Here is a 142,487-nt window from a genome sequence, read left to right as displayed (position 1 = left end):
CAACAAAGTAATCTGCACACTCTTAAATACAAACTCAACACACACGTCAGCTCCTTCCTTCCTCTGACCTGATCAAAACACAAGAAGACAAGAGATTATCCAATTAAATAGACATGGTTAATTAATCATCTAATAAATTATGTGACATAAACCCAGTTAAGGCTGATGTTTTCCAGATAGCTGCTTGGTCGGTTGGATGTAATTGTTTATTGGCGGGACATTCATTGGCAGAAAGCAGGCAGGATAGTGAATTATTTGTAATTATAGGGGGGAAATTACATCTTTGTCAAAATGTAATTAAATGACGTGTGCTTTCAACAGTGCAGGTTTGAGTCTCAATCTCAATGCTTCAGGTCATGTAATGTCACAATGACTGCGGTTTGATTGTAGCTGGTGTGAGCTTAGCAAGGTGGAGTTATTGATGGATAATGTTTGACAATGAAAATGAACTGAGCAGCCGGTGCTGCTGTTCAGTGTCAGTCGCTTATGTTCTGTAAATTTATATCTATTTTCAATTGTCGCCTTTTAATGTAACCTCCGCTTTCCCGATGATTTGCTGCTCTTTTAGCTCAAAATAATAGACTATTATTCAATAGATGGAATATACAATGATTACTTGTGCTTATGCAAATGGGAATAATTTACCTCCATGTTCAGCAGTGGCACAAAGAGCACTCCGCCTCTGTCCTGTATATAATTTATCAGCTCGAGTGTAAATGACCCCATAAAAGGTCCATTATTTGAGGTGAATTACCTTATTAATATGCAAGAAAATTTTAATTTGATATAGCAGTCAGTTTTGTTTATGTACAGAGGACTTATATGCCTTTCTATGCACTGTGGAAAGAGGAACTTTTATTTTGATAAGCTTAATGTCCGTTCTACTGCGCCTGCTACAGGAATCGTTCAGTCAGGCTACAGCGCTCGTAAGAGATGGTCACATAGCGCAATCTAAGCCAGTGTTTTCAGTTTGGACCCGTAATGAGGCACAAACTCTTAGGGTGGTCATAGTTTATGCTATATTCAATGTACTAAGTTGAAGTGAGAAAATAATAACCATAAACTTAACCAGCAGTTGAAGATCATTTCCACAAAATTACGGGGACCAGTACATCGGGTAAATACATTTTTCAAAGTCGTGCATTGAAAACTTAAATACTCATATTTACATGGAGTTTTTTGGCCACATGGGGGCAGCACAAGTCTAACCAGTAAAGTTGCAAGCCATAAAAACAAAAGCTGAAAGATGCTAAAATGCCCCGTATAGCCTAGGGGAACTGCAGAGTGAGATTACCATTCTCTGTTTGTTCATCACTATGAATGACTGCTGTCACAGACGACGTGTACAGATCATTGGATCTAGTCGTTTTTCACAGCAGACATTTTGGTACACTCTGGAACACAGACCTAATTGATTTGCGTAGGGAATAACAGAGCAGCTCTCTGTCAGCAGAGACTCTCACAGCTTGTCCTCATCAATCGGCAAGAGGAAAGACGTGATGACTTTTGCAAGGAGAGCATGGGGGCTGAAGTAAATACTCAGATTTACTGTGGTTGTCATTGTTTATGTTTATATCCAAGGAAAGACCTGTGATTCATATAAAAAGCATGCAGGAAGTTACATAAGTTAGTCAAAGTAGAAGACAGAGTTTATACACTTTAATGCACAATTCATCACCAGGAGGTAACAATTAGATACTGACATTCACATGCTGCCTCTCACACTTTAACACGCTAACACACACTCACTGAAAGACTGTTCACACTGGTGCCTGATGCCAAGGAGCTTGTAGTTTTTGGAGAGACATGAAAGCGGGAGGGAGACAGAGCAGAGATGAGCATATAAAGGGGTTGTGGTGTTTAATGATTCCTATCCTGAATCATAACTCTTGATAAATTCGATTCTTTTACATTCACTGTCTAATGGTGGGTGGAAGAAGAAGGGAGGAACATGTCATGACATTGGAACCACATAAGTATGTGTAAAAGCAAAGATAAAATGTGTGACTTCCTGGTGTTCAGCTCTCTGCACACAGGAAATGATGACTGTGAAAAATGAAACATGAAATATTTTCCAAACATTAGTGTGCTAACACCACCCACACAAATCTAGTGTGACTATTAGAACCTAAGCTGTCACAATAAAATTTGTGTAACTGTGAATGTTTAACCGATGTTTAACAGGCCATATTGTATTTGTCTTTACTCATTGGTTTACTATTGTTGTTTTTTTGCTGGTGACCAAAGCAAATCTACCAGCCACTTGCATATTTAACCAGCATTTAGCTGGTGGCTGTTTTTATGCCCTGGAAAGCTGTCAACAAAAATCTGAGAAGCTGTCTTTGCCCTTTTGCGTGCACTTTCGAGCCAGTATGTAACTTTGTCTCATGTTTTTCCTGTCTGGTCAGAGAGGTGCCGGCTATCCAATATGAGATCATGACCAAAAAATGTAATCTGTGCAACATCTGTCCCTTTTTTTTTGTCAGTTTTGAGGGTGAACATCAATGAATGTCTCAATATTGAACTTCTTACACCTGTATGGTTTCATCCCTTTTGTTTACATTTTGTTAAGTCATACCTCTTTGACTGCTTGCAGTTCCTTTCCTCTCTGCGAAGACGACAATCATCTGGATTATTTATGTACATTGATTGTACAGAGTGGGTACTGTCATGTGAGATGTTGTGAATGCATGTTTTTATTTGGCAGCTGTAACGTGTATTTACAGGTTTTTGAATTTGACAGCAGCTGTTGTTTCCAGTCTCCATAAAGAAAGAAACACAAATGTGAAAGACAAACAAAATAATCATAAAAACTGTGGCAGTAATTAAAACAACTGAGTGACCTGATTAAGATCACAAAACATTTCTTTAATCCGTGTCCTCATTTATCAAAAGACCACAAAGACAAGAAATGTTCAGTGATCACGTGCAATCACGTTGGCCTACTTCAGTTAAACCACAGCCTGTCTCAAAGTAATGTCACAGCCACACAGAAACTGAAACACAACAAGTATAATTAAAGACTCCACAAACTCTATGTGAGAAGAGTTACAAAGCAGGTCGGACAGAATATGTGCTGGATGTTTATTGACACAAGCCATAAAACACATGTCCGTGTTCTCAGTGCATTCAGTTTCATCTACAGTACAAATACAGAGTACAAGACATCCAGGTAGGTAGCATTGTAGTATGACATCATTACATTTCAGTGCTGTCTGTCACACACATACACACCAGCATGCACGTACACACAAGCTTGAACCGACTACAGGTACATGGAAACGCAAGCATGTATGTGGGAACTTGCATATTTTAACATTTCTGCTAGAAATACATACACACAAACAGGAAAAAGCACTGCCACACACCCACACACACACCCACACCCACACACACACACAGAGGCAAGACATAACACAGATACATTACATCCACGAGAAGCAGTAGTTCACTGTCATAAACACATAGACACATTTTTATGCTGAGCACAGACCCAACAACAGAGGCAATAAACTGCAGTTCTCACAACACAATAGCAACATCGCCAGTGCTCTGTCTCACACATACACACATGCACTCTTTCACACACAGACATACACACAACCATGACACTTTCAAACAAAGGCTTGCAGCCCAGACGTATACCTGATACTCACACACATTCTGGCATTCTTTAAAATGATCGATAGTTGAGAACTTGTCACATTTTACACACTTGAGGACCAAATTCTTCCTTTTAACTTTAAACTGTTGTTGCATAACTGAGTTTTTTTTTTTTTTTTTTCTATTTTGAGAGGTTTACGACCAGAGATTCCAAAAATCTGTAGTAGCTTATTTTTCTTGCCAGACACACAGGAAGAGATGCTGTAACGGTTACAACTCCTCGTGGTGTAATTTAACCCAGTGTGAACCGTGTGCAACTTTTACTGGGGTGCAAACATGAAAAGTGGGGAAAGCTGCCTGCTTTTTCCAGGAAACTCATCAGATTTCAACAAGTCAGTCTGATCTGACATGTAATGTAACGATGCTACGCTGGTGGGCAGCAGATAACTTAGACAAACTGTATAGGCGAACTGTTGATGGCCTAATGGAGCAGGACATTTTTAGACTTAGACTTTTATTGGTGGACCTGAAAGCAAACCTGCATTTCCAGTGTTTGCTTAAGTTGGCACTTGAGCTTGTTTGAACAGCATGAGCATAATCAGACTGCAATCATGACGTTTTCCATCTGGCCTCTGAACGGCAATTAAAGTGGACTCACTCCCTCCCATATAATGGTGATTATCTGCAAAGACACACTGAATAAAAGCTAACATTTCAAGATGTTTCCCAGTAAAACGAAGCTGTAAAGTTGATTGATACAAATTAAGGGCGCTCTTCTCATAGTTTCCAAATAACTTTCAGGCAATGTGACAGGTAAAGTTGAGTTCTGTCCCAAAATAACTGATTTATGGCACAAATTGAAGACAAAACATGGTACTTTTTAAAGGTAATTTATGTCAAAAGCCTACAGTTTAAAACTCTTTACTATATAAACAATATTCGTTATTAAATGCTTTTATCTTTAAATGATTTTCCAAAACAAACTGGTGATAATAATTCCAGTGAAACTAAAGTGTTAACGGTACCCTGAGGAGTTTTTATTGTGGATCCTCATCTTATTTGTCTCATCCACACTTACATGGATGCACATACATGAGCATGGGTGATGACACACACATCTCTACTTATGGATTCAGGCTATTCCAGTGAGACTGAAAGTAAACATCACTTTGTTTACAAGAAAGGGCACCTTTTATTTTCAGCTCCAGCATTCATTTCATTTAAAAAAGAGAGACTCACCTCAAGTTTGTCCTTAGAATAATAATAATGTGCACAGACAGGAATCCTGATTAAAATCAATCAGTGTTATTTTGTCATTAAAAGAGGTAGCTTGCTCTTTAAAAAGCACCATATTCTCTACAATTGCGTTCTGTCATTCACTCAGTATTTAATAAACCAGATTATGTGAGAATATTTACTTTACTTAATTATATGAGAAGAAGAAGAAAAAGTTTTCAGGTCTCCTTTTTTCCTTTGTTTTTAAAAATAAAATGTCATTATTATAATATATGCCACATACTCTATGTAAGTATAAATAGAATATTGTCACTATAATCAACATAAACATTCCCTCCTGTTGTATACAAAAAGGGTCTCTCCAGGCTTGTTGCCCTTTGACCTTTCGAGCAGGAATCTGGTGGGAGTGGGACGGGGAAAGGTTAACAAAGCAGAGCAGAGGTTGAGGTCAGGGGTTAAGCTCAGAGGTGATAAGATAATCCTCTCAAGATGATGACCCATAAACGCTCAAGAGAGAAAGTCATACCCCTAATATCTAATAATATGAAGCCTCGTTTACACCTGTATAAACATGTCTCTAAATGAAATCTTAATATGTTTCAGACAATCACCTTGTTTTTAAAATGCATCACTCCTGTAGCAACAGGCCTTAACACTGTTCAACTTTATTTTGATTGTGATCCCAATCGATGTGAATGTGCTTACTTTTTGTAGGCAGTATGTTCTGTGCTATGGACTCCATGCAGGGTTTTCTTTAACCGTGCTCTATACAACTACACGTTAATGCCATGTAATGAAAAAGGTTCATGCCTTTGTGTAACATCTCACTCAGCTCACCATCACCAGGGCCAGTAACAACTGTTTCGAAAGCAGCATTTAAATCAGAGCAGGCATGTACAGCAAGGCCTTGTCATTGGTTACCACTTCCTTCACTGAGAGAGAGCTAATCTCTTTCCTAAAAATGTGATGGATGAATGTCTTTGGTATGTTGCATTCTGTCTTTGCACAGGCTCTTCAACCGTATCATTTTCCAGATCCCATTAGAAATCAAATATAAGCAGCAAATGAGGAGAAATGTTGATAACAATTACACAAATGTAAAGTTATAGTGGTGTCCGTATGCCTTCAACATGCATATGTATGGAAGAGGCGGCCATTAGCTGATAGAACTGATGTGGTTTCAAATTGAAACACACATACAAGTGTAGTGGTCCACAAAACCTCTCTGCTTCATGTGATCCCACTATCCAAAGTGTCCTTTGTCCAATAAATATAAATATCAAATAATAAAATACTGCTACGGTCACCGAGTTTCCACAGTAAGTGAATGCTCGTTGTACTCCGTTGTACACGTTGGGCGTGACAGTTCTAGGTTAGCTGGAGAATTGTCTTTGGCCAGCGATGATTTAAAAATGGAACCCCTGGCGAGCCCCATGGGGGCCCGGCAGACCGAGGCCCAGAAAAAGTGCAGCACGCTGGGGGACAGGATGATGAAGACCCAGGGGTCGATGATGGAGTTCACGGAGATGAAGCGCAGGGCGATCAGGTCCAGGCGGTGAGACTCCGTGTCCCCTATGGAGTTGAGATACACCCGGATCTGAGAGATGGGGAGAGGAAAAAGAGAGATTGCGGGCTGAATTAGCTGCCAGTGCATAATCCCTCTGCTAACACCATCCATGACAGGCACAGGCATCCACCCACATCCTAGCTGACATCCTGGTTTAGCATTAAACCCTTTATAGCAGCAGCAATAAATTGAAACTGGGACTGGTTTGTGGGCGAAGCCATTAATCTGTTGAAATGTCAAGCTAATGCTCATCATGCACGTTTAACTTAAAAGTCACTTGAATGCCAGGGTTGCTGACTAATCTTCTTCTTATATATAATAATATATCTAATCCCATTGTTGAGGCCACGGTAGACATCTCAGAAAGCAGAGATCTTTTCTTTGTGTCTGATCCTGGCAGTTCAGTAAGATATTAATCCACTCAATACAGTAAACCATTCTCAACTCAACTAATCTGTTTTGTTGCACATAACCACAATAATAGTGGGTTGTGGGTTACCTACACTCAGTATTGTCCCTGAACACATCCTGTGTTGACACAGATGGAGGGCTGTAGCTTCTTTTGGCTGCTTACCTGCTGCTTCCACTGCTCAGGCTGTGTAGACATTGTGCCGGACTACTGTACTGTGCTCAATCTGCTAAGCATCAATATGCAAGCATAATCATTGTGAGCATGTTTGCATGCCTGAGGGTCAGGGTTAGCCTGGCTAATTGAAATGTAATGTAACCTTGTAGGACTAAACACTGAAGGTGCACCTGTAGCTTTAGTACTCAACAAGGTCAAAGTTTACATTGGTAGTGCTACATGAAATGTCAGGACATGAGCAAAGTCTGTAGTATTATTCTACAAACGTCATGGCAATCCATCCAATAGCTTTTGAATCCACAGTGTTGGACCAATCAACTGACAATGTCATCTCTAGATCCATGTGGCATTGAGTTACTCAGGAGATGACAGAGTACTGACGACTTAGTTTAGTTTCAAATCAGAATGCTGTTATTTGGAGTGATAAAAGATACACATAAATTGTGTTATTATCATTTCATCACAAAGATTACAATCAATGAACTGAAAGACGGCTGCTATGGCAGCATCTCCAAAGCAGAAAAACTGTTTACAGATGTCACGTGAATGAGTGTGTACTTTGGTTATTAGTCTAACTGTCTTTTGTATGACTTCCGGGGCAACTCAAGCAGCCTATAAATAGATGTGTGTCTTTTTGTTCTCTTTTGTGGCCACGCCGAATTGAGATTTCCCTGTAATTAAGATACACAGGATAATGAAAGAAACTTTTCCATGTATCTTTAAGGTAATGTAACCTCATCAAACTGAGTGAGGGAAAAAATTTCTGATTCAGCGGTTTTATTTCTCAGTAATGTTTGGATTTAGCTACTGTCTCATGTATGTGGCATAACTAACTAAATTACTTAAATGTTTGTCAGAATTTATGTTTTGTAATTTGCAACAACAACTAGCAAAACAGAAAGTACATCTAAGAGTAGCTCTCTGTGTAGTCACTGTGGTTTGGTTTTAGCTCAGTTTGTTGTATATTGTAACCGCTTTCACAGAAATGATGCACTTGCATCACGTATTGTTATTTCATGAAGTAAAACAGGTGTCAAGAAGTCCACTCTGGCCTAACTCAATTTTTATACCAACCAAATATGGTCACTGAAAATCTACATTCCACCTCACTGTGTTACACACACACACACACACACTCAATCCCTGCTGTATTACAAAGTATTTAACCTTTTATAATAGATGCAGCTTTTTTATAAGTACCATTCAGGCCAAGAATGAACAACTGTTTTAACTTATTAGTTCCACATCTATGGTTAAAATATGTCAGTGAAATCAGCTTTTGAAATAAAAGGCTGTAACTCCCTGGGCTGACGGCTACAAGGTTGGGAACCAGCGCATTTATACAATCCATGGAAGCTATGACATGTTCACAGGTTTAGAAACTCCCGCTGCTGGTCTCTCTGGGGGTTGAGAGGAACAATATCCAGTTAAATATAATGGGGAAACTAGTTTACAGCAGGTTGTAAACTATTGACACAGCACTGCTTCGATTAGTCCTTTGTGACTTGATTTTCCAATCTTCATCTTTCCACTTGACCTTTTTCTCTGGCTGTTTTATCTCCATCTCTTTCCTCTCTCTGCCATTATAAAGATTCCTTTTTAAACTGACTCTGGTTTGACTCCCAGAAAAGCACATAAGATGGCAAAGATCGTGCCAACGTTGTAATGACATCCTTATTAGACCAATTGTTCAGTCACACAACCCACTGACTGAATTGTTGCCATGAAGACTAACTGGTTATTTCATTGAGCATCTGCAACAACTACACAGCAGCAAACAGCAGTTAAGAGTCTTGCTTGAGGGCACATCAGCAGCTGTTAGCTTGATGGGTGAGAAAACTCTTAATTACTTCAATAATAGTTTCCAGATTTTCTGAAACACTGCAGGCGAGTGGGTATTATTATATTTAATTCCGAAAAGGTTATTTTGCTTTAGCAACAAAATCAGCATATAGTCAGATGACATAACAACTATTACTTTGAAATGAAAGATGAAAGGCGTGTAGAACGACTCGTTGCCAATCCGACCATCGATTTAAACGAAACCACATGAGCTCATTACTGTGTGCTATTAGTGACATGATTTGCCATGTGTGTGAGACAAAAACTGTGTAGGCGAAGGCTTGTGCATGCGTTTTTTTTTTTGTTTATCTAGGCTCAGTCGTGAAATTCAACTCACGCTGTGAGCTCGTTTTCTTCCTCTCTCCGCACCAAACAGGAAACGCAATAAAAGTGTTAATGCAAAGTGTCTGTGAGGGGTTGATGCTCAGGGAACAATGCGCTGTCGTCTGAGTTAGATTTGTAGGTGCTGGTTTTCTGGCTTTATTTGGTTCTCAACGTAAGAAACTATTCAAAATATCTAATTCCAAAAATGCATATCTAATTGCATACACGCAAGTTGGCGTATGAAGCATTGTGTTAGCAAAAATCAGTGTATTTGGAACAGTCTATATGTCTGCCTCTCCATCACGGTCTCCTTTTTTTCTGTGCCAAAAGGATATTGTCTGGCCTTTTCAATTTTTAATGCAATCACATATAACCGGAGGCACATAACACACACACCCAAATACAAACATCATCAGCACCCAGTTTCATACAAGAAAAATATATGTGTGTGTGTTTGTGTCTGGGTCCCGACGTCAAACTGTGGTATCACATTACTGGCTGCTCAGCCATGAGTGTTTATATATGGCCCTTGATAAATTATGCATTTATAGTGTTGTTTAGCATTTTTTGGCGTAACTTGACCACAAAGCCGATATAGGACACCTTTATAATCGTAATGCAGAGTAATATACTTGCTGCTGGTACGCCTGCCGTGGTTCTAATTCAGCCACGGCAGCAGATTTATGATTTGAGATTCATTGCAGACAGCAGTATGCATAAACAGGCCTCTCATTTCAAGCTATTTTACACGTGAACCTGGTGGAAACGCATGATTAAAAAAAACAAAAAAATTAGGCTACATGTCCTTGTACGTACAAAAGTCAGCATCCTCAGCTGATGAGCCATGAGCAGCATTGTAGAGCTAACTAACCCTAGCATTATTGTACAGGATACTGATACTGAGGACACTGATACAAGTCTATAAAGTTTAGAACGAACCAGTGAGTTTGTCAAAAGTAACGCAATTCCTGCCCCAAAGAGCCCAACAAAACCGACACGCTGACTGTTCCCCTTTAACATTATGCCAGGTGAGCTCGTTCAGCTTATGTTAGAGCAGACACTGTTCAATTCATTATTTGTTTTTTTAAATTTGGAAAGGCAGAAAAAGCCAAGTTTGTACACCAAGTATCTTAAGTACACTGCTGCCTCAAGGAAAACCCTTTTAGCAAACACACAGCAGCATGTCTTTATATCTTTCTCGGCCTAATGATTAATTTCCACAGTTAGTCCAACAAACAATGGAACAATGTCCTTTGTACACCTACTGTATGCCTTCACATGATGTCCAATTGTTGACATTTCAAGTCACTTCAGTTTGCATGGATCATTAAAGAATCATCTGTCCACTGAAGAAACATCCATTTACCAGTTTCTGTGGACATCTAAGTCCATGAAGCAGCAAGTTGTTCTAGGAAATCGCTCATAGATTTGTCCCCACCAACATCTCTTCTATAAAAGTCTTTAAAGACGCCACAGAGGTCCTATATAATACCCTGTTCATTACCTCATTATGGGTAGACCATGAGATAAACACTGAAAATGTAAATTGCTTCCTGTTGTAGATGAGACATTTTTGCCTTCACCTAGATCATAAAGAAAGAAATGGGAACGGAAATTCAACTTATGCGTCAATGTTCTTTCAAAGAGACCAAGCCCGAGCCTCAGCATAATCACTTAGTGTGTGCTTTGAATGAAATATGGTAAAAGGTTTTCTGTGTCTGTCTGCAAGGCACCGGATGGAAATATCTACCAATAGGTTAATGTGGCCATTTTGAGGAAATATGATAAAAGATCTGGAGATGAGAGGAGAGACATGACAGCCACATGTAAGTGATTCACTAGTTTATATGACATAGGACTCCCATTATAAGGGGAATTTATCATCTAATGACTTGTAGTCAAGGGGTAGTCAAGACAACCACCAAATGCTTACATCTATCTGTGTTCAAAGCTTCAATATTAGATCATTTTCCTGATATTACCTAGTGGGGAAAACGCCATTGAAGACACTTTTAGATGTATTCTTGTAAGCTTTGACACCCTATGAGTGGGTGGTTGACTGACATTTGAGGGTTGGTGTTGCTTGGAGACGAGCTGTATGATGGTGTTTTCCCCATCCACACAGTGTTGACTGTCTGTCCCTTTGCACCATTCAGTAATTGGGAGGATCCATCGTGGCCGCATTAGGTTTGCAGGCTAGGCTTACTAGGTTCCCCATGGGAGTAGAAGCTACTGTAGTAAGCCTAGCCATACCATTAGCACTGATTCTTAGTAGACAATATATATATAGTTTGTTAGGCCTTTAATTTAGATTTTTCTGAGACCTGCTGGTAGCACAGAAAAGGAGAGGAGATGTGTCCAATGTGTTTTTCTCTTTCAGTCTCCTCTTCTCTCATGCTGCCTCCTGAGTCATCTATTTTATTCAGCCTCCTGATGGGCAGATAACATTGTCCTTTACCTATCTACGGTAGGCTTAACCTGGTAAACAGTGGACACTTACATTTAAATAGACACAATAATGTGATGTTTTTCAAAACATCACGTTATGGTAGATTCACTGTGCTCATTCTGCCAGTTTACTGTTAACACCCTGTGGATATATAGGGCGTTGTCCACTCATCATTTAAGCACCAGTTCTGTGGCAAATTGTACACATTTGCAATGACAAGAAAGCTCATACAGTGGCTTCTGTCTTCATGTGCTTTGCGTTTGTGATGTTGTGGATGCTTTACATTAAGTACAATGTAGAATATGCCAATCATTGTAGAGAAGATGGCTTTTCAGCTGAGAGGCAGCAGCTCAGAAAGATGGCCCATTACCCCTGTCTGCAATAAAGTGCACAACATCATATGCTGCTGGGAAAGTTATTGATTTCCCATTTCAAATCCAAAGTGACACTTGAAGAACTGAGGTGGTTACAAACATATTGCCCAGGAGTCTGACTCAGACAGCATAATGGCTAATAGTTTGCATGATTAGCTATTTGTGGGTTGAACTTTGGTCCATCCATCGAAACACCGAAACATTGTTACGTTAGCACGGTATAAAAAGCTTGCCGCCACTGTACGCTATTCCAGGCATGTGTTATCACTTCCCAGATATATATATTCCCTGATGTATAATTTGTTCATGTACTGGACACGGTGATTCAGAGGCTGTTCTGCTGTGATGTGATCGATCTGATTAAGATGTTTGGGATAATTAGGTTCATCCCCATATTAGTCATCAATTAGACATAATGTTTTTTGTTGTTGTGACTTAGAGAACACATTTAGAACTACAGACTGATCCACTTGAATTTTCATTATGACTTCCGTCCAAATTATTTCCTGATGAGTAGTAGCCCTCTTATTAAATCCTATTAAATTCTTCAAAGACATGCAAACATTTCACAACAATACAGTTTGCTGTAAGTGAAGTCTGCTGTTTGTATGATGGATTTCCCTTTAAATTTCTGTTACTTTATGGTGTTTTGTGTAACCACTGAATCATTTTCTGGTCTCAAGTTCTCAAATATGAATATTTGTTGCTTGTCTTTGTCAGATATGTTAGGTAATTGAATATTTGGGGGGGTTTAGACTGTTGGTTGGACAAAACAAGTTGTTTGGAGACATCACTTTGGAAGCTGAGATCATACAGGGCATGTTTTATGATCCAGGATTCACTGATTATTGAGACAATGACTTTTTGGACATGCAATTTTAATGTACTTTATACTTTTAGAGTTATAAAAATACAGCTCTAAAACTAAATTAAAATGTGTAGATGTGAATGCATAAAATTTTTAAAAAAGAAGAAAAAATCAGAATATTTATCAGTTTTTCTTTTCTAGTTTCTCTATTGACTTCCACACCAACAAAGGACTGAAAACCCATTAAGAAAAACTAAAATTTTGACAGTAGTAAAAGTTAAAATAATCTAAATATATCCATTTTGAAATAACTTATTAGTATACAAAATATTTAAAAAGTCACAAGATCTGAGTATCACTACACTGACATAATATCTATATTTAAACATTATTATTTAAAATAAGCAGCTGAGTCAGACGTGCTGTTTCCTGTGTATAACTGAAGTCAGAACAGCTCATAGTCTATTGTATTATTTATGAATAGCTGCATGCCCACAAAATGTCACAAATGCAGAGACATAGTTACACAGAAAGATCTATCAGATTGCATAACAAATTGTATTCATTCTATCTGTGCTGTGTGACATTTTGACGTACTACTGTTGTCATATTTGTCTGGCTGGCATTCAGCTCAAAGCCACAAAATTGTTTCATCTCAAGTCTGTGCTCACCTTTCATGAAGCGAAAGGGAAATAACTCCTATCACAATACTTTTGATCTTTTACTGGAAAGAGGAAATGTTCCAGTCAACATTGTTCACGACTTTTCCATTTAAAAAACCCCAAACATGTATATTCTTTATCTTTATCACTTTTTTTATACATTTGTTCTTAATAATAATGCTTAAATCACTCTCCAAGAAGAACCTTTTCGTGGAAGAAAACTGCCCGATCTCAAGATACCTATCTACAAGCACAAACTTCCTGTGCAGCGGTTTAAGATTCCCTTTAAAACTAGATCTTACGTAACTACACTCACCCTATCAGCATGCAAATCAGAGCTACATGTAAATCGATATTGTGATAAAATTGGTTATTTGAAGAATTGTGATTGCTAAGCTAGTCATTCCTCTTGGCTTTAATGGCTGTAATACAGTTTGAATTTAAGCTATTTTGGTGAATTATAGTCGCCAATACAATTACTGACTTATTTTGTGGGTAAACACCTTAGCACCTCGTTGCTCAAAGGCTAGATTCAAGTCTCGATTTGGTTAACAGCTGATACAGAGTCTGAGCAGATCAACATTAACCAATATCTTAATTAAATATGTATCTGACACATTGAAATAAAAGCTGTAGCCACTAAATCTGACACAAGCCACTTGATCCAAATACTGAGGGTCCTGGTACAAAAGTAGTTATTTCATGCTGAAAATGAACAGAGATATGTTGCCAGCTATATATTTGAGGGTGGGGCTTTCAGGGACAACGGCAGATGAAGATATGTGTTGAACCAGTCAAACAACTACTAAGCATCCTTAAACTTAATAATCCACTAAGTCCAGTGTACACTAGTCCTTAGTAGCCCTCCAGGCATGTGGGAGAATCTATGCTGGCCATGAAAGGAAAAACCCTAAACCTAAACACATTTTATATATTACATTCCATTTCTGTCGGATGATCTCCCTAAATCGTTGCCTAAGTTATCTATTGCATTCAGTAAGTCCTTGTAGAGTGAATTCAGTTCAACTGCCTGAAACTGTGCACGTGTTACAGGACAGATAAAGCATGCATGTGTTGTTATCTGCTGTTATCTTACCACCAGTGGCAGTGTGCAGATGATGAAGATAATGGTCATGAAAACCAACAGGATGAGATGCTCCACCTCCTCAGCCATAGACATTGCCTTCCGGTCGCTGCTGGATCTTGTGGTCCCCATCATTGAGCGGCCGTTCCTCCTCCGACGTTGGTACATCTTGAACAGCTGATACACCACAAAACCATTGCACACCACAGTGGACATCACCAGCACGAGCATAACTGTGGCATACAAGTTGGCGTAGGCTTTGTCATCCTTCCCTTGTGGGTTCATGTCAATGAAGCACCATGTGCCGGGGCAGTATTGTACATACGCACCGAATCCGACAAAAGGTAGGAGACAGAATAATATGCATAACACAAACACCAATGGGATTGTGATATAGGCACATTTCTTGGTGACGTACCGGTTGTACAGGTAGGGATACCCAATGGCGAAACATCTCTCTAGTGCCATAGTGAAGAGAAGCGACATGGTGGCCAGGCTAAAGAAGGTCATGGTGCAACCAAAGTATTTACAAACGTTGTCATTGCTAGACGACATCCCCACCAAGGTGTCGTTACGTGAATATGACAGCTGCACCAACGGACTGATGAGGCAGGTGCCTGCCAGGTCTGTGACCACCAGCGATGTGATGAGGATGTGAAATAATGAACGGCACCGCCTGTCCCCTGTCCTCGCATCTCTACAACGCCGGACTTCTAGGATCAGCAGGGCAGCCATGTTGCCAACGACGCCTGCAGCAAACATGATGGCACTGGTCACTGGGCTCGTGTTGGGGCTTATGTGGAGGTCAGTGTGGCACGGATCATCACTCATGGCTGACATCTGGGTTTGATTAGGAAATAGTTCTCTGCTCCCAAAATTTGTGTCAAAAATGTGTCCTTAAAGAGCTGTCTGCAGCCATCCTGGTTAAACAGAGAGGGAGAAAGAATATATTTGAGCAACAACAACTTTACTGTACAGGGTCAAAGTGAAAGCTTACTGATCATGTAATGATCATTTTCAGATATGTCACAGCCCAGTCTGTCAATCAGAAAAACACCAGAAAAAGAGCTCAGTTGCCAAGTACATGCGACTCTAGAACTAAACTTTAGGGATGTCTACATACCACTGCTCTGTTTCAGCATTTTTCAAATTAAACTAAGTGGCCACAACATTTACAGTCATTGGCACGGAGAGCCAGCATCTTTTGGAAGGATGTTTACTGGCATCCCTTTGTGTCAGACTGTTTTGACTGAATGTCAACAATTTTGACTGTACACACCACTTTAACTTAATGTTTGCAAGGCTTTGTCTAACTTTACTGATCCCATACATACACAGAAAATTAAGAAGATCTTCCAGGGCCTGACCTCTGCTCTACTATGAGTTTTGAAGATGTGAAACCCAAACTTGTTCCCCTTCTGTCTCATGCTTTAACCAGTATCAGCTGACACGCTACAGCTTCACAGGCCGGTGTTCCAAGTGTTCACACTGCATGTTCAGTCTAAATTCCCTGTTGGGTATGTGAGCACTCTGTAACTAATTCATGTAACCCTACACATCTGTTCCACGTGTATGACTTGCATGTGTCTGTGTGCGAGTGTGTGTCACTTTCGCTGGGTGTGTAATGGCCAGATAACTGACTCACCTACATGCTCTGTCCAGTGCACGACGTGTCCACTCTGCTGATGTTCACGGCTCCAGATGTCACTGAATCGGTCAACCAAGTCACTAACAAGCGTGGACACGCAGCCGAGCTCTGACAGATGTGTCCAGGTGTTAGGTCCGTGAACGCGTCAGTTGTGATTGGATGAAACTGTAAAATGAGAAAATCAGAGTTATTGATTTGTCGATGTTTGATTTGGAGACGCTTCCTTAAGACAAGTTAGAGAGTACACGAAGACGTGAGTGACGTCTACAGTTAAGTTAAATTAAAGCATGAGTGTGTGCAGCACACACACCGCGCTGAATGAGAGAAACTGACGAAGTGTATTTGGAGTTTGATGCGTAAAACGCGCTGCTGTGTGTGTGTGACATGTGAACCGACTATAGACATTCTTAAAAAACAACTACAAAACAAATACATTCAACATGTTGTCTTCATGAAGTTTGGCTGTAAGCTCCGATTGAGAAAAGAGCGCGACCTAACGCACACATCCGCGTGGACACGCATCCAAACAATGAACTTCTCACCTGTTTTATAAGTTTCCCTTTCGCGCTGCAGTCGTTTATATCCGTGTTTTACAGTCCACACTGAGTGTCGGAGTAGACGAATATATCCCAGATCACCGCGTGTTTCCCTTCAGGAGCACGCTGGTTTAAAGGTGAGGTGTGGACAGGGCGAGGCGCGCGGCGCTGTGATGAGACAGGCATGAATGGACCCGGGGTACAGGGAACGATGCGGTGACGTCACGTGGAGTACACCCACCCACCACCACACGTTTCCATACAGGCTGGAGCCATCTACAAAAGATACTAGAAAATAATAATAATAATAATAATAATAATAATAAAAAAAAATAAATAATAAATAAATAAATACATATATACTTATCTTATATATATTAATCTATATATATATATATAATATATATATCTCTATTATTATCTCTATCTATATACTATATAATATATATATATATATATATATATCTATATATACTATAATATAAGCTTGAGCAGTAGTCAAACACAGGGAAAATTAATTACCATTTTATTATTTAATCAATTTTAATTTCAGTTACACGTTTTAAGCAGTGTTTGCAAAGATCTGTGGCTTGGAAGAGTAAAACTCACTCTAAAACAATTAGCTTTTATTTTAATTTAATTACAGTTTAATCATCGATCATTTAGTTTGTGGAAATAGAAAACAGTCATAAAATCATAAAATATTAGATTTGAAATTATATAAAAGGCCACAAAAGCAGCAAATTATCCCTCTGGAGAACTGGAACAAGGACATTTGTCACATTTGTTCCTCTCATTCTTTCTTCTAATCAAATAATTGACTAATTGTCTCGGCACTAATATAATGTAATTAGTTTACAAAGTAAACCAGATAAACATGACATAATTTGCAGAGATAAAACAGACATTTACATAACTACAAATCCTACGTGTGTGTTTTAGATAATATTTAGATTCCCACCTTGCCTTGAGTAATGCAGCAAACATAAAGTGCTGACTTAGTGAGGCAATTTCCAAAGAAAGAAAACTGCAGTCTTTTTCAGCCCGTGCATTAATATTTCTCTAAACAAACATTAGACGAAAATGTCTCCTGCCCGGTGCATGGCACTGTGCAGACATCCGGGCCTGCAAAAATAACAAGAGAAGAAAAGACTATTATATGTAATGTAGAAACTTCTCTTTCTGATGTTTTGCAAGTATCATGCAACCCTCCCTGTCTGTGTGTGGGTGGATATGTGCTTGAGTTTGCCCTATTTTCAACATTTGAAGTATCCAGTGTGAAAGAGGTCTGTTTGGTTTCCTGTGTCTTTCAGCGTGGAGATTGCATGCTGTTCTCAGGGGTTTCCTCCCATAATCACACTGGATTTAAGGCCCTGATTTCCCATCGGGGTGAATGTTTGTCTTTCTGTGTACGTCATGAACTGGTGACATGTCTCCATATCTTCTGCCCTATCCCCTTTCACTTATGACCCGTACATGGTATAGAATAAATCATCAAATGATGAGAAATTTGAGGAGGATGACATCAACCATAAATGCAAAAAATAGTTTGGTTCCATAATGCATTAAAATGTTAGTCTAATGAGACTTTATCACCCGTTTATTGAACAGAATAAATACCTAACAGGATTGTGTTTGCTGAAAGCCCTGAAATGACACTCTGAGTGCTTTTATTGAGGCCCATTATCGGCTTCTTAATTGTGACATACTGCTGTAATGCCATTGCTGCTTCCTTCCTCACTCTGTCACTCTTCTGGTTCTCCAGAATGACCTCAGCTGATGAAGTGACGCAGTTCTGATGTAGGTAATCTATGTACATATACACAGGAATCCTACATGCACTTCTCCTTCCTGTCTACCGCTTTTTTGTCTTTGTCTTTCTCTCTTTGTTTTTGTAACTCAGCCCTCCATTCATCGCTCTCTCTCTCTCTTTCTCTCTCTGTCTCCTTTTACCCTTGCTCTATTTTTGTTTCCTCACACAGCAGAGGCCTCTTTTACCTTGTCCTCTGCCCTTACTGACATGTACAACACAACATACCTTTCCTTTCATTCCTTTCTTTTTCTTAACTTTCCTTTTCTCTCTATTCTTTACTTTCCTTTATTATAGTTTCCTTTCCTATGTCCTTTCTTTTTGTCATTTTTTTCTATTGTTTCTGTTCTTTCCTCTATTTTCCTTCCAATTTCTTTCCTTCCCTTGTCTCTCCTTTCCTTCCCTTTCCTACCAAAGCCAGACAACCATTGTTTAGAGTAGTAATTGCTCGATTTGTTTTGATTTGACTTTATTTCTTATTATAACACTATTACAATGTATTATATCCATGTGTGATTAAAGAGCTTTATTCATAAATGTTCAACAGAATCAAACAAGCAGTCAATTTATCTAATACAAAGTCTATGAGCTAAAATAGAATATAGTTTGGAACCCTTGAGTCAATATTGATCCAGAAGCGAGCGAGCATCTTAAGTAGTGATCCTCGCTGTCTGTCTGAGCTCTTTATTTAGAAGCAATTCAATTATTGATTCAGGTCTTAATCCATAAATCCCCTGGTCTGCTCTGTTGGTAAATAGCCTTTGTTCAGGGCTTGGCATGAGTTAAAGTGCTGACATGTGCTGCGTGTATTGTTAGTCTCTCTATGCCACACACACACGTAGTGCATTTCTCACATAACTGCTTTATGTCATCAATACATTGGTGTGTGTGCTCCAACCTGCTAATGGGCTTTGTCTGAATCATTGATGAGTTTATTGATTTTTGTCAATATCTGATGTCACCAATAAGGTCGGTCCATCAGCAAACAGCCTGTAATTACACTTGGCAGGACTGAAATCATCAGCAGAGAAGGAGTCGTGATCAAAACAGATGATAAACTTATTAATATGTATTCATATACCAAGGTTTGTTCACAGATCACAACAGTACAGGTGTGAATATGTGATCAGGTTGTATGGAGTTGTTTGGGTATTCTGGCTGAATGTAATACTGATTTTAAACTATTAATACTTATTAATAGTAAACTGCAGACTATTACATATTTATATGTACAAAACATATAAAAATATGTGATATGTAATATGTTTATATGTAAAACACACATTCGAATTTTCCCACGATAAATAAATCCCATGAAATATACTTTGTATATTGTGGTATACATGTGGTTTAGTATCTCAGCCTTGCCTTTGCCTCCACCTATTGGTGTAACTGAGTAAGTACAAGCTTCAACTGCCGTTTAAAATAATTCATTATGTAACACGTAGTGAATAATGAGGCATATTCTGTTACAGTGTGTTGATTCGGAAAAAGTCATTAAAGTCCACTACTGCCTTTTTTCTCATGTGTCACTGTACAAACAACATCAAGCTTGTAATCACTTTTCCACCTTTGCTGAAATTTCTGCACAGTTTTATTATGTCATGGACTTCAATTAAAATGGATTGCATGCACTTTTTAGAAATTAATTCTACACACAATGCATTAGAAATCAAAATACATTACGTGGACTCTTCGCTGTGGCACTGCGATTTTAATTCTGTTTGCTTTAATCATCCTTCAGCGAGCTCAAGAACTTGATTGATGTCCACCTGTGTCAAAGAGGCACACACCTGAACGCCTCCGCAATCAACTTGTGTTGAGGCATTATTGAGTGAAGGCAAAGTGTAAAAAGCGTTTAAAGTGAGAGTCTCCTAGCACTACATCTGGTGAAATCTAGATACCAGTCAAAAGATTGAACCTGAACCACAGTGGGCCTGTGCTATGGCTGTATGGGCTTTTTGCCCTCAGTCTGGTCTTCAGCAAGTGAAACACATGTACAGCTGGCAACATGTGTGTGTTGTATTGGGGATTCTTGTATTTGTGGTGGTCCTAAATAAAGTCCTATGACTTGTACACAGTCATTAAATTTGGATGTAAACACCCTTAAAGTAGACACTGTAACCAGTTACTGTGTCCTTTAAAAATAATAGTAGTGCAACTAACTATTTATTACAGATTAATCTGCTGATTATTTTCTAATTACTTTGTCCTCTCTTTACAGTACTGTGGCTTGTCTGTGCTGGATTTGCCTTCCTGGGACCTCACTTCCCCCCTTGGCAGTCGTTACCTCATTCCAGATGTTTGGATCTGGATCTATCTGTCTTCTCCGTCTTCCTCTGTTTGAATTGTGTGTTTCAGCTTCGCCTCTTGTGTGTTTGTGTCTGTCCTCTTTCTAGGTCTTCGTGGTGCAGAGGAGGTCATGTGGTTCAGGCCTCCCGGATCATATTCTTCATTTATGCTGGAAATTTGTCTACCTATTGTGATCCTAATTTCCATGTGATAGTTTTACTCTTGTTTTTTCTGTACACACAACATATGTATTACATGCCTGTCTGACCTCAAAGCAGGATTCCTCCTCTGCTGCTCTTCCTGAGGTTTTTTTTACCCTATTTTTAGAGATTTTTTTTTTCCTTTATGATAATCGGGGGTGGACAGAGGGTGTCGTATGTTGTACAGACTGGAATGGAAATTTTTACAGTTACAGTTGCGGTTTTGGGGCTGTATGAATAAAACTAAAGTAATTTTTTTGTCTGACCAACAGTTCAAACCTCAAAGATATTTAAGTTACAATAATACAAATCAGCAAATCTTCACATTTAATAAGCTGGGAGCAGAGAATGGTTGTTGATTTTTGCTTAAAAGTGACTGAAATGATTAGAAACAGTCATTTTTTTTTTATTTAACTGACTAATCATTGCTGCTGTAGTTTCAAATCCAATATGCTGGAGTGCACTGGACAGGCCTGCAATGTGCTGTCGCAGACACTGGGTGGCGCACAAGGTTAAGTATTTTGAGGTAGCATCCAGGGCCTTTAATGAGTGAGTCAAATCAAGGAGATTGAAATAAAATGAGTGTTGTAATTTGAATAAATGATGGTTGAAAAAATTAATTAATAGTTAAAAACACATGAAATAAGCGTTTAAAACTAAAAATGCCTTCAGTCTCCTTTAATGTCAACAGTTTACTGCAGATTTGAAGAGATTATAATACAGAATGTATCAAGTGTCTTAAGAAAATATAGAGTCCCTGCTCCTATCTTGATAAAAAATGTCTCTCAGTGAAATCCAAGCGTCTTCCCTCACGTGTGTGTGCGTGCGCGCAAATTACACAATGTCTTTTTCATTGTTGTGAAACAGATAAAGTTACATCCGGATTAAAAACGCTCTATTTGTCTTTTCTCTAATACGAGCCAGATGTTGTACCTCCAGCACCGGCCCGCTGTCACTCAAGCCGCCTCTGGCCAATGAGAGCGGGCCTAAACTCCTCCCTCCCCTCCCTGCGGAGTATCAGAGGCTCGCCGGAGAAGAGGAGAGCTCTCCTTCTTTCTGCTGCTCTCCCCGAGTCCATCCGTACCTCTCTCCCGCTGCTCCCTCTCAGAGTGCAGAGCTGCTCAATCACCGCCCAGCTCTACAATGCAGAGAGGGGAAATGTTGGCTGCGTGTCTGCTCTGCTGGAGCTGCAGCCTGTGTGTGGTTACAGCCATCCGGAGGGCTGATATGTTTCCTTATGGCACTTTGAGTGGAGATTTGATTTTGGCAGAGGGCGACGATGAAACCTCCAGAGTGCTGTCCCTGCCCAAACCCTTATACTTCTACGCTTCCCACTTCACCCAGCTATATGTAAGTACAGCTTCACTCATGCTCATTTGCATGCCTGTTATTGGCCGTGAACGTGTGAAATTATTCTCTTATGTTGACATTTTGCAGGTGATGTTTGCAGCTGTTGCATGAGCTGCACAGCAGAGCGGGGGCTGTGTTTTATGATGTCAAATGGAGCGAGTTATTAACATGTTTGAATGGCAAGACCAAAAATGAAATCTATCATTATAGTATGAAAAGTACTCTTTATGCAGAATGGACCATGCCATTATGTAATTGATTCAGGAACTTTACCCAAGTAATGCATCCATAGTTTTAATCCAGAATATGATTCTGGATCATTCCGCATAATGAGTACTTTTACTTTTAATACTAAAGCATATTTTGATGCTAGTACTTTGGTACTTTTTATTTATCTAAAATGTTCAGTGCAGAACTTTTACTTAGCAGATCATTTCTGCACTGCTAGGTTTGAGTACTTCTGCTACCACTGTATTTAGACCATTATTACTGGTGCATCAGCATTTAGGTAAAACTTAAATAGTATATAAATAGGTATATAATAGTATATAAATATTGTTTGCAAAATGTACTCCAAGTATCAAAAGTAGCTGTCTCTCAGTATTGTACTGAAATATTATTGTTGTTATTATTTTAGAAACTGGTCACATGATTTGTGAAATGTTTATCTGTAAAAAGTAAAAAAAAAAAGAAAAAGAAAAGTATAATGTATGTTGAATACACTTTGACAATCTAAATACTCAACTTAAGTACTTGGTATTTAACTGAAGTAAATGTACTTTTCTCCATGCCACCACTTATTAATTACATTTAAAATGCAGATATAAATATGTATGACACTATGTTATAGACATCATGGACATCATCAGAATGCATTTCTAAAGTAGAGTTAGGGAAAGGCACAGCGATCCGTGAGGGAGCCCCAGAGGTCCTTAAGGAGGTTTCAGTGGTTTATGAGGGGAATCATGGGGTTCATTATGTGGTTTCTAAAGGTCCATGAGGGGTTTCCAGCAGCGTCCAAGTAGGTTCCAGTGCTTTATGAGAGGATACGGGTTCATTAGGAGGTTCCATGGGTTCACAATGGTGTTCCAGATATTTCTCAGAGGATTTCAATGTTTTTATGGTGTTTTTAAAGCTTCAGGGGTCCGAGGTGTTCTGCAGGAACACTACTGTAGCCATCATTAAACTGCTGGTGCCATCAACTGGGCTCACTGTTAAATATTGACTCTTTCTGTCCCCAGGTGGCTACCAATGGTATCATATCAGCCCAGGATCTGCCGATGGAAAAGCAGTATGTTGACGACGGCTTCCCCACAGATTTCCCTGTGGTGGCACCGTTTCTGGCCGACATTGACACCAGCGGAGGACGTGGACAGATTTACTACAGAGTGACCGAAACACCCAGCGTGCTCAACAGAGTGGCCCAGGTCTGTTCATCCACTGAAATAAGACAAATCAGTTATTGTGTGATTGCAGATTGACCACAGACTTTAGAAAACTCTTGACATGACATGTTGAGGCCAATACTTCCTGCATTGTGCTTTACTACAGATCTGGATTTTTCCTTTTTTCAGTTCATCATCCATTAGTTCGGTTCACTCCATTGAACACACCATCTTTCCTTTTGTCTGTACTCCTTCTTTCCCTCCATCATTCATTCATTCATCTGCTCATCCAGGAAGTCCATCGAGGGTTCCCAGATGCAAAATTCACGCCCACATATGCTGTGGTGGCTACATGGGAGCACGTCGCTCCATATGAGGAACAAAGTCGAACCACTGGACCTTCAAACAAGGTAAGATGGATGGAGAGATTGAGGGCACTAGCTCCAGGCCTCCCTGTCTGTGTAATGATTTATAAACGAGTGAGTTCATTGTATCATCATGTAAACAGCCCTCTCTAGTATGTTTTGGTTCTTGTGTGACACAATCGCAAATTCCTGGAAGATGTGCATCTCTTGTAATCAGCCTGGGGTGGGGGGGTCTATTTGTAATTCCCCTTCTACTCCTAATCTGCCTCTTAACCTTTTCAAGGGGTCAGAGGTCATCTTTGAGGGTCATCAAAGTGCCCCCCCCGACCCCCCTCTGACTCGTTATCCCCTCCTCCAATTCACACACAGGTAGACACAAACATGCCTTGACTGTTCACGCTCACATGCTCTGTTGGACATTACTTCCCTCCCTGTTTGTCAGCCAGTTAATAACTCGGTTTCTCCAGCAACCCAGTTTCACCACAGTGATGATTCAAAGTTTCTAAGAAAATACACAAACATGTCGTAACTCATGTTATTATTTTTTGTCTTACTTTGATTTGGGGGATAATCACGCTCTTGAGTTTTGTAACTACAGTTTACAGCATAATTTGAGAGGCGTATCAAGTTTCCATGGAGTCTGTCAGTTAGTTGTGGGCTATAGCTTGAGCCCTGTTTTTTTTATACTTTAGATTTTGGCAAATTGGCACTATTAAAAGTTTGCAGAATTACTGGGTTACTTTGAAAACTACTGAAAACCGAAAAAAGTGACGAATCTCAGTCAAGTTCTGGATTGTCTGGGTGTCTTTTTTATTATTCCTAAGCAGATTTTGCATTTCCTCACAGTGCATGCGTGAGATAATAACATCAACCCGAACTGTAAGTCACATTAAATCTAAAAATATGTGTGTGATGTCAGTGTGTTTAGAGTTGACTGAGTTATGACTCAGAGAAGGAGTGGAAATGTGACGCAAATTGTGGCATTCGGTGGTTCCTAAATTGCCCCAACAAGCTGTGTGTCATGACTGCTTCTGCTGCTCCAGATGCTGGCCTCGGTGCTGAGTGCACCCAGTCATTGGTCCAAATTAAACAACTAACTTCCGCCTGAGTTGTTTTTAGAACATCGGCCTGCACCTGTCCCTTTCACCTCACAACAGTATCTTTGCCTCACATCTCTCCCTCGCCGCCCCTCGTTCAACTCTCCCGCGACCCTCTTTGGAGGCACGCCTCGCACTTTGAAAACCTCTAGAGGAGGCTAACACTTTATTTTACACATCCGTAATTTTCTAGGAATTTCTTAGAAATTGTCCTGGAAAGAGGCATGTCATTTTGGCACTAATTAGAGGGTAAATAGGAATTTTCTGGGAAGAAAAACTCAATTTAAACCCAAGTAAACTGTCCTCTTAGGCTGAGTAGTACTCAGCGGGTAAACTAAAACTCAAATCAGTGGAATGCTCCTTTAGCTGGAAGTGTTCCAGTCAGATATTTTCTCCATTTTGTTTGTAATCAAAACCAAATTTCTGAAAAAACCCTCCGCAGGAAATGACGGTCCTTTAAATTAAAGTGTCACCTAGAGGAGCCCTGGAGGCTTTGTGTAAGTTAATCTCTGGGAAAGACTCCAAGTAAAGCCAGGCCTACTGAACTTATCGATCAAACAAACAGTGCTTTGTTGTTCCTGGTTTGTAGCATGTGGGATGGAGGGATGAAGGGAGTGGCAGACTTAAAGAAAAACCCCAGGAGATCTCTGCGTCTCTCTCGCTCCCTCTCATCTGTTTGTCCTTTTTCTTTCCTCTCATCGTCTGGTTTCTTTTATGCCTTCTTTCTTCCTGATTAATCAAAAGCTAAACTCAAATAGTCCGGTGGGGATATGCAGCATTAAGCTTCGTGCATGTCTTATTTTGATTGCGCTGCTTTGATTGATTGCGTCTTGCCTGAGCTTCAGATATTGGAATTAAGTCTCCAAATCTCTATCCACTGTTGACCAAATGTTAGAGGCTGGTGTCCACTTCTTAAAGTGCAAAACGTTTTTACATGCACTATGAGGGGGTTTGTTGGGTCTGCCTGGCTTGTCAGATTGGAGCAGTTGGAGTCTCTTTAGACTGATCGTATCTTCCTTTGAAGTGATTAGCCAGAGGTGCTGGGTGGGGTGCGTTGGGGGTAGAGTGGTATGTGTGTGTGAACTGATTAACCTGAGGTGTGTGTTTGTCGGGATGTGTATTAGGGGTGTTTTTTGGGGGGGAGGGCGCAGACTGTGTGGTGTTTGGGGGGTCGGATATTGAGATGAGAAGAAAAAACAGGAAAATGAGAGCACAAGAGAGAAAGTTCACATCCCTGAAAAGTGGGGTTGTGTTTGCTGTGAAATTAGTCTTAAAGAGGTTATTATCATAATTAGAAAGTAATTGGCTTCACTTTAAACCTAAAACACACACTCTGTTGTATGTGCCACCATGTAGCCCACTTTACTAATGAGCAGAGCCATTTACAGACAGAACCCGGCCTTCTGTATGTTGATGTTTCAAGAAGCGGCGACCAGGCTTTGCTTTGAGCGGCATGCTGCTAATCCTTCTTTACGCGAGGACACCTGTCATGTCGGCGGATGCTGTTACGCGCTTTATCCTCCACCCCCATGAATGTCACCTTCTTAGCTGCAGAATGCATCACCCATTGAAGTTTAAGACATTTAAGTCTAACACAGGATTAAAGTTTTATTGATTCATGTTCACAAACAGTAGAACGCAGGAGTGGAAAAATTCTTAGACATAAAAGACTCATACACATCGCTAGATCTTGGTGTGGTGTCATCCATGGGTGCACAATATGACTTGAAAGGAAATGGTACGACTCAAGGAAAGCCGTGCAGTATGTGTAATATTGCACAGCTGTCCTGACGTTCCCTTCCTGAGCAACAGCTCAAAGTGGAATGTGATTTTACATTTGCCCACAGTAGGCCTTTTTTTTCCGTCTAGCACTCGCTTCAAAGCTTCGTGTGCAAAAAAGGAAAGTGCTGTAGGTTGAACAGCATTTTGCGTGTGAGGGTCAGATGAGGCTGAATGAATGAATAAATGGACTCCTCTGTTGGATTTGGCCCTCGCCTTTCATTTTGTTCTTTTTTGCCTATCTTCCTCCGGCCTCTCCTCTTCTCTATCTTTCTTCTTTTCCGTAGCACAATAGGAACTATTGTTTCTATTAGTGTTATTTGTTGTTTCTGGGGGGGCCCCTCGCAGTGACGCAGGGGGCATCCCCTCGAAATATGTGCATCCTGGTTCAAAGCAGAACTTCAGCTTTCATAATATGTTATTCAGTTCTTATGCATTGGGACTGAATCTGTCTTACAGTGTCCACTGAGCCTGTCTTCAATAATAATCAGAGCACACATGATGTTAACACAGATTTGAGACTTGGGATCTTGACGGCTTTACTAATTACTAGAAGAGCCGTAGTGCTCTGGTTTGTGTTTGCGGGAAAGACGTTCATGTTCACAAATCTATCAGGATCTAAGAAAAGCAGCTATGGTTTTACCCGCCATGTGTTCTCGAGTTGATCAAAAAGGTTTTGAAAATTCTTGGAAAGCCCTGAAGTTGTACAATTTCCTCGAGCTTTAGAAGACCAGGCAATTCTTTTGTGTACTGCTGAAGTTGTAACAGGAAAGTCACCCAAAAGATTGGAGCTGGGATTTTTAATGACAACAGCGAAATACTGAGTGCACTGTTCCTGGCCGCAAGCCTGGGCTCTGAGTGTGTGTGTGTGGTGTGTGTGCCAGTTCCCACGCTGTAGGCAGTTCCGTTTGTAGCACTCTGGTGAGGCTGGCAACTGGACTGCAGCTGCTCTCTGTCTCCCTGCTCTGCCCGTTTGCAGCTGTGCTGCGGCCGCCGAGCTGAAAAACCGGTAACCAACAAACAAGTGTAGTACATTCATCCCGGCCTCCCTCTGTTTCTGCCTCTCTCTTCCTCGGGATGTTCCAGGCTAACCCAAGTGGGATCCAGCTCTAGATAATTATAATCTGATTCAGAACATTTGTCACAGTGTGTTGAGTCATGCATTTGAAACGCAGACAAGCTGAGAAAACCAGTTAAAGTCTCTTCAGCTTCAGTGATGTAAGGCAGAGTAGACTAAACGATATAAAGACAGAGTAAACCATCCACATAAACAAACAAATCGTAAACAAGCTAAGGTAACGCATGGAGAGACTCAACTGAATGAAACACAAACCTGGTGTGTGTTTGCAGCTGCTGCAGGGTGAGTTCGATGCTCGCTAATTTCACATAATTAAAAAAGTTTGCAGAGACTAGGAAACATGCTCAGAGGCATTAAAGCATATTTATGAAGTATGAAGTGGATTCACACTGTATATATCAAGTGTTTTCACCTTGGCATGCACAATAAAACAGCTTCCATGAGAAGGTGAGGTGAGGGGTATTCAGTTTGTTATGCACTAGATGGCACAAAATCCTACACACTGGACCTTTAAAGTAAGTAAAGTTATTTAATGACTAAGCACAGTTTATTTTTTTTCTAATCATCTGCTGGCTGTAGCTTCATGCTTATCTCACAGATATGAGAGTATCTTCTTATCTAATTCCCTGATTTCTAAAAATGTGTGTTTAATTATCTAAACAAACTTCCTGTATTTTCATTTAAGCCGTGGGGTCTCTGCAGACTTTGAGCCCCCCCCCCCGCTGTGCAGCAGACACATCTAGCAGACTGATGATGTTATCACCTCAAACCTTAAACAGTCCCTCTGACCCCGACAACAAACATTTGCTGCTCCCAGAGACAATTAGCGCTTGTGCGTGTGTCTGGTCAGTGTGAGGAGTGTGAGGACACCCTTTAAAAAAGGTGTGACAAAAGCCTGTAGGGAGGTCGAGGGGTGTGTGTGTGTGTGTGTGTGTGTGTGTGTGGGAGGATTGTCAGAGCACACACTCACATACATACACACTGTCTGAAAGTCTTTGATGTGAGTTGGCTGGATTTTGTTGCTTTCCAGCTGTGAGTCTGTAAAGCACACCAGGACTACTTTACACACACAGACAGACTCAAACACAGCAAAATGACCACACAGACAGAGGAGGGGATGGAGAGGAGCGCACAAATTAAAGGAATGGTTTGACATTTTGGGAAGTTTGCTTATTTTCTTTCTTGCTAAGATTGATTACCGCTGTACTGTCTGTGCGCTAAATCACCGAGAGCCAGCCAGAAGTGATGCAAGTTTGATAGTTTAAGATGAATAATTTATGTTTTATTTTCTTTATAAAAACCCAACTATTACTACACACTATCTGTAGTTTTACTTGAAGTTATCGCTCTGAAATATTGCTCTCGAGATGCTGCTAGGCTTTGTCTACCCAGGTTCCCGTCTTTATGCTGAGTTAACTGGCTGCTTGATTGATCTAACTCTTGTCAGAGCAAGTGCATTCCCAAAATATCAAATTATATATAATATTAATATCATTATTACTATATTGAATGCATATGAAGCTGAAGACTGCGTTTATAGGTTTACAGTTTATCACCAAAGTCAGTAGGATTTATCCTTACTTTAATGCATGGCAATCCATCAAATAGCCATTGAGATATTTCAGTCTGGACCTAGTGTCCGACTGACAACAGCCACAAAAAACATAAAAATACCTTGTGTTATGTGTGTTATGTACGCCATTATATAGATAGGCAACACAAATCAAAGATTTGAATGGAAACGCAAAACTCAAATTTCATATCTGTTTGGATGGAAACGTCTTCTTTTCTGTCTCCACATATTTCCTATGGCCTCTCTCGCAACTCTGAGACCCCTGCCTCCTTTCATCTCTCTGTCTATACCCCTCTCCCTCTACCTTCCTCCTTTTTTTTCTCTCTCCCCTCTCCTCTTCCCCCTCCCAGGAAGATGGGGGATAGGAGAAATACAGATTTAGAGGGGATATGAAGGACAAAGCTCCGGCTTCTCCCGCTCCACCCCTGAAGACAGAAAGAAAGAAAAAAAAGACCCCCTCCTCACTAATTACATCGAGCCTGGAGGCTACAAAGTCCTCCCCGCCCACAAACAACAAGATAGTTTAAAGATGTTGATGTAAACAATTAGGAACACACACATACACTCGCATGAGATTCATATAGGTGGAGGGACATCTGTGCTTGCATGCATGCTCGTATAAGTGTGTACGTGTGTGCGCCTCATGTCTCACATTGTACGATGTCTGGTTTGTCTGGCATGCTGTAACATCATCGTGAAAGATGTCCAGACACACAGGAAGACAGCTGTGGAGATCAACATCTGGGCTGGGGGTTGAGAGACCGAGGTGTGCGTGTGTGTGTGTGTGTGTGTGTGTGTGTACATATTTTTGGTTTATGTGTGTGTGTGTGTGTGTGTGTGTGTGTGTGTGTGTGTGTACAGATAATCTGATTCTGTCCAAAGGAAAACAACATGGGATCACTCACAGTCTTCTCGTCATTCACCAAATCTGTGTTTTTTTAACTGTGGTTTTGGGAAGTGGAGTGGGTTGGACGCCCCCGCGTACATGTAGGATATAAGTTCAAGTCGTCTGGTTAGAAACAAAGTTCCCCGATTCATTAACTCATAGTTACTCAGTCTTTGAATTCATCGTAATTAGTGCAGAACGCAGACATTTAGTCAGTATGTTAATAATTGGTGCAGGAGGAGGAGGAGGAGGAGGGTGCAGGGTGAGAAGTCTGAACCTGAATCCCAGCAGAGCGAGAGATGAGAGAGGAAGAGGAGGAGACAAGGGTGGAGGAGAGGGGAGGTGTGAGGAGAGGTGTGAAGTTTAAATATGAGGAGTGAGTGTTAGAATAATTTGAGGGTGGTTGAGCTGGGCTGACCCTGTTTGCGCAGGAGGTGACCTCATCCCTCTGACACCAGCGGAGCTGAAAATGATCATTAGATGCTGTCTTAATACCGGTAAGCTGCGAAACCTCGAAACAGAAAATAAAAAACAAAGGTTTGACCTGAGAAAATGAAACCCTTTTCTAACTTGAGTCATAAAAAGTCCCCTAGATTTACCGTCATTCTTTCGAGTCAGTTGCTTTAAGGGCAAAAGGTGACATGACCAAGGGAAGGAAAACTTTGATTGAAGTGATAAAACTATTTAAATTTTTATGTGACATGCTCAAAAGCAGAGTAGTACACCAACATAAGCTCTACTGCTCATACCAGACCAAGTAAGGCTGTAGCCGCAGTGTGTGTTTTATTGCTTATGAATCCAACTTTTAATGTATGCCTCACTCAGAAAGATTAAACTAAACTAAGCTATAAAACTAAATGACACGCAATGACCAACTCTCATCTTATTCACCATCATAAAAACATACTAACAATCATATAAATCTAACAGATGATGGAAAATAATATATATATAAAATAGAAATGAGCAGACTTCTATCCCTTCATCCGTTTCTTTCTCCTCTCTCTCTCTCAATTCTTCAGATACAGCCTGTGTTAAACAGCCAAAGACTGCACTTGAACCACGACTGTGAGATGGTACTTCCAGTTTTGTCTAGTTCAGACTGACGTCGTCTCTCTTTTCTCTCTCTCTTTAGGTCAATACGTTCCAGGCAGTGATTGGTTACGATGAGACAGACTCGTACGTTCTCTTCCTCTACCCTGAAGGTGGTCTGAACTTCTTTGGGACACGCCCTAAGGTAAACTGCTTATACAGTATATAAGGCCTTAATTTGCATCTTGATTGGCTTGGATATCTTACTAATTAATTTGAATGTTGTACTTCTTTCTGCTTGCAGGAGTCATATAACGTTGAGATTGAGCTTCCTGCCAGAGTTGGCTTCAGCAGAGGAGAGGTCCCATATCTGATCTTCTCCAGAACCGAGGGGCCTCACTACAGCGTTACCAGCGATGAGCAGAGTGTTAAAAACCTCTACCAGTAAGTAAAAGATCAGAAATGCATTTAATCTGAAGTAGCAGAGTTGGCTAGCTGACAAACTGTCTGGTGTGTTTAATAAGGCCGATAACGATGTAAACCTGTGAGGTCTGACTGGACTGTGAGCTCACACCGACTGGTTTCTCCCTCTCCAGGGTCGGTAACACAGGAATTCCAGGGGTTTGGCTTTTCCACACTGGAAACCGTTACTCTTTCAACAACATTGTTCCTGCATCCATTGGTGGCCTCCTTGCTACTCTACCACCTGGAGCACTCTCTCTGGTAATTCTCTATTTTCTTCTTCTTCATGTTCCGTGACACAGTTTGCAGAAAAACGGACTCCTGCATGTTTTATGCTTCTAGGACACCACCACCCCTGAGTACACTGAGTTTGAGGAATATACAGACAACAGTTTTGACCCCGATAACCAGGAGGAAGAGGATGATTACCCTCTGACAGGCGGAGACCCTGAATTCCAGCCAGCGCCTGCCGGTGGTGACCATTTGGGGACCCCTCCACCAGCAAGTCCCAACGCTCCCTCCTCCCCTTCAGAGGAATCTGGTCCTCAGGTGTCATACGGCAGCAAACATGACGGCCAAATAGCCAGGTTCATTACAGATCCAGTATACAGCCAAGATGTCCCACCAGCAGGACCTAAAGGACAGCAACCAGAGGTAACAATAAAACATCCATACACATTAAAATAATCCACATGTCAGGCAAGAAGTCCTGTATGTTTTCTCTGTAGAACTTTTTAACACACAAACTGCAAACACTGCAAAGCCACAAGACCATATTTTTGTTTCATGTTACAAGAGCTCACGCAGACAGCAGCGCTGTGTTGCAATCTGTTTGAATTCTCCGCTTATTGCAGCGCAAATGAAGAAATAGGAATTCAAACTGGCAGTGCTGTCAGTGCGGAGAGTCTTAGAATAACCGCTTGAAATCGTAGTCACTTTTTTGTAAATTCTGTGGTTGCAATGGAACGCTGTTGTGGAGACGGTATAGCAGTGTCAACAAAACGCTGGCACAGCTGCGATCACAATACCCTACATACTGTATACAACATGTAAAGTATGCGCGGATCATAGCTCTCTGGTTTATAGCATCTGGAGAGAGTTAAAAAATATTGGCTTGGCTCTAAGTCACAACAGGAAAACATATTTAAAGTTAAACATAGCCCATTCCCACTCTATCTGTCCCTGTAGGTTCCTCTGGAGGTGGTGGATATCTACCCCCCTTACAATAATGAACCCAACCTTTCCCCCGGGGGTCACGTTATCAGCGTCGATGAAGGCGATGTCGATGATATCGAAACAGGAGGTAAGAGACAAACCGTGCGTCTAAATGTATAACACATAGTTGTCTTCCTAACTTATGAAAGGACGTTCACTTGGAGAAACACGGTAACATTACCTCGCCCTCTGCTGCAGAGCTGCTCAGCAGCTGGCAGTACAATACTGCCGTTGTGCTGGGCAGCTCCCAGGTGTGTGTGTGTGTGTGTCCAGCACTCCCTCCTCTGCAACTACTCCCACAGACTTTGCCGTAAATAAGAATGTGTTTTCTTAGTCGACTTGCTTCATTATATAAGAGTAAAGTCCCAATATGATGTCTCCATCGCAATAATTCTTGCGTCTATTTACGTCAAATGCTCGATTTCTCTGAAGGAAGTGTGTGTACATATGCAGCTGTGTGGGTGTGTGTGCATTGCCAAAATAACAAATTGTCCAAGTCTGAGAAAAAGCATAATTTTCCATTACACACGCGCCTACATTTCTAATGCCCTCATGGCTTTAATGTTTATGAAACTTAGACAGAACATAAAAAAATTAGTATTCTCTCCACAGAATTGGCACGTGTGTGTTTGTATGTAGAAGCACAGTGATTTGTCTCCTGTGTTTGTGCAGTTTGCTGAGAAAGTACCCTGACATCCTGTGTTCATTTGTGTGTGAGTGTGTGTTTGAGTGTGTGTTGCCCCTGTAGGATGATAGAATGCTGCATTTACTCCCAAATCAGCCATTTAAAAAAGACAAAGAGAGAGAGAGCGGAGCACTCGCTTGTTCCATGTGATGTTTTCAGTCCAGTGAAAGTTTCTGCAGTCAGGACTGGCAGTCCTTGAAGCTTTAGTCATAGCTGATGTGCAGTTTGAGACATTTCTGAATCCCTTTCGAGACTTTGTAGTTCCAATGGTCTGAGAAAGGAGAAATGTTTGTTCCTTTTTGTTTCCTCAGCGGTAGTGAGCGCCACTTTTCATGCTGGTCATCCACTTATTTTAGTTTACTCCAAATAAATCAAGAACAGAGCGCATCACTTTCTGTGCGTCAGAGGGTTTTTTCACAGGAGAGAGTCACCATCCCCAAGTGCTTAGAACAGCACACGTGTAAGTCTACATATACTGTGGATCTGCACTATATGTAGTATAATCTACAGTGTGTGTATGTATACTTTGTCAACTTACTGACTCTTTTTCTTCAGGGTGCAGACGTCTGAAATATGTGTTGAAGCATTTTAAGCTTTTGGATACCTTTGGGAATTCATGTAGCAGTTGTGTGTGTGTGTGTGTGTGTGTGTGTGTGTGTGTGTGTGTGAGAGAGAGAGGATCAGTGGGTGTGGGAGGCAGGACTGCAACAGCTGGTTTCTCTCCAAGTCGTGGCTTGACGTGTGGGTGTGTGTGTGTGTGCATGTGTGTGTGTGTGTGTGTGTGTGTGTGTGTGTACATACATCTCCCCTGGATCTTGTCCACCTTCTTATTCTTCCCGTCAGTGCGTACTTATATGGAAACAACCTTTAATGGTCTCCATTTAAACTCTTATGTTTGTGTGATGTAAATACTGGAAACAAGTGTTCAAACAAAGCCAGCTAACTTCACAGCCACTTACATCTTTTCATTCCTAGTAAAGGTAACAGCCATGAGGAGAATAAACAATAGAGATAAAGGGTAAAGCTAAAACATTGCAAATGACAGTTATGGTCTACGTTACCATTTCCACATTCTTGAATACGAAACATGAGGATATTAATTCTAAATTGTATTTGTAATGGATATTTCTTATTATTTTCTGTCTCTCTCAGTGATTCAGTACACCACGGAGAATAAGGAAACATGTGCCAGGTATGTAAAGACGAGATAGCTTTATATGCACCTGTTGTTGTCCTGTTAGAGTTAGTGTCTGTATAAAAATGTAATGGATGGAGGAAGCAAGACCATCCTAAGTATTGTCAATAATACCCCTCCCCTCTGTTTGTTGAAATAATAGGGCATAGATTAAAAGATTTGTGGCTTTAGAGGGAGCTGTAGAAAATCTGATCGAATGTTTGAAAGCTGAGCTGATCAGACCTCTGTAGCCTGCTCCTCTTCTCTGCCTGAGGCTATAACTACAACTACACCTTTCTTAACTCTTTTTGTCTTTCTAGATTCCAGCAGCAGTGCTCCCAGAACGCAATTTGCTCCGACTACGCCACAGGCTACTGCTGTCACTGCCAGTCTGGCTTCTATGGAAATGGACGTCACTGTCTACCTGAAGGTACTATTCACCCACAGAGATATATTTCTTCTTATTTCTGTTTTTTTAATCTAACAGTGAACATCTGCATTATCTTTTCTTCAAATGTGAAAGAGTGATCCCTGTGCTGCTCTTCCAGGTGCTCCACAGCGTGTCAGTGGAAAGATGAGTGGAACGGTGACGGTGGGTTCGACTCCAGTGGAGCTGAACAACATTGATCTTCATGCCTACGTCGTGGTTGGAGATGGGAGAGCGTACACTGCCATCAGCGAGGTAAGAGTGTGACGGATAAACATTTCAAGATGTTTTTCATATTTTTAAATTGAGTTTATTTTAAGAACGCAATATGAATTCCTTCTTCTCATCCATATTTAATTTTCTGGTTTCTCTGATTTCTCTTTTGTAAACTCTGCACTGATTGGTCAGGTACCTGAGCCAGTGGGCTGGGCTCTGATGCCACTTGCACCAATAGGAGAGCTATTTGGATGGCTGTTTGCTCTGGAGCTGCCCAATAGCCAAGCAGGATTCAAAATCACAGGTAAACTGTGTGTGTTTGTTCAAGTATGTTGCCTGTGTATATATTGACTCTGGAGCACATCTGTACAGAGATGAGGGAACTCCTCTACAGTGTGTGTGTGTGTGTGTGTGTGTGTGTGTGTGTGTGTGTGTGTGTGTGTGTGTGTTTTCAGTCTCCCAGCCAGCTGTATTGTCTCCAGGGATGTGATGTGATATCAGGCTTCCACCTCCCTTCTCTAATAGGAAGCAGCTGTGTGTGTGTGTGTGTGTGTGTGTGTGTTCATGCATGAGTGTTGCGTATAGACGTAACCACAGCAGACATTTCACTTTTTATAATATGCAACTGCTGCATTGTTAGTGTGTCTGCAGTTATCTATATTAAAAATAATCTATAAATAGGAGAATTGATTGACTGATTTTTTTTTTATTTCCAGGGGCTGAGTTCACTCGTCGTGCAGAGGTTATCTTCTATCCCGGCAACCAGCGCCTGTCAATCACCCAGACGGGTCGTGGCCTTGATGACCACAACCACCTCACCGTGGATACCGTAGTCAGCGGGAGCGTGCCTTTCCTGCCCCCTGGAGCTGAAGTCACCATGGATCCCTTCAAGGAGACCTATCAGTACTACCCATCTGGTAACCATAACAACCACAAGATACAACCTGTGTGTAACATCTGATTCCTCCGTTTGCCTAAAAGCCTTCGCCTTCTCTTCCTCCAGTCGCCACCTCCACCTCTGTGAGGGAGTATTCGGTCGTTTCGGCAGAGCGAGGCTCAGAGTCCTTCTCCTTCCAGCTGAAGCAGAACATCACGTACCGTGACTGTCGACACGACAACCGCGCCACCACCCTGGAGACGCTGCAGATCACCATGGAGAGGGTGTTTGTAATGTACGTGAAGGAGGAGCGCATCCTGAGATATGCCATCACCAACAAAATCAGCCCGGTCGGAGGTGAGTCAAGTCAAGAAGAATAAGTCAAGAAGAGTTAAATCTGGGGCAACTGGACTTGGTTGTAGATACGTGAAGATGTTTCACCTAAAAAGTATCTAAGAAGTATCTTAATTGTAAGATTTAGTCCTCTGAAAGGTTGTCTCGGGCTCTCAACCCTCAGGAGAGCACAACTGTTATGAAAGAAAACAGAGTAAAGCATAATTAGTTCCTTAAAAGGCTATTTGGTTCTCTTCCAGTGGTCATTAAAAACATGCATGTATAATACATCAAACAACAGCAATGTGGAGAAAACAGACTAGAACACAGAGGAAAAAGAACGTGGGCTTCAAAGGGGCAATTTGTACCAGATTTCTTAGCTAATTTGCCAAATGCTGTAATACTGGACAAGTGTATTTTTTATATATATATATATATACATATATATAAAATCTGTAACAAATATACAATATAAATAAATATAGGAATATAATTTAAGCTTTATAACAGTGTCATATTAGAAAACTCTTCAGTACAGGCTGCCTGGGGTCAGGGAGGAATAGAGACACGTGGATGACACTGACTGGCTGATGCCTTCAGCAAAAGGCCAACATTGGCCCATCTTATTAAAATTGTGAGTGACTGCCTAAATCCACTCCAGACCATCACTGTCAATTTCTAAGTGGTTAAACACACTGGAGGCGTTGAAAACGTGAGGTTTTCTGTTCCAGAGCCACAACCAGACCACCTCGTAATTGTTGCAGCGTTGCCACAGAAACCTCAGCCAAACCACGGCGCAGAGTTGGACAGGGCTCGGCTTCAGACGCACATGCTGTAAGCCGTGGGCTAATTATCCTGAAACCATAGAAAACAATTTAAAATTGTCTGTATTACCTCTGCTGTTTTGGGGCTTATTGTCTACTAAAGGCCACAGACACACAACACCACTTTAAGGATCATTGTAACCGCGATTTGCGTCACAGCTGACTTTACATATTTGTCTACCTTGGGTTGTTGATGCAGATGATTGGCATTTAAAGACTGAACCTAGAGTGTTGACAATGTCCTGTAGATTGAGTTGGTCAAGCTGACCAAGAGACAGCAGTATTCATTCAAATTCAAGCACAATGGAAAATATATAAATGGAGCGAAACATGTCCAGTTCATTGTTGGGTTTGGTATCTGAGAGTACTTTGTGGTACCAGAACACAAAGCCACAACACTTAACGGCCAGATTGCTTTTTAGTGTACCAAGCCTTATTGAACTTACAGAATCACTTGAAACTGACTATTAACAAATCTTCACAATTTGGCCAATAACGATTTAACCTCTTCCAGTGTAGCCAGAGGATATTCGGCCAAGACGTCCTCTGCTGTCCAATTAGCAACTTTACCCATAAGAATGATGAGAACGACGCATTTCTGCTAATACAACTTTAAAAAAGCCAAAGATGTGTTCCGCCTCTTGTGCTCTCCATGTGGACTGCTGCAAACAAAGCGTGCTCAGAGGTGATTGGTCAAAACTACTGAGACTACAAACAAAAACCAGAACGGCTTGTCAGCAGATTAAACATTCATTCATGCAGATATCTGTTTATAGAGATTAGACAGATGTTGATATAAATTCAGTTATTACATTTCACAGAGCATATCTCGACTTGTGTGTTTAGAGTGTGTGTGTGTGTGTGTGTGTGTGTGTGGCTAAGAGATTGAATGTGTCCTTTCCTATTTATGTTTTCACAAGTGTTAAATCTTTACTACATGTGAATGCAAACCAATATCGCCAAAGGAACAGAGGTTTGTTTTGGACCTCAGTCAATGGGCGGTTGAGTGTAGAAAGAAGCACATAGCTTTCCTTTACATTATGTTTTGTGAGATGCAGAGCACATAGCTTTCCTTTACATTATGTTTTGTGAGATGCAGGCCTTCTCACGCCTCTATGTCTTTATTTTCATCTGGTCGTGCATCATCTGCACTCATCTGCACTCCAGATACCATCAGATAAACAGAAAAGACTACAAATATGGACATGTGTGTAGACATACAGCATGGACATGTTCTTTTTCTGTCAGCACACAGTGGTCAGGCTCTCTTTACCCTCTCTGTGTGATGAAAGCCAGAGAGACAAGAGACCTCAAAAGATGCAGAAGAAGAAGAAGATAGAGAGAGAGAGAGAGAGAGAGAGAGAGAGGGAGAGAGTATTTTTTTCCCCAGGTTTTGAATCCAGACCAAGTTTCTGTCATTTAAACGTCAACACGTTGATTAAAAAGGTTATGATGACACATCTCACACATGCACACGCGCACACACACACACACACATACACACCACACACACACACACACACAGATACACACAGGGCACAGCTGGAAGAGCTTTCGGGGATCAGGGGTTTTGTAAACACGGGTTAAGTGGTGTGTGTGTGTGTGTGTGTGTGTGTGTGTGTATTTTCAAGGGTCTTATACTTTCTGGGAAATAATATCCCAGCCAATGACAGATTTTCTAGCGGGGGGGTTGCCGGGCAGAATAGCTGCCCACTGATGTCATGAGAATCAGAGATCGCAGGAGAACCTAAGATGCTTAACCAAGAGAGAGAGAACAAATCTGATTTGACAGTCTGTTGTAATTCACTCATTTCCACATGGAGATGATGAAAGTTTGATTTGTTTTGTTTCTTGCAACGCAACACAATGCAATCTGACTTCCAGTGCTTCAGTTCAATGCTAGATTTCCTAACATAAGTGGTTTGCAGACATGCAAACGTGCTTATGTTTGTGGGATATTGTCTTTTTCGAAACTTCTAAGAAAGGAGGATGTATTTCAATAATTTGTTCTGTTTTGTCCTCTTGTCAGTCTCTGAAGACAAGTATTCTCCACACGGGTCACAGAGGTCACATTTGCAGAGTTTTCCAAAAGAGAGCAATAATTCTCCTGGCCTGAAGAAGTCTCAAGCCTCCAAGGACTGACTGCTTAGAATTCACAATATTTATAACAAACATCTTCTTCTTGGGAGTGATATAAGTTAGGGTTAGCCGTTTGTATTGCACTAATTTCAGTCATATTTATTGGATTTAAAACAGTCTGCTTCCTGTTTATCTTCTTGAATTCTTCATCCCTCTAGTGTGTCTTGGGATGACTCATTTTCATAAAACACTAAAGTCACATAGATTAAGGATACCTTCCAGTTACATATATAAATAGTACATTTAAAATAAAATTCTCTCTTATTGTTAAAGATTTGCAGACTTTGCATCAAGATGTTTATTATTATAACACATAATGCAGTGTTGTGAACTCCTTTTGTGTAACTCGATGTCTTTGTTTCTCTTGTCATGAATTAATTGGAGGCAGCAGCACATATGTGCTGTATTTGTGGTTAATAGGCTACAGCCATCGAACACTTGTGTGAGCTGTTGTAAAATGTGTTTCCCTCAGCAGTGTGATTGAAGAGAAATAGAGTTAGTGCAGATGTAAATACTACCTACAGGTCAGCCAATACTATGTAATGTTGCATTTCCATACAGATGGAGATGGGTCCTACATTTCCCATAATGCAACTCATTATTACCCTCCCCGCCTGTGAAATGCCTTTTACCGTTTAAACTCCATGCCCTCAATTTATAACAGAGGCTTTCTGTCATGTTAGGCCTGTATGTATACAGTTCGAGGAGTGACCCTTTCAAGTCATGGATCTATTTGTCAAACTGGACTTTGTGGACCGTATTTTATCTACTTGTCACTTGCTGCCCCTTCAGTTTATTTAACATAGTGCTGTTTACGGCCCTGCTGGGACACTGCTTTCATCCCTTTACACACCGCACGCTTAAATTTCAGGTCATTTCAACGTGTCAGTAAAAGTCAGTGATGATAGATAATCCAAGGGTGGTTCATTGGATTTCAAGAGTGGCCCAGGCACCTTGGCCATCTTGATACAGTTATGGCTACGCCCCTGTAAAACCTGTGTGTGTGTGTGTGTGCGTGTGTGTGTGTGTGTGTAGGAGTTTTGTAAAAGGCAACAGGTGGGAAGCTGCAGTCATTGCTTTGATGGTCTCTCTCTCTCTCTCTCTCTCTCTCTCTCTCTCTCTCTCTCTCTCTCTCTCTAATTACCCCCTCAGTCTTCTCTCCCATCCACATGTATCTCGCCCTCTCATCTCCCCTCCTTCCTGGCCACATTCAGGACTTTGAAGAGTCTCTCTCTCTCTCTTTGATAATGAGCCAAATTTGGCCTCTGGCTGTAAGAGATGGAAGCAAGCTGTGCTTAATGTTGTTGCGTGTTTGATTTTGTTTAGGTGTGTGTTGTTGTTTATAGCAGATCATGCCCCTTATTGTAAAGAAAAGGCTCATCCAAAAACACTCAAACATCATTAAAAACAGATATTGTTTTTCTTATTCCTGTGACTAACTGCACATGTGTAGACACTATACTGGACTCCAAACCTCAGACGACTTTGTCCTTAAGTAGAAGTTGAGCTCTTTAAACTTAATAAATGCCATATTTGGAGCAATGTTTAGATAGTGGAACAAAAAAGAAAATCATCCGAGCCCAAGTTATTTTATTTTGACAATGTGACACCAAAGTCACCCATCAAAGTCAAAACCAGTTACGGCAGTTGTAAAGCGTTGCTTAAACCATGAAACCCTAAATCCACAAACAAACTAGAAGAATGCTTCAGGATTATCACATGAAACCAGTACAAATTAACAGCATTTTAGTGGTCCAGTGGATCAAATTCAGAATTTGGGGGCTCCCACCATGCCACCCATCCAGATGTATGCTCTGGAACATTTTGATGTATTTAATTCTGGCATATTTGTTTAAGTCTTTCACATTCTTTTCTAATGATTTCCCATGGCTTTCTTCACTCTGCTGAAGTAAGTCTGAGGGTTGTTGGTTAAATGGTCGTGTGTCTGAGCTGCGGGTTGGTATGAGGAAACCCCAAACACACATCCGCTCACTCATCCCTCTGTCTGTGTGTCTCTCTCATGTATCTGTGTGTCTAACCTTATCCATATGTTGACTATTGAGAACATGAAGGCAGTCACTTCCTAAGAGGAAACCGTCCTATGGGAATTTGTCTGGACTGATTTTTCCATGTGTGTTTGGTTAGGCTGTCCTGTAATCATCGCTCTAATCATCCGACTTTCGCTGGTGAATAATCCAGATCTTAATTCATCTCAATTCAGGATATTTTGGAATGGTGCGGTAGATTTTTCTTGTCATGTTTCCCTCCGAATGCACAGACCACGCTTTAATGTCAGTGTTTTTATCTGATCTCTGTCTATAGTTTCCAGCATTTTTGGTTTGTGACCCCGTACAAACAATCAGTGTCTATCTGGGGCCCATCAAAGATTTCAAAATATGTTGTACAGTAATGATAAGAGCATGGTTACGTTGCAGAACATTTTGTCCTTTACTACCTGCATGAATCATCTCCTGACCGCCCAGGTTTATCTTGTTACTCTTGGAGGCCAGACCTCACTCATTTTTATGATAATACTTTGTTTATGTGATTAAGTCTGTATCTCTCTTCTTCTCTGCAGCTGAGATAACAAGACCGGAGCTGGTCAACCCCTGCTATGCTGGGACCCACGACTGTGACACCACAGCCCAGTGCATCCCACAGGAGGGCCAGGCCTTCCAGTGCCAGTGTGCTACTGGTTACAGAGGGGATGGACGCAACTGTTACGGTATGGGCATGCATGCACACATACGGCGTCCTGTTAAAAAAAAAGTCTGGAAGTACTGTACAGCATCGTGACAGTGTGTATACACTGCAAAGTACTTTATGGCGCTTTGCTTAGTCTAACGGTGTCTCCCCCTCACACACTTACAACCACAAACACATGCAGACAAAGTTAAAGACAGTTCAAGGCAATATGTCTGTGTTTCATCAACATGTGTCCATCCAGTGTAGACGGGTCAAGTACAGGCTGGAAGGAAGGAATCATCTTCCCCTCCTCTCGTCTCTTCTTCCCCTCCTCCTCCTCCTGCACTTCATTCTGTAGTTAACATGGGCTTGCAGAGCTTTAGGCTGGTCCGTGGTCTGTCATTAGCCCAGCAGCAGGTCTTTCTCTCCTGCTGACAGCACTAGGAAAGCCCCAGGCTCAGCCTGAGTTCCCATGAATGGGCCTCAGTGTCTCACTCTGGTCACCTCATGTGTGTGTGTGTGGTTTTGTCCTGTATATTGCACAGTATATTTAGCATGCAGGACCTGAATCCAGGTGTGGGAGTACATGTTACACAGTAACACAAACAAGCAGGCACACAATGTATATATCAAAGCACCAGTAATGACCCTTAATTACAGCTTTCACACTCACATACAAATGCAGCATGCAGCACGTTGTCAGACAGGGGACTCCTGGTTTACAGGCTCACGAGTTCAAATAAAAACCGTCTGACTTTCTCTCCTTTTCTCTAACTGCAGACATAGATGAATGTACCGAGAGCTTGATTTCATGCGGCGCTCATGCTCAGTGTGTGAACCTGCCGGGTAGCCACCGCTGCCAGTGCCAGAGTGGCTATGAGCTTGGCTTTGATGGGCGGACCTGTGTCGGTGAGTGTGTTTTCTGGGTCTCCCAAGTCTATAGACACACTAGAAACTGCATATTATACTTTATTACATTCAGTGTTTTCTTGCTTATGAAGCTGCCAGAGTGGAGTGATTCCTGTTTGATGAAGGAACAACTGTTCAGTACTTCCCAAAGCAGGAACTGACACAATGTGTTTTTGTGTCTGAAGTTTTTTAACACGTTTCATCACCTGTTAATTATTCTCTATAATGAATGGCGAGCCCATTGTAGCGGTGCATGTCTGCGAGCTGAGCTCCATGACACTCCATCATTTAACTGTTAAACTACTTTAACAAGGACATCAGCTAAAGCCACTAAACATAAAGGCTTGACTTTGGAACCACTAAACATGATGCTTTGTGCTGAATCAAGCAGTGTCGGCCTGTCTCCCTGCACGTACTGTAATTATGATGAATGTGATGCTTTTCTTGTGTGGATAAAAGGAAAACCCTCTGTAAACATACTTTATTTTAGCGGAAACCATGTCATTCTCCCGCCTTCATTATGGTCTCCTTTCCAAGTTTTACTCCATGTTCCAAAATGAGCTGAATATTTGGAAGAGAACCACATATTTGTCCAAGCGCAGGCAAAGCATTTCTTCCACAACAGTAACGCACAGCTGCAAAAGCTAGGAAACACACTGAGATGGGAGGATGGGTGACAAATGTGAGAACAAGGGTGGGAATGAGAGGACTAATGTGAGAAGGAGAGAGTGAGATTAGACAGGAGGGGGTGAACGTGAAAGACAAATGGAGGAATGACACAATGTGTGTTTTGCTTTGGAATGTGTGGAGGAGAGACGTCCTGCCGGTGTGTGTGTGTGTGTCCTCCTTTCACCCATCAGTATGAACTTTTAATGACCTTGCATTAAACCTTCCCTACCTCCCTCGACACCCCTTGACAGATAGTATAATACTTACATAAGGGCTTGAAGCTGTCCAAAACCACAAACCAAACACTGATAAGATACCACGAAACTGAATCAGTTACAGTCTGTGGCCAGGCGTAATTTTCTATACCAGTATAAATATGTGGAATGCGATATATATTTATTTACTCAAGTAAAATTTAAGGATGAATTTATACATCTGTGGTTGATTTTTCCTCCCTGCTACTTCTCTTACTTTAGATATAGATGAGTGCAGCTCCTCTCCATGTCACATCAGTGCCAGATGTATCAATGGACTGGGTTCCTTCCAGTGTCAGTGCCAGCCTGGGTTTTATGGTGATGGTTTCTACTGTTCGCAGCAGGGAGGTCAGTAAAAGTGCCACTATAGTCATGCATGACAACTTTGACATATTCTGAGCTCTCCCACGAGTACTGATCAGTTTTCCTATTCAAGGAAATATCAGTGCAAAATCAACCAAATGTGTAAAACTTGTGCAAAACAATAAAATGTATTCTATTTGTCTACAGCCCAGACAGTTCGCCCCAAGAGCCAGTGTGAGCAGCACAGAGACAGTCTGCAGAGCGGAGAAGGTGGTCGACCGAGTGTTGGCGCCTTCATCCCTCAATGCGACTCTGACGGACGGTACCGCACACTGCAGGTAGGCACTGATGGCGGTGCATAGCTGACTGTTCACGTGAATAAAGTGACGTACTTATTTTAATAATTCATTACAGTGTCATGGCTCCACTGGACATTGTTGGTGTGTGGACAGTAGGGGACAGGAGAGAGCAGGAACCAGGACTCCACCTGGTACAGCACCCAGAGACTGTGACAGACCAGGTGAGATGTACAGACGCTGACAAAAACATGCACTGTGTCAGAAAGCATTCAAATGAGATTTCTTGACAGCAACATCTGTCTTGGTTTTTGCAAACAGTCCTTTGATTTTGTTCATTTTTATCTGTCCAGATGAACCAGAGCGTCCTAAAACTCACTGTGAACACCACAGAGACAGTGTACAGACTACCAGTCCAGAGGGATATCCTATAGCTGGAGTGTTTGTACCCCAGTGTGATGATAATGGACAGTACATACCTTTGCAGGTTTGTCACAAATTGTGTGAAAGAATGCTCTAGCACCTCCAACAGTAAGAAGATTGACTTAATTTCATGCTAATGAAATATACTATTGCTTATATTATTTACTGCAGTGTCATGGTTCCACTGGATATTGTTGGTGTGTGCAAAATAACGGACAAGAGATAGCCGGAACAAGAACAGTGCCGGGTGAAACACCCACAAACTGTGACAACCCAGGTGAGGAAAATGAACTCTTCTCTGTCCGTTATGTTTCTAATTTTCAAGCTGAGATAACCCTAATGACATCACTATGACATTACCAGGCTTATTTTCTCAGACTTGACAAAGAAGACATGGAAGAAATTATACAACTGTTTTCTCAGGCTTAGTTGGATTTACCATAACCAGTAAAATGGGCGGAGTGCCCCTTTTTAAAAGCCTTTTAAAAAGCTGATGATATAAAAACAAGGCTACTCCCACTAAGTATAAACTTTCACGCCATAAAGTAACATCAGCTGCTGAAGCATGTACATTTTATACACGTGTCTAAATGTTGATCCGGTGTGTTGTATGCTTATATATGCAGATGACACCATCCTGGTGTGCCTCATCATGGGCATAACATGAGTTAACTTCAAATAGAGCCTTTCTGTTAACCTAGTTCGTCCTCGGAAATTTTTGGAAACTTTCTGAATGCTGATGATTTAAAAACAATTTGTCTGGAAGCTTAATGTTTAACTGAATTCCTTTTTGTCCTTAACAGTAGAACCAGAGCGTCCTAAAACTCACTGTGAGCACCACAGAGACAGTGTACAGACTACCAGTCCAGAGGGATATCCTATTGTCGGAGCTTATGTACCACAGTGTGATGCCAATGGACAGTACAGACCACTACAAGTCAGTACTTGTAATTTGTTTAATCCACAAAACATTTTTTTTTTATATCAGTGATACTCAAACTTAAAATACAATAACTGACTGTTTACTCTGTTATTTTAGTGCCACGGCTCTTCTGGACATTGTTGGTGTGTGGACAGTACAGGACAGGAGAGAGCAGGAACCAGGACTCCACCTGGTACACCAACTGTAGACTGTGACAGACCAGGTGAGACTGCAGCTGGCAGTGTGTGAACGCTGCGTTTAGGTTTAAGGGCTGCTGTTGTGACTGTGTAAGTGAACTCCCAGCTCTAGAATAAGATCATTGTTCAGGCAGAAAACCTAGTATCCCTTCAGGGACCTGCTCACATTAAAGGAATAGTTCAACATTTTTGGGAAAACCGCGCATTTACTTTCTTCATGAGAGTTTGATGAAGACAAAAACAGCACTTTCATGTCTGTTCTTTAAATATAAAGCTAGAGCCAGGAGACGACAGAGCAGAGGACCACAAATAAAACTTTTTTTTAAATATATGTCTGGGTGAAAGTTGATTTGTAGAATTTTGAAATGAGTTTCTACAGGGGTTGAAAAGTTATTTTTGAATGTCTGTAAAAAATACATTATATTCTTTTCTCCTCAGATGAACCAGAGCGTCCTAAAACTCAATGTGAATACCACAGAGACAGCGCACAGGCTACTAGTCCAGAAGGATATCCTATACCTGGAGTATATGTACCCCAATGTGATGCTAATGGACAGTACAGTCCCCTGCAGGTCAGTATCTCATGACTGATATTGTTTTTTTAATTTAATTTAATATAATAATATTTCTGACTGCATAAAATTAATAAAGCATATATTTTACAGTGTCATGGCTCGACCGGACATTGCTGGTGTGTAGACAGTATTGGACAGGAAAGAGAAGGAACCAGGACATCGCCTGGTGCACCGCCAACAGATTGTGACAAACCAGGTGAGAAATAGAAATATACATGAAAAGACAGACCTCTCCCTCTATTCAGCTTCTGACAAGTGCTTAAAGCTGTTTTGTTATCAGCGGTAAAGCAGTGTCAGCAGGTGTATTGTGTCATGGCTCTCCAAGGCTAAACACTGACCTGTGCTGAACCCCCTAATTCCTCGACTCAATGACAAGTCAAACAGACAGCTCGTTTACGTGAGTGTGTGTCTAACCTTGTAAGTGGTGCACTCTCGAGGTCATTGGGTCATAGCCTTGGAATTCCTGGAAAAACAGGTGATATCACTGCAAGGCTGTGTCTGTGGTGGGAAGTTGGAAACAGAGGAAGGGAGGATGAAAGAGTAAGATGAAGGCAAAAAAAAACATGAGAACATGAGGTAAAGAGAAAAATAAAAGAATGAATCTATTATATAAGATATATATGATTTTATTCTTGTATTTACAAACAATACACATGGAAAATAATGTTTTACAGCATAATAAAAGATTAATAACTAGGATGTAATTGTGTGTCTAATGTACCTTTGGGATTATAGGGTTCCTATCTGCTTTTATACATGCCTTAATGTAATATCTATGTAATTATTGTCCATTTTACTCAACCAGATGAACCAGAGCGTCCTAAAACTCACTGTGAGCACCACAGAGACAGTGTACAGACTACCAGTCCAGAGGGATATCCTATAGTTGGAGCATATGTACCCCAGTGTGATGATAACGGACAGTACAGACCACAGCAGGTCAGCATCTGGTGTCAGATAAAGTTTATTTTTGTATTTCATGCAACTTTAAACATCAAGAAACATTATCATGACATCATTTTGATATCAACTGTTCCAGTGCCACGGCTCTTCTGGACACTGTTGGTGTGTGGACAGTACAGGACAGGAGAGAGCAGGAACCAGGACTCCACCTGGTACACCAAGTGTAGACTGTGACAGACCAGGTGAGACTGCAGCTTTATTTAGACAAACATTTCTTAGGCTATGTTTCAGGCCAGAGAGAAGACTGGTCAGTCAAGCAAGCACAAAGACATTGCATCATTGATCTCAGGAAGAAATTTGCACTCTGGATGATTGAGACATTTACTGTTATTTAATCTAAAATCCTCAGATGAACCAGCACGTCCTAAAACTCACTGTGAGCAGCACAGAGACAGTGTACAGACTACCAGTCCAGAGGGATATCCTCTATTAGGAGCCTTTGTACCCCAGTGTGATGATAACGGACAGTACACATCTCAACAGGTAAAACTGATTTCTCTCTGTCAGATGAATCCTTTTTTTACTCTGTCTCTCTTTTTTGTTCTTCTTATTTATAATGTGTTTTTTATTTGTCATGTATTTCAGTGCTACAGTTCCACTGGACAATGTTGGTGTGTGGACGCCAGGGGAGAGGAGAGAGACGGAACCAGGACTGGACCTGGTACACCTCCTGTAGACTGTGACAGACCAGGTGAGACTTCTGTTTGCCGCACAAGACTTGTTACATCCAAACTTGTCAGGATTTATAGACTCGTTCAGGGATCAGATCTCAGCCAAACGGGAAGCCAGAATGAAGGGAATGGATCATAAAAGAAGTTTTTCAGCTTTCAGTATGAGCTTCAGGGACTAAAGATAATCATTTGAAGCCCAGTCACAGAGGATTTATAATAGTCCATGCAGGATATGAGTAGATCTTGACCAAGCTGGTAGCAGCAGTAGCAGGAAGATTTTGAGTTATCTCAACAGAGCTGAGGGATCTAGTGTGTTAGCATAGTAGTGGACTCAGTAGTGGATTGTAGGGACTCCTACATTGTCCTCTGTATAAAACTGGTAGTGCAGCATGAGGTCTGACAGCAAAGAGGGCATTCTTGAGAGTCATGAACCATAACCAGTCAAGTTAAGGTCCAACAGACTAATCTGTGAAAGATGTTCAGTAAATCATATTGACTTGTATATACAATTTGCCAAGAAGCATTGTGTGTTTCCTGAACTTGTGTACATGTGTTTGTTTTCTCCAGTAGAACCAGAGCGTCCTAAAACTCACTGTGAGCACCACAGAGACAGTGTACAGACTACCAGTCCAGAGGGATATCCTATAGTTGGAGCATATGTACCCCAGTGTGATGATAACGGACAGTACAGACCACAGCAGGTCAGCATCTGGTGTCAGATACATTTTATTTTTGAATTTTATGCAACTTTGAACATCAAGAAACATTATCATGACATCATTTTGATATCAACTGTTATTGCTCTAGTGCCACGGCTCTTCTGGACACTGTTGGTGTGTGGACAGTACAGGACAGGAGAGAGCAGGAACCAGGACTCCACCTGGTACACCAAGTGTAGACTGTGACAGACCAGGTGAGACTGCAGCTTTATTTAGACAAACATTTTTTAGGCTATGTGTCAGTGTGACAGTAAAGCAGGAGGCCAGAGAGAAGACTGGTCAGTCAAGCAAGCACAAAGACATTGCATCATTGATCTCAGGAAGAAATTTGCACTCTGGATGATTGAGACATTTACTGTTATTTAATCTAAAATCCTCAGATGAACCAGCACGTCCTAAAACTCACTGTGAGCAGCACAGAGACAGTGTACAGACTACCAGTCCAGAGGGATATCCTCTATTAGGAGCCTTTGTACCCCAGTGTGATGATAACGGACAGTACACATCTCAACAGGTAAAACTGATTTCTCTCTGAGATGAATCCTTTTTTTACTCTGTCTCTCTTTTTTGTTCTTCTTATTGATAATGTGTTTTTTATTTGTCATGTATTTCAGTGCTACAGTTCCACTGGACAATGTTGGTGTGTGGATGCTAGGGGAGAGGAGAGAGACGGAACCAGGACTGGACCTGGTACACCTCCTGTAGACTGTGACAGACCAGGTGAGACTTCTGTGAAAGATGTTCAGTAAATCATATTGACTTACATATACAATTTTGCCAAGAACCATTGTGTGTTTCCTGAACTTGTGTACATGTGTTCGTTTTCTCCAGTAGAACCAGAGCGTCCTAAAACTCACTGTGAGCAGCACAGAGACAGTGTGCAGACTACCAGTCCAGAGGGATATCCTATAGTTGGAGTGTTTGTACCTCAGTGTGATTCAAATGGACAATACAGATCTCAACAGGTATGTTTGTAAATGACATATACTGTGCATCCTTATTCTGTATTGTTTTAGATGTTAGAATGATCATTATGTCTGTTTCAGTGCCATGGTTCCACTGGACATTGTTGGTGTGTGGACGGTAGGGGGCAGGAGAGAGCAGGAACCAGGACTCCACCTGGTACAGCACCCAGAGACTGTGACAGACCAGGTGAGAGTGCTGTTTTTAGCTACCCAAGACTAGTTGGGTTGAGTTTTATTTCGATCCAAACATTCAGGTGCAGGATTGTATCAAACTGCAGTATGTGCAGGAATCATGATACCGTCAAGGATGGAGTGGTCTTTCATCTTCCTTCCTTATCTTGTGTAAATGTGTTCATTTTCTCCAGATGAACCAGAGCGTCCTAAAACTCACTGCGAGCAGCACAGAGACAGTGTGCAGACTACCAGTCCAGAGGGATATCCTCTATTAGGAGCCTTTGTACCTCAGTGTGATGATAACGGACAGTACACATCTCAACAGGTAAAACTGATTTCTCTGTCAGATGAATCCTTTTTTTTACTCTGTCTCTCTTTTTTGTTCTTCTTATTGATAATGTGTTTTTTATATTTGTCATGTATTTCAGTGCTACAGTTCCACTGGACAATGTTGGTGTGTGGATGCCAGGGGAGAGGAGAGAGACGGAACCAGGACTGGACCTGGTACACCTCCTGTAGACTGTGACAGACCAGGTGAGACTTCTGTGAAAGATGTTCAGTAAATCATATTGACTTACATATACAATTTTGCCAAGAACCATTGTGTGTTTCCTGAACTTGTGTACATGTGTTCGTTTTCTCCAGTAGAACCAGAGCGTCCTAAAACTCACTGTGAGCAGCACAGAGACAGTGTACAGACTACCAGTCCAGAGGGATATCCTATACCAGGAGTGTTTGTACCTCAGTGTGATTCAAATGGACAATACAGATCTCAACAGGTATGTTTTGTAATTGACATATACTGTGTATCCTTATTCTATATTGTTTTAGATGTTAGAATGATCATTATGTCTGTTTCAGTGTCACGGTTCCACTGGACATTGTTGGTGTGTGGACGGTAGGGGGCAGGAGAGAGCAGGAACCAGGACTCCACCTGGTACACCAAGTGTAGACTGTGACAGACCAGGTGAGACTGCTATTTATAGCAAGTCTGCAGTATGTGCAGGAGTAATTGTGATCTTTCAGAGGTAAACTTTCCAGAATAGTTGATTGTCATCAACATAGTGGGACAGGAGAGGGACAACAAAGAGTGCCGTCTTGGTAGTCATCCTCTTTAATGACGGACTTTGAAGTCCATCAAGCCAGTCTGTGAAACATTACTATTCATGTTCTCTTAAAGCATGGTAATTTTGTCCAAACCTGTGTCTTGGAATAAGCTAGAAACAATTTGTGTGTTCATTAATAACTCACTATACTAAGTATGAACTTTTAAATGTTTTCCAGCTGAACCAGAGCGTCCTAAAACTCACTGCGAATACCACAGAGAGAGAGCACAGGCTACCAGTTCAGAAGGATATCCTATAGTTGGAGCTTATGTACCCCAATGCGATGCTAATGGACAATACCAACCACTGCAGGTCAGCATCAGATGACTGATCTATTGATCTGTGTTTTCATGGTTTAATATTACATAACTTGAAAAGAGTTCAAGACCTGATTTATCTTTCTTTATTGTGTTAGTGCCGCGGCTCTTCTGGACATTGCTGGTGTGTGGACAGTAGAGGACAGGAGAGAGCAGGAACCAGGACTCCACCTGGTACACAACCTAAAGACTGTGACAAACCAGGTGAGACTGCAGGTTTACACAAACATTCTTGAGCGTTAAAAACTTTTTATTTATTAAGACAAATCAGGAGACATATTGAGTCTATATATACTATGTTACATTTATTTTGGTGGTAAGTGTTGTTTGATTGCAATATTACACTTGAAGGTGAACTTTTTCTTCAGTGATGCTTACAGACCTCAGCACAAGTGCCTCAGTTCTGTCATGCCAATAACAACAGTACAGCACATCATTCGTGTAATATCAATAACTACAACTTTCTTGCACATCCGAAAGTTGCACATCGAATCAAAAACATGGACAGTTAGAGGTCAGATTACAAATAAAGAACATAGTTTTCTTACAGCTAAATTTAGGTGATGAGGATACAACTTGAGATGCACAGACCTCGACCCTCCAAGACAAGAGGGACAAGACATGAAAGATGAATGTCATCTGCATAGAGTTGTTAGTTCAGGATCAGGGCTGGCCAAATTAAGGTCCAACGTGTGAATCTGTTAAAGATGTCCAGTAAATCATAATGACTTATATAAACACTTTTGACAAAAGCTCTCATGTCTTTCCTTATCTTGTGCAAATGTGTTAATTTTCTCCAGATGAACCAGAGCGTCCTAAAACTCACTGCGAGCAGCACAGAGACAGTGTGCAGACTACCAGTCCAGAGGGATATCCTATACCAGGAGTGTTTGTACCTCAGTGTGATTCAAATGGACAATACACATCTCAACAGGTATCATTCTGATTGTTTTGTAATTGACATATACTGTGCATCCTTATTCTATATTGCTTTAGGTGTCAGAATGATTATTATGTCTGTTTCAGTGCCACGGCTCCACTGGACATTGTTGGTGTGTGGACGGTAGGGGGCAGGAGAGAGCAGGAACCAGGACTCCACCTGGTACACCAAGTGTAGACTGTGACAGACCAGGTGAGATTGCTATTTATAGCTACTATTTATAGCAAGTCTGTAGTATGTGCAGGAATAATTGTGATACCATCAAGGATGGAGTGGTCTTTCAGAGGTCAGCTTACCAGAATAGTTGATTGTCATCAGCATAGAGGGACAGGAGAGGGACAAAGAGGAGTACTCAAATTAGCTAGAAACTATTTGTGTGTTCATCAATAACTTGTATAAACTTTTAAATGTTTTCCAGCTGAACCAGAGCGTCCTAAAACTCACTGCGAATACCACAGAGAGAGAGCACAGGCTACCAGTTCAGAAGGATATCCTATAGTTGGAGCTTATGTACCACAATGCGATGCTAATGGACAGTACCAACCACTGCAGGTCAGCATCAGATGAACGATCGATCTATTGATCTGTGTTTTCATGGTTTAATATTACTTTAACTTGAAAAGAGTTCAAGACCTGAATTATCTTTTTTTATTGTGTTAGTGCCACGGCTCTTCTGGACGTTGTTGGTGTGTGGACAGTAGAGGACAGGAGAGAGCAGGAACCAGGACTCCACCTGGTACACAACCTAAAGACTGTGACAAACCAGGTGAGACTGCAGCTTTATTTTGACAAAGACCTCATGGGCTATGTTTCATATGAGTGTTACAGTAAAGCAGGAGGCCAGAGTCAAGGCACACAAACATTCTGCAGTAGTCTGGATGAGTTGTATAAGAGTCCTTTACAAGGCCAGCCAGAGATTGAGAGTATATACTTAATACAAGACATGCACTTGAACAAGCCAAATGTTGTAGAGGGAAAACCATAGAACAAAAATGTGTATGATGCATGCCAGATGCTTGTCAGGGAATAACACTGTGCAGCAGACGTGTTGCAGAGGTCAGGATTAAATACTTAAAAGTTCTTGCACACTAGAAAGTTGCACCTTAAATCAAAAAACGGACTGAACAAAGTACAATGATTGACAGAATGCACGGTCTAACGAACAAGGCATATACTTTTCTTACAGCTAAATTTAGGTGATGATGATGAGACAACGTAAGTCTATGGGACAAGAAAGATGAATGTCATCTGCATAGAGTTGTTAGTGTAGGATCAGGTCTTAGCAGTCAGGAAAGATAACCAGCCAAGTTAAGATCAAACCCTTGTGTTTATTTAACTTGTGAAAATGTGTTAATTTTCTCCAGATGAACCAGCACGTCCTAAAACTCACTGTGAGCAGCACAGAGACAGTGTACAGACTACCAGTCCAGAGGGATATCCTCTCTTAGGAGCCTTTGTACCTCAGTGTGATGATAACGGACAGTACACATCTCAACAGGTAAAACTGATTTCTCTGCAAACAGAGATTAACCCTTCTTTTTATGTCTTTCTTTTGTGTTCTTCTTACTGATAATTTGGTTTTTATTTGTCATGTATTTCAGTGCTACAGTTCCACTGGACAATGTTGGTGTGTGGACGCCAGGGGAGAGGAGAGAGACGGAACCAGGACTGGACCTGGTACACCTCCTGTAGACTGTGACAGACCAGGTGAGACTTCTGTTTGCCGCACAAGACTTGTTACGTCCAAACTTGTCAGGATTTGTAGACGCATTCAGGGATCGGATCTCAGCCAAATGGGAAGCCAGAATGAAGGCAATGGATCATAAAAGAAGATTTTCAGCTTTCAGAATGAGCTTCAGGGACTAAAGATAATCATTTGAAGCCCAGTCACAGAGGATTTATAATAGTCCATGCAGGATATGAGTAGATCTTGATCAAGCTATGACGACAACTTGACATTTTCACAACTATTGATTCAGCCAAGGATTTATGCATCTAAGAGAAATACAATTCACATTAAAAGAATTGTTTTTTGGAAGAAGAATGCCTATTTGCTTTGTAGCTGAGATTTAGATGAGAAGACCAGTACAAACCTACCAGCACCTATAAAGAGTATTTGCTTGTTTCCAGGCAACCTCAGAGTGAGAGGGAGTGAAACATTTCCAAGAAGTCATTGCCCCATCAGAAAACGACCCTTTGGTTTTTGCACGGATTAAAAATGATAGCTTGCACACAGATATAAGAGTGGTGTTCATCAAAAAAGAAACAATGATTACACCTGAAGGGCTTCAGGAAAACACTTAGATGAGTACTTTAGATGTACAGCAATTAATCTGATAAATAGTTGCGTAGGCAAAATGGCAATGAAACAAAGAAAATCTCAAAAGTAACGTCCTCGTGGCTATTAACTAAAGATTCTTAGCCCTGTCATGCACACTCTAATGTACACACAGGCTGTTCTATAAACTCGGCTCTTGCTATAAATTCCATTTATGACCATCTCAAGTGGTCATTTCGTGGTGAGATGGCCTGCTTGCTGTCGCCGAGCAACCAAACCAAAACAAGCCGTGCTGCCTGCCCAGCTGAGTGACAAAACAGCGTTACACCCACCCTGCGGATGCACAGACACGGAAACACATGCTTGTAGATTTGTGTGTTTGCTCAGCTTTTTTTTTAAATGTTTTTGTCTGAACTTTGTTTCATTCCTACTTCGCATTCAGTCGCTCTCCTTCACACCTGGAAGCTGTGCAGTGCAACCACAGTATTTTTTCTGGTGGTTACTGCACTGGAGCTTATTCAGAGATTCCTCTGTAATAGTTCTGGATGAGGGCGGCAAGGGCATTTCCTGTACATATTTGGGTAGACATTCATATCCACTGGTCCAAATCAGGGGTCAGACATCATTATCCACGTGGATGTAAGCCCATCCTTTGACGATTTGAACTGTATTCACAAATTAAGTTTGCAACCAATTTAGCAGTTTACATGATGCAGGCATCAAACACCCACATTAAACTCTCAAATGTGTGTGTTGGTTGAAGTTAGTCTGTATTTATGCCTACCCACATAAGTATTACAACTCACTGCCAGCGCAGTAAGTCAGCCTGAGGATTGAAATATCAATGATTTTTTTTTTGGACAATCCACATGCTGTCAATTTCTGGTAAAGATGTCAGAGACATAGAGACTACTAAATGCAGCTGGTCATGTGGTGAAACAGTAAATAGAAGTAAAACGAGGTGATTCATAGGACTGGATTGCAACTTCCTAACCTCCACCACAATAAGTCCGGCGTCAAATGTATTTCAAGACTTCAGTCTGTTTGTTTAGTTGATGTCTGACTTTACATCTCACTATAGAGCTGTTCTCTTCTCACCCTCCTTTAAAATATGTCTTAGTTTAGAAACTGTGCAGCGTCACATTAGAAACTTACACAGAGGTCAGTATAAACATTAGTGGAAGCCTAAAGTGGTTTTGGGTTTGGTCTCCTGTAAAGTGAGCTATTAAAAGGATTTTACATGGTAAACAGTATTGACAAAAGCAAGATGTGTGTATGAGTTTAAACACATAGGCTCCACACACCATTAATCAAGCACTCCGCCAAGCGCAGTGATATAAACTTGAGCCAGAGAACGCCCAAGGAACATACTTAAATAATGATGATGAATTACAGCAGAATCAGATCTGAAGTGTAACTGTACAATCATATAGCATTATAGTTAACTTAAAAAACGCTGGGTGTGTTTGATTCATGTCGCCTTCAGTCCCTGTGGCTCCGACCCAGCGCCCTGAGAGTGTGTGTGAGCGATGGAAGGCCAGTTTGATTGAGCATTACGGCGGAAAACCGGAGTCACAGCAATACGTGCCCCAGTGTGATCCAGATGGTGAATTCAGGTACACACCACACACACACACACACACACACATACATAACAAAAAACATAGTTGAAATAGTTTTTAATGACAAATTATTTGTGACTTGTCTCTCAGTCCAGTGCAGTGTTATGGAGAGACCACCTACTGCTGGTGTGTGGACCAGGACGGGCGAGAGGTCCCTGGCACCCGATCACACAGTGCAGTCAAACCTGCATGTGAGTACTGCTTCACCTGTACTACATGTTACATCCATCATGGCTGAGATCTTTGTTTTTTTTAAAATCCATTACATCTTGTCTCACAGGCCTCCCCTCAGTGGCCCCGCCCACTGTGCGTCCATTGCCCCGCCCAAGTGTGACCCCTCCCACAAACACTGACATCACACTGCTGTACGCTCAGGGACAGAAAATAGGAGCGTTGCCTCTGAAGGGGACCAAACTGGATGCAAGCGAGTCCAAAACACTGCTGACTCTACATGTAAGAGATGTTAAGAGAGTTACTACTCAACGGGAAGTTAAGAGAAACATTACAAAAGAGGCGAATCTAATGTTTGTGTGTGTGTGTCCAGGGTTCCATAGTTGTCGGTATAGCCTATGACTGCAAAGAGAACCGAGTCTATTGGACAGATCTGTCTGCAAGAACAATCAACAGAGCCTCAATGGAGCCTGGAGCGGAGCCTGAGATCCTCATTAACACAAGTAAGAAACACACACACACACACATTATTTCTGTAATAATTGTATGATGTTCTACATGATATTAACGATATGGTCTGCTCCGTATAGATCTGGTCAGTCCAGAGGGCTTGGCGGTGGACGTCAAACGTAGGCGCATGTTCTGGGTCGACTCAAACCCAGACATGATTGAGACCGCCAACCTGGACGGCAGCGGGAGGCGGACGCTGTTTGACACAGACTTGGTCAACCCCCGCGCCATCATAGTGGTCTCTTCCACCGGGTAAAGCTCTTCTCTTGATTTAAACTTTTGAGCGCAAAACCAAAATCATCATCGAGCTGCCACCTGTAACTCCACGCGACAGTTTAGTCTGGATTTGCAAACATGTACAAATCTCTCTCATGAGCAAGAAACAAACAGGCGCCCACACACTCTCTTCACGACCAAGTGTAACATCCTGGAGGTGCTGCACTGAAGCGGAATGAGCGTCCACTGTATCCACAGATGGTTTTCGGCTCATTAGCATGACCATGAAATGAACAGACCTCAGACGGGCTATGAGTCAGCCGGGCCTGTATCTAATTCATTAGTACAGGGTGGATTATATTTAAAGCCGTTTGCAGGAAAGGTTCTTGTTGAGTCTGGTTTTTTAGACTGTGACCCAAACATGACTTCATCAGTATGAGACAGGCGGTCGCAGGAAAATCGATGGGATGTGGTTTTCAGGGCGGAGTGTCTCTTCAGTAACGCTGGTCTGATCGCTCTGTCTTGTAAGACTTTTGGTGTGTTCTCTGACGGCGTCACACCAAACCTGATGATGCCTTTAAACACACATGCAATGAAAGCACGAGGCCGTCTTTAGTCCGCTCTCCAAGAATCACAGCTGCTTTTCATCATCGCGGCTAATCGCATAATCAACAGGTTTGCGTGTGTGTGAGCGAGTGTGTTTGTGTGGTCGATACAATTAATAAAAACATCTCAGCAATAATCCAAATCATAAAACCTTAAATGTGTGTTTCAGATTATTGCTGTCACATTTCAAAGTTTATTTTCTGACTGAAGGCCAAGTGTGTGTGTGTATATGTGTGTGTGTGTGTGTGTGTGTGTGTGTGTGTGTGTGTTCTGACAAAAAGCCAAGTCCTTAAAGGTAATTACTGCTTCACACGGGTACACGTATGATGAAGCATGTGCTCCGTGATTTCTGAGCCTGCACATGTTACGCTCTCACACACACACACACACACACAGAAACATAATCGCACACAGCATAGCAGACACGCCGAAATTACGTGCACACACATAAAAGCATGCACACGTGTACGAACGTCTCACACACCAACATCTGCTCGCCCATAGGTTCATCAAGCTGATTAACGTACACGCTCATAAACATGTAGTGTGTGTGTGTGTGTGTGTGTGTGTGTGTGTGAGAGAGAGAGAGGGTGTAAGCTGATTGCTCATGTGGTGTGTATTACCTGTCGTTCCCAGTGGACTGCCCACATGTACACCATCATCTACAGATGAAAAGCAGTGTGGCGTCATAAGCAGCCCACACACACTCTGCCTAAAGCTCAGTTATCATTGTGCTGAGATTTTAATCTGATTTAATGCATCGCAGAAACGCGTCCACGAGAAATATTTATCCCAAAGTTAAAAAATGTCTGCCTGAGTTAGCCAGCGTGGTTCATATTTTCTGACGCATACAGATGAAACGGCTCCAAAATATGCACCGAGAGAGCTGGGGTCAAAGGTCACACGTTGCTCAGAGTAACCTGACCATGACCTCATCAGAACGAGACAGCTGCTCCCTCGAGCCCCGTGCTCTTGTACCTTTATGTACCCGCCCGTGTGTGGTTGTCTGAATGCTTGTGTGTGGTTTTCTTCTTGTCTCTTTATATTAGCCAGATCCCAGCGTGTCCACACACACACACACTGCGAAGAGAGCTTCAGCACAGAGTTAGTCCAGCTGAGATGAAGTGAAATCATTAGCAGGATGGAGTTTAATCCCTCACTGCTGTGTTTGTGTCTGCAGCACTCTGTACTGGACAGACTGGAACAGAGAGGCTCCGAAGATCGAGAGCTCAACGGTGGACGGTCAGAACCGCAAAGTGGTGGTGTCAGACGGGATCGGTTTGCCAAACGCTCTCACCTATGACTCGTCTTCAGGACAAGTCTGCTGGGCTGATGCAGGTGAACACACAATAATTCTTTACTTTTACTTTTAGGCACGTTTCAAATGTGAGACCTGAACTTGAAAGTCAGCGTTCGCAGCAGCAATTCATTTGTAAAAATACAATTTGAATCTAAAAATCAATACGCTAAAAATCTTCATTCAAATCAGGTACGAAGCGCTTGGAGTGTGTCTCCCCGGATGGTTCAGGTCGCAAAGTGATCCACTCCAGCCTCAACTACCCGTTCAGCATGGTCTACTACAAGAACCACTTCTATTACACTGACTGGAGGAGGTAGCCATGTTCATTTATCGTTCTACATCACGTTAAGTCATTTATTATTTCCTCGTCACCGATCGACGAGCTCTGCTGAAGCCCTGCTGACGTCTTAACCCTCTCTCTGTGTCTGCTGCCTCGCAGGGACGGAGTGATCGCAGTGAGCAAAGACAGCAGTCAGTTCACTGATGAATACCTCCCTGACCAGCGCTCTCACCTGTACGGCATCGCCATAGCAACCAGCCAATGTCTATAAGGTGTGTATCGTGTACTTTTTGACATCTTAATGCACAGGCTTTGATGCTCTACTGATTGGATGTGGTTGCCCTGCTGTTTCTTACAAACACACACACACTATCACTCTCTTTCACTTACACACACACACACACACACACTCTTTAGTTTTCAGACGGGTAATTTGCGCTCCATATAATAACAACCACCAAACGCCCTCTCTCTAACACACACACACTGACTTCAAGGTGTACCAGACAGTGAGCTCATTGGTTTGTGTGCATGTGATGTCATCGCATCAGTCAACTCCCACCAGATGTCACCTTAACCCCCTGAAGGCAGCGAGACAAAAGACACAGTTAACCCCACACGGGGAGGCGGTGGAGGAGAGCGCCGCGCTCGAGTCTAAAGGAAACACAGGAACCGGTTACGCAACGTCTCCGCAGGCTGTGCAGTGAAAGCAGCAGCAGCTCCAGGTCGCAGTTTGAACTCCCAGTGTGTCACAAAACATGTTTGCCTTCAAACACTTGTATCAGATGACAAATATCAAGAAGACATTGTCACTCTGTCTCTGGATTAAAATATTAAAACTGCTGATATGATATCAGAGTTGAGCAAAACATCCAGAGAAGTCGGAGTAAAAATACACGTTCATTGGAAATCAGCAGAGTAATGCTGACGGACGCTGTGTTCAAATCCCACCAGACCAGACTCCTTTGACAAAAACAGTCATTTTACTACAACATGTTCGCATCTCACACTGTGAACTGAGGATTCATGTCGGCTATTTATATCGAGTCGGTGATTTTTGGAACAGTGGAAAGACTAACCAAGACATTTGGTGAGTGTTCATTTGTTTCTGTCGCATTCGGTTGATGTTTTACCTCCGTTTGGTAAAAGAGAGAAAGTCTTCAGAAGTCTTGGCTTTGAGACGGATGTGAGTTCAGCTATTTCCAAACACATCTGAATCAAACTGGATATCAAATCTGAATAGAATGACTATGAAATATGATATTGGGGGTGTTATGGGCCTGATTAACAAGTAAGCATTGTTAACTGTAAATGTGACTTTTATTGTGTAAAGAAACCACAGTTCGTTTCATCCCCCTCCACCCACAAAACACATCACACAGCTGGCTTACACCCTTTACTCCACACCTATACCTGTGTGTGTATGAAATAGACACAAGAAGAATGATTACACAGCTGTCTGTGCTCCTCTTCTTGTGGTCTATGTGTGTGTGTGTGCGCGCATGAGACCAAAGAACAATGATTATACAGCTGTTTGTGAGCCTCTACCTGTATTTTGTGTTTGTGTGCGTCATGTTTGATGTGCTGATGTCTGCAGATGGCTTCGCGTCTTTTCAAAGCCTCGTGGTAAAGTACAAAGTAGCCGTCTAAACACAGGATAATCCCTAAAGTAGCACCTTGGCAGGTGTCGCTGTCAAAGCCACACACATCTGCACGGCGAGTAAGTCTGGTCACGATAGAAGAGTTTGTGCGTCTGACTGTCAGAATGCTCAGAGCAATGCCAATCACCAGTGTGTGTTGCTGTAAATGTCACGTCTGCGCGTCCTCACACTCTCTAAAGCCTCACGCGAAATAACAGCCACCGGCTTCAAAGATGTGCGCTGTAATTCGGACCATGATGACAGCTCTAAAACACACTTGTTAAGGGTTTGAGAGCTGCTTGTAAGAGGCTTAAAAGCTGTTATTGTTGAATACATGAACACACACTCACACACATGCTCTTTACGGAGATAATTCTCAGTCGCCACAACTTGTTAAGAGCGGGGCTTTGTTCGGGATGGAGGGTCATTAACCCGCCGCTGCACTTAAGCTTTCTTCCCGTCACATTTGGATTCGCACAGGAAGAGAAAATCAGACCTTTGACTCTTGGTTTCCCCTCGGAGCTGTAAACTAACTATAAAAAGGAGAAATTTAATGTGTCCGAGTCATAAAAATGTCTGATTTGTGTCTCAGGGAGCCACTAACGACGGACTGGCAGCCGCGGGGTCCTTTGGTGCTAAAGTTCTGGGGTGATTCCTGATCAGAGGGCAGGAGCAGCAGAAGTGTCCTCTCCAGTGTCCCTCAGAAGAAAGGACACTCAGTAGGAAGCGAGATGGCTTCCTCTTGCCAGATGAACCATCAGAGCAAATTTACAACCCCTCCACTCACCCTGACCCCACCCCCATTATCTCACCTTAAAGATATAACCCCAAAATAATGTTTTGTAAATTTGTTTTATACCTCATTTTTAGTTTTTTTTTTTTTTTTCTACTGTATTTTTGTACGTGAGCTATTTTAGTTTTTCTATCGATTAAAGATCCAGAAAACACAGAGCGATGAAATCAGATCTTAAAATGTGTTAAGAGTGTCAAGCCAAAGAATGAAGAGCTTTAAAAACGTGTCTTATCACATTTGTTTTTGATCAGCTGGACACAGTGGCTTTAAACACAGGCTAATTATTCAGTGAATGTTTGAGGAAATCTGTTTTTTTAGAGTTAAATGTTAAGATCGGTCCCACTCTCATGTCTGTATATTAAATATGAAGCTAGTTACCAGCTCTTTCTTGGCAGGTAGCAGGTGAACCTCTGGCTTCCTTCTACTTTCAGTCTTTATGCCGGGCAAAGCTTATCATGTCCTGGCTCTAATACATGAGAGTGGGATCCATCTACTCACTGAACTCTTGACTAAAAGATCACAGCGACTGGTCCTGCCATATCTCTCTGCACTACTAATCTGTATTTCACACATGAAATGACGTTACTTTTTTTTTTTTTTGCCAAATATTTTTTACTACTTCTACTTTTCAAATCTTTATCTTTTTATAAGATGTGATATTTATAACAATAAAATGTGATTTGGTACTTGACGGACTTCTTGCAGGTTATTGCGTCGATGCTTAACGGAGGAGAATTATCACCGAACATCACAACACACAAGAAGCACAGGAGCCGGACTGTGTTCAGCTGGGTTTATATATTTTCCCCACACAGCGTCACTGTAGACCTTTTCAAAATAAGCTTTTGTTCCATCTGCAAAAACAAAAAGTTTCCTCTTTAAGACAAGATACAAATATAACCTTCAGTTTGAAGATTTCTGAAGCTTCTCTGTGGTTTCTGTTAAGGGAGAGATTGTGGCAGCCAGGAGATCATCAGATGGTTCAACCAAAGTCTTTGAAGAAATTAAAGACTAAAAGAAACGAGTGTTTCAACACTAACTACTCAGAAACTGTTGGTGTAAACTGCTGCCGTACAAAAAGGAAAACCAGTATCTGAGAACTTTCCACAACTTTGCTCCAAATTCCCAATTTGAACAGTCTGATCTCATGCAACAACGAAAAACAAACTCATTTATGTCCAATTCAAACGGAGTAAGGCTTTTCCTCTCAAAATCAAATTAAAACTCCCGTAGTTCAGTCACTCCCTCCCTTGTTTTCCTTCCTTCCTTCCTTCCTGCAGCGTCCCTCTTCATCCTCGCTCTCATCTGCCGACCTTGCCCAGCCTGTGATCTGTCTTGGGGTCGGCTATGATGGCCTGGACGGCGACGATTGCCTCGTTGATCCTGGTCTGGAGCTCTCTCAGCTCCTCGATGTGCAGCAGGCGCAGGATCTGAGCCGCTTCGTTCAGGGTCGCGTCTGAGAAAGAAGAAAAAATTGAATTGACTTTTGCTGTGATGACTGAATATGTGCTCACATGGATCCACACAAGACTGCCTGTGTGAGTGGATGTCAATAAATCACCATGAAAGCAGCACTCACCTCCAGTGTCGAAACCCAGGATGTGATTGTCTAAGGCTACTGGGATACCCTGGAAAACACAAGCACATATACGCATTACAAATATACATGACTGGGACAACAGTCCAGTTAGAGAGAGCATATCATCCTCAAATAAAAATGTAAATGTACTAAATGGTACAACTCAAATGAACTCATTTGGAAGTGTTGTTTTCTGGTTTTCTCTTGGCAAACGTTGTGGATAGTACCTGGTTACTTTTTTTAGTATCAAGCAGACTGACTGATGAGAGAGAAACTAGGGCGACATGGAGCAACCGTGAAAGTGGAACAAAAATCGAGGAGAGCACCTGGTGGAGTCGAGTCGAGCTGTACCATGCAGTGGAAATAAGGCATAAATGTCTGAATACCTCGACCTCTGCTGCTTTGATCGTTTGATCGGTGCAAAATGTTTGTTTACCTCTCTGTTCTGGCTGGCTTTAGTGATGGCTTCTGGAGAAAGTCTCTCCTGGATCAGAATACGAATGGCCTGCCAGGAGGACAAGAAAATAGAAAGTGTTTGTATATTAAATAAGTATAATGAGAAGAAAACATGTTCACACACACATACACAGAGTGAACAAACTCCCACCTTGAGCATAACCAGGTAGTCATCGTGCCGTTGTATCTTGAGAATGTTCGACAGAGCCATCACTCCTGCTTTGAAATCTGGAGAATTACCTGCGAGACATAAACATAACAGATGATTTCATCTTTTACCTGGAACAAAGAGAAGACGACATCAAAGACACAAGAATGTGGAGTTCAAGGACAGACGGAGGAACGGGGCAGAAAGGTGTTTCTACTCACTGTCAAGGTTGACGAGGGGGTCTACTAGTTTGTCGCTGTTGCTGGAGGCTGCCATCGGCTCACACTTCTTATACTTATCCACTGAGGAGACACGCAAAACACACCTTCATATACAGTGAGGACTTAAAATAGGAGCCAGTGAGCATGAGGAATTATTTGAAATAAGTTTGGAGTTCATTTGTTTCTGTCCTGGTGAGCTGGCAGCATTAGAAAACATCGCTCCCTTTATAATGTCTCCATCTACTGGTCACCAGCAGTGTTGCAACATAGTATCAGCATGTCAGCCACTTATATTGTTGCTCTACAGATCAGCAGCCATGACAACAGCTCTGACTAAATCTGGAAAATATAATTAACACTCCCTAAATCTGGATTTAGGGAGTGTTAATTAGATTCCCCAGAGTTTATCCTTTAAGACTTCACATGCACATGCTGATCATACCATTGTCTCCGTATTCATATCGCACAGCCAGGCCCAGTAACCAGTCCAAGGCCTCCTGTCTCTCCTGGACTCCGAATGGACAGCTCACGTCCTGCAGGTACTGCACACAGGGAAAGGACAGATGCACAACAATGAACTCATCTGAGCTTTGAGGTGGTGTTTTTTTACAGGCATGTGATGGTGATGGTGATGGTGCTGGTGGTGGTGGTGTCACCTTCTGGTAGGCTTGGGGCCAGTCTGAGCTCGGGATGTTCCTCAGGTTTCCTCTGTCCTCGATCTTATAGTGTCTAATCTTCTGGTCCTCCAGCCACACGATGCAGTTTCTGAACTGTGTCTCATCTGAGCAAGAGACAAAACACACAACACACACACACACACACACACACACACACACACACACACACACACATATTAAGTCAACATTATAACAGCTCAGTGACCACGTACACACATCTGACGTGCATTATTACAATTAAATATGTAAAATAATGACGGATAACTTTCATATTAGGGGTGTAGCTGACATTTAAAGTCGGTAACTTTACTAAATAAGTTGTTTTCTTTTTAACCGTGGCGTGCTAAGAGGTAATAAACATGCAGCTGTGTGAGCCAGAAGCAGCATTGACGCTGTTTCCTGACACGTTAGCCGGCTCCACGCTTCACTCCCGCGGCCCGCCGGCGGCTCCTCTCTCACCTCTGCAGTCGAAGGTGTTGGGGTTGTGATAGTCCAAGGCCGTCAGCTTTCTCCGGAACATTTCACCGCCTGCTCTGCGTCCGAGTCCAAACTTTACGTGGCTAACACACCGCTAACTCGGCTACCCCTGCAGCTAGCCTGTCAAGTGTGTGGCAATACGCATGCGCCGCGGGGGCAGCGTTGAACTTCCCGTTTAAACTTTCAAAATAAAACTCCCTTCACCGACCACCTGCACGATATGCGTATACATGAGATGTATAGTAACGAAATGGAACTACTTAAGTACTGTACTTAAGTACTAAAATGCAGTATCTGTACTTGTTTGGAGTATTATTTTTTCCCCCAACTTCTACTTTTACTGCACTACATATTTTTGATGAATTTAATACTTTTACTCCGATACATTTTTCATGTGCTGAATCGTTACTCGTTACTATTGTAGCGTCCAGCATGACGAGACGTATTCATTCAGCATTCACGCATTCACAGACCATGGGAAATCACAGAACTCTACCATGAACATTGTAACACTGTAACATTAGGAGTTGTGCCTTAATAAATATTTGAAATTATATAAACAACAGTACTTCTACTTTTACTTGTACTTTTACTTTCAGTACTTTTTTTAACATACTTCTACTTGCAATACTTAAGTACAAAACATTTTGAATACTTTTGTACTTTCACTTAAGTATGGTGTTTAAAGAACACACTTCTACTCAAGTCAGTTTTTTGATATAGCACTTGTACTTCTACTTCACTACTTTACTCCAGTACTTCATACATCTCTGTACATGAGCCTGGCCTATAACTTTTATATTTACCTTTACCTACCATTATTCACCTTTTACCTCTTTATATGCTGGGTTATTAGCATATATTTGTTTGTGACTGACACAAAATTCACGTATAATGGAATCATTTATAAATAATATATAAATGGTAATAGTTTTAGTCAAAAGTAGCTTTTTATTGCAGATTAACGCATGCAGTTTAGTCTATAATTTTTTTTTTTTTTAATTCTCACAAATTATTTTGGAATATGTTATGAAAATTGTCAATAATTATTACAAAAATTGGTGGACCCCCTGCAGTACCTCTGCGGACACCCTTGGTTGAAGACCCCTGGTATAAAGTCTATCATGTTTTATTTTGATACATTTTTGGCTTCAAGAACTCAAAAACAATGTCAGTATTATATATATAGTATTTCTTAGAGATAACATTACAGCAGGTTTATGTAGCATTTATGTGTCGGAAAATCAACTCCAATTACAGATACTTTCAATTATTTCAACTCACAAGATTCCTGGAGCTGTTACATGTGATCACAGTCATCATTTCCACTGACTTTGAAATTTGAAACATGACTGTGGTGCCACCAGGAACTGTTGCCGTGAACTGGCGTGCTTTTATTCTGATGAAATGATGCGTTTTTTCCCCCTTACTATACAAATTAAGTTTGCACAAGAAAGTCTGAGAAACTTTGGAAAAAAAACAGCAACTTTATTACACGTCACATTTTTAGAAAACGAGGCAAAAACCATCCATGGAGAAAATGATCAAAAAAAAAAAATTAAGGTTGATGTGTGTGTAGCACATGTGTGTAGGTATGTGTATGCATGTTGTTGTTGGTGTGTGTGCACGTTCAGAAGGGCCTCATGCGCGTGCTAAGGGGCGGGGCTCTGTTGGGTGGCGTGATAGCTATGTCCAGATAGTCTCCGATCTGGAAGCGCTGAGACTGCAACGTCATGGAGTCGTCTGTGCCCTTCCTGCCGGATACAGTGCTGCCGATATCTTTCAACCTGAAAGGAGAGACAGATACATTTTTCAATATCCAGGGTACTCTCATTCACTGTGTCCAACCAGCGCTGCTGTGGTGTGATACTGACCTGTACACTTTCCCTCTAGGGTCGGGGTAAACAATGGAAAAGCTGAAATGAGTCCCCTTTTTCCTCGCCTCCGGATACACTTCCTTTACCAGGCTGGTCAGCTCCTTCAGAGTAGCATCCATCCTGACAAACACAGAAGCAGAGACTGTAAGCTGTACTTCTACAAGGTGCTTTCTTTTTTGTTTTATAAACTCAGCGGGAAATGCCACTTTGACACAAACAAAGCATGAAATGTTCTCAGTCTCACCATGTGTATATCTGCAGCTCACTGGAGGGAACGTTGCCACGGGCAAACTCGTCTGCTCTGTGGTGTCTGCCACTGTTGGTGGTGAATACTCGCAGCAGAAGGGGACAGGTCTGCAGCGGCAGAAGAAGAAGATATACTTTATTAATCCCCTCAATGGGGAAATTCTTCTTTCACTCATTTTTTTAAATTTACATGCATTTTTAACCCCAAACACACATACAATACAAGTACAAGACTCATAAACATGCAAATGTGGAGAGAGATGGTGGAGTGATTGTCAGACAGCCAGACCGGCACCCTGCGAGCAGTTGGGGGGGTTTGGTGCCTTTCTCAAGGGCCCCTCTGCGGTGCCCAGGAGGTGAACCGGCACCTCTCCAGCTACCAGTCCACCTTCCATATTTTGGGTCCATGCTGGACTTAAAGCCAACCTCCAGTTCCCAAGCCAAGTCTCTATGGACTGAGCTACTGCCGCCCTCCAAGTTACCTCCTTCGTGCCAGATATATAATAAGCAACGAACACAAGATTTAAAAAGTAACATATGCGGACTGTCTGGATAAGCAAGACAACACAGAAATATAATCCAAATACACTGTGTTTTCTGCACGTTTTATTTTGAAAGTTTGCCCCGGAAGATAAGGTGTGCTGTTCTGTGGCTGAGTTTCACTGACCCCTAGTGGCCACAGCGAGTAACTACAACTCCACATTTATTTATATGCCAACATACAGCAAGTATCAACAGTGCTAATATTATCCAGGCTCAACAGGTTAATAGTCATGGTTATACTAATGTAAACAACATCTGCATGAATTCATAATATTGTTTGCTTTGTTCAGCTCAAATCAACAGAATATTAGAAACACCTGTGAAGGTGTCTGAACTCCTGAGAGTCACTGAACAAAATGCAACAGGCCCGACGAGGCAGCAGCTGTGTGGGGTGAGTTACTTACTTAAATATATTTAAATTGAGTGTTGTTTGAGATTAAATTTAAAGAGTTTTATAGCTGTTTGTCGCTTTGTATGTCTACCGACAACAATTCAAACATTCAAACTGTCTTTTAACGATGAACTTTAACATATTTTATATTTAAATACGGTCGTGCTTTGTTATAAAAGTCTCAAATGAGCTGTAGCTTAAAAATAAATTAACTTTGATCACCGGATGAATATTTATAATTAGCCAGCATGCTCGCAGCAGCACGCCGCGGACGCTGATGTTTAATTAATTTTATTGACACTGTTAATGCGGAGCAGATGTGAATAATAATGACTTACATTATGTTGTAACAACGTTAGATGAATGTTTCTGAATCAACCAGTCTGTTAGCATCGGAGCTAGCAGGTTAGCTCACCTTCTCTCTGTCGATCGGCTTCTCCGGCTCCTTCTTGATTTCTTCCTGCGTGATCCGCGACTCGAGAGCCATGGTTTGTTTTTTATATTTGATATATTAATAAACTCACGTTGAGTTTTTTTCTTTTCTTTTCCCTCCTCGCCTGGATTATTTCACCGTAGCTGCAGCAACGAACGAGACCGAGGTCGTTTCCGTCTCCGGGGTTGTTTAAGCGGAGTGCGCGGCTTGGAGCAGCCGGTGATGTTTGTGTCGCCCCCTGCTGTCCCGGAGTGAGTATCGGCTCAGCTGGATTTAAGTAATTATCATATGATCCAGGACAAATACTGATTAATACTTAACTGTCTAACCGTGATCATTTACTAAACTTTATCATTTCACTGAGTATTTCATTGTTCTCCCGCACTATAATTCATGTCAACCATTGCTGCTTTTTTGTTCTTGTTTGTTTTTGTTTTTTTGTTGTTGTTTTTTTAAGTTTATGTTCTACCTTAGTACTTGTTTTGTAAGTCTGCACATTCTTAAATCTGCACATTCTACTTTAGTACTTTTTGTAAATATGTACACTTGTGTTTTCCCTCCTTGATTTTATTTTTCGCTGCTGTAAACAAGTGAATTTCCCCGTTGTGGGATAAATAAAGTATTATCTAATCTAATTATCTAATCTAATCTAATAATCTTGCTGTGTCTCGATATTAGCCTTGTTTGTCTGTGACACAATGATGTGAGAGACATGTTCATATTCTACGACGGAGTATTAGGGCCACATTTAAATAAATATAAAAAAAGGAATTAATTACGACATTAAAGTCGTTATTAAGTGAGTTCTCGCCATATTTAATCAAATCAAATCAAGTTTATTTACAATAGCCAGATGGTACCCAAAGTGCTTTACAACAAAGCTGTAGAAACAAAACATAACAGGTACATAGATAAATAAATACAGTTAAAGAATAACGACTTTAATCTCGTAATTAATTCAATTTTTTTATTTAAATGTGGCCCTAATACTCCGTCGTAATATTCTGACTTTCATACAAAAACCGAAAAATCTAATTATTTTACTGATATGAAAAGAAACTCTCCAATCACTGGCCAGTACAACCAGGAGCTCTGCATAACTAATGAGTGCTCCGGTGAGTCTCAGGCCTGCAGTGTGACAAAGTCCTGAACATAAAGGTAATAAAAATCTGGATATTATTCCAGGATCTTCCAGGACAAGGCTCAAAATGCATGTGCTGCTGTAGGTTTTGACATTTAATCACAAATCTAGTCCAGTCTAAGAGCAGACAAATGCAAACTTTGACTGTTTACAGCTTTTATTGTGAATATTTATGCAAGAGATTGATGTTTGTTTGCATAAAAAGTTACTAAAGATTTGCTTAAAATTTAGATTTTATTGTACAATGTCTTGATGGACTGAACTTTTCTGTAAAAACTCTAGTACATTTTCAGGACTCTGTCTTTCTGTTAATCTGATGTCACAGCTTCATCACATCTCTGCAAAGTGCATCACAGAGTGTAAAGTTACTGTAAAACACCAACAAAAAAAATCAGACTCTTTCCATCTTACTGAGTCTGCACGCTCCAGAACTCCTCAGGCCATCTCACAGGGCTCGTACAGGCTGATCTGAGACCAGTCAGCCAAGTCCACCTACAGAACTGAGACCTGCTATTCAGTCACATGCTGCTCTCCCCCTCACTCATTACAGTGTGTGTGTTTCCTGGGTAACATGTATGTGAATGTGGTACAGTGTGTGTACAGTGTGTGGTTGTGTGTGTATGCTGACACTGGCCCCCTCTGTTCTCCCGTTGGCTGGCCGATCAGGAGCTACTCCAACAATCAGCTCTATTTTACCTCTCTCTCTCTCTCTTGCTCTCTTTCTCCCTACTCATTCACTCTGTGTGACCCCACCCCACCACCACCTCTCATTAGAATGGATGGCTTGAAACAATCTGCCAGCCTTTCTCCCCCGTTAAAGCCCTGTCCTGACTGACGGATCAAACAACGGCTCTTTGAGTCTGGCCCTGACACTGATATCCATTCACTGATATGCATCAGGAATAAGTGCCGCTGTTATTCCCCTAATGACTCCATTAGAATCACTGACGCCCTCTCTGTCTCAACCCCAGATGTTTTCCTGACCTTCCAGATCATTGCTGCTTATTTTGCCGGGTCACATTATATGCAGTGATGCAGTGGAGAGTCTGTAGAGTCAGTCTGCAGTCCAACAACAACAACACGTCTTACTTAATTATTTAAGAAAATAGAAATTTATAATCTTTTAGTCTGCAGATCTTTATACCCCCCAAGTTATGAACCTGTGAACACTGTATGTCTGTCATGCAGGATGTGCATGATATGACTCTTCAGAAGTTTTCAGTGCTGTGAGCGCCCACAGTGTAAACGGAGGAAGTTGGTTTTTGCTCCCACACTTCCACAAACAGTGGGAAAAGCTCATCGGTCACAGTCATTAGCAGCACACAGAGCCGCACTGTCCTGCAGGCCGACCGCTGCCAAGTGATGGTTTGGCTCTCTACCTGTGTCCTGTTACAGCCGCAGAGGAATTGCACCAACACACACACACACACACACACACACACACACACACACACACACGCACACACACGCACAATGCAACTTTGTTCTTCTTTCAATCCTCTTTCTTCCTCAGTGTATGGGCAGCCTGTAAGAACAACAGATGTTAACCCATTACAGTTGATTTGTGTAACATTTGTGAACATCCTTATTGATTTTTAATTAACTGAAGTTAATTAGGCTCGTTAACTACTCAGCTGACGTTAACATTTGTTCTCTGTGGCTACAGAGGAGCTATAACATAATAACCCAGATGATGTCATCGGGCTCATTTTACCTTGGACTGCATTAGCAGGACTCACTCCCAGCTCATGCTCGGCTGTGGATCCACATGATGTCATCTGCACGTCCATGAAGGTCTGTCCTGACGTCAGCACACCACCTTGAAATAATAAGAGGGTGGACTGAACAAAGTGGACGCCTGTTTTGCAGAAGCTGGGCGAGGAGGTTCATTGTTATCCACATGAAAAATGAATTTGATTTAATGAAATTAAATTATTTACACTGCTTTTTAACACTCACTGAACCTCTCACATCTTTATATTAGATCCCATACAGTGATAGTATTTATTTATAGTAAGATTAATTCATTAATAAGTCATTAATATCAGTGACTGTGCATGCAAATGAAATGAGATGTCATTTCTGCTCATGTAATGTTTGTGTGGCCTCCCGCTCCCAAACATTGTAACCTCTCTGCCACTGTGACGTTTTATTTTGAAAGTCCTAACTGGAAGTCATTATTGTTCTGGCCGACTTGACACTGGAGGCGCATCTTTGATTTCATGCAAAGGAAGCAGAGGCTGCAAGTTTGTGTTGTGTCTTGTTCACGTCGGCATCAGATCAGGATCCCATTCAGATTTCAGTGGAGTCGGTGCTGATGTGACAGCAAGCTGCCGCTGTTTGATTTCTTGCTCGGGAGGACCATGTGGAATATTTTCCTGCAGACAACCTGACTCTCCAGACACAAGGTGAGAAAAGTGCTTTAGGATTTTCATTGCTTTAGAAAAAGACATTTTAGAGGATAAGAAAATACAAATATAATTTCTGTAGATTGTTGTTTAACTTTTAAGAAGCATTCTACAACTGGAAACAATAATGAACTTTGAATGAATGTATCATGCATATCATAAATATCAATCAGTGCATGTGATTTGAATGATCAGTCAATCGATAAATCAATCAGTCAATCGTTGAATGTGAATGGTGCGGTGAGGACTGTAGTAGTGTGGGTTTGTACAGTGTGTTCAGTGTGGGCTTAGTTCAGTACAGTCCACAGTGGGCAGAGAGGTTCATCAGTTCACATGAATGCTGGCGCTGGGCCTCCTCTCCTCCTCCTCTCACTTTCATTCCTTTTCATCCTCTTCTTCTTCTTTGTTTTGTTTCATCTGCTTTCATCTTTTGCCACGGCCTTCCTTCTCAGTTTCCATCTGCGTTGCTGTCAGATGTATAGTTCAAAGGAAGCAGCCGAACCTGGTACAAAAAAAACATTTTTCACACTGGTAACTTCGCTCATATTCTTCTTCTTCTTCTCATGCTTCTGACTGTTTCCCCAGGATGTCTTGGCCTGCCCTGTACAATCAGTTAGTCGGGGCCAACCGTCACTCCACCAGCTTGGGTAAAATCTGGCTGTCTGTGCTGTTTATTTTCCGGGTCATGGTTCTGGTGGTCGCTGCTGAGAGCGTCTGGGGAGACGAGCAGTCCGACTTCACCTGTAACACGCTACAGGTAGGGACACCATTATGTGAATATCAATTTTCATGTTTGGTATGTGACCACAAAAAGCTAAATTCATACGGAATAAAATTCACCCTCACACATTTCAATACAGTAATAACTTGTATGTTTTATGCGCCTGTCTCTGTTCTTCAGCCTGGCTGTGAAAACGTCTGCTATGATCAGTTCTTTCCTGTGTCCCACATCCGTCTCTGGTGCCTTCAGCTCGTCTTTGTCTCCACACCGACACTCATGGTTGCAATGTATGTGGCCTATCGGAACCATAGAGATAAGAAGAGGCTCCTACAGGTGTGTGTGCTGGGCTACCATCCCATTTCTCATGTCTTATTTAATCTTGTTTTGTCTTATTGTCTCGTTTATCTTCTTGTGTCTCATTTTACCTTGTTTTGTCACGTCTTATAATATATTACGCCATCCTGTTGTGACAGGGTTCTGGTCGAGCTGGATTCCTCAGCAACAAAGGCCAGGACGGAGAGTTGGAGACCCTGAAGAAACGTAGACTCCCAATAGCTGGTGCCCTCTGGTGGACGTACGCCTGCAGCCTGGTGTTCAGGCTGCTTTTTGAAGGAGGATTCATGTAAGATCTGTGATTCAGATCTTCTGTCTGTCAGCCTTAACGCTGGTTTGGCCTGTCTCCATACAGACTGTGTCTTTGTCTCGGCAGGTATGCACTGTATGTGGTCTACGATGGCTTCCAGATGCCACGGCTGGTGCAGTGTGACCAGTGGCCGTGTCCAAACCTGGTGGACTGTTTCATCTCACGGCCCACGGAGAAAACCATCTTCACTGTTTTCATGGCCACTGCCTCTTCTATCTGCATGGTCCTTAACATGGCTGAACTTGCATATCTTGTTGCCAAGGCCATCACTAGGTAGAGGTATTAATCAGTCAGTCAGGTGATTAATTAATTGATTAATTTATTGTTTTTCCCACCTAGTATCATGTTTTAAACAATGCTGAAATGACTCGTTGTGTATTCAATCAACTCTTTCAATATAAATTTTTCAAGGCATGTCAAAATTTGAAGTGTTCATCTTCGTCCTTAAATTCTAAACTTTAATCTTAAATCTTAGACTTTGTTTTTCAGGGGTCTCTGCGGTCAGAAGGAAAGAAAAGCCTCCAGCAGAAATCCAGCAGAGAGAGGATTCAGAATAAGAACAACCAGAAGTTAACTGTCTCAACCCGAGGAAGCGGCAACACGGTGGATAATACACGAAGAAGAAAGACTGTTCAAAGACTGGAAACACTTTAAAAGCTGCATTAAAAACAAGCGGTACAAACCGTGAACAACCCGAAGCGTGTAAATACAACTGAACATTTTCTATGATACCTGAGGTGCTAAAACATTTAAAACAGTTAAACATTGACTGGGTGGAGAGGATGGAATCAGTGTCAACAACTCAAAACTGCACATTTACATGTTGTTTGATCGATTGTATGTCAATACTGAGTTCTTGATTATAACTTTTATATATTCTAATGTAATGTGAGGACACACACACATACAGAAACAGTGATTTGATTTTCATGGATTCATCGAACATAAATGCACTCACCATTTCTCACTTTATGCCCACAAATAAAGTTTAATCTTGTCTTAATTTTGTGTTTATTTCATAATTTCAATAATTACGATATGACATTAGAATATTTATACTATGTGAACATTATGGTTCATTTACACCTCGGTCCTACACACACACACACACACACTACAGATGATTTTTGGATCATGTCTGCAAGTACAGCATTGGAGGAATGTGCATTTCTTTTATAAATGTGTCAACAAACTGGTCAAGAGCGATTGGACTGCCTCCTAGACTCCATAGAAGAAGTAAGAGAGAGGGGGTTCTATATCTTTCTTATTTATGAGTGATTTCTTATACACCTTGTGAAAACAAGCTGCTGTGACAAGTGAATCTCCTCAGTGTGAGATCATTAAAGTTGATCTTATCTTAAAGGCTGAAGCTGAAGCATCAATAACTCTGATTCCATGTGGTAGTTATGCTTTTGTTCTCTCTCGCAATATCTTTACAGTACTGATGCTCTGTGCTGTTTAACTGAAGTGTGTTTTCATTTTCAGCAGATGTGATCCACTGTATTAATCTCTGTTGACCTCTGCTGGTGTCCAGCAGCCACTGCAACAGCTCTGACAGCTCTGTCCTCCATCCACAGAGACACAAAACATAGTCAGAGTAACAGAAATGTCTGCTGGAGAGATGATGTCACTCTATGACAAGCAACCATGCTGAAAAGGTTGGTATAGGTACAAAAACTTGGTATAAATCTTTTAATTTATTTATGAATCAGTTATAAGGAGCTAGACAGCGACTTTAAGTTTAAAATACTTTGTTTTAAGATAAACTCTGGCAGCCTTAACTTATTAAGAAGTAAAATTATTATTTTATTATTAGATTTATAATTTGTATTTCATGTAATTCCATCTTTGATGCTGTTTTTTGTTGTTTTGTTTTGTTTTGTTATCTTGCATATGTACAGCAGACCAGAATCTTTACATCATATTATATTCTGTTATATATTTATAACAGTAATACCCCTGCAACTACTTCTGTGACTACAATAGAACAAATACTAATATTAATTCCACAAACCTTTAATTATAGCAGTAAAAATGACATTACAATAAAAAAAAAACAAGCCTGTCAGTAAAACAAAAATGTTTCCTTTGAAGCAGTTTTAAAGAGTTTTAATAGTTTTAAAGAGTTTTAATAGTTTTAAAGAGGTGTAATAGTTTTAAAGAGTTTTAATAGTTTTAAAGAGTTGTAATAGTTTTAAAGATTTTTAAAGAGTTTTAATAGTTTTAAACAGTTTTAATAGTTTTAAAGAGTTTTAACAGTTTTAAAGAGTTTTAAAGAGTTTTAAAGAGTTTTAATAGTTTTAAAGAGTTTTAATAGTTTTAAAGAGTTGTAATAGTTTTAAAGAGTTTTAATAGTTTTAAAGAGTTTTAAAGAGTTGTAATAGTTTTAAAGAGTTTTAATAGTTTTAAAGAGTTGTAATAGTTTTAAAGAGTTTTAAAGAGTTTTAATAGTTTTAAAGAGTTTTAATAGTTTTAAAGAGTTTTAAAGAGTTTTAATAGTTTTAAAGAGTTGTAATAGTTTTAAAGAGTTTTAATAGTTTTAAAGAGTTTTAATAGTTTTAAAGAGTTTTAAACATGGCTCGTGATGTTTGCCCCCTGCTCCTACCTACACATTAACGCGCGCGTGCGCGCCTACAAGCACGCACCTTCCCCCGCGCACCACCCCCCTCGTGCGCCCCATGCACGGGGGGGAGGGGGACACCAGCGTGTGACAGTGGCGGATGGCCTTGGCCACGCGGGACGCAGCCGCTGCGCTTCGCCTTCGCGGGACAGGTTTCCACACGCGCCCTTTTTACACGAGACTAGCCTCGCGTCTTTTTAACTCTCCCCCCTCTCTCTCTCTTTCCCTCTCTCTCCCTCCCTCTCTCTCTCTCCGTGTCTCTCTCCCTCCCTCCTCTCCCACTAATCTCACCCACTCCTCGCCTGGACGCCTCGAGCCCACCCGTGGGAATAAAAGAAAGAAAAGGAAAGAAAGAAAGAAAGAAAGTGGGAGAAGTAGCGGCTGCCCGGAGGAGACGCGTTTCAGAGGAGAGCGGTAAGCAGGTGGATGCTGGAGTGATGGAGTTGGCTGCGGTGGGAGGGAGGAGGAGGGATTATCATCCGTCCACCTGCTGGATTATCAGCACCTCTCGTGCTGCGTTCACTTCCCCGTGGGAAAGACGGAAGACAGGAAGCCAATAATATTTCACTGATCTTTAAAGGATGGACAGAGGGTTTGACAGGGATGCAGTGTCTAGACTTGAACACCACAATGACCATTAACACTTAAAACACGTTCAGCCGAGTCCTGGAGCTGCTGGCCTTACAAACAAACAATCCTGCATGTATCACACTGTGAGAATATAGTACAAAATATGTATTTTTTTTAATATAATGCTATATTATGCACACCCTACTTAAAAACAGTGTTTCTTTTTTTTCATGGTTATATTTTTTAGTTTTACTTTTATTATGTTGCTTGTTGATTCCCTTTACCTCTATGTAAAGAGACCAGATTATCTGAAATGCGTCTGGAGAATAGGCCATAATCTATCGATTTATTCCTGTTGAAGTACTGGCAGTCAGATGTAATATTCAGCGTCTGACCTCGTGTACTAACTTGGCAGGACACAGCTTCCTACAGGGTTTTCTGTTGGTCGGTGTTTGGTTTTTAAGTTAGTTATTAGTGTTACTGAGCTGATCCTGCTCTTAAAATGATCGTTTTGTTCAGTCTGGCACGTTTCATCAAAGCTTGGACACCTCGGTGAACTCTTTCATCACAGTTTGTCTTCGTACATCTTTATCTACATTCTTATATCATATCTACATATTTATAGACCTTTATAGACACAATTATTTACATTTGTTATGCGGCACGCCTTTATCCATCTATACTACCAAATTTACTCACTTTTACATATATTATTTTTGAAAACCTTTGCACCACTACAGACCTTTTTGTACTTTTGTGCCACTTTTACAAACTTTGTGCACTTACTGTGTGTCCTTATGCACTTGGTGACCCTGAGCTGTTGCAACCAACATGTTTACGTGCATAGAGTAAACCAGCTATTAACCTCAAGCTTCCATTGTTTAATCTAACTAATTTAAAATGTTTTTAGATATTAATGAAGCTACTTCAGAATCGTCGTTCATGTGGACATTTTCTGCTGTCTGCGTATCTTAAAAAGGTTTTCAGGGTGCAAACGGCAGGCCAAGAGTTAACTGTTTGGGCTGTTTTAGCACAAAGACCTCTGATCCATCCAAAAGCACACGCCAGCCAGGACAATGTCCATCTGGCAGCTTCTCTATTGTCTGTCGTGACAGACGGCATTTCATCACGTCAACACATCATGTACATGTACACGTTCAGACAAGTTTCTGAATGTGTGTGTGGACTCTAATTTGGCAGAGATGTGTGACATAATCTGTGAACGTGGAGTTTAAAAAACGTTTATGGTATTAAAGGGGAAATCTAACATAACTTTATTAGAGCTATGATATTTTCTTTACAGACTTTCAGTGTGTTTCAGGCTGCTGCTTTATTTCATGTGAGAGTAAATCAGAGACAGGTCTGGGTTTTAAAAGTTGTCAGCTGACTTCACATTTCTGGCTCAGATATACAGGAGTGATATATGCTACTGTAACTTTGGCTGTGTGTGCATGTGTGCTCGTGCGCGTGTCTACATATCAGTCGATCCCAGGCAAACATTTGCCCTCCTCAGCATTCCTGGGATGTGATGAGTCCAGCATTCAACTGAGACAACCTGTTATCCACTCATTCACTTCCCACAGATGGCCAGCCATTGTCCACTAGGCACCCCGCTCGGCGGCACACACACAAGTACACACAAATACGTGCACGTCTGCAAGCAAAAGTACGTGTGCATGAAGTAAGAAACAGACATATGCACGTGGCGATTTGTCCTAACATGCATACTTTGCAGAGACATACAGGTTTTGTGAATTTAGAGTTTTGTAGTTGTGTTGCTGTTTTAGTTCATACACAGATGCCATAGGCAGCTATTCAAGTTCTAAAACCGACTGTAAAGAGACAAAGTTAGTGCCTCGTTAGTGAACACAGCAGAGGAATTCGCAGCTAAAGACCAGAGATCTTTCACAGGAGAGCAGATATTTGACTTGTGGCTCATCCATGCATCAGTTGGCCACAAACTCCAAACGAATATTAATGTTTCTCTGCGTCTGCTGAATGTGTAAATAGGCCACTGTTTGCTAAATGCCAGTGCTTTCTCTCTGCACACTGCCTCGATGAATGAGTATTTAAGGAAACATAGGTGGTGAAATAGAGTCCATTTATGTGAAATTTGGCCGTAAATGAGGATTCTGTGAGCTTGACAATGACCTGGAAAGTTGACATCAGTATTTTGTCTCTTCTTTCCAGATATTGTTTTTCTTCTGATCTCTGGTCGATGGATTTATCACTGACAATACAACAATATTTAAGTAAGTCTATGTTCCCTTCTACAGTACTTCTTCTCCTCCCGCTGTGCAGCTCCTCACTGGGTTGGTCACCACAGACTCTTGTTTCTCTCTCCAGGCTAGAAAATCGAGTGAAGCATGGGTGACTGGAGCTTTCTAGGGCGGCTGCTGGAGAATGCTCAAGAACACTCCACTGTGATTGGAAAGGTGAGTGATTGAATATCGATGAACTTAACTTTGGTTTATTTCAAAGATTTGATCGTAACTGGGCAAGAGATGCTTCTTCCTGCAGCTGCACACATTGAGTCCAGCTGAAGTGTTTGAGATATTTAAGCGTCATCCATTTTCCAATCCTTCCTCCTCAGGTTTGGTTGACCGTCCTCTTCATCTTCCGTATCTTGGTGCTGGGCACAGCAGCTGAAGAGGTTTGGGGTGACGAGCAGTCTGACTTTACTTGTAACACGCAACAGCCCGGTTGCGAGAACGTCTGCTACGATGAGGCCTTCCCCATCTCTCACATCCGCTTCTGGGTACTGCAGATCATCTTTGTCTCCACGCCCACCCTCATCTACCTTGGCCATGTGCTGCACATTGTCCGCATGGAGGAGAAGAGAAGGGAGAGGGAGGAGGAGCTCCGAAAGGCCGGACGGCACCAGGAGGACCACGATCCTCTCTATCACAACGGTGTCGGCGACGGAGGTGGAGGAGGAGGTAGGAAGAAGGAAAAGCCACCAATCCGTGATGAGCATGGGAAGATCCGGATCCGCGGGGCGCTATTGAGGACCTACATCTTCAACATCATCTTCAAGACTCTGTTTGAGGTGGGCTTCATCCTGGGACAGTACTTCCTCTATGGCTTCCGCCTGAGGCCGCTCTATAAATGTGGCCGCTGGCCCTGCCCCAATGTTGTGGACTGCTTCATCTCCAGGTTAGAGAGTCAGAGAAATGACTGATCTTATTTGTGTTTTAATGTTTTTTCTTATTTGTGTTTGTTTCATATTATTCTATCCATTTGCTTGAACTGATACCCACCCCCCCTACTCAATTGGCCGAATGAGCTTCCTGCACTTGCATGACACGGTTTACAGTGATAACGGTGGCAGATTTCCAGCTTAAGAAAAATAAAGAATGAGCAGGGGAAATAAAGGGAGGGAGGATGAGAGTAAAGAAGAGAAAAGATGAGAATTAAACGTTTTTGTTTGTCTGTTTCCAGGCCCACCGAAAAGACAATCTTCATCATCTTCATGCTGGTGGTGGCCTGTGTCTCTCTGCTTCTCAACCTGCTGGAGATCTACCACCTGGGCTGGAAGAAAGTCAAGCAGGGGGTCACCAATGAGTTTCCACCCGACAGCGAGTCGCTGATGCTGGATGGGCCTGCCGACGCAGAGACGCTTCCTGAGCAGACCTGTCCACCAGCGCTCCACTATTTGCCAGCGTATGCCAGCATGAACGCGGTGGGAGGTGGAGCCTATGCTCCAGCTGAGGCACCCCCTGCAGTGATGTCCTCGCCTGCGGATGACTTCCCTTTTTATCGCAACGGTGACAAGGTGAGTGTTGGGAGCCACGGGCAGCTGGCGGCGATGGAGCAGAATTGGAGCAACCACAATCTGGATGGAAAAAACTCCTCCTCTTCCTCCTACCATCCTCCTCGTCACTCACCTCCCACCTCCGCTTCCTCGGCTACTTGGGAGGAGACAAACCCGCCGCTTCCTCAAGGGGAGGAACACTCCACGTTTCCTACACTTCCTCGTCATACCCCTCTTTCCCCCCTCGCACCGGAAGAGGATGAGGAAAACCCTGTCGCCACAGCGCCTTATATGGTCCCTCATGACGACTTCATCGTGGTTACCAAGGCAGAGATGCATCAGCCTCCTCCTGCTGCTGCGACAGACATCCGGAAGCCAAGTCGGGCCTGCAAGAGCGGCGCCCGGGCTCGCCCTGATGACCTGGAAGTGTAGCTAAAGCACACACACACACTCACACATTTACACAACCATGCATACATGCTGTGTACACATAGAAACCTACACATTTTTTTTTTCTCCACATATGCACAACAGCATAAAACCACACACAAGCACTCCCCGCAGCAAAAAGGGCTGCTAGAAAGACGTGCAAACATGTTAGCACACACATTCAGCCAGAGTTAGCTGATCATTTTTAACCACACAAAGGAAAAGAAAGAGTTTGGCCAGATTACACTGATGGCACCAAGCGGATGGCCTATCTACATATAGTAACTTGTAAGACGTGGGGCTTTGCACAGAAACCTCCAACAGCACCTCTGGAGTAAACAGTGGAGAGATGGATGTGCATACATCATTATAGAGCAACACTGCTGCACTAAAAAAAAGCACTAAAGCAAAAGACATCTGATCATAAAGCTCAGTGGATATGTGCAGGGGAGCTTTATTGCTTTATGATAAGCTAAGTTAATGGATCTAATCACATAGAGCTACACCAGAGTCGTGGAGATCTTCCAAATCCTGGCAAAAATGTGAATTACCGAAAAGTTCAGACCATTATTTGAAGGGTCCAGTGTGTAGGGTTTAGTGGTATCTAGGAGTGTAGTTGCTGATTGCAACATCCTCACCTCACCCTCTCCTTCCTAGGGTGAAGGAGAAACTACAGTGTGTGCGAAATGCGCCGAAAATGCAAAAGGTCTCAGTCTAGAGCCAGTGTTTAGTTTGTCTATTCTGGGCTACTGTAGAAACATGATGATGCTGGATTAACATGGCAGACTCCGCCTCATGCTCCTCATAAAAAATGTAAAAAATTTAAAAAACTTAAGGATTCTTATTTTCAGGTGATTAAACACTAATGAAAACATAGTTATTCAACTTATATTCAATTTCTGCCATATTCTAATAGAGTCCCTTAAATCTGACACACTGGACCTTTAAGTAACACAATCAGCACTTTCTCCAGATCAGCACTTAAATTCTTCTTTTCAGTGATTAGCCACTTACATTTCTGGCCATACTCTCACTTTTCTTTGGAAAAGTTAGACAGTAGGGAGGGATTACAAATAAACACACTTACATACACATACAGCGTATATATATATGTATATGTATATACACTGTCAACACAGACACAAATAAGAAGGTTATAGTGATAATGATAATGATGATTGGACTAACTAATAAGTTTGGGAGCGTAGAGGCAGCAATACTACTTTATTTTTTCCTCTTTCTTTGCTGGGAGACATCAGGAGAGGTTTGCACTTTTCTTTCTTTCTTTTTATTTTTCTCGTGACGTGATGATGGAGCTGAACAGTCCGCGTGTCGTGTCGAATCTGTCCGTCTGCGTGCACTGCTCTCACCTCAGCCTGTAGTTTCAATGAAGAGAGGGATGCACTGACAAGAGAGAAGAAGACTAGAGGAGGGCAATGAAGCAGTCCCACCCTGAGACATGGTCCTTAGGCTTCACAGGCTATGTGTGTGTGTTTGGGTACCTTAATCTTGTTTCAGTGTTTACAAGATGACATCTCTGCAGTTACATCAGGGTAAACTATATAAAGTATATACATATGTAAATATATAATAACTAATAGTGTTGATAGGCACTCCAGGGTGTTATACAGAACTACCTGCGGTTTCTGGTCAAGCTGCAATTTATAGTGACTTTTACTGGAAAATCAAAAAGTGCTTTTCTGACATTGGCCCCACACGTCACTTTATGAAAAAAACCCAATGTTATAAGAGTTGGGGCAAAAAAAACAAAGAAAACATAATCAAGGGCTTAAATTACATTTTTACGAGTTCTTTACTGAGCATTTTTAAGCTTTGCAGCTTGAACAGAGCATAAAAATCAGTACACCTTCTTTCTGACGCTTGTGTTTGCAGTGTGTTACAGAACTGTTGAGTTCCCCCGAGTTGTTCCGTACAGGAGGACTCCAGGTTATCTTTTTAGATTAGCTGTAGATCATACAGTAGATTTTAGACTTTATTTTGAGAAGCAATATGATGAGAACTTTTATTTCTGTCGGTTCTTAACAGACATCTTTTTTTTTTTCCTGTTCTTCTCATTCCTGTGCCAAAAAAGAGAAAAAGAAGATGAGCACTATGAGCTCAGTTTTGTTGCCTTATAGCAACTTCCCAACAGCTTTAATTCATCAAACCATGTTTTATCCAACATCCAGGAATATTAAACCCTAGTAGCAAGAGTGTGGAGCAAACAATGTTTGTACATCTTCATGTTCCTCTCTGAGCAGAATATTAGTAGATTATACTTAAAATACTTTTAAAAAATACTTGAAAAGGTGCTTGAATTAGCATTTGAACACCATGACAACAATAATCAAACCAAAGTAAAGATTCAGTACGTTTACATCTTGTTGGGTTTTTTTTTGCAGTTTGATAAAAGGTCAGCTCACTCACTTTTTTCAGAGCTTTCAACCACATCTCACAGTCTTCACTGTTTTGTTTTTTTTAGTTTTGTCCAGGTCTGGTGAAATGTTTCACTATCAGGTAAATAACCCAAGACGTTGTCCTGGCTCCTGCGCTGCATGAGATTTTTAATCGCAGCCTGCTGTCAGATCTTAGAGTGCCTCGATTCATACTTGACTCTATCATGGTCACAGACCATGCAGATAAATGAGTATACTGAGAATGCTGCTCATCTGCATTCATGGCAACTTGGAACTTGTTATGGCCAAAGGTAGCTCAGAATTAGCACTGAGACTAACTTTTAAATTGCTAATATGACTTGCATGTTTATCAAACGTTGTTAATCAACGCAGGATATTAATACTGGTATCCTGTTTTAAATGATTAAAACTTTAAAGGACTAATACACTTATTCTCTTTCTTGATTTTTTTTTTTGGGGGGGGGGATCCAAAAAGCTAGGCTAGCTGTTATGTTCTCCTGGCTGTTGCTTCATATTTAATAGACAGACATTATAGTGGAATCAATCTTCTCACAGAACTTTAAGTGTGAAAACAAGTAAGCTTATTTCCCAAAGTGTCAAAAGTATTCTGGTCATGGTTTGTCAATGAGGTCCAGCAAACTTTGTTCCACCCGTGAAAAAGGTCTGTTCACTGTGTGGTCTTCCCTTGTGCTGTGACTCTACGCTATGATTTGAGTATGAGCATAAAGTTTGTGATGAAGGCTTCATTTATAGTATAGTAGCTGTAGCTTAGTGACTTGGGAACTGAGCTTGGGTTGTGCAGGGCTTTTGGCGCAAGGTAGAAAGTTTGAAAATGTCTGATCTCCAAATTGTCATGAATGCAACAACCTAACTTCTATAAACGAAATGAAACATGAGGTAACGAATGAGAGGTAAGATGCAGTGAAAGGCACTTAAATTTGGCACATTAGCTACTTTTTAATTTAGTATGACTTTTTTTCTTAAGATAGGATGATCCATAGACTGAATCTATGCTGTTTGCTGACTGTCGAATGTTTACATGTCTCAGATCAAACCAAACAATTTCAGCACACCATGGAAGCTGAAGCGCTGAATATTTTTTTTTGGAGAAGAAGTTATTAGTTGCGATGTGTAAGATTTAAACAAGGATATGCAACAAACCAAAGATACTTGTGCCAAAGACAAAGAGCTTTTCATGGGAACACCACCCGTACAGTCATGACTCCAACCACAAGATCAGTTTTACAACCCTTTCATGAATCTGGGAACTAAAAAAAAAGACATAATGTTGAGCTTGTCTCTAAAAGATTGTTTAAACAAGGTTCATTTTATTTATTTCTATTGCTGAACTGTTTTTCATAACCTTGTTGTTCCAAGCTGTTCTTAATATCTTTGATATGTAGATAAAGATTTGCACAGTTAGATAGTTATAGACCACTGTTATGAGGATATGAAGATATTATAAATAGAAAAGAAAAAGGGTGTCCTTGAAGTATTAACATATTTTTGTTTATTTATGGAAATAACACTTTCAAATTAGACTTGGAATGGACAAGAAATTAATCTAAAGTGATTGTTTTTTTCTGTCCTAAATATGGATTGAGAGACTTTTGGCTACTCCGACGTTTATGCCATGGATGTGCCTTGAAACAATAATCCTGCAATGGAAATCAGAGGTTGTGTGATGGGATTTTCATGGCGCCCCTACCAGCAGGGACGGAGACTCCCACGTGTTAAAAAATGAAGAACAACCCCTGCTATCACTCCCGTTGTAAAATGTCTTTGAAGAGAAGTGCCTTGCGTCTGAACCTTTTGTTAAAGAACATGTTGATGTAAATGTTCATTTACCTCAGATGTTTACAGATCTGTTACTGAATAAACTTTTTGTACCATACTTGTTTGTTGTCATGGTTAGTGTTTTCTTTTCCATCCGCAGTCCAGAAACTGAAACCAATTGACCAATTCATCATGTTCACACAACGGACATTGTCCGCTGTGGGTACATGGATGTATGTGTGGGAGGCTAATGCTGTTATCAGAACAGTAAGACTAACTAACTAACTAAATACAACCAAAAACTAGTTTTAACTAAACATGTCCAAGATGTATTTCCCAAAAATTGACAGTTACTTCCAAGAGTTTATTCATTAGCTACCAACTAAAAGCTCCATTCAGGACTGGAAGTAGATGCGGTAATACGAGTGGCCAAACTAGCCTGTTAGCCTTTTCTTATGTAAAAATCAAATATATTATTTGAAAAATAGTACAGTAAAGCTGAAAGTTTGTCAAGAAACATCACATGATGTTACAATTAAAAGTATGAGATACTATAATGTTTGGGCAAACTAAAATATGAACAAAAGATCTAGCTCAACCCTTTCAAACCACAAAATTTGTCCACAAGAAATCAAATCAAGATCACACACAAATTGGAATTAAATTCATGGATCAGATTCATGCTCTCCAGAGGATGAATCGTTTACAGTGTTTTATTTTTAAATCATGGTGGAGTGGGTTGTATACAAAACTTGGCACTTTAAAATCTGAACTCGCTAACCAGTGGTGGACAGTGACAGCTAGTATCTCCTGGGAACGACCAGTTCAACATCTCAGCATGTAGTCTCTTTTAATCGCTTTCATTTTTGACACACTCTCCTACTTTAAGTCATACGATTATTATTATTTAAGATATATTAACTGGAGATAACATCTTAAACAAGTTTTTATGAGAACAAAATATCATGAAAGAAATTAAAGAGAGCATATTATTTATTTCAGCATTATCACAGGTCCACTTCATATTACTTGATAGCTAGCCTTGTCTGTGTGTGATGCGCAATAAAAACAGTCCCTACTGTCTGCTATGTATGTGTGTTTATGCGTTGGTATGTCTGTGTGTACATGCGTGTGTGTTCCGGTGTGTGTGTGTGTGTGTGTGTGTGTGTGTGTTCTCATGGCCTCGCCCATTAAGCTGTGCTGAGGCCAGCACTTCCTTTATATTTATTGAAAGTCCCGGGGATTTTGGCCGAACAAAAACCTCTCCAGGGAGTGAAAAGGCCTTGAATGCCTGCTAATGCCATCCCGACCTCTGGACTCTTGCAGGCTACTGCTTACGTGTCCATATGGTCCAGTATGGACGTGTTTGTACTGTATATTTATACTGTATATATACTATACAAATACTGTATATTGTAATAATGACAGCGATCAGGACCCTTAAATAAAATAACCTCCAATTTATGACATCTTGACTGTACTAGTTTGTACTTTTGGAGGGTGGAACTGAAATGTTTGTTGCTGAGAATAATCCAAAAATGCACATTACTTATGTTCAACTTACAATGAACTTTATTTCATATAGAATATAAAGACCCAGTACACTGAGAGATATGCAGATGATAGCCATTAAAAGCTACAGTAGCACTGTAGCACACAACCATTCCTGAATTCTTGGTTGGTTTAAAACAGAAAACATGAAATCAAAAGAAGCTTAAATGAGAAGCTACCAATAACAGTCCCATCATCAAATTACAAATTTTTTACTTTATTTTCTTGAGGAGAGCATCAATTCTTTTGTGGCTCAGCTCAGTTGTCACGTCTGCCAACTATGTTTTAAGAAGCACTGCTGATCACAAGGTCGCTTGTGATATTTGAAGGAAACATCTGTTTGTCTGTGTCAAGTTGCTTGTTCATTTTCTTGCAAAAAAACCTAAAAGTTTTGGCCACCGGCTCCTTCTCTAGATTGAGGCAAACGATGTAGAGCTTCACACCTGCTTGGAGATCGGCTACTGAGCGTGCCACACCTGCAACTCGTTGCAAGAAATCATTGAAAGGTGGAGCAGCTGTCAGACTTTGTGGCTGAAAGTAGAGTTGTCTCCAACAGTCTCCTCTGTATTTTCTGTATTTCTTCTGGAATTAATTATGCTTGTGAGTTAATAGTGAGAACATAGTCACCAGATTAGGAAACACTACAAATAATACATGCAGAAATGTTATAATATGCACACAACTGGACTGAGCTACAAGAAAGCTAATTGTTTGCATGTGCAAATGATGTTAGGAGCATTATTTTCTTGACTATCTTGAATAGTCTTGAATTTCTTTCTCTGTATAAATTTGTGCTCTCCACAAACTCTTACGTACGCTGGTGACTCAGCTTCCCAGTGTGGACCCATCTTTCGCCCTTCAAATTAAGCAGTATGGAGTCTGCTCAGCCCTTCTGAACTTCCATTGCTCACTATGAGTGTCCAGACTGAGACGTATCTCTAGAAATGGCTCAGATCTGGTCTGAACTTTTTTACATCAACCTGGGTATACCAAAACAAAACAGATTTGGGCTGGCAGTCAGAACAAGGCTGTGAAGCAGGGGTGAATATTTCTTTTATGATGGGCGTCTTCTCTGCACCAGGTTGAGTTAAGGGGTCTTTTTAATTCCACATCCTGGTTAAAATGGTAACTTTGACTGGTCTGGTCTTCAGACGTGATTGGAAAGTGGTTCACGAAAAACGGTTGCTTGAATTAAAATGTTGATACATTCACTCTGTATTAGGACTCTGTTAATGTGGTTGTTTCATGTTCTTGTCCATCTGATTCTCTCATTATTTCTGGTCTAACACATTCATTTGTACAGTAGGTCCTCTAGTGGGCAAACTCTGACATGGCTATTAACAAATTCATTCTTCATGATCAGTTTCATATGTACAGAGTACATACAGTGAACCAATAAAAGTTTTTTATTATATCCCACAACTGTTTTCATCATAATCACTGAAATGAACAAAATAACTTCGACTCCAGTTGTGCAGTTTTCCACTTTTTATTCACCAAACAACAAAAGTCAACTTGACTATGATATCAGAGATGTTACTTTCTTTCATGATGCAACTTTCTTGCTTTTCATTGGTCCACAAATCCAGATCTTTTGGTAGTTTTTTTTTTACTGTGGTACTCTGTACTATGGATCTTTCATCCAGTCTGAATAAGTCATGTTTGACTCTGTTTTGTTTGGAGACACTGATAAGCAGTGTGAAATATCTTCTTATTCCTTATTCCTAATCCTGACATGACAACATTTCTGATGTAATATCCTCAGCCAGAGGGGCCATTCTGCTCATAGTTAGGACTGCGACGCCATCATAGTGGTAAAAGTGCGAGCCCTTGAACAATTGAATTCCCTTTGCATCGCACAGACCAGCATCAATGTCAGACAAAGGTAGATGCTGTTCTTGGGTCACGACCCTGGGTGTGGCAGTTAGGTCGACATCAAGGAGCTTTTTTCCTATTGGAAAGAAATATATATAAAAGGATGTTTGTTAATTACTTGTGAGCAAACATAAATATTGTTTGTTTGTTTGTTTGTTTTTTTAATTTGAGCAATCTTTTTCTGTTTACCCATATTTCAAAAGTTTTACTATTATATTTATAATATTCCCAAAAAAAAGTTCAACCCAAAAAATAAGAATTGAGCATCCCAATAACTGTACCTTGGACTATATGAACTGTGTGTTCATCATTACAGACAAAAGCAGCATCCACATGTCCTTCAACACCGAGCTCTTCCTTCAGAGTTTTAGGATAACCTTCGATCAGGGTGTAGTAAGGACCAGATTTGTAGATGTAAACTTGATCATCCTGCAGATGTTTGGCAGAACAGGAGTGATATTAGTCTTAACTTCAACACATCTTAAGGTTTCTAATGAAAGCAGGAACAATTCTGATTAGTCACTTAAAGATCTACCTTAATCATATACATTTTGTCAGCATAGGAAAAGACAGCATCCACTCCATTGGTCAGTTCCTTCCACAACCCGGTGATTCTGAAGGCGTGACGGCCGTCACGATGCAGGTCCAGACGCATGTATAAGGGCCCTGAGTGGATTGAACTTTAGTCTTAGTGAAAGCTTTATAGTAGGCTCGAAAAATAATTATGATTTTTTTCCCAGGGTTCAATGATAAAAATGTTACCACTCACCACAGAGATGAAGCTAGAGCCAGCAGGCAATTATCTTAACTTATCATTAAGACTGGCTGCAAGGGGAAATTGCTACCCTGACCCATGCCAAAGTCCAAAAATACTGACTGTACCTCGAAGGCTTACTATTACCGTCTGGCTATTGTAAAGGGCTATATAAATAAGCTTGATTGATTGATTGATTGATATTAATTACATAATCGCAAGACAAAGTCAACATGCTCACATTTACAATGCAAACATGTTGATAGTATGCTGTTTACCATGTAAGCAGCATACTATCAACATGTTGACCATGAGAGTTGGTCATAAACTGAAGTAGAAATTAAAATTTCACATTGTAGTTTTATAGAGAGTTACATGCTGCAACTAGTTTTTGTTTAAATTTTATAACTCTGGCAAAACCATTCTAGCTGTTTCTACCTGCTAAGCTAATTGTCTCCTGGATCTACTTCATCTATAACTCAGCAAGAAAATGAATATGTTCCCATAATGTTGAATAATTTTAAGGACTGCTATTTTTACTTTTTTTTTTTTTTACTTTACCTGCAAAGGAATAACTTTTGCCAGCGTCATCAGTGGTCATGGCATCTATTTTAATCTCGCTGCATTTAGGGACTTTACGACCACCTTTTTCACTTACATGACCTGCAATCAAATACAGAAGATTTGTCAAAATAGATTTCTTGTACAATATGATGCAATTGTAAGATTTGAACCAAATTCGGGGCAACTTTTGGTGAACTCACCAATACTGGGGCATCTCATGAAGTAAGCACGGGCATCCTTCGGGTAGTTACCGCTCACCTCTCCGGTGACCGGGTTGAACCTGGTGAAGTTGTTTCCATGGAAACAGTAGTAGTACTCCAGCCAGCGGAAAGCAGAGGTACAGACAGGCAGGTGGTCCCATGTCTTTGTCTTTACTGTCTTTGTGCTAATGTCATAAACATGCACATCATGTCCTGTGGGGAGAAAATCCTTAAAAGTCTAAAAAGATAGATGATTCTGCCAATAATTGGTAGACCTATTGAATGTACTGCATGCTACAGAGAAGATACATTTGACTAATTGGCTTAAAGATTTCCACCTGCTGCTGCTAATTTCTTTCACTAGGAGGCAGCACTATCTTTTATAATACTAAGAAAATCCACTGTTGCATTTGTCAAGGGAAAATTCATCTACAGCCTAATTGTAGTATTGATTTAGTGAGTTGAATATTTTTGTATTGAATGTCAACATACCCTTGAAGAACAGAACTGAGTTGGCCCCACATTCTCCTTTGGGACACTCAACAGCAGAATCCAGATGATCAGGGATTCCTGGGAAGTCCTCGTTCAACTGTTTTGGATACCCCTCTTCCAGAGAGTGGTTATAGTAGCTGAACACCTTGTCATCCTGCACACATCAGAAAAAGTAGAGATCGGTGCTAGAGATCAGATATTGCTCTGCCTCTCAATTTGAATTTTTAACAGATCACGAAAGTGTCTGAACATCCTACCAGGAAGAAATAGATGTGATCGTGGTCGTCTAGGTTTTCTGCGTCGTGCATGCGGAAGGCAGCGTCAACATGGCCGATGTTATGGAGGTCATCAAGCTCCTGGAAGGATTCATTGGAGAGATGAGCTGGACCATGGTAACCCTTCCACAAGTAAGGACCTAAAGAGAAAACACCCTATAAGTTTTATTACACTGCAATAAATATACATTCAGTTTAGATAATATTCATAAAAAATAATTATAATTCAATGATAATCATAATGTTATATAGAGGCTTGGCTTCAAAGTAAAGAAAATGTATAGGATATTGCCAAACCTCATGTAAAAAAGACTCTATATAAAGAATGTTTCATACCCTTGAAGAAGTAAGTGACTCCTTTCTCATCAGGACTGATGGCATCAAACTCAATACCATCGCAGCGGTTTGGCAGAGCATGGTCATCATCATCATCTGTATTTCAGAGTTAGAAATATAAGATTGGTTTATTGGTTTGGTTATGTGACTGATGCTTAGTTGTTTGAGAAAGCAGGGTCATGATTTTAAAGTTTATTAAAAACTCACAATTTCCTGCGTCGTCATGGTGACTGTGGATGACAAAACAAAAAGATCCTTATTTTTCTGCAGTTCAGTATATAGCATTATATAAGATTTCATTTCCAAAAATTGCAGTGTCATGAGGTTCAGGGGTTTTTAAGATGACACAGCATCTGATGAGTTTGCACTATTAAACTAACTCTTTATTCAATTGATCCAACTGGTAAACTTTGAACTACAAACAGTTATGAAATGAAATAGTGTCCACAGTGTCCACTGCAATGTTTGAACTGATGAGAGAAGCAAGAAAGAAGCAAGGGAAGTAGGAATGATCCAAAACAAATACTGGGGGTAGGCAAACTAACGGGATAACCTTAGAGTGTCATGTAATTTTAACAAAATTCAGCCTCAACAAATCGCTCAAAAGTTGTGTCAACACCTCTCTGAAACAGAAACGGCACAGTTTGAAGGGTTATTGCATTGGTTTGCATTATATTTTAAGATATTTAGTTTTCTATTCTGGATATATATGCTCATATATTGAAATATAACAGAACAGTCAAGATTTGTAGGAAACTTGCTGTGAAAAAGAAACTGAATCGCTTATATTTTGTAATTTTAACTTTACAACTTTATAAAAGTGAATTATATTTTGTAATTTTAACTTTACAACTTTATAAAAGTGAAGTAAGTTATTTCTTTTTTTATTATTAAGTTTTGCATGATTAGAAACTCCTGGCCAGAGTGACCTATTTTTAGTGTTAACTGAATACGGTAGAAGAGTTCATTGATACTCACCTATGAGCAAGAGCAAGTGCCAAGCACAGAAGCAGAGTTTGGGTGAGGAGCTTCATCCTGGAGTCCTGTGACGTGGAGCAGAGCTGTTTCAGTTACTTCTTCATCTAAATTATATCTTTTAAGTAGCATTCATAGCTATTTCATGACATAATTAAACAGTTATTGCATTGCCAAGATGTGGCAGAGGGGCTTTTTGTGCACCCTGATAGAACTTGTACCTTTCTGTTGCTGTTTTAAAAGTGGGACACAGGTTCCCTTTCGTTGCAACTTTATCTGTCCCACACAATAATAAGTTTCTCACAAGACTCTAAAGTGTTCTCATGTAACCACTGTCCTGTTTCCCTATGGTCAGCTTTGTATTCAGACTGTTGGCAGCCTCTGATCACTCCAATAACAAATACCCTGTATTGGATGTTAATCAACTGGTTATGCCAGCATATCTAATGTGCATCTCTATTGAGCAAACATTTGCCTCAAATTACCAGAGTCAAGACTTTTTCAGTTACTTCTTCATCTAAATTATATCTTTTAAGCAGCATTTATAGCTATTTCATTACATAATTAAACAGTTATTGCATTGTCAAGATGTGGCAGAAGGGCTTTTTTGTGCATCACATTAACCCTGAGAGAACCTGTACCTTTCTGTTGCTGTTTTAAAAGTGGGGCACAGGTTCCTTTTCGTTGCAACTTTATATGTCCCACACAATAATAAGTTTCTCACAAGACTCTAAAGGGTTCTCATGTAACCACTGTCCTGTTTCCCTAAGGTCAGTTTTGTATTCAGACTTCAGTACTGTTGGCAACTTCTGATCACTCCAATAATAATGTCCTCTGCATATTCACAATGAGGTCCCCCTGGAAACATGTGACCTCAGAGTGTCAATGGATAAAATCTGCTTCCCATGTTTTAAAAAGATGTTAAAGATGTTATCTGTGTGTGACATTTGCTGTATGCTGTTCTGGGATAGTTAGAGTTAGGATAGTAGACATTTCACTTAAATTATTTAAAGGAGAAATTAAGAGTTCTAAGAGATTATGGATTATGGAGGACATAATCTCAAATGCAATCTCAATTTTGAAAACTACAATTTATCGCACAGATAGGTTAACGGATAGAGAGTCATCAATCTGTTTGTTGGTATGACACAAAAGCTTCATTTTAAAAGTGTGTTTTAAGTAAAAATGCAGAGCAGAAATTTAATTCAGATTTTAAGATGCAAAATGTAAGGATAAATATGAAGTCACACCTTTGCATATAGAAAAATAACATCTAAAAACTTTTTTTTTTAGATCTCTTACCTGGATTTCAGGTGAGTGTTTCTTCCTTCGCTGCTCTACCTGCTCTGTCCCGCAGCCTAGACTTCTTTCTGCCTCCACCTCTCTCCGTCACTCCCTCGTCTCACTCCTCTTCCCTCCTCTTTGTTTCCATTGTATTCGGCACAGGTAAATCACTCCTATTTCAAAACTTGCTTAAATCAGTCCTTTTGAGTTCACAACAGTTCAAGTTAGTGTCCATGTCTCGCCACACATACTGTATGTGGCTAAGAGATTGTCCACGTATTTAACAGTCCATAAGCTACGTATAGTCCCGTAGATAGACAGGAGGACGTCTGTTGTGCCTTGAAGGGTATCTTGGCGTTGTTGTGATCGCAGAGGCATCACTGTTATCACAATCATCATAAACAGGATCTGGTGGGATGTCCAATAGCTCTGGAGCTATTTTCTTGAAGAATGAAGAATTCCTGACAATGAAGTGTCCATTTCTGGCCGCTGTGACCATGGAGCCTTTGACTTTTGTCACAGTGTATGGCTTACTGTTGTACGGTGTGGTGAGCTTGTTATGCTTTGGCTGACGATGAAGTACAGTGTCACCTGGTGTGAGAACGTGTGGCGTAGCATGACGATGAGAGTCTGCATGAGATTTCATCTTGGCTTTAGCCTTGTTGTCCCTTGCTCTCACTTCAGAGTCTGAACTGTTACTAGCAGTGTGAGTGAATGCAGGAATCTTTGTGTACACCTTGCGTTGGAACAGTTCAGCAGGTGAGATTTCTGTCGAGCAGTGAGGTGTGGATCGGTACTCACGTAGGAAGATGTTGAGTTGTTGTTTCCAAGGGACTCCTTGTGTTTCGGCTACACAAACAGCTTTTCCCAGTGTGTGCATGAATCTTTCAGCTGTAGCATTGGCTTGAGGCCAAAGTGGTGTGATCCGGCGGTGATGGAATCCTAGATAGTCTGCAAACTGGGAGAACTGGTCACTGTTAAAAAGGGGACCATTGTCAGTTTTTACGACTCTGGGGATCCCAAACATGGAGAAGATTTTGTCCATGACCGGAATGACTGTGCTCGCTGAGGTTGACCTTACACTCTCGACAACTGGGTAGCGTGTATAATCATCTATGATGACGAGCAAGTACTCTCCAGTTGGAAGTGGTCCATAAAAGTCTGCACTAACACTATGCTAGGGAGCTTCTGGCAGAACTGACATTTTTAGTGGCTCGGTATGTGCAACTGGTGTGTTGGCCTGACATGCGAGACAACTACGTACTACTGCTTCTGCTTTACGATCAATATCTGGAAACCAGACTTTGGTTCTGAGTAGTGCTTTAGTTTTGACAATGCCCTGGTGTCCTTCATGGGCTAGCTGTAACACTATCTTGCAGGGCAGTGGGAATTATTATTCTAGTTCCCCGCAGTATAATGTCTGATGCATGTGATGTTGTTAGTTCACTGCTAACTTGTCTGAACTGCTTTAAAATGTCAGCATGTCGTGACTTGTCAATTTTGTGCCATGTGTTGTCTCTGGTATGAGCACTGACCTCTTGAAGGATTGGGTCTGTAAGTTCACATACTCTTCTGCTACTTTTGTTGCACGTGTGCTGTCACCTGCCTGAGAAGGGATGGGGTGATGAGACATGTAGTCAGCTGGGTTGTCAGCTCCCTTTCTGTATTACACCTTGATGTTGTAGGGTTGAAGCCTCAGTCCCCATCTCTCAATCCTTGCGAGTGGTTTTGACCTGGGATTGTTCCATATGATTTCCAGTGCTTTGTGATCTGTCACTAGAATGAAAGGATGACCATAGATGTACAGGTGGAAATGCTCGCAGCTCCACACAATGGCCAGTGCTTCCTTTTCTGTCTGTGAGTATCTCCTCTCTACATTGCTGAGGGACCGACTAGCATATGCTGCAGCATGCTGAACTGCAGTAACTTCCTTGGGATCTGCTGAAACACCTTGTGCTAAGAAGATGAAACCGAAGAACTTGAGCTTGGACTTGTTGAACTCACATTTTTCACGATTGAGTGTGAGACCACTTTCTTGGAGTCTCTGGAACAGTGCTCGGAGGTTGTTGTCATGTTCTGTCTGGGAGGCACCGTAGACGATGATGTCATTGCTGAGGTTCTTCACACCAGAGAGACCTTGTAGTGTTTGGCATATGGCATTCTGGAATACCTCAGCAGCGGAAGATATCCCAAAACTCAGTCTTTTGTAGCGCCTCAATCCGAGGTGAGTGGTGAATGTGCTGATGTATCTGCTGTCTGGATGAAGCTCTAGCTGGTGGTATCCAGCTCTCAGATCCAGTTTGGAAAACACAGTTGCTCCGTATCACGTCGTCCATGGTGGGAGTTGATGTGGCGTTCTCTCTCTATGGCTGTGTTAGCTTGGCGCATGTCAACGCAAATTCTTACTTTGTCAGGGTCTTTGGGCTTAGGAGGTGCGACAATAGGTGAGACCCATGGTGTCGGGCCAGAGACCTCCTCAATGATGTCATCTGCCTCCAGTTTCTGAAGCTCATCCTCGACCTTCTGGCGGATGTGGAATGGCACGCGTCTGTGTGGCAAGTAGGTTTGATGTCAGTATTTATGTGAAGCTTTACCTGAAAATCTTTTAGCTTTCCGATGCCTTGAAACAGTTTAGGATGACTTTCCACCAGCTCATCTGTGACTGTGCAGCACTGTAGTGTGGATGATACTGCTGTGACCACTTTAATCAGTCCCAGTGCTTTAGATGTTTGGTAACTGAGAACATTGAATCTGTCACCTTTAATCACAAGAATGTGCACATTGTCTTTTTCTGTCCTTGCTCCACACTGCACTTGAAAGTACTGCTGACGGGCAGTGGAACATTGGAGCGGAAGGGGTAGATCTTGGTTTTGGTGGGGCTGAGTTTTGGACGTGGCACCAGTTTCTCAAAACTTGTTCCACTGACACAGTTTGTTGAGGCTCCTGTATCAATTAAAACCAACATACTACTGCTGTTCAGCTTGATGTGAGTCTGTGGCAGCTCTGAGATCTTGTCAGCATCAACTGCAAAAACATAGGCATCATCACTGCTGGAAGAGTTGTGCTGTTTTCTCACTTAGTGCAGTCTTTGTTATGTGATGGACTTTCTTAGGGTGTTGATTAGCCGTGTTCTGTGGTCGTTTTGTGTTAATGTCTTTTTTTTGAACGACATTGTCTTGCAAAGTGGTTTAGTTTACCACAGGCTCTGCATGACATTCTCCATCATGAGGATATTTACCTCCACAGTTCCTGCAGCGATTGTCGGAACGTCGTTTTTCTGACCATCTGCTGTTGTTTGGATGCTTCTCTACAATTTTTTGATCCAACATGTTGACTGTAGCTGTTGCGCCACTTTCTATGCCAATCACTTGTATTTCAGACAGTTCAAGTGTCCTTTGTCAAGAAGCTCTTCTAGGCTTAGTTCAGGTTCCCCTTGGCACTTTATGGTTCCTGAGTGGCTTTTCTGAAGATGTACACTTGATACTGGATGTTTTTCTTGGGAGACAAGTATCCAGATAACTTCTGCTTCGTGTCTGCATATTTGTCATCTTCTGCTGCAAACCTGTCGTAGATATCATACACTCGTTCTCCTGCTATGTGCAACAATAGTGCTTTGAGCCTTGCATATCCGGTAATGTTCATTGCAGTGGTGTAATTTTCAAACCTTTGCACCCATTTATTCCAGCGAGGTCCAACAGAGCTTGGGTGTTTCAGTGGCGAAAGGTGGGAGAGCAGCGGTGTCCGAGTTAACTCTTCATGCACATTTCGGTTTACTCCTCGTCGCCAATGTAGTGTTTGTAGTGTGGATTCATGCACCAGACGAACACCGACTTACTGAACAGCAACATGGTTTATTAACAGAGGCTTTTACACACACCGCCATCGCTGGCTCCTTGACTGCTTCACTAACTGTCCCTCCACTAGGTGGCGTAGTTTATACTGCCAACACATAACATTAATGTGAACATCACAGCTGTCCAATATGATTCAGAACAAAAGCATATTTGACCCGTGCATGAAAAATGATCACACACTGTAATGGCGAATGATGAATATATAGATGTAAACACATTTTAGGATTACTATTTTCAGATTTGTTCTCCAGATTTGAGAGGAAAAGTCAAAACAGAGAAAGTCAAAACATTTTATTAAGCATGAGAATATATGTTAGCATAGACGGATTACCGCATGGGCAAAGTGGGCGTGTGCCCAGGACCCCAGAGCCAATAGGGGCCCTGGGCCTTCAGAGTGTTTTCTTTTTTTGTAGAATAAAAAAAAAATATATGATTTTGAAAATGTAGTATAATAATAAAACAATAATGAAATCATTTGAATGTTTTAGAAATTATATTAACGAGTACTGCGTGATGACGCAATGACGTACGTACGCCAGCCGGGGTCAAACGCGCGTTTTTTAAAATGGAGAAGCGGGCGCTCAGTGGTTCAGCGAAAAGAAAACAAAAGAAACAAAAAGAAGCCAAAGATGCTGCTTTAGTGCAGAAAATATCGTCCACCCTTAACCTTTTTCACCAGTAAACCGAGGCAAGATGATGGTACTCAAAACAGCGGAGCCAGGACGACACCTCACCGCTCAGACTACCAGCAGGATGCTAACGCTGCTAGCTCAAGTTCACCGGAGACGGTTGGTCGTGGTGAAGCGGCACCGCCTCCTATGGACACCGTCCGGACCAGAACTACGGCGGACAGCGGAGCCAGGTCAGCGGCAGCCTGAGCTACGTTCTATCACATCTTCAGTGGAGGATGAGGCGGGAATGACAGTCAACATTTAAAAAATGAACTTCGGACAAAAATGAGCCAGAGACGCCTGAACAGTCTGTCACTCATGGACATAGAAGCCGAACTGGTCCGGGAGTTGGAGTTTGACATTATCCAGGACTTTTCATCGAGGAAGGCCAGAAAAAGATGATGCAGGTGAGTCTGATTCATGTCTGAATGTGTTTAAGGCTGGTATGTGATTGGAGGATGAGCGAAGGGGCGGGAAGTTTGTGAAAACAGTTTGAGCTGAAGTTGTTGTTGTTGTTGTTGTTGTGTTGTGTTGTCGTGGTTACGGCTAACAGTAACCGTTAATGTTCCAGACAATAAACGGACGTTTTTCAAACTAACTCATCGTCATGGTAACGTCAACACGTCCTGGCGGATGCTACAATATGTTTGTGCTGCAAAGACGAGTGTGTGCTGTGAATTAACGAGAATTAACATTTCCGTTTACTCCTCGTTCGTCGCCAATGTAGTGTTTGTAGTGTGGATTCATGCACCAGACGAACGCCGACTTACTGAACAGCAACATGGTTTATTAACAGAGGCTTTTACACACACCGCCATCGCTGGCTCCTTGACTGCTTCACTAACTGTCCCTCCACTAGGTGGCGTAGTTTATACTGTCAACACATAACATTAATGTGAACATCACAGCTGTCTAATATGATTCAGAACAAAAGTATATTTGACCTGTGCATGAAAAATGATCACACACTGTAATGGCGAATGAGGAATATGTAGATGTAAACACATTTTCAGATTACTATTTTCAGATTTGTTCTCCAGATTTGAGAGGAAAAGTCAAAACAGAAAAAGTCCAAACATTTTATTAAGCATGAGAATATGTGTTAGGATATCATTTGAAATATTTAATATGGTGATATGTTCATCCTGAGGCTTCAGAAACATTCATTTCTATCTATAAATGGACGCCAGATAAAATACTTTTAATATTTTAGGTATATGGATCACCTCAGTTTAGTTGGATTTTGGGGCTTCCTGAGGCCGAATACCCGTCTGAAAATGAGAAAAGTAGCACCAGATAAAATGTTAATCTCCAGACTTTATCCTTAATATGTTGGACATATGAATATAACATTGCATAATATAGATTAACTTCTGTCTGCAAATGAAAATATGAATTGTTTTGTGCTATCAAAGAACTGTTTCACGATTGTATTGGGATTTACAGTCTAAACCAGCCATAAGTATTTATTATACACCATCAAAATGACAATGAAAAAACAGTCATTTGACCATTATTGATTGACACTTGTTCCACTGTATTGACAGATACATACCTTGAACTAATTACAATCCTGGTTAAAATGGTAACTTTGACTGGTCTGGTCTTCAGACGTGATTGGAAAGTGGTTCATGAAAAACGGTTGCTTGAATTAAAATGTTGATACATTCACTCTGTATTAGGACTCTGTTAATGTGGTTGTTTCATGTTCTTGTCCATCTGATTCTCTCATTATTTCTGGTCTAACACATTCATTTGTACAGTAGGTCCTCTAGTGGGCAAACTCTGACATGGCTATTAACAAGTTCATTCTTCATGATCAGTTTCATATGTACAGAGTACATACAGTGAACCAATAAAAAAATGTATTTCTTATATCCCACAACTGTTTTCATCATAATCACTGAAATGAACAAAATAACTTCAACTCCAGTTGTGCAGTTTTCCACTTTTTATTCACCAAACAACAAAAGTCAACTTGACTATGATATCAGAGATGTTACTTTCTTTCATGATGCAACTTTCTTGCTTTTCATTGGTCCACAAATCCAGATCTTTTGGTATTTTTTTTTTACTGTGGTACTCTGTACTATGGATCTTTCATCCAGTCTGAATAAGTCATGTTTGACTCTGTTTTGTTTGGAGACACTGATAAGCAGTGTGAAATATCTTCTCATTTCTTATTCCTAATCCTGACATGACAACATTTCTGATGTAATATCCTCAGCCAGAGGGGCCATTCTGCCCATAGTTAGTACTGCGACGCTATCATAGTGGTAAAAGTGTGAGCCCTTGAACAATTGAATTCCCTTTGCATCGCACAGACCAGCATCAATGTCGGACAAAGGTAGAAGCTGTTCTTGGGTCACGACCCTGGGTGTGGCAGTTAGGTCGACATCAAGGAGCTTTTTTCCTATTGGAAAGAAATATATATAAAAAGATGTTTGTTAATTACTTGTGAGCAAACATAAATATTGTTTGTTTGTTTGTTTGTTTTTTTAATTTGAGCAATCTTTTTCTGTTTACCCATATTTCAAAAGTTTTACTATTATATTTATAATATTCCAAAAAAAAAGTTCAACCCAAAAAATAAGAATTGAGCATCCCAATAACTGTACCTTGGACTATATGAACTGTGTGTTCATTACTACAGACAAAAGCAGCATCCACATGTCCTTCAATGCCGAGTTCTTCCTTTAGAGTTTTAGGATAACCTTCGATCAGGGTGTAGACAGGACCAGATTTGTAGATGTAAACTTGATCATCCTGCAGATGTTTGGCAGAACAGGAGTGATATTAGTCTTAACTTCAACACATCTTAAGGTTTCTAATGAAAGCAGGAACAATTCTGATTAGTCACTTAAAGATTTACCTTAATCATATACATTTTGTCAGCATAGGAAAAGACAGCATCCACTCCATTGGTCAGTTCCTTCCACGACTTGGTGATTCTGAAGGCGTGACGGCCGTCACGATGCATGTCCAGACGCATGTATATGGGGCCTGAGTGGATTGAACTTTAGTCTTAGTGACAGCTTTATAGTAGACTCGAAAAATAATTATGATTTATATATACACTCTCATGTATATGCATCAGAGATGAAGCTAGAGCCAGCAGGCAATTATCTTAACTTATCATTAAGACTGGCTGCAAGGGGAAATTGCTACCCTGACCCATGCCAAAGTCCAAAAATACTGACTGTACCTCGAAGGCTTACTATTACCGTCTGGCTATTGTAAAGGGCTATATAAATAAACTTGATTGATTGATTGATTGATTGATTGATATTAATTACATAATCACAAGACAAAGTCAACATGCTCACATTTACAATGCAAACATGTTGACCATGAGAGTTGGTCATAAACTGAAGTAGAAATTCAAATTTCACATTGTAGTTTACATGTTGTAACTAGTTTTTGTTTAAATTTCATAACTCTGGCAAAACCATTCTAGCTGTTTCTACCTGCTAAGCTAATTGTCTCCTGGCTGTACTTCATCTATAACTCAGCAAGAAAATGAATACGTTCCCATAATGTTGAATTATTTTAAGGACTGCTATTTTTACTTTCTTTTTTTACTTTACCTGCAAAGAAATAACTTTTGCCAGCGTCATCAGTGGTGATGGCATCTATTTTAATCTCGCTGCATTTAGGAACTTTATAATCACCTCCATGACCTGCAATCAAATACAGAAGATTTGTCAAAATAGATTTCTTGTACAATATGATGCAATTGTAAGATTTGAACCAAATTCGGGGCAACTTTTGGTGAACTCACCAAAATTGGGGCAACTCATGAAGTAAGCACGGGCATCCTTCGGGTAGGTACCGTTTACCTCTCCGGTGACCGGGTTGAACCTGGTGAAGTTGTTTCCATGGAAACAGTAGTAGTACTCCAGCCAGCGGAAAGCAGAGGTACAGACAGGCAGGTGGTCCCATGTCTTTGTCTTTACTGTCTTTGTGCTAATGTCATAAACATGCACATCATGTCCTGTGGGGAGAAAATCCTTAAAAGTCTAAAAAGATAGATGATTCTGCCAATAATTGGTAGACCTATTGAATGTACTGCATGCTACAGAGAAGATACATTTGACTAATTGGCTTAAAGATTTCCACCTGCTGCTGCTAATTTCTTTCACTAGGAGGCAGCACTATCTTTTATAATACTAAGAAAATCCACTGTTGCATTTGTCAAGGGAAAATTCATCTACAGCCTAATTGTAGTGTTGATTTAGTGAGTTGAATATTTTTGTAGTGAATGTCAACATACCCTTGAAGAACAGAACTGAGTTGGCCCCACATTCTCCTTTGGGACACTCAACAGCAGAATCCAGATGATCAGGGATTCCTGGGAAGTCCTCGTTCAACTGTTTTGGATACCCCTCTTCCAGAGAGTGGTTATAGTAGCTGAACACCTTGTCATCCTGCACACATCAGAAAAAGTAGAGATCGGTGCTGGAGATCAGATATTGCTCTGCCTCTCAATTTGAATTTTTAACAGAATCACAAAAGTATCTGAACATCCTACCAGGAAGAAATAGATGTGATCGTGGTCGTCTAGGTTTTCTGCGTCGTGCATGCGGAAGGCAGCGTCAACATGGCCGATGTTATGGAGGTCATCAAGCTCCTGGAAGGATTCATTGGAGAGATGAGCTGGACCATGGAAACCCTTCCACAAGTAAGGACCTAAAGAGAAAACACCCTATAAGTTTTATTACACTGCAATAAATATACATTCAGTTTAGATAATATTCATAAAAAATAATTATAATTCAATGATAATCATAATGTTATATAGAGGCTTGGCTTCAAAGTAAAGAAAATGTATAGGATATTGCCAAACCTCATGTAAAAAAGACTCTATATAAAGAATGTTTCATACCCTTGAAGAAGTAAGTGACTCCTTTCTCATCAGGACTGATGGCATCAAACTCAATACCATCGCAGCGGTTTGGTAGAGCATGGTCATCATCATCATCTGTATTTCAGAGTTAGAAATATAAGATTGTTTTTTTGGTTTGGTTATGTGACTGATGCTTAGTTGTTTGAGAAAGCAGGGTCATGATTTTAAAGTTTATTAAAAACTCACGATGTCCTGCGTCGCCATGGTGACTGTGGATGACAAAACAAAAAGATCCTTATTTTTCTGCAGTTCAGTATATAGCATTATATAAGATTTCATTTCCAAAAATTGCAGTGTCATGAGGTTCAGGGGTTTTTAAGATGACACAGCATCTGATGAGTTTGCACTATTAAACTAACTCTTTGTTCAATTGATCCAACTGGTAAACTTTGAACTACAAACAGTTATGAAATGAAACAGTGTCCACAGTGTCCACTGCAATGTTTGAACTGATAAGAGAAGCAAGAAACACACAGACAAGTAGGAATGATCCAAAACAAATACTGGGGGTAGGCAAACTAACGGGATAACCTTAGGGTTTCATGTAATTTTAACAAAATTCAGCCTCAACAAATCGCTCAAAAGTTTTGTCAACACCTCTGAAACAGAAAATGCACAGTTTGAAGGGTTATTGCATTGGTTTGCATTATATTTTAAGATATTTAGTTTTCTATTCTGGATATATATGCTCATATATTGAAATATAACAGAACAGTCAAGATTTGTAGGGAACTTGCTGTGAAAAATAAATTGAATCAAACCATATATCCAGCACAGATCGCTTATATTTTGTAATTTTAACTTTACAACTTTATAAAAGTGAAGTAAGTAAAGTAATTTCTTTTTTTATTATTAATTTTTGCATTATTAGAAACTCCTGGCCAGAGTGACCTATTTTTAGTGTTAACTGAGAAGGTAGAAGAGTTCATTGATACTCACCTCTGAGCAAGAGCAAGTGCCAAGCACAGAAGCAGAATTTGGGTGAGCAGCTTCATCCTGGAGTCCTGTGACGTGGAGCAGAGCTGTAGCTGTGCAGGAGCTGAACCTGCACTTTTATACTGAAATGTACGTGGGTGGATGTTTCTGGAAGAATATTTGTACATGTGTGTAGGCGTGTGTGTGCACTGACATTATTGTTTGCTGTTGCAAAATCAGTTTTTCATGACCATGTACATTGGACCATCGTGCATTACAAATTATCATTTGATGATGTCTTTATATTATATAGTAGCATAGTAGTATTATTGATCTCTTTGGTTAACTTTTTACTACTTCTGTGTTTGACTTGTAGTTTCATCAAATCAAGATCAAAAAGCTCCCTTTGATCCTTTTTTGTTAGATTATTTCTAGTAGTTTTGCATTAATACCTAGGTTGTGTGATAATATGTGGTTAGGCAATAGCCCCAGTAAGAACAGAATCATACAAAATTAGTTGCAAATCAAACTTTAATTCTTTTACTCAGAGAACAGTAGAAAAATCAACAAGTCCCTCCCAGCTGAAGCTAACTAAATATTTGATCTGTTGATTACACTGAACGATTAAACTGAGAGTTCTCAAATTTGTCTTGATTATTGATCACATCTACATGCTTTTGATTATGGGCAAACTTCACAAAATGTTATTCAATATCATTCATCAAAAAAAAAAAATTAAAACCATGCATTAGTACTATGCACTACTCTTTGTACTAAATAAATGTAATCTGGTTATCTTATACATTTGCCTTGCATCTACTGAATATCATAATGAAAAAAGTATTATTTTGAAATCTCAACAAACATGATTTGATCAAATTAAAGCAGATAGGAGGTAGAGGCTGTATATTATATTCAAAGAAACACAATATAAATTTCTAAGGATATTGCCTGCTCTTACAGATTTAAGGATCACATTTTATAACTCTATCTGTATTTATTTCTATCTCTGTCTTCATCTGCCTCATTCATGTTCACTTGTAGCGGTAGATCTTGATGCAGTGATTCATGCTGTCTGACACAACGATGTGACCATCAGGGAGCAGCGCCAGGCCCCTTGGGCTGCTGAGGTTATCGCTCAACAGAGGCCAGCCAACTCCTTTGGATGGGTAGAGAAGAACACGGTGGTGCTGTTTCCCCCAGTCTGCCACCAGGACATCCCCATCGCTGTCGATACAAAGACCCCAAGGGCAGGTCAGAACAGGTCCCAAGCCGGAGCAGACTCCAAGGATTCTGATAGTGCTCCAGCCAGGCTCTAGCACTCGGATGCATGGGACTCGTCCAGCCTCGTTTCCTCGTTCGGATACTGCCATGAGCCCAGTGGTGAGACAGGCGGCCACTAGGTAGGGTCTGTGGTACCCAGTCACCACTGTGCGCTCCAATCTGGCCCCTGTTTTGGGGTCCAGCTTCAGGGAAGTTAGGGTGCCACGCTTGATATCAGCAACCAAAAACTCATCTTGACGGGTAACAGTCACACCTCTAGGAGCATCCAGTTCTTCATTGGTGGAACCAATCATTGTGCCTCCAAATGTTTGCAGGAGGCGGCCATGACGGCTGAAAACCAATACAGCTCGTTCAGCAGCACAAGTTAGAGCAATCAGACCCTTTGAGTTCACAGCTACATCAAAATAGTTGCAGATACGGGAAGACCTTTCTGATCCCGAAGGAGATACCTGCTGTACAACATTTTTCTGGAGATCAGTCACCTGTATTCGGGCGTTTCCACAGTCCACCACAAATAGCTGCCCTTTGACAGTTGCATGGACACCACTTGGTAGGTTGAAGTCAGTGCGGCCTGATCCTTGTTTTCCAAACTGTTTGACCAAATAAGCTGAGTCAAGTGCAGTTGAACCACCCTCTTCATCCAGTTCTCTTAGAGCAGGCACAACCCTCTCTTTCTTCTCCTTGTTGTATTGCTGTGACTCCTTGACTTGGTGCAATTTGTCTCCTTCAATTGCTGACATGGACAGAGATCTGCTCACACGATTTAAACCTAAACCCTGTGTAACACGAGTCTGGGATCTTGATTGTCGTTCATCAGAACTCACGGTGTTGCCATCACATTCTGTGGCATTCCCTTGGTCTTCTTCAAGAGGGAAAGGTTCAGAGGCAAGACGCATTCTGTTGACCTTTCTAATTCCTCCACATTCACCTTTGTCACTGTTAATCAAATTACCTGAGAGGTCAGCAGTGGACATTGAGCGGCAGTGCTCTTGCTTAAGGGATCCATTAACAGGAGTATTCACGGTATAGATGTAACAAGAGTCCTCACTGCCCACTGGGGATGGAGGGCCTTCACTGTCCATTAAACATTCATTTGTTTTTTTCTTGGATATAGTGTGTTGGGAAGGTGAATGATGTTTTGTGGAGATATCTACAAGACTGTATCTAGATAGTGAACCTTTGCGCCTAGTTTTTGGAGATGTTACCACATCACTGCTTTTTTCATCTGTTTCTTCAGGAGGGCAGGATGGTTCTTCACATGACACCAAGACAAGGGCCTTTTGCTTTCTCCTACCTTTCAGTGTGGAGCGCCTTTTGGTTTCATTTAGTCTGCCATCAGATTCATCACCTTCAGATTCTCCTTGACTGGAGACTGGTGGAATAGCAAGGAAAAGATCTTGGCCCTGTGTGTCTGAACACACAGACTCCACCTCCTCATCTTGGGATGACTCAGATACTGCACGATGTCTTGGTATTGGGGACTTTAAGGTGGGTGACTTGAGCTCGTCCTCATTCTCTGTAGAGCTTGACAGACGTAGTTTCCGGACAACACGCATGTTCCCACTGTTGGCCTTATTGTTCTCCTCTGGACTGCACCTTTGCCCAGGTCTGTTTGGTTGTGGTTCCTTTCGAATTTCAAGAGGGGTAATGTTTGTAAATGCTGCATCCCCTGAGTGCAAGGCACACTTCTGTCCTTGGGCGCCACAGACACCAATTGGGTAGGTCATACCTTGCTCTCGAACATCAAGTTCCCCTAAGCTTAAGGTCTTGGAACCAGGGCTTGATAAGTAACTGACTCTTTTCAGTGTGAGAGAGATCTCCCAAGGTTGCGTCACCTCTGCCACTCCTCTTTGAAGTTGATTTTTGTTGGATCCACCAGCGGTACTGCCCCATCTTTGTATCTGCTCCTTCAGTTGTCCAATTTTTCTAAGTTGCTGGTCAACAAGCGACTGCACAACTCGCACCGCTGCAGCATTCTCCCTCCTCACCTGACTAAGGTGCCGCTGGGCCTCTCTGTGCTCCTGTTCAACCTTCTCAAGAAGGCGACGTTCCTCTCTCTGAGCTTCAAACACAGCATTGTCCAACTCACGGTTCACCTCCTCCACTTCAGCCTGCTGTCGGTCCCTCAGGCTCTGCAGTTCTTTTTCTCCTTTCTCCAGATTTGAAAGGGCCTGAGTTACCCAGGGAGGTGGTGAAGTAAGAGATATGGGTGTAAAGATGGACTCCTGGGGCGTGAAGGATTGGGGAGGTGGGGAGGTCTCATCTCTCTGTCTTGGAGTGCTGTGTGTCAGCAGAGCTGAGAACCCAAGGAGGGCTCTTCTCTCCGAATGAGACCGCATTAACATTGCTGATGGCAGATTTGAACAATCCTCTTGTTGTGGGGTTTCAGTTTTCACTACTTTTTAAGTATTTGTCTGTAAAGGCAAAAAGAAAAATGCAAAATAAAAATATGTTATTAAAGCCCTGTTACTATGGCATTAAAAACACCCAAGTGAAAAATACTCAAATAGAAAAGAAAAAGATCTATAAAACAAAGTATTTTAAACAGTCATCCTGTAATGTTTTTAAAATTAATTCTTTACTCCTGCAGGAAATCTGACCTACCTGTTGACTGTGCATCACATTAACCCTGAGAGAACTTGTACCTTTCTGTTGCTGTTTTAAAAGTGGGACACAGGTTCCCTTTCGTTGCAACTTTATCTGTCCCACACAATATTCAGTTTCTCACAAGACTCTAAAGTGTTCTCATGTAACCACTGTCCTGTTTCCCTAAGGTCAGCTTTGTATTCAGACTGTTGGCAGCTTCTGATCACTCCAATAATAAATACCCTATATTGGATCTTAATCAACTGGTTACGCAAGCATATCTAATGTGCATCTCTATTGAGCAAACATTTGCCTTAAATTACCAGAGTCAAGACTTTTTCAGCTACTTCTTCATCTAAATTATATCTTCTAAGCAGCATTCATAGCTATTTCATGACATAATTAGAATAAACAGTCATTGCATGCCAAGATGTGGCAGAAGGGCTTTTGAGTTTGTTTGCCAAGTCACTTCTCTTAATGTCACTCATCATGAAACCTCATCAGTCTCAAATAGTTGCTTCCGAGTGCAGCACAGACCCTCATTGTCACTCTTGGTGGAAACAGCAGTGCTTATCTGCTCAAGGCATTGAAACTGAACTCGGCCTTTCACCACCAACACAAGGTATGTGAGAGACTGCCAGGAGAGGGGTCAGTTCTCTCTTTTTTTTTTTACCGAGTCTTTATGATCATGCAAAACAGGTCATATTCCTAGCTGCCAATTGTAGGTACCTGTGTGTGTATATGTTAACAGTAGACCTAGTTAGAGAGCCTCTTACCCCCCTGGAGCAAAACAACAAGGCTTTTGCAAGGATGAAAGAGCGAGGTGTCAGTTTACCTCTGCATGTTCACAATAAGGTCCCCCTGGAAACATGTGACCTCAGAGTGTCAATGGATAAAATCTGCTTCCCATGTTTTAAAAAGATGTTAAAGATGTTATCTGTGTGTGACATTTGCTGTATGCTGTTCTGGGATAGTTGACATTTCACTTAAATGACCTAAAGGAGAAATTAGGAGATCAAGGAGATCATGAATTATGGAGGACATAATCTCAAATGCAATCTCAATTTTAAAACTACAATTTTATCGCACAGATAGGTTAACAGATAAAGAGTCATCAATCTGTTTGTTTGGTATGAGGGAAAATGTAGGTTACGTGTCAGTAACAAATCCCTGTCACTCTCCTGGAGTGAGGCCACTGAATCTTCTCATGTTTCCCCACTTTAATGTTGAATGAGAGGCACTAGTTGCTAAGTTACCGGACGGCCTTCGCTGAGGTGCTGAGACTATAGAATAAATGATACCATTCATAATTGAGAGGATTATGCAGGATGTTCAGGAGCATTCCAGCGTATCCAAAACTAAACAATAGAGCCATTCACCACAAGTTACAGAGCATAAAGCTCACAGGTGAAGGACTCCTTGAAATGGTAAATGAAACGTACTTCAGTCAGTTTAAAAAAACAGAAATCTGTCTGCAGCAAATAACACAAAGGCTTCATTTTAAAAGTGTGTTTTAAGTATAAATGCAGAGCAGAAATTTTAAAGCAGATTTTAAGATGCAAAATGTAAGGATAAATATGAAGTCACACCTTTGCATATAGAAAAATAACATCTAAAACTTTTTTTTTAGATCTCTTACCTGGATTTCAGGTGAGTGTTTCTTCCTCCGCTGCTCTGCCTGCTCTGTCCTGCAGCCTAGACTTCTTTCTGCCTCCACCTCTCTCCGTCACTCCCCCGTCTCACTCCTCTTTCCCTCCTCTTTGTTTCCATTGTATTCGGCACAGGTGGCTGTCTAATATGATTCAGAACAAAAGCATATTTGACCTGTGCATGAAAAATGATCACATACTGTAATGACGAATGATGAATATATAGATGGAAACACATTTTCAGATTACTATTTTCAGATTTGTTCTCCAGATTTGAGAGGAAAAGTCAAAACAAAAGGGTTACATTTATTAAGCATGAGAATATGTGTTAGGATATCATTTGAAATATTTAATATGGTGATATGTTCATTCTGAGGCTTCAGAAACATTCATTTCTATCTATAAATGGTTGCCAGACAAAATACTGACATATTTACAAACTTTTAATATTTTAGGTATATGGATCACCTCAGTTTGGTTGGATTTTGGGGCTTCCTGAGGCCGAATACCCATCTGAAAATGAGAAAAGTAGCACCAGATAAAATGTTAATCTCCAGACTTTATCCTTAATATGTTGGATATATGAATATAACATTGCATAATAGATTAACTTCTGTCTGCAAATGAAAATATATATTGTTTTGTGCTATCAAAGAACTGTTTCACGATTGTATTGGATTTACAGTCTAAACAAGCCGTGAGTATTTATTATACACCATCAAAATGACAATGAATAAACAGTCATTTGACCATTATTGATTGACACTTGTTCCACTGTATTGACAGATACATACCTTGAATTAATTACATTTGCGTTTCACTCTTTGTCCACTAGATGTCAGCAAATGCAAAGCCTCAGAAAGAGGCCGGCCTGTGCTGTTGATGCATTGTGTTCTCTGAAATCAATTGTACTTTAAAATAGAGATCATATATGACAGTTTTATAGTTACAACAGTGCAACCTGCCCAACTCATTTATTTAATTCTGTAACAGCCTCACAGTGTACTGCACTTAGGCAGAGGACCTCAGTTTATATTGGACTGGGTCCACTTTAATAAAGCCAGAAACCATAGTTCATGCAAGACAAAGACCACATCCCATCACACATATCACATATTTAAATGTTAAATTAGTGAGAGAAAGTTATTTCACATTGCATAACATTTTGCAGATGGCTGCCTTGTGCGTAGTGTAGGTGGTGTTCTGCAGTCTGTTGCAGGTCTGCACACTTAGAACAGATTTTAAACAAGGTTTGGTCCCAATTAGAGAATCACACATATTTGCTTTCACGTGTCGTGTGTGTGTGTGTAAAATCCTCTCAGGCTGATTTTATCTGTGCACGGTGAAAGCTTCGGGGTAAGAAAAATCAGTTTTTCAGGGCTGATGGAAAAAAGCTGTGAGGGGGGAAAAATGGCATTACTGATGCCTGAGCTTATATTAGTTAGATGTTCCTATCACACTCTCCCTGTTTATGTTCTGAGGCCTGAGACATCTCACTTGAGAGATGTGACAACACTTGAGAACAAATACAGAGGAAAACAAGTTAAAGAGTGTGTGGAGAGTCGAGAGCTGCATTAACTCCCCTCAGATACCAAAAGTACAAATGGAAAGTGCATTTTGCATCTTGTCATCTTCTCACGGCAGATGATTTTTATCTTTGTTCGTACATCTCAACCTTCAAAACAAGAGTAAAATTGTCTGGTTACGCAAAGCAAGAGCTGAACACACTTAATTAGTTGTTTAAACTCATATAAACACAAATGTCACTGATCAAGTCATCTACTGTATACGCCTTAAAGCAGTGTAACAGATTTCCTCTTCTTATAGGATCCAACATCTTCTCACCAATTATCCTCACACACACACACACACTGAGCGTTGCCCCCTGGACACAGATGGGTCCTGAGCCATCAGTGTTGCAGGATGTCACACGAGGTCCTACAGGCTGCCTGGCTGGTGTTGTGACTGATTATTTCTATCTTCCGCTCTGTCAGGAGAGATGGAAAATTATATCGGCCTAAGGTGGCGCTCCGTTATTGATATCACTGTTAAAACTCTCCAATCCAGCTGCTCGCCTCGCCCTGCAACATCACTGCAATTAAATCTACACGCTGCTTGCAGCCTGTGTGTGTGGCAGAGAGTAATGGGCCCAATAGTTACTGTAACAAAACAATAATGTGATTCAGCATGGCAGCATAACAACCAGATATATATAAAAATATCAGTGCGATAGATGACAGGGAAGTTAATGGGTTATTATTACCACTCTCAAACTAATGGCAGCATCACAGCAAAGCTGGTGCTAAGTGGACTTGTTGCAAACAAACAATTAAAAAAGAAGTCTGCAAGCTTTCTCCGATGGAATTAGAAAGGCGGTCAAGAAAGTCATATTGCACTCTTCTCTCCCACTTTGCATACAGCAGGCAATATTAGGTGATGAATATGGTAATGGTCCTCATTCTAGTGGGACTATCTCCTTTCAGAGGGGAAGATCTGGTTCTGCTGTTAGATTCGATTAATTCCTCTTCATGCCACTCCTCATTTTTGTGTCCCCCTCTCTGCTCCCACACCCACCTCCCCCCTTCCTCGCTAACACTTTCAGGCCTATGATATTAGACGAACAATCGCAGAAACAAAACGAGCTGGAACAACCAAGATGGGAACAGATGGCACGTAATTGCCTGGTGGAGGAAGCCAGGGAGTCAATTTTTACCCGTCCTGGGGGAGTTGCAGTTGCAAGAAGGAAAAAAAAAAAAAAGTGCAGGTGCATTTGTTTTGATCAGATATGGCCTAGAGGAAGCATCTGAAAAATATTCATCACACGCACATTAGGGAGAGGAATTTAACAAAAGTGTTGTGGGTGAGACCTGGGATGCAATGGCGAGTTTTCATCGGGGTGAGGAGGTAGACGTGTGGCTGAGTCAACGGCAGCAGATGCATCACAAATTAATATCACACTGAAGTGTTGCAAAAACTGTAAAACTTTCAGATGGTAGCAGTCTGTCCTAACATTTGCCATCCTAATTTTAGGATTTTGTGACACTATAAATAATGTGAGGATACTTTGAAATAACTGATATGATGAACTGATGAAAATATAACTCTTATTTTTTGTTGCACTGTGACTACACCAGCTTTAAAATCGGTATAAATTCATATTTGGATAAATCTAAAGGAGAAATAATTATCACTCTACATATTTCTGGCTGTTATCTACAAATTCCAAGAAATATTCTAGTTTGTATGTTTATAAATTGTCTTATTTTATAGATTTTTTTTTTAAAAAGATACTATGAAAATAGTAAATGCCCTCTAAATAAATAACTATGTAACTGTCTACATATTATTACAGAAGGGTTAACATCCTCCATAGACTGTGACTTCATCAATAACTGCCCAGATTATGAAAAAGCATTTATAAACCATCAATGGGAGCCGGATTTACAATGATGCAAATTGTAATAACCCACTGGATCAAGCACAAAATTACAACAGCATCTTCTACACTTGATTTAGTATAGTGCAAACATTTGCAAGAATATTATTATTATTGAACTTATGACATTACGTATAAATGTGCTAACAGTTACAATGCTAACAGCTCTACGAGGCTGTACTGAGGCACACTGGTAAGGTGAGTTACATGCAAGCATGCTCATAATAATAATAACTTATTATTTCAATATGCCCCATGTTTACCACTTTAGACACATATGCTAACACAAAGTACAACTGAGGCTGATGGAAATGTAAAAAAAATAAATAAAAACAATTTGAATTTGATTATAAAGCAAAAATATTAAAGTGAAAACTTTGACCTGATGATGGGGCTGGATCAAAAGTCGCAGGATCACAAAAGTTCTTACAAATCGTCCTGAGGGGAACATGAACGTCTGTATGAAATTTCATTACAATCAACCCACTAGTTGTTGATATATTTCAGTAGACGGTGAAAACTTCAACAGAAAGCCTTCAGGGCTCATCCTCTGGGAACCATGAATATCTGCACATGTAGAGATCCTTTGACCTTTAGGGTTCATCCTGAGGCCATGATATCTGTTGGCAGTCACTGGTTATTTTGCTTTAGCATAAATCTTATTTTAATCTCATTGCCTTAAAAGTGAAAATTACATGTAAGACTTTCTTTTTTAACATTTGCACTGACTTGTAATGCAATATTTCAATATTATACTTCACATAGATATAGTAAATGTATATCTAGCAGCCTTTTAGCTTTCCAGCACCTCCAAAGATCACCAATTAAAACGCAATATCTTGTTTAGATTACACAAAAACCAAAGTGTAAAAATGACACTAGTTGTGATTTTACAGAGGGTCGTGCATCAGACTATTTCTTGGCTGGAAGCGTCTTGTCGTCAACATAACATGTTAATTCATGCTGATTTTGTTACTAGTAAACCACATTCAGTCGATGAACAGAGCAGACATTTATCATATTGTGCTTGTAATTTAGCTTTTTATTTCTTTGTGCCAACTTAATAAGTCTGCTGCAAGTTTTGTATTAATTTATAAAAGGGGGGTTAACTCTGTCATGGCCACAGAGCTTGATAGCACTATTTGTCTGCACCCACTTCATCCTTGGACATGAATCAGTCACATACTGTACTGAGATGAATTTCTTTTTCTCTGTCCTCTAAGCTCTGACCACATCTGTTCAATTACCAGCATGGAAAGTGCATTACCATTGGCTTTGTTGTTGGAGATGCTTGATTTTCTTAGTAAAAAAGCAGATGAATTTATAATGTTGTGATCCTCTGTGTTGTGAATCTCTTCAGCAGACCAGGGCCCCGGATCAGAATAAGCATTTTGATGAGCTATAGGCCGCCTCTTCTTTTTACAATCCCAAACTTGCGCTGCCTGCCCAATATCAAACTAATAAATTACAGCCCCCGTCTCCCACATAACTCACTGATAAATAAAAAAAAGGGTCTGCCATAGTGTGCAGCTGTGACCCAGGGTTACCTAGCAACAGGTCATGCCCAGACGTGATGCACAAGGTAGAGATACACCTCTAAGGAGCGGGAGAGGAGGGAGGGATGGAGATGGGGGAGATGGAGGAGCTTGGGGAGGGAGGGAGGGAATGGGTCTCATCCTCACTCTCTATGACCCTTGACAGATAGAAAACGCACTCAGAGGAAACGGCATTTGATTGACAGGGATATTTGAGGAACCTGAGACTCCTTGGTTTCTCCATTACTGTTTTCAGCTGGACTCTGGGCTGCTTTATGCCTGACAGAAGTCGACACAAAACTGATCTGTGTAGTTTTATAAAGCAATACGTTCAGCTAAAGGCGTATACAGACACTGTTAATTTGTACATCCATATCTGAGATGTGGCATAAAGAAAGCAATCAGATTTTATTGTTCTTAATTCCTTCTGAAGAGTCCCCCTGTCTCTGCCTCTATCTCTTGTATGCATGCATTAACACACACACACAAAACACATTTGCCACACAGAAGTACACAATCAGCCTTCCAACCCCTGCGCCCAGAGAGTTGTCTGATGAAAACCCTAACTGACAGGCCTAAAAAGATTGAGCAATAGCACAAGAGACGCACATCCACAGCGGTGTACAATGTCTTTGCCAGAACAGCGCGGCATGGAAATGAGAGTGTTCAGTCCATGCCCCCCCCCCCTCTCTCTCTCACCGCCCTCCCTTCCTCCGCCCTTCCTCTGTTGCCTGTGCGACAAACCCTCAAGGGGACTCTGCAGCTGTGTGGGGTTAGCACATGGTCGAGTTAGGGGCCACACACACAAACACACACACACACGCACAACGACAACAAACCAACAAACGCAGCCTTTATTATTTGTAAATATGGAATATTTATGCTGTGTAAACTGTAATAAGTTGTGCTTTTAATAAGAATATTCTCAAATGCTGCTGGAAGAGAGTGCAGCTGCCATTTTCAGTCAAGGTGCTCAGTATTTTAATATTAAAAGGGTCCAGGGTGTATTGATATTGTATATAATCTTCATCACTATGTTTCATTAGTGTATACAGTCGTCCCTCGCTATTAGGCGGTTCACTTTTCGCGGACTTGCTGTTTCGCGAATTTTTTTAGTGTAATTTTGCATGTTTTTTTTACAGCGTACTGTACAGTATGAACACGCATTGTGTTCTGCGTCCTAATTTAGCTAAGGGAGAACCGCACGTGTTCTGCGTCCTGATTAACTAAGGGAGTACTGTACAAAATGCGTGTAAAGAGGTGTATAAAAGTGTGTGGTTAGGGGTTTTACGGCCTTAAAACGTGTATAATAATTGTAAAACTTACTTCACGGATTTCGTTTATTGCGGGTTATTTTTAGAACGTATCCCCCGTGATAAACGAGGGACCACTGTAATCCCCTGAAAATAAGAGCTGATGTGGTTTTTGTTATTTTCAAATGTACAGATGGAGCCAGTCCACAGAGTCAGCCACGTTGCAGAGCCATGTTTCTACAGTAGCCCAGAATGGACAAACTAGAAATAGGGCCTTCCATGTTTCTGAGGAGTTGGTGGAGACCAAAACAGAGGTAAAACTGAAAGATGTGATATCAGACTTACGAAATAACTAAATGAATGATAATGTTGCCATGTGTCTGCTAGAAGAACCCTCAAGATGATAATGCTGTATATCAGCTTGTTTCCAAACAGCCATAAATCTCGGTTCATTCAGATTTTATTTTTGAACTGGAGTCGGTGTGAAGGTGTTTCTCTTACTCGGAGTAATAGTAACTTCACTTTTTTGTAGATGCACTGTGTCATACCATGATTGAAATTTTAAATATTTACAGCTTTTTTTTTTTTCTATTTTACCACCACCGGAAAAAGGTCAGGGTTCAGTGTTTTGGTCAGTTATACTACACATTGTTCTTTATTGCATCCGGAGCCTCCAGGGCACCACCACTACTATCTATGTGCATGTATATGATTTTGAAGGATCTAACTGGAAATTCTTCAGGAAAGACGCTCCTGTCAAATGTTAGTTTTATGGAATGCTCAACATTGTTTAGTTTAGGTGTATTTAAACCAGCCGCAGAGTCCAGCTGAACCAACTTCGGCTAAATTTGAGTCCTAAGCCTGGATTATTAAAGGAAGAGCTTAAAGGTAATCAATAAAAAAAATAAACACTTTAACAAGTGCTGTATCAACACAGCAGTGTGAGTGCTGGAGACATTTGTGCTTTTCACCTTTCCCAGAAGCTCCAGGTGGGTGACACGGTTGGGGGGGATGTGCACCTCCTCATGCAGTTAATGGACAGCATACACGCGGTGATAATTCGCAGCTAGCAAACATGACGTATGCCATCAGAGGCTGGTGTGAGTAAAATGGGCATCCATCACAGATGCTAACAACTCTGATTAAAAATACATAATCTGCAAGCGGCCCCCTGATACCGCCGTCAAGCCATTTTGGGTTTAATTGCAATTGGTCTCCGTTATGATCAAAGGCAAGTCACACCTGCTCGCCTTTAGCTTTCGTTTCGCTGATTACACTTTCAAATTTCATCAACGTCAAGTTGATAGATATGAAATTATGAGGTAAACCTGTTTACTTGTAGTCAAAAACAGTCCCAAAATCCCATCTTCCTCTCGGACTTTCACACCCTCCCTCTGCATCGCACCTTTTTCTGCTCTTGAAATCAAATCAAATGTTTCATAGAGCATTGAAAAACATGGAAAGAAGGTAAAGGGGGGTTAAGGAAATAGCAGCCGTGAAAGACACAGTGGAGCTCACAGTCCTCACGCAAGCACAACACAGAACAGTGAAAGGAGCCAAACTGCTTCTCCCCCTCTGCATCCTCACCTTACCCACCACCTGTATCTCATGAGGTGCAAGTGAGTGACAAAGCATCAAGAGGGAGAGTACCAAGCCTTCACTCACAAGGCTTTGCACCCAGCGCTCACCCAATTTACACCTCTCCTTTTCCTGCAAACCCCACCCTGGATCCCCTAGTGACAGCACCATGCTAACCGTCACCTCCCTGCTGGCATGACCGTGTGTGTGTGTGTGTGTGTGTGTTTGCAAGAGAGAGCGAAAGAAAGTGCAGGAGCATTTGTGGTATTATTGTGGGAAGCAGTTTAGGACCTTCAGACTGGGTACATTATGCAAGGAGACGTCATTTTGAGCCTTTCTTCTTGTGTAGTGTAAAATAAGGTTTAATCTAAAGAGAGTCATAGTTTAAATTAGATTTAGTTGTGCTGTTTCCTGAGATCATTTTCATTACTTTCCCGCCAACCTCTCCTGTCATTTCAGACCCTGACATTCCCTCACCTTCCAGCCTTGGCCCTCACCTCCTCCCACCAATCCCCGATCACCTGAGCCTCACCTGCCTGCACACCTGCCCCTCATCCCCTTAATCAGCTCCCTCTTTTATATATATATATATATTGCCCCTCCATTTCTGACCATTTCACGTTGGATCTTGTACCACCTGTTTGGACAAACCTCCTAGCAACAAACTGTTCTCTTTTTCTCTCTCTCTCTTTTTTTTAGCCTCTACAGCCCGTAATGTCATTAATTAAATCACAATCCCATGCAGAATTCCAGTGAGGTATCCCCGAGAGTAGTGTCTATAAGTTAAGTGCCAGCGCAGGAAATGGCCTTTAAGTGAGGAGGTGGAAAGAAAGGCTAGAAAATGGCCAAATATATATATGTCATGTCTGATGGTGTCTATTTTTCCCACCTCTTCCCTGTGACAATTAAAATAAATGAACTGTCACAGGCCTAGAGGCCCCCTGAAAAAGAAAATCTTTGAAAATCATCTCACAAATATGTAGTCTGATTTTTAAAGACATCCTAGTCATGTCCTGAATCAGCTGGATGCTGTAGTCCAGCAAAAGTTAAAAACAACAACAAAAAAAAAATAGTGACTTTGTTGGGGACTATTTTAATCTGTGGATTAATCTACATTTAGTAATGAAGGAACATTCACCAAGTGCAACAGTGTGGCTCACCGATTCTTTTTAAAAGTTAAAAAGACAAACTATTATGAAGGGTGAGTGGCTCAAAATTCAACAATTTCTGCAGCTGCTTCACAATAAAACCAGACTCACAGATACTGAAGGCTGTTGGTTGGTTTGTGTACTATTTATTGTGATGATAAAGTTGTGTGAAAGAATTAAAAATAATCCACATGAAAGACTGGTAACAACCAAGCATACGTTACCTTTCAACCTCAGTCGTCTTGGACTTTTTGGACCCTCTAAGAATGTGAACTCAAAGGGTTTTCCTGAACATCTTGTTTTAAACAAATCCTTCCTTTCTGCTTTCAGTTTCTTTCAGTCTGAACCACGATGACTCTCAGCTGCATCAAAACAAACCTGCACACTTACACTAAACCCAGTCCCTCCTGAGCTGAACCCCAACTTTACGTGATGAGCAAAGGGTCTAAAAAAAAAAAAAACTCACTGACAGGGTTTGAAATGATGTACCTACTGTACGCAAGGCCTGTTTAAACATCTTGACAGGATTAGAGTGGAGTTAAACTGCTTTGCAGGCGCAGTTAATTGAAGCGGATGAGGTTTTTAATAAAGCGTGCAGTGTTAGCAGCTGACAAATGGCTGGGCTGACACACAGGGGAAATTGCATTTAATGGCATCAGGTATGTGCTTTGCTGGAGCTTATCACATTACACTGGTGGGTGCACACACACACACACACTCACTCACACACACGCACTTGCGCACAGGCATACATGCATAAACGTACACACCCTGCTTTCATCTTCATTTGTTGCGGTGTGTATGCACGATGGCCCACATAGACACACACGCACACATTAATTTACGCTTACCTGAGCCAGTCAAGGTGTTTTCCCTCATGGATTTCAATTATGGCTCAGCGGGATGCCTCGTGTGCAGCAGATAGGTTGGTAGGTAGGTAGGTTGGTAGATAGACGGACAGGCAGAGTCACACCGGACCTATTACTGTAACATTGCTGGAGTTTCAGGCTAGCTTGGGGAATAGACATGATTGGTGGAAAAACTCTCAGTGGCTGCATTAACGCACACATGATGTGTGTTGACTTTATTTTATCTTGCAGGGAGGAACAGCCTGCATGAGACAACAACATCATATTTACTTAATAACTATCATCAAGTTGACAGTGAGGAAAGTGGAGCGAGATACAAAGAAAAGCCTCAACTCAATAAATCCCAAAAAATGGGTTATGGTTGGTAATGGATTTTTCACCAGATAAACAAAATGATGATTCAAGCTACAGCCATTTTATGGAATCTTTACATGTCCTGCTCATAGACCGTATAAAACATGGACCTAGTATCTGTGAAGTCACCCACAGGTTTCTGAAAAGCCTTTGTGGTGGCTCTGGCCGATGCCATCTTGGCAGTCCTTCTTCTGAATGAAGCCTGGGTGCTCAAGCACCAGTCAAGGCAACCACTCTTAATTCTGCATAACTTTAAGCATTGATATACTCCGAACAGGGGAGTTCAAATTAGAAAACAAGCTAAAGGAGGCCACTTAAAGTGGAACATGGTTGTCGATATTTTTACAAATCCCATAAAAAGTCCAGAAGGTCCAACGATGCACCAAAGATTGTAGAAAACAAGATGGTCGATCTCAGAAAAAGCTCTGTTTGATTGTTGTCTTTGAACAAAACAAGAAGAAAATATGTGTACTATTGATTTCAAGAACAGCACCAAGGATGTGGAATAGAATACACTGGTGAAAAAAATGATGACAAGCGTCAGTGAGGAGAAGCTTCACTGTCCATTTTGTTGTTGTACCGCATACAGACTACATAATTGTGGCCCAAGGATCTACAGCGCAGGGACCCTCAATACACAAGGGCTGATGACAGAATTCAGATCATTCAGACTCATAACAACCCTTTAAGCCACACGGATGCAGCAAGGACTTATTGGGCTTAAAGTACAACTTTCCTACTCTGTGGCATACAGAAAAAGAAAATCTTTGAAAATCATCTCACAAATATGTAGTCTGATTTTTAAAGGCATCCCAGTAATGTCCTGAATCAGCTGGATGCTGTCGTCCAGCAAAATAGTCGGGGACTATTTTTATATGTGGATTAATCTACATTTAGTAATGAAGGAACATTGAGCTCTATGGCACAGAGGAAGATCTATCAGGCTTGTACTTCTAGTCAAGTAATAAAGGTATAGACAACAACAACCTTATCTTAAAGTCTGTTAGAGATCATAAAGTTTCTAAAGAAAGAATATTTCACTCAGTGTAAACATCATAAAGGTTCAGAATATATACAATGCTGTCAGACGGTGTTTAGTGAGATGATTTTAACAACCTTGTAGCTAAAGCAAAAGGGGAAGGCTGCATCCTTGAAGTAGCTGAATCACCAGTAACTCCGGCACTGAAGTCCTTTTTCTCAACACGCCTGACTGTACGTACACACAGGCCTCAAGGAAAGCAGAGAGGGTGCTTGCCATCTTTGGTTGTGTATCCGTTTCTCCCTGATAATGTTGTGTCTGGATGCAATAAAGGCAAGAAACTGTCAGAAAGGACAACAGGACAACATGAATTATTTCAAGTGATATGTCGGGAGACCGCGGCATAGATGCCCTTTAGGAGTTGTCAGTTTGATATCTCACCCGGTAGTGCACGCACACACCCACAGATGCATGCACAACACACACACACAGCGTCCAGAGTGTGAGCCCGTAAGAAATTCCTCATAAGAGGACAATTAGAGTGTCTCATTTTCCCCTAATATCAATCACACAGCTCATGAATAAAGACAATTAGGTCCTCACGATTCCATACAATTGCATCTGCCCTTTGAGCTCCCCCTCCGATTTGGGAGCGATGCCTCTTGGGTATATGGCGCTCTCTCATCACCGCGACTCAGTGTGAGCCACCGCAGTCAATAATAGGAGACAAAACAGAGGAGGCAAGGGCCCAGTTTCAGACTAGATCAGATCCTCCGGACGCGTGTCACTCTTCATTAGGGAGGCGGGGTAGCAGGGGATGCCCTTAAGGTGAGGATGGCCACAGAACGGAGGGGGTAAAGGAAGGGGGGCGGAGTGGCAGCTGTGGACAATGACAGAATCTGTGTCCAAGGGCCCCTCAGGCCAAACACCAGCTCTCCTCCACCCTGAACTGATCTCTCGCCTCTAGACCCATGAAGGAGGGAGGGAGGGAGGAAAAAGTGACAGAAATAGACCAGTCACACTCAGTGGACTTTCTATCCAGACTTGCTGTACTCAAGACCCGTGCTGACATTGATGTAACACATCACATCAATGTGTCTAATGTCATATTCATAGAAATGTGATTGGTTTACCTCAGGCATGGGTGGTTCCCCATACAGCACAGCAGCTTGGATAATGTCAGGTATTAATCTTTCATAGCCCCCATTAAATTAAGCACTTTGATTCACTTATTATTAATTTATACTGATTGCTGCAATGTTGGCGTACATGCTGGCAAAGGCAGTTATCCCTCCCTGGGATTGCCATTTGGGAAGACAGTGATCTTTAGGAAGTAGGAATAAACATTTCTTAGTGTTAATATTTGAACCTTCCCTGAGTTTTCACTTCAACTGATCGATCACAGGATCGTCTATTGGCTTCTAATCCAGATGGAGACTCCTTAAATGCAACGTCAAGCCTAGGGCTGGAACTATGGACTATTTTCATGGTTAATCAATTAATTACTCGGTCTATAAAGTGTCAGTAAAATAGCGATGAAATGCCCATTATAATTTTACCAAAGCCCGAGGTGAGATCATGAAAAATTTGAGTCCGACTCAATGATTACTATCATATTAGAGGAAGAAAATAAACAAATTCTCACATTGGAGAAACTGAAACCAAAAAACTTTTTTTTTTTAACTTAAAAGATTAATCAAGCATAAACATGCTTTAACAGCTACAATGCCAGAAACAGAAGTTGTTTTAATAAAGAAGTCAAAAATGTTGAAAGAAAGAGGAAAGTTGGGTTAGCATTGGCAGTAACAGTTCACAGTAACTACCTTGTGCTTAGGTAAGCAATCTTGATCCAACACGGGAATGGCGGACTCCGCCAGTAAGATTGAGTACTGCTACATGGAGAGATAATTACTAAATGTAAAACTAAACTAATATAATAAGTGGCTACTGTTTGATTTCATGAAATTCAGGATTACAACTTGAATTGTGTAAGTTTCGTATACGTCGCACCTCGTCGTGCTGCGATATCGACACACCTGATGTTGTAGCAACACACGCGTGTTTTTTTTTTTTTTTTTGCCATCAGCAATGCATCAAACTAATAACCTCGTCTAAAAGTGGACAATGGGGGGCTGCGACGGAGGCGAGTGTGCTGCCACATGTAGGTGGCACACACTCGCCTTATTAGCCAGGTCAAACATAATCAGTGATAGACACGGCAGGGCTGCTTAATTATGGCTGGCAGCTGGCAGCGGGGGCCTTCCTTTAGGGGCCGGGTTATGCCCATGCATGAACCCCCCCCCCAACTCCCCTCCACTTCTCCACACCCAACCCTCCTCCACCACCCACACTGCCCCAAATGAAGAATAAATCTCACCTCCCTTTTGTTTGGGGTGAAGCATGTGGCAGCCCCTTCATTTAAAGCAAGAATAAAAATGTGGACAGAATTCGGGATTAATAGAGGGGAATGGGGCATTAAATTAGTGTAATTGCGGGGTAACAGCGGTGTGTGTGTGTGTGTGTGTGCTTGTGTGCATAAAGGTAATAAAAATATCCTTCCAACAAGAGCAAATCGTTTCCTCAGAACAAACCAACAAAGCACCTGAGCTATTAAAGGGCTCGGATTTTTCAATTTCATAACACAGACAGCCAGACAGCCTGTTTGCCGCACTTCGCGTGACACAACAGATGTATTCACAAGGCAGCTTCCTCCTCCCAACACATCCTGAAAAGGCACCTAAGCTCCTGCCACAAACAGCTTGTAAATCTGCACTTAAATGAGAGCAAGCGAGAGACCGACTCCTGCCTGCCCGCCCGCCTGCTGCGTCACTGAAGAAATATGGCTTCATGAAGTTTGTAACCAACGCGAGGGTTTGAAAGAAGCAGTCACAGGCTGATGTAGTGCGTGATTATATTGTTTCTACACCAAAATGTTGCTCCGATCAAAACTCTGGGCTTGTGCATGCAGCGAGAAAACAGCTGAGACAGAAAAGAGAGACACTGCTTGAAGCCGCAAGCAGTTGTGCACTCTGATCTCCCAAGGCTGTCTGTCTACACACACACACACACACACACACGCTTTCTCGTACATGCAGACCCCCTGATTCAGCCTCCTCTGGTATATTGATCCATTTCATTCTGCCTCAATGAGATGCAGACAGCATCCCAGAGCCCAGACCGCTCATAATCATGATATAACACTCTGCTGTATTGAAACCTGACATAGGAAGGCATAAATCGGATAATGCAACGGCCGGGATAATGAACAATATCAGGTGACATATCGACGTTGTCATGCACAGCCCATAATGAAACATAAATGTGGTGTTAGGTTTGAATTGGTACACCCATGCAGGAGCAGGCACACAGCTGCAAACATGTTTTTTTTTTTTGTCCTTTCACTGCTTTATCCAGCGTGGAGGAGAAGTTGTGAAAGCAAAGGAGACGTGCACTTTTGAAGCTGGACCTTGGACAGCTCTCCACTCAGTCTCAATGGCTGCTCTGTGCTGTGTGTTTACATATGGATGTGTTCACATATGTGTGTGTGTGTGTGTGGTGAACTTCCGCTCTCTTTTTCCCTTTAGCCTTATCACACCAGTAGCCATGGCAACCATTCTGATCGATCAGTTCCATCTAATACCAAATGTTTCTCCAAACCAAAAAAATTAAACAATCAGGCCGTCGTCAGCGACTCGCCGGCGATGTGACAGCTCCAGCAGAGGAGTTAGTCTGTCAGTCTGATTGCACAGTGGAAAGACGGTGAATTCAGGTCAATACATTTCAAATTATTATTGTCCTGTGCTAGAAATGTGCTTTACTGACAAACTATCCAACTATATTACAACTGTATGGATCATTTATTTATTGTCAGTTTAGTTGGAATTTTAAAAAAATGAGGAAAGACAAAAGAAAACACATCAAAACTGAATAAAAGCAGATGAAAAACACCAATATTTCGTGTGTTTTTGCTCGTGTTATCTCACTTTCGTTCATTGTTTCCTAACTGCTGCACATGTGTTGTCAAATTGCTTCAGATGTTGTCTTCATTTGCTCGCGTTTTTTGTCTACTCGCATGTGTTTTCTTAAGTTGCACTGCGTCGAGCTTCCAGCGCCACCGTCTAATACCAGTGAAACAAAGAAAATAAAATCGAATGCAGACTTTGGTGGCTGCCCAGCAGCTGGAGGGGGTCTTTGGGTTTATGTGACGAGGAATATGTCACGTTTACTTTATGTCAACAGCCATGGATAGCTGGTCAGGGTTCAGGGTTCACACTGTGATATTTCACCATGTCTCTGCTCCCCGAAACTCACTGTTTTTATCCAGAAGCTATGCGGCCTCTGTGTCGGCATCTTTTTATGTCTTTGTGTGTGTGTGTGCGTGCAGAGTGGAAGACAGACAAACAAAAGTGGAATCAAACACACAACGCAGAGAGGAAGAAGTGCAGAAGAGGGAACGAGAGAGTGAGAGAAAGGATGAATGAAGAGAAAGCTTATTACCAGAAAACAGATGGCCCCCCAATTCACAGTGGCCCCACGGGGACCTGGAGGGACAACTCTTTGCACCTCCGGGTTACCAGCGCTGCAGAGAGGGGTGGGGCACTTAAACACGACTCTGTGTGTGTGCACTTTTGTTTGTTAACTTGTAAACAAAAAGCAAATTTGTGACATCTCTGGCATGGTGCCATTCGTACCTCGATGCGGTTTTAAGATTTCCCATGAGTTCGTGCTTAAAGACTATTTGATCTGCGGTTTTGTTACATCTGAAAATGGATCCCCAACAACTCAGCGATGCCACGATATTGCCTTCCGAGGAGGAGTTATGTTTTCCACTGCGGCTGCTGTGAAAATCACCGAACTTGCATATCCAAACCAGCGGAATAATCCCTTTAAGAAAAAAACCCACACACGTGCACACACACACATATTTGGCATCACCTTTTATTTCATCAAACCCATCAGTCAACATCATCGCTGGACGAGCTAATGTCACAACATCCGTAAAATGAGATCTCACACGCGCTCAAACATTCACACCCTTTGAGTCTATGTGTGCATATGCAACTGTACGAGTGGACACACACTCACACACACACACACACACACAGATGACAGGCAGTGAGTGGAAATGAAGGATTTGGAGTTCTATCCCGTTACATTATGCAGCAGATGGCGTTCAGGCCAAGCCCGGCCAGGCCTCTCCCAGGAGAGAAAGAGTGAGAGAGAAAGAGGGGAAGAGAGAAGATGGGGGAGGTGTAGAAAGAGGGGTGAGGGACAAAGCTGTTGTCTTTTTTTTTTTTTTTTTTTTTTTTTTTTGCGTGAACGCACGTGTTTGTTTCCTACTCCCTTTTGGATCGCCTGTGGAACAGAATCCTCGTTTCCTCTCCTCTCTCCTCTCATCTCCTCTCCTCTCCTCCCTCCTCCTGCCCAGCTGAGGCTACACCTGAGCCCAGCCAAGGAGGCCTCGACCCCAGCTGACCCGCCGCCAAGAGGAAAGGAAGCAGAGGACAGAGGCGGGGAAAAGGTGAGAGTGGAGGGAAAGGAAAGCATCGCGGTGAAGCTGAAGCTGCAGGTAAAGTGCTGTCGGTGTGTGTTTGTGCTCGGGAAAAAGTTGCATTTGCGTTTATTTCACAGATTTCTGTCTAAAAAAAAGGAAGCTGATTATGACTCCGTCACTAAAGCAGCTGTACACCTCGACTAATTTGAACAAAATTCACTCACACATGCACCGCAGTTGACTTGATCAAATGCCACAATCAATACGCACACACACACACTGATAGACACACACATACGTAGGGCCTGTTAAGTCCCCCCAGATCTTTGCCCCCGGCGCTTTTTGTTTTGTGTTTTCCGAATTAATTGAGCCAACGCTCAAGTGTAGGTCCAGATGTCACTGCGACCTGTGGGGATTATTAGAAATCTGTTTCCCTCATTGTTTATGTGGACCCCTTCAAACCACAACGCCTCGCGCTCTTCCCGCTGAAGTTTCTGGGAGAATCAAGCCCCAGACCAGATTGTTAATGTCCAAAATAACAGTCTCCAGCTCCAAGAACGGACACAGAGTCTGAATATCGACATGTGGGACATTCTGGGACTTTTCTGTCCCGCCTCCAATGACCATACTCTGTGCCCAATGACCACCAGGGGCCCCCTGATGCCCTCCTGGTTTGGCCCGAGCAGCGCCACGCTCCTTGGCAGAGCTCTGGGCCTAATGAACTCATCAGCCAGCTGGAGGCGCTGGATGGAGGGACATGGGCCACTTGGGGGAGGCTAGAGGGCCAGAGGGAGACAGAGAGAGAGAGAGAGGGGCAGCCGGCCGGGGTGCTCGGTATGAGCATCGTGGAGGTGTGGAGCGGCTGAGGAGAGCTCACCAACTTGGTAAATTAGGCAGGTGCAGCTTTAGAGGAGGGCTGGAGGCCAAGATAGGAGGGTCAGCGGGCAGGAGGGAGAGGTATGGGAAGCTGAGGATAGAAAATGTAGGTCTGTGCTGAGCAGGATGGGATGGAGACATGGAGGCAAGGACTGGATTTATGACTCTGTGGTCCAACATGGAGTTCAGATGAGCAAGGTCTGATCTTGAAGTAACAATGGTCTTTTTGAGTTTGCTCAACTTTAGGGTCAACTAGTTAAGTCCTAACACCAAAACTTTAAACTGAACTGAACAGAATCATTACTGTAACAGACTTAATGATAGATTTGATTGTTTGCCTAAACAGTGATGCATTCACTTAGTGCTGTACATAGTGTTAAAACAGCACTGCAACTGCTTAGCTTAGGAAGAAACATGAACTATGAACATTTGAACTGAACTGAATAAATTCATTTAAATTAACATTTCCTCTACAGCTATTTTTTTATTATTATCAAAAAGTAACTAATCAACCTCCTACATTCGGTTTGTCAGACTAGTCTGCCTAGTTCTTTAAACGTATAACTATTTGTTCTGAAAACTTCAAAGGTTCAAAGTGAACAAACTTAAGAAATTAAATTAGGTAAACACCGGTTTAGAGGCTTTACTTTCTGTTCTGTCTATCTTTCACTTGTAAGGTAGCTTCCATTAAAAATACTGATCAAGACATTAAAACTTTAACTTCACCCAATAAGCACTTAAGACAATTAGTTGTTCTGAGAGTTGCTGTAACACTGTGTGCTTTTTAAACGTGCATGTCAATGTTTTGTCACTTATTGCTTATATTTTCTTACGTATATCCGTCATTTTGTACAACTAACAAGAAAAATTACATTTTTTAAGAATAAATATGAATGTAAAAAATGCATACACGTGCATTGTCTAAAGGAAAAATCCAATATTTTGGTAAATAATTCTTGTCAGTTGTCTTTAAATGAGTTAGATGATACATTGATACCACTCTCATGTTTGTATGCTAATTATAATCTTCAGCCGTGCTAACTAAGAGATGGGTAAACAGCTAGCTTACAAAATGCACCAGCCAGCGCCATTAAATCTTACTAATTGACATGAAACTCATTTGTTTTGTCTGATGTGTAAAAAAATGATTTCATTTCACAGGGGCCTTGTGCTTGAGTCTTTCTTTAGCTCGCCAGACTAGCCGTTCCCTGAGTTTCCAGTCATAGACATATATACATAGACGCCGCATTGAGTGGGTTGGTCATTGGTCGCGATACGTCAACGGGTCCGCCATATTGGATCAGGCAGATCTGCCGGTAAACTAATACAAGGAAATGGACTGAACTTCATAAAGCGCCTTATTCAGAAAACCCTCATGTCACATCTACATTTCAGGATCTGGTTATTATAGACACAGATTAAATGTTAAATATAAATATTTCAATATTTATCATCACAGTAACAGTGTTACACACATTAGTAGCTGTAAACACTCAGCATTAGAAAAATACATACGTTGGTTTGGTGCTTACATAAGGAGTAAACATTTATAATCATCACTTTAAAAGTTACATACGTTGTTTTTGGTGCCTGTTTGTTTCCCAGATATATTAGTGTGTGTGTGAATGGGTGTATAAGAGACATTAACTTAAAGAACTTTGTAGAAAGGCGCTTTATGAAGTTCAGTCCATTTCCTTGTATTAGTTTACGGGCAGATCTGCCCGATTTAATATGGCGGCGACGTCAACGTACGATTCAGCGCTCAATGCGGCGTCTATGTATATATGTCTATGATTCCAGTCAAAACAAATAAGCACATTCCCCAAAACTTTCTGAAATGGTTTCATACCAAAAAAAAAAAAAAAAGTAAAGTTGACATGACTTTGTAATGAATCACAGCTGACTCATTCGCTGACAAAAATATTTACTTCAAATGCTAAAGTCCGAACAACTTGTAATCCCTAATTCATGAAGAATGCAGGTTGACATGTTTACAGACTAATGAGCGAGTAAAAGATGCTTTTGTGTGAATTGCAGAACACAGCTGGGCCGTTTGCTGACTAATAACGCTTCCTCTCGCTCTCTGAAGTCATCACACTTATGTCAGCATCATCAACAAGACGCTATCATCCTGTTCGCTGCACAATCAACAAACTCATCATCCTTCCTCCCATCTCTCACTGTTCGGTCCCAAGTGTTTTTCTTTCTGCTCCCAGTGTGTGTGTGTGTGTGTGTGTGACTGCACGTCCATGAGAGAGAGAAAGTGAGCACCTTTGTGTGTCCATATGTGTCTGGGTGGCGGAGAACGCGCTGGGCGCCCTGCTGGGAGCACAGATGGTGCCGAGGCCTGCCACGGCAGCGCTCACGATGGCCACATTCTCACATGGGACCCCCAGCTTTCTGGATCCCACACCTCCTGTTCAGGCCTGAACCGACACCCCCCCGCCCCTTCCTCTTCTCCACACACACACACACACACACATAGACACACACAACGCCAGGGTCCAGGCCACTGCTTATTTCACTACTCTGGAAGAAAAGACAGAACACAACACATGGACAAGTTGGCATTCGCACATTGCCCAGAGTGTTCCCCTGTGCGTGAGTGTGTGTCCCAGTGATGTAAGTGATGCAAACGCGAGAAGAGTTGAGTTACATCGCTGTTCAGACTAACTGCTCAGCTGCCACAACTTCCACGTCTTCCTTTTTTGTGTCAAACAAACTGCATTTTCTCCCACTTCGTCTTCATTTTTGCACACTTTCATTTTTCTCCTCCACGTCTGCTCCTCTCCGTCTTCCCTTTCTGGCCTCTAATTTCTTCTCTCTCCCCTCTCCCTCTCCCAGATGCCCCCTGTGGCTCGCCGTCCACCTGAGAGAAGCCTCATACATCTCCTGACAAAGTGACTAATCCTTCCCATTTCACAGCTCCATCCCACTGCTCCCCTGAATGTTCAAAACTGTGTGTACGTGTGTGAGGTGTGTGCGGTGTGCGGTGTGCGTGATGGGTGACAGGTGGGAGTATGTCACACGAGTTCAAGGTGTTTTTTTGTTGTAACAAGCAGCTCAGACAGCTGTGGGGTCTTCTGAGCTCTGACTGATTGGAGAAATAACTCCATTACAGACGCCTCGTCAAAGCTTTAAAATGAGCTCCAGCTACACAGAATTATTTAAAAGTAAAAGTTTTTTTTGCCTTAGCCTGGAATACAATAGGATCCTTTCCAAAAAGTCAGGTTTCGAATTTGCATCTTATTTCCGCAGAAACTCTGTAATATTAGGCCTCAGCTGCATTGCTGATATAAGCCCTGCAAAGAATAATCATAACCATAAATCAGTATACTGCTTCTTGTATGTCTGCCAGTTCTGAATGATTATGGAAACCGCAGTGAGAGGGGACGTCAACTCAGACTAAACTCGTGTTCCTAAAGTGGTCTTTTCAAGATGAATCTCTCACCCTGAAATGGATAAATGAGGCCCACTGTTACAAGTTTGATCTGTTCATTTCAATAGCTTGGAAGGAACTGAAATTAAACGTCCATGGCTGAATTTGGTTTTCAGATAACCTTGGGCTTGAAATATTCCTTTAATGCAATAATAAAAAGTATTTTCGAGCAAATTGAGTTGTGTGAAAAGAAACAGTTGTCAACAGATTGTTGAATCAGTCACACTAAATGAGTGTACAGTTTTTTTGGGGGGGGTTTTGTTGTTAAGGTTACGTGTTGGAGAACCTTCATCTTATTTATACATAGAATAACATCAGCAATCATTTGAATGTCAAATCTTCTCCTTTTAGCTCTGTTTTTGGTCTCCACCACCTCCCCGAGCGAACTATCTGGCTCTTTTGCTGCTACGTGCTCCGTGCGTTCACCGACTAACTGCTAACTTTGTCTCTTCATTATTTGGCTGTTAGGCTGAAACAGCTGCCAGCTGCTGGAAACTGATGCTGGGAGAATGAAAACAGGAAAATCGTGGGCCATAAAACCAAAACACTGAGATGAAAGATGCTAAAAATGTTTCGGAACTAGTTTTCTATGTACAAGTTATCATTTGATTTATTGTTAAATTGATTAGAGGAGCTTTATTACATATGATGACGTGATTTGAAAAGAAATAATTTTTCTTAGTTCAGTTGCTTCAAGGAAACAATCCCAACTGCTCAGCATGTGAGGGTCTTATTGCCTTGACATATCTGCTCATGTTTTTCATGTTCATACAGTCTTGTGTCACTTCATGTGAGCTTCAGTGCATATAAACAACACATCCAGATGATCGAGTCTTTTACCAGCAACGTCATGACTAAACCAAACGTCATCCTCGTGACTGAAACATTCTCTGGTGACTACACCACCCTGCAGTTTCCCTCGCTGTCAGAACATCAGCTGTGGGATGTAATTGCAGCAGGCACAAACAAAACAGCCTTGGAGGGGTCCTTCATGTCTTTGGCCGAAGGCCTTACGGACTGAGGAGGGGTCCGGTTGACGCAGACCACCAAGCATCTCCACTGCTCCGTCTGTGGAGCAATTAGGGTGGTGGCCCATGTGTGTGTGTGTGTTGTGTCTGTGGGCTCCAGCTGTCAGGAGGCCTCTGTCTCCTGGTCCTGACATGTCTCCGATACACCCTGCTGTGAGTCTCTCTGTGTCACACACACTCCACGGACCCGGCCGGAGCCCACGGCGAGCTGTCCGTCATCTCACACACGTGCACAGTCTCTCTCTTTCTCCCATACACACACACACACGCTGAGTTTTTCACTGATATGGTCCTTCTGGCACTGTTGTCGTACTTCTCTCTCTATCACTCCCAGTGTGTGTGTTTTTGTGTGTGTGTGTGTGTGTGTGGTGGCAATAAGCATGGCGGTGGCTGCGGGCCACGGCAAGTCATCCGTGCTTCCCCTTATCGTTTTAATCACCTCGTTAGGCGCAGCTAGTCCCCACACTCACTGGCCACTGCCCCTCCTCTGGAACCGTGCCCTCCTGACCCAACGCCGGTGGTGCCACCGGGCACAGGGATGCATGATGGGAGGAGGACAAGACGAGCGGAGGAAGAGAAAAAGAGAAGCTTTAGACCATCTATGAAGTTACCTTGTAAAAAGTGTCGCAGATCTGTGCCACACAAATACACCAACAACAATAAATCTGCTATTACAGCATTAAAAATCCGGTCAGTTTGACCCCAGAGATAGAAAATCTTTTAAACAACAGAGGTGAGAGAGGTCTTGAATGAAAGTAAAATACGATGCACAGAGTTATTGTGTGAAATAAGCATGACATAAACCTGAGGGGAAAAAGGAACATTTCAAGCCCAAACTGGGTCTGTTACACGAAGATATTTGGGCATCGACACCCAAGTCTCTATTATTAGACTATTTGATCTGAATCTGTTTGCTTTTCTGAGACATCTTTGCACCTGAATGTGTGACAGCTGCAACAGAGTGCAGCAGGACATCTCAGTTCCACCCATAGGCGTATTACAGCCACCTGGATAAGCGCACACATCCAAGGAAAGTGATAGAGAGGTACTGTCTTTCAGTGATTTCATACAAATGCTGGACTTATCCTACATTTATTCGACAGCCAGAGTGACTCTGCAGATGAATATTTAACAGTAAAACATAAAATATGAAGCATTGATAAAGATTATACCACTGGCTGGGGTCTGGTTGGAGCTGCCTGTCATGTTTCAGATATTGATGAGCTCATCAAAGAGACATTTCCCCTCTAAACCTCTCACATGGTTTCATTTTAATGACAGCTTGAAGCCCAAAGAGCTCAAATTCGACATTTTTCCCCCTCGAAAAAGCAAAAAATGATAGAAAGTCTGAAAGATGAAGATAGATCTTTGCAGCATGAATCATCCCGTGACCTTCCTGCTTCATCTTGTGGGCTAAACTAAACTAAAAGTAGTCAGTTGTCAGATATAATAATTATCAGCAGAATGATTTTACCTGGTAGTACATTTTGCTGTCAATACAGTGCTTTTAAGTGTGATTTCCTCAATCATATGGCAGGGGGGAATACCAAAAATATATATGTACATGAAATATCATTAAAAAAAGAGTTTAGACAAGATAGAAAATTATTTTCAAAAAACTGATGCCATGTCCCTGAAAAGGATTTCAGTGAGAACACTTTTATACTTGTTTAAAGGGCAAAATACAAATGACTCCTCTAAAACACTTTCTCTCTGTGTACTTTTTGAAAAATATATATTTTTTAAAACAAAGCATGAATAGTTAAAAGACATTATAGTCTGTATCCAACTGACTCAGGGTGATTGTATAACCTCACAGATTAGTGTCCTATACATTAGAAATCATTAAAAACTCACAAAAGTGACAGCAAATTCACAATATCACTACGGAAACAAGGAACCAAATGTATATAAAAGTTTCATTTTTATCTTAGATGATACTGATATTGTATAAATCATTTCATTTGAATCATTTCTTCTTGACTTTTCTTGTTCTCTGAAAGCTAAAGAAGACACAAACAAATAGGCCCACAGGCTACGTCTGAATTTTCCATCTTGATTCCTCACTTATGTTATGTTATATTATGTTATGTTGTGTTATGTTATGTTATGTTATATTATGTTATGTTATGTTATGTTATGTTATATTATGTTATGTTATATTATGTTATGTTATGTTATGTTATGTTATGTTATGTTATGTTATGTTGTATCTTATAGGATGGACTTTTGACTTTCAAGCCAAACAGATTTTATTTTGAAAATCTTCTCTCTCTCTCTCTCTCTCTCTCTCTCTCTCTGCACTTTTAAAAAAATAAAACACCTAATTTTTGAAACCATTACTACTCACCAGAAGAAAAGGGTGCGCACGTTCACAGACCCACAACACGGACACATGTATTTATTTATTATTATTATTGTTTTTTGTTTTTTTTTCCATCCTTTATCATGCACACATCTCTGCTTTCCCTTTGCCCACTGGTCCCACGGGAGGCAGAGCGCTTGAGGGCTGAGGGGCGTGAAGAGAGAGAGAGAGAGAGAGAGAGAGAGAGAGAGAGAAGGAGGGAGGGAGGAGGTGTGTGTGTGTGTGTTTGTGAGTGTGTGTGTGTGTGTGAGAGGGTGAGAGAGGGGAGGGAGGGGGCGGTGTTAGACAATACCATTCCTCAAATATATTCCATCCCCTCCGTCCCTGAAGTGAGCCTTTATTAGTCGGGATCGTTTGGATCTTATCTCGCATATGACACTCGGTGGAAGAAAGACTGGAGGAGGAAAAGAGAGAGAGGCGGATTATCTGTGAACTGCCTTCCGATCCGTTGATTCCTGACACGGGGAGAAGCTCGCTTATCTCGCCCCTCTTTATCTCCATCTTCCACAGGCTGGATGGACGAGTAGCCCTGGCTGCACTTTCTCCACTATCTGCCCATCTCGTCTTTTGTCTCCCTCATCGCTGGGATCACACGAGGGGGGCCTGACTGATCCCTGCTCACATCATCATCATCATCATCATCACCTACCTTTTTTTTTTCTTTTCTTTTCTTTAATTTTTAATCGACTGATCATCTCTAAGACTTCGGGACTGTTTTGATCTGCACAAACATTTTCCTTCTCTCGAGCCTCTTGTGTGATTCCCATGCAAGTTCGCAGCTGAAAAAAGTAAAACTATTTTTTATTTTTTATTTCTTTGGGCATTTTTCGTTTCCTTGAGACTGAAGCTTCACCTCTGTGACATCTGATGGTTGTTTGTCCCGTGGAATATGAGTTAATTTGGAGTTTCTAAGTTGCTCTCCACATTTCTTTTGCCTCCAAACTCTTTGTCAAGGTGAGTCAAATGTAAAAAAAAAATAAATCTAAATATATTTCTGCCTGCATCATCTATTTTTCCATCTTCACGTGTGAATATCTGAGACTTTCCTCGTCTTCTAAAACGCACAATAGCTCCTCTGGTTTCATGTCCAGCAGATGTCAACATTATTTTTTTTTTTTGCCGTCTTCTGCCTCCATGCTGTCAACTCACTCCGGCCTCAGCCAAGCAGATGTGTTCATCACACTGTGACAGATGGCCAATTCTGATTATGTTAATTCACATAAAAAAAAAGGGAGTTTCTCCCTCATAACTTACATCACATTGACCTTAAAATAAAAAATAAAAAAAACCCCAACAATATCATTTTAAATCAAAAATCTGAAATGACACTTTAATAATTTGATGTTTTTAATAATCCTTCGGCTCTTTTTGAGGCCTTAGGCTTCCATAAATTAACCATAATATGAGTTTTTTCCCCCAACACATTTATTATTTATGGAGTTTAATATTATTATGCAACAAACGTAGACTATGTGTGGATTTATTAGGGGTGGGGGGGGGCTGGCACCCAAACAAGCAGCCGCTATGGGATTTCTCATATTGGGGCCTCAGGGTGGCAGAAAACATTGAAAACAATTAGATTTAATTGACATTTTGTTCTGATTTTTTTAGGATTATTTGTGAGTTTTGTGTTAAAAATAGATACATTAGAGGGAGCTTATTTAAATTGAGATAATTCATATCATGTTGCACTTCACCTTGCTGTCATATTTTTTAAAATCAGTGTTTTAATAGTTGCTTTTGTCCACAGTACGGGTTCTTAAGGAGGACTGACCGCCAACACCCGAGAATAAAAATGATGCTGAGCCCGGATCAGGCTGAAGCGGACCTCTCCTGGACTCAATCCGACCCGGAGACGATGCTCAACGGCCTCAAATCGGCTGGCTGCACCTCGGACGAACCTGGTGAGGGCGAGGAAAGGGCCAAATGTAAATCCGACCAGCCCCTTAGCCGAGAGGAGAAAAGGAGGAGGCGAAGGGCCACGGCCAAGTATCGCTCTGCCCACGCCACCAGAGAGAGGATCCGGGTGGAGGCGTTCAACGTGGCCTTCGCTGAGCTGAGGAAATTACTCCCCACCTTGCCTCCGGACAAGAAACTCTCCAAGATCGAGATCCTCAGACTGGCTATATGCTACATCTCCTATCTCAATCACGTGTTGGATGTCTAAAAAGTGACCCCCTTATCCCATCCCACCCTCTCCCCCAATGAGACAGAAATGTTTGGGTTGGTAGGTTTGGGCTCAAGCAGCATGCTGGGCGTTAATTGGGTATGGCAAGGTTGGCAGTTAGGGTCGACTGATGACGGGGATTTTTTTTAAAGATGGTGTCCAGAATTTTTTAGAGCTACTTAAAAATAAAAATAAAAAAACAGAAGGGAAAAACTGCACCCACAAAGCGAAATTGCAAAACCCCAAAACAGAATGACCAGAATAATGTATATAAATCCATACTCAGTGCAGAAATACCTCCTAATTGGCTGATATCGGCTCTGTAGCCGAGGCTACCACAGACAGATATCGGTCTACCACCTGTGACAGTGGGCTCCCATCTTGCTTTGACTTCTGGGACTTTAATTAAATCTTTGAGGTTTTAATTACTAACTTGAAATCATTAAAAAAAAAAAAAAAAGATTCAGCCTTCAGAGGGCCCACCAAAATATGAACCCACCTCATCCCCGGATGCTGACACTTTGCCATACCTTCAGAGTTGACCCTCCCCACCTAAGTGTGAGTCCAGTGTTGTAAAAAAAAAAAAAAAGTAAAAGTGCTCCGAGTGGAAAGAAAGCCTCGACTCTGAGCTCAGACCGCCCACTGAACAAAAGCAACAAGCGCCGAGTCGTTTGAGGCTGTGAGATGCAATAATGAGAAGAATGATCATTTTTCCGATGTACAGTGAGGGGAGGATGGGCTGTAAGAGCCCTGCAGGCATCCCCCCTCCATCATAAACCCCACAACACCTCCAGCTCCACCTCTAAAGGTGATGCAGTGGAGAAAATGTGGAGGGGGTTATCATGAAATACGAAAAATTTGGTTTTTAAGAACAAACTTTAATCAGATCTCCACGTGATATTAGTTGAATCCAAGCCTAATGTCATGGATAGATTGACGCGTAAAAACGCAGTCCTCCAACCGCTGCGTCAGTTGGAGCTCTGATAGAAAAATAAAAAATAAAAACAAACTGAGGGCATTGACAGGATGTAAAACGAGATAGCTGCTTTAGATCAGATAGTTTAGATGATGTTTTCCGTCAAGGAAGGAAAAAAAAAAGATTCACTGCGTAAGTGCCACTTATGACATATAAAATTGTGACCTTAATCATTCTTTTTTTTTTTTTTTAAAGTGTATGGAATAATTTATTTAATTGTGTTGAATATTTAAGGCTTATTTATTTATGTTGATATCATAGGCTGGCGTCTTTTCTGTATAAATGTATATTGTTTGTTGCTTCTATATTTTAGGCTGTGAAACTGAACTTGGAAAGTGATGGTGTTCTACTCTTAAAAATGGCACTTTCTGTTGATCCATAGCATAACTTATTCGTTTTGATGTATGTTTGTGTATGTATGTCATTATTATTATTTTTTTGATTTTAATGTCACGTCTATTGTCTGTCAATAGCAACGATAAGCACTTCAAAAAATGGGGTTCAATTACCCCATTAATGTTTATTTCCCTAAATTGTTGTGTTCAGAGGTTGCTCGGAGAATACAGATTCGGCTGCTCAAAGAGAAAAGAAAAAAAAAATCAATTTTCAAAAAAAAAATTGACACATTATGTCAAACAGTTTCTACCACCACAAGGGGTTATCATACGATTCTGAAGCAAACCTCTTTTTTGCTGTTACCAAAAAAAAAATAATAATAATAATAATAATTCTAATAATTTCGATAAAAAATAGTCTGAATTTATCTTCAATGTTTTGATGTTTTTTATTTGGATGATTATTTATTTGTCTCTGCTTTGTATTACGAAATTCAATAAGTAATTTTATAGTGAAGGAGAAAAAAAAAAAAAAAACATATCCTCTATCCAAAGATTTTTTGTCTCTTCAGGGTTGTGTAGGCTACTTGTTGCTTTATGCAGATCTTTTGTAGTAGAGGTATCGTGTGACAGCTGGTTTCTAATGGACAAACTTTTCATATTTTCCGGTGTTATTTTTAATTAAAACGGAAATACTTGAAAAAAAAAACCCACTCAATTTCCTGTCTTGAAACATTTTTAAAATAAGTTTTTTTTTTTGTGAATGAGGCTCGACAGCCGCTGCTGATATCCAGCTGATTGCAATGGATGGATGGAGCGCATGATGACGTGAGGTCCGTGCACGCGCACACGCACACGCGCGGTGATGCACATGAGCGCACGGGCTTTTACACGCACGCGCACAAGGTTACACTCACATTTACTGTACACACACACACACACACACACACACACAAAAGGCAAGGTGAAATCACAGCACACACACACACACACACACATAGGACAAGGTGAAATCAGTGCACACACACACACACACACATAGGCACACACACACACACACACTGGTCAGCAGCTAAAGGCAGTGGTAGCCTACATGTGTGCTCCTGGCTGAAAGGCTCTCTCCCTCCCCAGAGAGGGGGCAGGTGTTACTCCAGACGAGCCAAGACAACCAAATTACTGGCCGTCTGGCACCTCCCGTGGGAAACCCGGGGAGAGAGGAGGGATGGGAGAGATGGAAATTTATGAGCGAGCGAGCGCCGAGATGTAATATTGCCAAATGGTATGAACAAAAAGATCCAAATATTTATATTCATTTGTGATATATATACGCCCATTCCCATCGATTGTGCTATAAAAAGCTTGTAGACGAGTTGCAGAGCAGGAGATGTGGAGGATGTGTGAATGCTTTTATCCAGGCTTTATTAGATTATCATGAGTGGAGCTTTTTTTTTTTTTTGCACAAGCATGGCTGGCCCCAGTGGGAATGGAACCCTTCACCCCGGAAATGCCAGAGTTAAGCTGCTCCAATTGAGTAAGAGAATGCATTATGACAAATATGAAAGATTAGAAACAATAACATCTATCTATCTATCTATCTATCTATCTATCTATCTATCTATCTATCTATCTATCTATCTATCTATCTATCTATCTATCTATCTATCTATCTATCTTCAGGTGGCAGCTGCAGGTTTTATTTCTCGTTTCAAATCTTTTTATCTGTGGAGACTGAAGGTAGCATGAAATGTTCTTTCCTTTTCAGCTCAAGGGCCTCCTGTGTCACGTGTTTTTCTCTTTCTACTTGGCATCTGCCAGTTTGTCAGTCATCTGGCTGACTTTCTTATTTTACCTTCAGTGCACCCGCAACAAAGTTTGCCCGGTGACAAGGCTGCTTTTACTTGTCGGGTTCACGCGTTGGTGACAAATTCAAAGTGAGTGGCCTGATGTTTGACAGAGGAGTTGATGCTTTCTTTTCCTTCCAAATGACATAACGCTAGCCTAATAATAGTGCCTTTAAAATGGCTATGATCAATATTTTTATAATACCAATGTATCAAATGACAAAATGAAAACCCTACAGAGGGTTATCATCTGTATCTGAGCTCCCTCTCTGTTTTCCGGAGCTGTGTTAGTGAGTTTCAGCTCTTTATTTAGCTGTCTCTCCTGCAACTTTACAGTTTTGTTTCAATTTCACTGCTCTCCCAGTGTCGTCTTTGGTCACAGCGGGCAGCTGTTTTCAACCAAAAAAGCTCTAAAAATCCATTGTACACTGTCTACTCAGCACCAAACTGCAGACATACACAGTTAGCTGGTGAATGTACTGGAAAATTTAGCAGCTAAAGAGACAGATAGTTCCCTTTAGGAGCTGGTGGAGACCAAAAACAGAGCTAAAAGGACAGTAAATATTGGAATTCTAATAATACTAGATGTATAAGTGGCCAGAAACACAACAACCATGATAGGGTAGGGTTTACCATCAACCTTGTGTTGTGTTCACAACTTGTTCCTGCAGGTTCAGGGCAAATTAAAGCAATAGACTTAAGTACACTGTGTCATCATCCTGTAAATTCGGCTTGTTGTCGCTACACAACAAAGGTTAGATCGTGTTCAGACATAAAGGGAAAGCAAATTTGCATTATACGCATCAATTTAAAATTGGAACATTTGCCCTAAACAGTCAATGTACCAAAGATGTTAGCTGTAAGCAAGCTGTTTGGTTTTGGTTCAGCCATTGACTGAACTCACAACTTGCCTGAGACTTAGAGATGGTGATAGAGACACGAGAAAACAAGAGAGAGACTGGTGGGTGATAATAAAGTCCAGGGATATGTGCATGTTCCATGTCTTTCCATTGACTTTAAATGCAATCGCTTGAAAATACACGCAGTTACAGTAAAAATAAGTCACTTAGCAGAAGACCATCACTGGAATTACAAAATAAAGGCAACATTTAACTGAAAACTGGCGACTGTCCTCACATAAGAATCAGTTTGAAACATTCAAATGTTTAATAATCATTTGATTTCCGTCCGAACATTTGTTATATGTCATTCAACCCTCATTGGTCCAATTTTTTCAGACAGCTCAGTCAATGATTTTACCACAAAAAAAAAAAAAGGAAGAAAGAAAGAAAGCAAGAAAAGAACGGCAATATGTTGCATCAACAGATTGTCCTCTTCAGAACACAAAACAAGCTCTGCGATTCTGGCATGCTGTGGACGTAGACTTCTGCTCAAGCTTATTGAATGGAGGAGTCCATCTGTACGTCGGCCGTGAAGCACTACAAGGCCATTTGTGCTCCTCATCCCAAAAGCTTCCGTAGCATCGGTCCTCTTCAATTTATTCTTTACAAACCCCCAGAAGGGGCAAGGGAGGAGGAAAGTGACAGGCGAAGCCCAAACGGCTGAGGGCACTGAACAGCCTGGCTGACAGTGTGGCCGGTGCATGCTTGTATATGTGTGTGTGTGTGTGTGTGTGTGTGTGTGCGTGTGAGAAAGTACCACGTTTCACCACAACCCCCCACCCCTCTTTGCACTGTGGGCTTATGTAATGGTGGAGGCCGTGGAGTGACCATATGTCAGGAGGTGTGTGCAGACAGCAGGGGATTATACAGCGGCCATTATCAATGTTTGGACATCCTTCTCCTCATCATCATTCAGGTATACTAAAAGCCAGGGAGGTGCACACACACACACACACACACACACACACACACACACACACCCATTTAATTCTGAGAGCTCACTAGCTCTGTGTAAATTGGACAGGGAGAAAGAGTATGACAACAAACAGCCATATGTTCGCAGTACGAGGAACAACATTTGGAGCTTTTTGTGCTGCCTCATTTTTTTTGCCCTCTCTTTTATTCTCCACGTCGTTGGGTATTATGGAAGTGTTCATGTTCAAGGCGAGAACTCCCCCGTCAATATTGCAACTCTGCCCCCCCCACTCCCTCTTCCCTCTCTCCTAGAAATGAGTGTTTGTGGGAGCGCGTGAGGCGTGCACATCCTCTGCGTATGTATGTGTGTGTGTGTGTGTGTGTGTAGTATGAAGGGTGCTCGTGCAGCAGAAGTACAAAGCCTGGTCCATGTGTTGAAATGCAGCCCCCGGGATGGGCCGTATTATCCCTGCCTACTTCACCAGCAGGGTCCCGGGGCTCGAGCTGGCTCGTGGCCCTTTGTCTCCAAACAGATGGAAATGGGCAGAGGAGAGGAGAAGTGGAGAATCAGAGAGAGGAGGAGGAGGTGGAGAAGGAGGAGGGGGAGTAATAGAATGGACAGGGGAAGGAGAAGGGGAGGGGATGGGAGGGAGAAAGAGTCAGTCTGTTCTCATTAAGTGCTGTATTGAAGACGACGTCCCCCCACAATGCGTCAGCAGCCGCGGATGGTCCCCCTCTCATTCAGACTCACGCTCGGACCATCTGTACCACGGGTCTGTCATAAGGTGTGTGTGCATGCATTAGGCCCCGGCACACGGCCCAATCTGGCGAGTTAAAACAGCAATATTCATTGGGTTTCAATTTGGTTAAGATCTTT

At 41.3% G+C, this 142,487-nt stretch overlaps 9 protein-coding genes across 34 annotated transcripts; 4 read left to right on the top strand and 5 right to left on the bottom strand.

Moving 5' to 3' along the window:
* Nucleotides 1–3,070: 3,070 nt before the first annotated feature.
* Nucleotides 3,071–16,979, bottom strand: ptger2a (prostaglandin E receptor 2a (subtype EP2)). 2 transcript variants are annotated; one of them, XM_010744528.3, is made up of 4 exons: nt 16,726–16,979; nt 16,185–16,348; nt 14,548–15,455; nt 3,071–6,436 (listed from the first exon to the last, which is right to left on the bottom strand). In XM_010744528.3, exons 3-4 carry the CDS (start codon nt 15,373–15,375, stop codon nt 6,143–6,145), a joined length of 1,122 nt encoding a protein of 373 aa, XP_010742830.1. In that variant the 5' UTR covers nt 15,376–15,455; nt 16,185–16,348; nt 16,726–16,979; the 3' UTR covers nt 3,071–6,142. The 2 variants fall into 2 exon arrangements, with proteins under 2 accessions (XP_010742830.1, XP_010742829.1); XM_010744527.3 differs by having other exon boundaries at nt 16,181–16,348; nt 16,726–16,978.
* A 4,737-nt stretch (nt 16,980–21,716) lies between these two features.
* nid2a (nidogen 2a (osteonidogen)) lies at nt 21,717–62,712 on the top strand. Of its 22 annotated transcripts, none has more exons than XM_027291627.1 (56): nt 21,729–22,371; nt 23,613–23,798; nt 24,050–24,166; nt 31,670–31,771; nt 31,871–32,010; nt 32,163–32,289; nt 32,371–32,682; nt 33,217–33,331; nt 35,081–35,120; nt 35,423–35,532; nt 35,651–35,784; nt 35,938–36,049; nt 36,462–36,662; nt 36,749–36,979; nt 42,497–42,643; nt 43,384–43,512; nt 44,658–44,783; nt 44,946–45,076; nt 45,153–45,258; nt 45,388–45,521; nt 45,629–45,734; nt 46,264–46,394; nt 46,497–46,602; nt 47,015–47,148; nt 47,242–47,347; nt 47,957–48,090; nt 48,191–48,296; nt 48,464–48,597; nt 48,700–48,805; nt 49,353–49,486; nt 49,593–49,698; nt 49,885–50,018; nt 50,119–50,224; nt 50,336–50,469; nt 50,551–50,656; nt 50,835–50,968; nt 51,072–51,177; nt 51,289–51,422; nt 51,505–51,610; nt 51,928–52,061; nt 52,165–52,270; nt 52,867–53,000; nt 53,093–53,198; nt 53,425–53,558; nt 53,667–53,772; nt 54,371–54,504; nt 54,608–54,713; nt 56,771–56,900; nt 56,997–57,097; nt 57,187–57,359; nt 57,451–57,580; nt 57,668–57,839; nt 59,590–59,747; nt 59,899–60,022; nt 60,149–60,261; nt 62,222–62,712. In XM_027291627.1, exons 1-55 carry the CDS (start codon nt 22,165–22,167, stop codon nt 60,258–60,260), a joined length of 7,230 nt encoding a protein of 2,409 aa, XP_027147428.1. In that variant the 5' UTR covers nt 21,729–22,164; the 3' UTR covers nt 60,261; nt 62,222–62,712. The 22 variants fall into 22 exon arrangements, with proteins under 22 accessions (XP_027147449.1, XP_027147448.1, XP_027147445.1 ...); XM_027291628.1 differs by having other exon boundaries at nt 46,261–46,394; nt 50,339–50,469; XM_027291629.1 differs by having other exon boundaries at nt 46,261–46,394; nt 51,292–51,422.
* Nucleotides 62,713–63,198: 486 nt separating this feature from the next.
* Nucleotides 63,199–66,188, bottom strand: rtraf (RNA transcription, translation and transport factor). Its single transcript, XM_010752992.3, has 8 exons — nt 65,963–66,188; nt 65,483–65,607; nt 65,269–65,368; nt 64,827–64,907; nt 64,609–64,697; nt 64,438–64,506; nt 64,002–64,050; nt 63,199–63,878 (listed from the first exon to the last, which is right to left on the bottom strand). The coding sequence occupies exons 1-8, from the start codon at nt 66,021–66,023 to the stop codon at nt 63,724–63,726; spliced, it is 729 nt and encodes a 242-aa protein (XP_010751294.2). The 5' UTR covers nt 66,024–66,188; the 3' UTR covers nt 63,199–63,723.
* Nucleotides 66,189–67,444: 1,256 nt separating this feature from the next.
* On the bottom strand, nt 67,445–69,641 carry sap18 (Sin3A-associated protein). Its single transcript, XM_010752993.3, has 4 exons — nt 69,453–69,641; nt 68,102–68,211; nt 67,855–67,977; nt 67,445–67,767 (listed from the first exon to the last, which is right to left on the bottom strand). Exons 1-4 carry the CDS (start codon nt 69,522–69,524, stop codon nt 67,611–67,613), a joined length of 462 nt encoding a protein of 153 aa, XP_010751295.1. The 5' UTR covers nt 69,525–69,641; the 3' UTR covers nt 67,445–67,610.
* A 41-nt stretch (nt 69,642–69,682) lies between these two features.
* LOC104936902 (gap junction beta-2 protein) lies at nt 69,683–75,364 on the top strand. Its single transcript, XM_019255508.2, has 7 exons — nt 69,683–69,721; nt 72,891–73,019; nt 73,605–73,776; nt 73,921–74,073; nt 74,214–74,362; nt 74,450–74,656; nt 74,873–75,364. Exons 1-7 carry the CDS (start codon nt 69,693–69,695, stop codon nt 74,955–74,957), a joined length of 924 nt encoding a protein of 307 aa, XP_019111053.2. The 5' UTR covers nt 69,683–69,692; the 3' UTR covers nt 74,958–75,364.
* Nucleotides 75,365–77,336: 1,972 nt separating this feature from the next.
* Nucleotides 77,337–82,050, top strand: LOC104936903 (gap junction alpha-3 protein). The gene is made up of 5 exons (XM_010752999.3): nt 77,337–77,417; nt 79,764–79,825; nt 79,920–80,008; nt 80,167–80,729; nt 81,015–82,050. Exons 3-5 carry the CDS (start codon nt 79,940–79,942, stop codon nt 81,757–81,759), a joined length of 1,377 nt encoding a protein of 458 aa, XP_010751301.3. The 5' UTR covers nt 77,337–77,417; nt 79,764–79,825; nt 79,920–79,939; the 3' UTR covers nt 81,760–82,050.
* Nucleotides 82,051–88,973: 6,923 nt separating this feature from the next.
* Nucleotides 88,974–93,039, bottom strand: LOC104936899 (hemopexin). Its single transcript, XM_027291688.1, has 10 exons — nt 92,975–93,039; nt 92,204–92,226; nt 91,997–92,092; nt 91,643–91,800; nt 91,386–91,539; nt 90,894–91,106; nt 90,691–90,792; nt 89,911–90,041; nt 89,657–89,804; nt 88,974–89,451 (listed from the first exon to the last, which is right to left on the bottom strand). Exons 1-10 carry the CDS (start codon nt 93,028–93,030, stop codon nt 89,225–89,227), a joined length of 1,308 nt encoding a protein of 435 aa, XP_027147489.1. The 5' UTR covers nt 93,031–93,039; the 3' UTR covers nt 88,974–89,224.
* Nucleotides 93,040–98,604: 5,565 nt separating this feature from the next.
* Nucleotides 98,605–137,122, top strand: LOC104936900 (helix-loop-helix protein 2). Of its 3 annotated transcripts, XM_027291689.1 has the most exons (4): nt 98,605–99,187; nt 116,538–116,658; nt 134,985–135,428; nt 136,225–137,122. In XM_027291689.1, exon 4 carries the CDS (start codon nt 136,270–136,272, stop codon nt 136,639–136,641), a length of 372 nt encoding a protein of 123 aa, XP_027147490.1. In that variant the 5' UTR covers nt 98,605–99,187; nt 116,538–116,658; nt 134,985–135,428; nt 136,225–136,269; the 3' UTR covers nt 136,642–137,122. The 3 variants fall into 3 exon arrangements, with proteins under 3 accessions (XP_027147490.1, XP_027147491.1, XP_010751298.1); XM_027291690.1 differs by lacking the exon at nt 134,985–135,428; XM_010752996.3 differs by lacking the exons at nt 98,605–99,187; nt 116,538–116,658 and having other exon boundaries at nt 134,677–135,428.
* Nucleotides 100,714–111,017, bottom strand: LOC104936904 (hemopexin). Of its 2 annotated transcripts, XM_019255468.2 has the most exons (10): nt 104,626–104,731; nt 103,873–103,895; nt 103,666–103,761; nt 103,312–103,469; nt 103,054–103,207; nt 102,562–102,774; nt 102,368–102,460; nt 101,653–101,783; nt 101,399–101,546; nt 100,714–101,193 (listed from the first exon to the last, which is right to left on the bottom strand). In XM_019255468.2, exons 1-10 carry the CDS (start codon nt 104,679–104,681, stop codon nt 100,967–100,969), a joined length of 1,299 nt encoding a protein of 432 aa, XP_019111013.2. In that variant the 5' UTR covers nt 104,682–104,731; the 3' UTR covers nt 100,714–100,966. The 2 variants fall into 2 exon arrangements, 1 of the variants encoding a protein (XP_019111013.2); XR_003464277.1 differs by lacking the exons at nt 100,714–101,193; nt 101,399–101,546; nt 101,653–101,783; ... (3 more) ...; nt 103,312–103,469; nt 103,666–103,761 and adding an exon at nt 110,111–111,017 and having other exon boundaries at nt 103,880–103,895; nt 104,626–108,299.
* Nucleotides 137,123–142,487: the final 5,365 nt, after the last annotated feature.

This window comes from Larimichthys crocea, chromosome XIX (genome assembly GCF_000972845.2).
Source record: "Larimichthys crocea isolate SSNF chromosome XIX, L_crocea_2.0, whole genome shotgun sequence".
NCBI lineage: Eukaryota > Metazoa > Chordata > Actinopteri > Sciaenidae > Larimichthys > Larimichthys crocea.
This window is presented reverse-complemented; position numbering and strand designations above follow the sequence as displayed.

Bases quoted from the DNA above. Each gene is read 5' to 3' on its own strand.
- ptger2a (XM_010744528.3), bottom strand. From the start codon at position 15,375: ATGTCAGCCATGAGTGATGATCCGTGCCACACTGACCTCCACATAAGC. The intron at 6,437-14,547 runs GTAAGATAACAG...CCCATCTCTCAG, and splicing joins TCTGCACACTGCCACTGGTG to ATCCGGGTGTATCTCAACTC.
- nid2a (XM_027291626.1), top strand. From the start codon at position 22,165: ATGCAGAGAGGGGAAATGTTGGCTGCGTGTCTGCTCTGCTGGAGCTGC. The intron at 31,772-31,870 runs GTAAACTGCTTA...TTCTGCTTGCAG, and splicing joins TCTTTGGGACACGCCCTAAG to GAGTCATATAACGTTGAGAT. The intron at 48,598-48,699 runs GTAAAACTGATT...CATGTATTTCAG, and splicing joins GACAGTACACATCTCAACAG to TGCTACAGTTCCACTGGACA.
- rtraf (XM_010752992.3), bottom strand. From the start codon at position 66,023: ATGTTCCGGAGAAAGCTGACGGCCTTGGACTATCACAACCCCAACACC. The intron at 64,908-65,268 runs GTATGATCAGCA...GTGTCTCCTCAG, and splicing joins ATATGAATACGGAGACAATG to TGGATAAGTATAAGAAGTGT. The intron at 64,051-64,437 runs GTAAACAAACAT...TGTGTTTTCCAG, and splicing joins AAGCCAGCCAGAACAGAGAG to GGTATCCCAGTAGCCTTAGA.
- sap18 (XM_010752993.3), bottom strand. From the start codon at position 69,524: ATGGCTCTCGAGTCGCGGATCACGCAGGAAGAAATCAAGAAGGAGCCG. The intron at 68,212-69,452 runs GTGAGCTAACCT...CTGCCGCTGCAG, and splicing joins AGCCGATCGACAGAGAGAAG to ACCTGTCCCCTTCTGCTGCG. The intron at 67,978-68,101 runs GTGAGACTGAGA...TGTGTTTGTCAG, and splicing joins GAGCTGCAGATATACACATG to GATGGATGCTACTCTGAAGG.
- LOC104936902 (XM_019255508.2), top strand. From the start codon at position 69,693: ATGTTTGTGTCGCCCCCTGCTGTCCCGGA. The intron at 73,777-73,920 runs GTAGGGACACCA...TCTGTTCTTCAG, and splicing joins TCACCTGTAACACGCTACAG to CCTGGCTGTGAAAACGTCTG. The intron at 74,363-74,449 runs GTAAGATCTGTG...TTGTCTCGGCAG, and splicing joins CTTTTTGAAGGAGGATTCAT to GTATGCACTGTATGTGGTCT.
- LOC104936903 (XM_010752999.3), top strand. From the start codon at position 79,940: ATGGGTGACTGGAGCTTTCTAGGGCGGCTGCTGGAGAATGCTCAAGAA. The intron at 80,009-80,166 runs GTGAGTGATTGA...CTTCCTCCTCAG, and splicing joins ACTCCACTGTGATTGGAAAG to GTTTGGTTGACCGTCCTCTT. The intron at 80,730-81,014 runs GTTAGAGAGTCA...GTCTGTTTCCAG, and splicing joins GTGGACTGCTTCATCTCCAG to GCCCACCGAAAAGACAATCT.
- LOC104936899 (XM_027291688.1), bottom strand. From the start codon at position 93,030: ATGAAGCTCCTCACCCAAACTCTGCTTCTGTGCTTGGCACTTGCTCTT. The intron at 90,042-90,690 runs GTAAAGTAAAAA...CAATCCACTCAG, and splicing joins CAAAAGTTATTCCTTTGCAG to GGCCCTTATACATGCGTCTG. The intron at 89,452-89,656 runs GTACAGTTATTG...TCTTTCCAATAG, and splicing joins CACAGTTCATATAGTCCAAG to GAAAAAAGCTCCTTGATGTC.
- LOC104936904 (XM_019255468.2), bottom strand. From the start codon at position 104,681: ATGAAGCTGCTCACCCAAATTCTGCTTCTGTGCTTGGCACTTGCTCTT. The intron at 103,470-103,665 runs GTATGAAACATT...TTTTCTCTTTAG, and splicing joins AGTCACTTACTTCTTCAAGG to GTCCTTACTTGTGGAAGGGT. The intron at 101,547-101,652 runs GTAAATCTTTAA...AAACATCTGCAG, and splicing joins ACAAAATGTATATGATTAAG to GATGATCAAGTTTACATCTA.
- LOC104936900 (XM_027291690.1), top strand. From the start codon at position 136,270: ATGATGCTGAGCCCGGATCAGGCTGAAGCGGACCTCTCCTGGACTCAA.